We start from the raw sequence: 110,250 nt of genomic DNA, 5'->3' as shown, positions 1-110,250 counted from the left end.
GCTGCACTTTGCTAAGCTCTTCCCTAGATACCTTCATTCATCATGCACGAGGAAGAAACCCAAGTGTCCCAGATCTGGCTCCCAGACACGTTTAGGGAGCACTGGATGCTGCAAACTATGCTCAAAATGGGTCACAGGGATGAACTGAGCATGGCAGGATGGATGATGCCTCTGTTTCCCATAATGGAGAGTGCCTGGAATACAAGCAGGGCTTGGAGTTGTCCTCCAAGAGAGGATGGAGGAGGATGGAGATGTGGATGCGTGGATGGATGGATGGATGGATGGGTGGGTGGGTGGGTGGTGGGGGTGGATGGATGGATAATGGGTGGGTGGATGGATGGATGGATGGAATGGATGGATGGATGGATGGATGGATGGATAATGGGTGGATTAATGGGTGGCTGGGTGGACAGAAGGATAGATGGATGGGTGGGTGGTTGAGTGCATGGATGAGTACAGAGATGGATGGAAGGATGGACAGATACTAGGATGAGTGGATGAACAGATGCATGGGTGAGTACATGAGTATAAATAGATGGACGGATGGATGGATGGATGGATGGATGGATGGATGGATGGATGGATGGATGGATGGATGGATGGATGGAAGAGTGGACAGATACATGGATGGAAGAGTGGACAGATACATGGATGGATGGACAGATACATGGATGGATGGATGGATGGATGGATGGATGGATGGATGGATGGATGGCTTCAGAGCTTTCAGCCTGCTCACACCACCTCAGCCCCAGACACCCTGACTTTGTATGCCCCTGGACATGTGACAAGCTGTGCCAAGGGCCATATCTTCAGCTGGTGTTGTCCACTTTGATGGTTCCCATGGCGTAGGCGAGAGCAGACTCCCAACTGGAGGAAGTGCTGGTTCAATGAGGGCTTGCTGATTTACAACCTGCAACATCCACCTGCTGCCTGGAAGCATCTAGGGGAGGAATCTTTCCCATGCATTGGTTACTTACGGAGAAGAGCAAGCCTCCAGCATGAGCTCTCCTGGGTTCTTTAGCTTTTAGACACATTTTATGTCCTTTCAGGTCAGGTGAGGGCATCAATTCTCTGTGCTGGGAGCATGGCTGGAGGTGATGTTGTTTCTCCCTTGGATTTACATCACCTTTCTCCATATATTTAACAGAATCCCGACTATCCTACCCTCGCTCTTGGTGCCCCCTGGGATCTAAACCTGTTTTGCTGTGAAGAGATAAACATTTAATAAAACCACCTAACCCAGTTAACCTTTCTCAAGCTCGCTGGAGCAAAGACTCCCTTGCCTTGGACCTCCCCCCACCCTGGCCATCCAAGCTGAGTGATCTTGCAGGCTATAATCAAATGCAGACGAACTGGCCCTTTGGCTCTAATTAGTTTTGCATGAGTGTTGGGGGGAAGAAATCCATTTTCATAAACAGAAAGGATTTATGCTGCTCCTTCTTGCCTTTCTTTTTTAAACCAAGTCCCAGAGCACTTTGCTGAGGGCTAGCAGGGAGTCATTTTATGAATGGTTTAGATTGAGCAATGCATTATTAATAACAGCCAATCAGGCAAGCAGCGTATTATATATCATTTCAGGAGATTCGCTTAATTCAGGCAAGTTATTTATTGCTTGCACGAAAGAAAAACTCCTTTCTTCTTCATACCTCAGCCTGAAGGTCGGGTGGGAGCTCTCAGGAGTGGGAGCTGATGGTAACTCAGGGGTCCCCCCATACCGGGGTACCCCAGGCCCTGCAGTGCCTAATGCCAGCAGAGCCCTGCGCCTGCTGGATGACTTTTACAGCAGCTCGGGGCTAAAGATGGCAAATCTGGCTCCCGCGGCCCATTGCCCCCGCTATTGTTTTACAAGGCTTTGATGAGGCCGAGTGACAGCAAACAGATGGGCTCGGCTCTCCACCGGCTGTGCCCCTTGTTGTAGGGTAAGGCTGAGCACAACCCTATACGAGACACTGGAGAATCCCCGGGGTGAGCGAGACGAGGATTCCCCCGCTGCAGAGGGAGGGTTGCATGGGGCTCCCGACCCACCAGGGTGCACGAGTGGGTGCACACGCGTGTGCCACGAAGCTCGTATGTGCTGAGCGGCTGTTCGAAGGGGACATCTGGTGGCGGCTGTCCCGCACTGCGGGGATACCGAAGGCAAACGAAGGGAGATTTCACTTGGAAACGCCTTTATTGGATACAAAGAAACTTCAGCGTGACGAGTTGATACTAAAAACGCTGCCGGGTGCTCAGCCAGCCAGCGGGGATGCTGCCGGTGGGGCCACCCCACAGCAGTGATCCCATCTCACAACCCCCTGCCTGGCTGTTGGGCTGCAGCACTGGAATGTGCAGATAAGAATTTCATAAGAGAACTGGGTCTTTTTTTACCCCCCAGATGGGAATTATCTTGCCAGGGAGCTCTGGGACAACCTCTATCAGAATGGGGGGGCAGAGGAGCTTGAGCATCAATGTCTTATGGAAGAAAGCACTACCAGCAATGGTTTGAGCAGCCCTCCCTGCAGCAGTGTGAGGTTTGTGTTATCAGAGCACAGCCTGGAGCTTATAAAGGAAGGAAAGTCTTTAAGAGGGAGTAGCCTCCATATCCACCTCCATATATCAGAGGCAGTCCTGCTCCTGCTGAATCACTGCTGGAAGGTGATACGGGGGACAGTTTCAGGCTCCTACATCCTTTAATTCTTTCTTATAGAAGAGCCCAAACCTGAGCTGTCCCCTATGCCCAGAGCTGTCCCTCTGACCCTGGGGAAGCTGCCAAGTGGGCCCTCTGGGCAAATCTAGGTGAGGGTTTGCTGCCTTCTAGAGAAGATGGAGATGGGGTTGCTGTTCAGCAAGCAGTGAAGTCCGATGTCACACTCATCACCGTGTCTTCCTCGCTGTCCTCCGAGCTGATGATGATGCTGCCATCCTCTGCAAAGGGAATGGAACGGGGATGAAGCTCCAGAGAGCAAAGCCTGGGCTCCTGATTGCTCTCGTTATGGGGGACCCCTTAACAACCCACCTGCATCCCGAGTGCGGATCCTGCTGGCCTTGGAGGGAGGCACGCGGCCATTGTGGCTCTGTGCAGAGGTGCTGGGCCCCCCTTTGCCATCCCACTGTTTTGAGCTGGGCTCGCCACCATCCTGCTCCAGCTTCAGCAGCTTGGGTGAGATCTGGCTACTCCTCTCCACGTGAGACAGGCACCGCTTGGACCGTGTGGTGGCCTGGGACACCTGCATAGGGGACATCAGGCAATGGGGTGGCTCCTCCAGTCCCAAAACATCCACCCCAGTGGGACACTCCTTACTGAGCTCATCCCCATCTCGGCAAGGCTGATGGTGAAGGTGGGCACAACATCCTGGCTGCTGTGCGGCAGGGGCTCCTCCTGCTGCACAGAGAGCGCAGAACAATGGTTATGGGGAAGCTGGGAGTTGCCCTGTGGGATGAGGAAGGCTTGCAGATAGGGGAAGTGAGGAGCCATCCCTGAACTTGGACAGGGAACAGACATCTCACCATGTTGTTCTCCAGGGCCACCTCCATCACGGGGACTGGCTGGGGAGTGCCACCTGCAAGAGAGAGGGCAGGGCTGAAGCCTGCAGCCACAAAAGGGAGACCAGAAAGAACCATTTTGGGATGGCCAAGAGGCTTTGGAGCCTTTGGGCACAGAGTTTAAGCAGCACAGTCATCCCATCACAGGCAGAGTGATGTGGAGAGTGACTGGGGAGGCAGGGAGATGAGCACCGGGTGCTTGCTGGCCGCAGGTGCCCACATCTCACCTTGCAGCCCCTCAATGCACTCAGTCAGCGCCTGCAGCCTGGCATGGCACTCGGCAAAGTCCTCATGCACCGCCAGCTCCCCATCCACCGCCGGGCGCTGCCGCCGCAGCTCCTCCAGCGCATCCTTGACGAAGGGCTGCATGTCCATCACCTCCTGCTCCGTGGCATAGAGGCCCATCTTCTCCACCAGCCTCTTGCCCGCCTCCATCCTCCGCAGCACGGCATCCACGCGGCACAGCTCCCTCTCCAGCTCCTTCCAGCCCCTCTCCTCCCTGCGCTCCACCAGCGCCAGCAGCTGCTCCTCCTCGTGCCGGATCAGCCTCACCAGCCGCTCCACGCGCTGCCTCACCAGCTCCCGCACCCTGCGGCCCGCCTCCTCCAGCCTCTTCACCTCCCCCTGCAGCGCCGCGCGCGACGCCTCGAAGCCGGCCCTCCGCCGCTCCAGCTCCTGCCCCAGCGCCGCCAGCTCGTCCTGCCGTCGCTGGATCTCGGTGCGGATGTCGCAGTAGAAAGGTGAGTGCTGGGCGTCCAGCAGCGCGCAGGAGCAGCACAGCGGCTTCTCACACTTCCTGCAGAAGATGCTGTTGGGGAAGAAGAGCGCATGGTTGGCACCAACCCCATCCCCATCTCCATCCACAAGGGGCACAGTGAGGGGCTGCGTTGCTCACCTGGTGACGTGGCCCTGCTCCGTGTGCCCAGGGCTGGAGCAGAAAAGGCTGCACGACTTCTTGGTGCCCTCCAGGAAGCGATGAGCCGACTCGGCCCGCAGCTCCTCCACCTTCCTGGCTTCATGGCTCCTCTTCTTAAAGAACCACTGGTGATCCTCAAAGCAACCCGGGCACAGGAACTCCTCACACTCCGAGCACCACACGGCTGCTGCCTCCCTCCTGCACCGGCTGCAGCTCAGCCCCCCGCTGCTGATCCTCCTGTAGACACGCAGGCGGGCCTGCAGGCTGCTGAACAGCACGTTGTCCACGTCGGGGATGCCGTCGGGCTGCGGGATGGGCGCCTGGCACACGGGGCATTGCCCCACGGGTTTGTTCTCTCTCAGGCAGCCCAGGCACAGCGTGTGCAGGCAGGTGAGCAGCTTCAGGTTGGGTGATTCCTGCCGGCAGCCCTCGCACAGCACGAACTGGAAGTCATCCTCCCCCAGAGGCCCAGAGGAAGAGGGGCACTGGGAGGGTCCAGGTGCAGCCCCCAGCTCCTTAGGGGCAGCAGAACCATCTGGGTAGGAAGAGGAAGCAGGAGAAGTAGGGAGAAATGGGCTCTGTGCATTTGGATTCATGGTTACACAGGGAGAATCCAAGAGTGCCAATTGATTTTTTTCCTTTCACTTTTGCTCCTTCTGGATCTTTCCATGGGGGAAGCAAGAATGGACAAATCATGTTCCCCCCCCCCCCCCGTGTGGTTCCAGCCTCTGGGGTGCTCCCACCAGCCCTGTCCCCAAAGCCCCCCACAACCCTCCCCAGCCCATCAGTGAGCCCCACACAAAGCAGGGTGCCTCCCCTTGCCACCTCCCTCCACATTTTCTGTATCCCCCCCCGAAGAACAGCTTTACACCCTAGTTGTGTCCCCATTGCTCCCAACCCACGCGTGCAACCCACCCACAGAGCCTATTGGGGGGCTCCCATTCTGCCTATCTCCCAGCCCCCCAGACCGCCTTCCCCAGTAGTAATAAGCAGGGAGCAGACACACAGCGGCGGGGGGGACCCCATTTACCTTCTTGGGGCCCGGGGGTCCGGGAGGCTTCGGGGCTGCCGGGCATTTCGGGGCGCTGGGCCGGAGGCTCCACTTTCGTTTCTGCAATCCGGCGTGGGGAGGAGGAGGAGCTGGGGGAGGGGGGAAGGCGGGGATGATGGGAGAGGGAGGGACGGGACGAGGCCGGGACGGGGAGTGGTCCCGCGGGGGTCCCATGTCCCATTCGTCCCGTTCCTGCCATCCCCTTGCACTGAGAGGGAGGATCTCGCTTGGGGGATGCTATTAAGGGGGGATGCAGACACCCATAGGGTGATGCTACGGGGGGCATGCCGGTACCCACAGCGTGATGCTGTGGGGGGGTATGTAGACACCCACAGGGTACCACCCCCTTTTGTCGGCTTCCGAGATGGAGGAACGGTTGTTTTGTCGGCACGAGAAGGCCGCGTGGAGAGGGATTTGCAGGAAGAAATATCTATTGCCCTATTTCCTATGGGGCGGAGAGGACCCCGTAGGGCTGCGGGACCCTCCGGAGCCCCCCCCCACCCCCCGATGTACGCGTGCGGCAGAGGACGCGATGCTCCCCGAGGCCTCCGGAGCGCATCCCGAGCATTACAACCACCGGAAAAACTCACCCCGCCTTGAGCCCTGCGTCCCTCTGCCGTCACAGCCACATGAGGGGCGGACCAGGAAGCTCCGGCAGCTCCCTCCTTCCCCTCCGCAGCATCCTCATCCTCATCTAGGAACCACCGGGAGGATGGAACCCGCCGGCTGAGGCTCCAGCAAGGAAAACGGGCAGCGTTGCTCTATTGCAGCACGGCGGCAGGGCCGTTGTCTTTTATTCTCTCGGCTTTGCACATCGCAGCGGGGGGATGTTCAGCAGGTCGGGATACCAGGCACTTCCCTTGGGGGATTTTGACCGCTTCCAGCAGTCCAGCATCGGGCTGTACGGTGCACAGAAGGGCTTCTTCTCCTTCGGAGCCAAGGCAGACCCGCTGGGACCGGCCAGGAATGCTGCAGGTGAGTCCCGACCTCAGAGGGGAGATGCTGCTGTCCTTTCCTCTGGGGCTTTCAGCAGGGTGTTGTGCTGGTCGGGCGCTCTCACTCAGCTTGGATGGGGTTCACTGGTGGGTGCACATTCCCCCTTGCAGACTCCTCCCAGGGCTGGCTATCCTGGATCTGCCATGGGCTCATCACCTTCTTGGTCTTCCTACTGATGCTCCTCACCTTCCCCATCTCAGGCTGGTTTGCCTTGAAGGTAAGAGAGAAGAGCAGGTGAGGAGCAGGGTGACAGCCCATGCTCTGTGGGTAGGCAGTTCCTGGTGTTTTACTCCTATCCCTATCTCTGTGTCCAACCCCCAGATAGTGCCTACCTATGAGCGAATGATCATCTTCCGCCTGGGCCGCCTCCGTGCACCACAGGGCCCTGGTGTGGTGCTGCTGCTGCCCTTCATTGACCACTGGCAGCGTGTGGATCTGAGAACACGGGCTTTCAATGTGCCCCCCTGCAAGGTGAGCCACCATTGAGGCACCCCAAATACTCAGAGCAGTATTCTGCCTATCCTTCATGGTGAGGCAAGGAGCATCACAGGGCTGGCAGCCATGAGGCCTGGGGCTGGGAGGCACCTGCTGACCTCCCACACCTTGGTCAATGGATGTTCCCAAATGGAGACATCTCCAAAACATCAGTCTATATCCAAATGTCTCTCAGTAATGACTGGAAGTCATCATTCCGAGTAGCCCAAACATCATCATTGGGGTTGGCTTTGCTTCTAACAACCCTGTTATTGAAGAGGGAACCATCCCTTGGCTTCCACGAGGCTTGGGTGTGGGGTGCAGTGGGACAGACCCTGACTCCTTCTCCCAGCTGGTCTCCCGGGATGGTGCAGTGCTCTCCATGGGTGCCGACGTGCAGTTCCGTGTGTGGGACCCCGCTTTGTCCGTGCTGGTGGTGAAGGACCTGGTGGCAGCCACTCGCATGACAGCACAGAGTGCCATGGCCAAGGCCCTGGGTAAGAAGAGCCTGAGGGAGATCCAAGGGGAGAAGCTACGCATCGGGGAGCAGCTGCTGGTGAGAATGGCCCTTCTCATTCCTAAACCAGCAGGATGCTGAGCTGTGGGACACGTGGTCTCCGTGTTCTTCTGGCCTCCTACCACCTCTCTTCCCTTCTTCCCTCAGCTGGACATCAACGACATGACCAAGTCCTGGGGACTGGAGGTGGACCATGTGGAGCTGACGATGGAGGCGGTGCTGCAGCCCCCCCGGGATGCCCTGTTGGGACCTCTGGGTTCCATAGCCCCGCTGCTGGAAGGCTCTACCCCACAGCTGGCTGCCCACCTCCTCGGCAGCACACCCAGCATCGTGGAGGCAGGTAGGAGCCCATAACCTTTGAGCTCAGAGGCTGTATGAAAGAGAAGCCAAAGTCCTGCAGATACCACGGCCCTGTGAGCACAGCACTGATAGGCTGGGGGCAGCTCAGGTTCTATGTTGAGAGCTTGGCACGGCTTTCAGGAGGGGTGGGAAGTGACAGCGAGGTTTTTACCCAAGTGCTTTGAGTCATGGGGATGGGAGGAAGATACACGTGTCAGCTCAGGCCCCTGCTTATTCCTAAGAAGGAAAACATGTACTCTGTGGTTGCAGTGTGACTATGCTAAATGTGTCATCCCTTCAGCAGTTTTGGCTCAGGAAGACTGGGGCAAGCAAGGGCAAGAAAGCTATGGGGGTCTGGTTGACGGAGTGCCATGCTGGTGGGGGTCCCTGTGGACCAACAGAGCTCATCCTGAAAGCATCCCCTGTTCCTCCCCTTCATCCCAGCAGACAGTGTGGGGACAGTGAGTGAGGTGGACCCCCCCAGGAAGAGGCCCAGTGTGGCCGAGCTGCTCTCAGCTGTGGAGACCATCCTCTCAGAAGCTCTGGTGAACCAGGTGGGAGCATCCTACCAGGTGGACATCATCCAGCCCAGTGGCACCCGCAGCACCTTCTTCATAGACCTCTCTTCAGGTGGGGTCTCAGGGTGGGGTGGGTGCCCTGTGGGATCTCCTCGTGGTCGGTGTCCCGGCTTATGGCTGTTCCCTTTCACCCCATCCGTGTCCCACAGGCAGCGGGCGGGCTGGCTGCGGTGTGCCCCAGGGCAGCCCTGATGTGGTGCTGGAGGTGGCAGAGGAGGACCTGCAGGAGCTGATGCTGGGCCAGCTGCGGCCCCTGGCTGCCTACATGAGCGGGCGGCTGCGGGTGAAGGGCGACTTGCAGCTGGCCCTCCGCCTGGAGGAGCTCTTCAAGGCTGTGAAGCTGCACAGATAGAGCAGACGTGTCCCTGTGTGAGTGTCTGTAGGTGGGGGACAGCAGAAGGACACGGTGAGGATGCTGCCTGCCCTCCCCGTGGGGTGACAGGAGGCAAGCAAAGGCCGGAGTGGGGAAACTGAGGCAACGGAGGCATCGCTCCTTGGCTGAGCCCCTCCACCTGCCCTTGTGCTTGTCTTTTCTCACCCCTTGCCTACAATGCAACCAGTGGGCACCCCCAGCTTTGGGCCGCGTGGTCCTCTCAGCTGCTGCCTTTTGGGGAGGGAGCAGAGGTGGCATCCAGGGAAGGAGCAGCCAGGAGTTGGTCCTCCCAGCACAAGAAGCGACGGCGTTGATTTGTGTTTCTGCATTGTGTGATGTGAGCTCTGTCTGCTCGCTGTGCTGCTGCGGCCAGCCGTGTATCCGTAGCTCTTTATTTTGTAAGCTTTCTTTCTATCCCAATAAACGTGCTCTGAGGGGAGCAACAGGATGATGGCTTCTGTGGGTGCTCCCCCGTGCCCCGCTGCGCTGAGCCGTGCCTCAGTTTCCCTTTTCCTACTGATAGTCCTTATGGGGATGCTCAGAACCCAGAGGTGAAAGCATCCCTGCTTTGTGTAACCCCAACCGGCCCAGGCTGGCAGTATCCCCTTTGGTGATGTCTCCCTTCAGTCACAGTCCTTTTAGGGCTGCCACCCTTCGGTCGTGATCTCCACTTGACGGTGGCCCCATAGTCCACCAGTGGGGAGGGGATGGAAGGATGCAGAGAAACCGGGGTGCAGCTCCTCCCAGGGAAATGGCTTCTGGGTAGCAGTCGGCATAGAGCCCGCCCGGAGGAGGAGTTTGCAGCATCGGGAAATCGAAACTGAGCGACGGGAGAGGCGAGGGAAGCCCCGAAGCCGTGCCACGACATGGACGGTCGCGAAACCGCCGCCCCGGTGAGCCCCGGCCGGCAGCGGGCGGTGGGGGGGGACGGTGGGGCGAGAGGAAGCGGGCTGTGACCTGACGGGGTGGGGTTGGGAACGGGGCTGTGGTGGGACCTTTTGGGGGGCTTTCATCCTTTCAGGCGTATGGAGTGGGTGTGATGGGAGTATGGCTCTGCAGAGTGGAGGGGGCGGCGGTAGGGACGGGGACGGGGTGGCAAGGCGGGCTGGTGTCCTCTGTCCCATCCCCACCCCGCCGGGTGCGACGCTGCCAACGCGTTCCCTTGTGCTATGGGGAGGGGAAGTGTTAAGCGAGAGAACCAGCGCCCCACAGGTGAGAAGTAGATGCTCACCTGTGCCCGGATGGGGGTTCTGAGTCTCTGTCCTTTCCCTCACCCCCCCAAGCAGATGGAGAACGACTTTCAGTTCGTGCTGTGCGAGGGCTGCCGGCAGGAATCACCCAACCTGAAGCTGCTCACCTGCCTGCACACGCTGTGCCTGGGCTGCCTGAGAGAGAACAAACCCGTAGGGCAATGCCCCGTGTGCCAGGCGCCCATCCCGCAGCCCGACGGCATCCCCGACGTGGACAACGTGCTGTTCAGCAGCCTGCAGACCCGCCTGAGCATCTACCAGCGTGTCGTCAGTGGGGCTGAGCTGCTGTGTGACAACTGTGGGAGCAGCAGTGAGTATTGGTGCCCAGAGTGCAGGGAGTTCCTGTGCACAAAGTGCTTCGAGACCCACCAGCGTTACGTCAAGAGGGAGAACCACGAGGCCAAGAGGGTGCAGGACATCAGGGTGGGATCGCCGCAGGAGTTCCTCAAGGGCACCAGGAGGACCAGCAGCTTGTCCTGCCCCATCCCAACCCACCAGAACCAGACTCTAAGGTAGGTGTCCTGGAGAGGGAGCTTCTTGTCATTCAGCCTTGGGCTGAGCGAGGTGGTTCTGTCCCACTGCTGGGGGCCACCAGATGGAGAAGTGGGATGGGAGGGAGCATTGGGGCTGCTGGTGGGGCCAGAGGAGGGTGTGGGGTGAGGATGAGGAAGTTGCTGGAGCCCAGGGAGGGCAGCTGGTGGGATGTCTAAGGTTGCCCAGAAAAAGATGTGGGGGATCCAACCATGGAGGTGCCTGAGGCCTGGGCAGCCTGAGTTGGTAGGGGTCAGCCAGCTCATGGTGGAGAACTGGAATTGGTTGGGCTTTAAAGTCCCCTCCAACGCAACCATTCTATGATTCCAAGAACAGATCATCACAGAATTAGGGGTTCGTAGAACGGCGTAGAATGAAAGGGGTCCTAAAGCCCTCCCAGCTCCAAACCCTGCAGTGGGAATCAGGCTACCCACGGCCCCATCCATGGCCTCGGGCACCTGCAGGGATGGGGCACCCACCCCCCGTCCGAGCACCCTGTGAGTCAATAATTCCTTATCTTGCTTCCTTCGTCTCGGGGCACGGCCTGACGTCGCTCCGCCCCTTTCTCACCTTCACAGCATCTACTGCAAGCAGTGCCACAGGGTGGTGTGCTGCATCTGCGCGCTGCTGGACGCCGCGCACAGCGGGCAGCACTGCGACGTCAGCACGGAGGCACGGCTGCGGCAGGACGAGCTGGCGGCGCTGGGGCAGGAGCTGGAGCGGCGGAGGGCCGGCTTCGAGGCGTCGCACGCGGCGCTGCAGGGGGAGGCGGAGCGGCTGGAGGAGGCGGGTCGCAGGGTGCGGGAGCTGGTGAGGCAGAGCATGGAGCGGCTGGTGAGGCTGATCCGGCACGAGGAGGAGCAGCTGCTGGCGCTGGTGGAGCGCAGGGAGGAGAGGGGCAGGAAGGAGCTGGAGAGGGAGCTGTGCCGCGTGGATGCCGTGCTGCGGAGGATGGAGGCGGGCAAGAGGCTGGTGGAGAAGATGGGCCTCTATGCCACGGAGCAGGAGGTGATGGACATGCAGCCCTTCGTCAAGGATGCGCTGGAGGAGCTGCGGCGGCAGCGCCCGGTGGTGGATGGGGAGCTGGCGGTGCATGAGGACTTTGCCGAGTGCCATGCCAGGCTGCAGGCGCTGACTGAGTGCATCGAGGGGCTGCAAGGTGAGATGTGGGCACGCTGCTCCGCAGGGCTGGGTGAAGGCTGAAAGCTGGGCTGAGCGTCATAGGTTGGGATTCACATCTCCTCCCACTCGGAGGATGGTGATTGCTGCTCTCAGCCCAAGGTTGGGATGCCACCGTCGCTTTCCTCGCTGCCAAAGCGATGGTTGTCTTGCTCTCACGGCGTGCAGCCAGCCCCCATGTGCACTGTAAGGGGAGGAGTGATGGTAAGTCATCTGTGCCCTGGGCTTGGGGAGGTGAGTGGTGTGTGGATGTGGGTGTGCAGAGCGTGCAGGCTGCTGTGGGCAGGAGGGCTGGGGATGTCCTCTCCAAGCAGCGTGGCATGCACACAGGTTACCTCGGTCCCTGGGATCAGTGTGCTGCCATCTGCTGAGCACTCCATCCTTATTGTCCTCTCTAAGCTCCCTCTCCTGCTCCCTTCAGCCCCGCTCCCTGCTGCAGGTCCCGCTGTGCCCCAGCAGGACACACCATCCGAGGACAACAGCACCCCAGCCCTCGACCTGCAGTCTCAGCCCCATAGCCCAGGAGGAGATGCACCCCCCACACTGCCCACCCCTGCTGCACAGCAGGATGAAGGAGCAGAGGAAGGCTCAGCGTCGCCTCTCGGTGCCACTGGGGACACCACATCTCTCCCCAAGGGCCTCCAGGCCTCCGTGGCCGCCCTGCAGAAAGATTTTGGCTGCTGGTCCAGGGCACACCTGCAGCACACAGAGGAGCTGCTGGGGGTCACCACTTGCCTGCTGCAGGCTCAGGGCAGGCTGAACAAGCACCTGGTGTCTCTGTCCCGTGGGGTGCGCTCCATGGCCCGCTCCCTCAGTGCCATCACCTCCTCTTTGGAGACAATGCTGCAACCAGGCCCTCAGGACTCCAGATCTGCTCCCACCCCACAGGACCCCCCAGAGTTGAGCTGGCCCTCGCTGCCCTCGGACCTGCTGGATTTGTTCCCCCTCAGCACCTCGCAGCAGAATGAAGCAGATCAGGGTCCTGCAGCATCTCCCCCTGCTGCCGAGGCCCCTGCCAGGTCCCCATCACCCAAGGTCCCCAGCCCAGAGCTGGAGAAGGAGCATCCCAGCAAGAGCAAGAGATATTGCAAGCACACTGCTGGCCTCAGGAAGCGGAGGAAGAAGTGAGGGGAAACTCACTTTGCGATGCCACAATGATACTCCAGGAGGATTCAGGAGAGCAGTGAGGAACGGGCTCTGTCTGCAAACCAGGATGCCTGGAAAACCCATGGAAAGTGGCTGAAGGGACTTGTCTCCCCACCTCACTTGTTGTGCCAATAAATCCTCCTGGGCTGAACATTTGTCTTTGCTGGTGTCGTGGCCCAAAAGGGCCCTCCCGAGAGCTTCCCAAATTGCATCCCACTTCCCCCCACAAAGGGTTTGAACATGTCTACCACCATGGCCTGAGCATTGCTGGAGAGCACAGGAGTGCTGGGAACAACAGGGCCGGTGGGACGGCATGGCCCCAGCTACCGAGTCGCAGTCATTTCATTGCATGATGCTACTAATGGCCTTTTCGTCTTTCTGGCACACGTGGGCAGCTCCACCCACATCAGCTGGATGAGCAAGCATTTTACCAGAGCAGCCTCAAGGCTTGAATTTGGCCTCTGTAACATTTCCCAATGGGGCTCTGGGCTACTCGCAGCTCTGGCACCCCCATGGCAGCAGAGGAGACATGGCCCCATGGCCACCTGCACCTCCTGCAGAGGGTTTTGCAACACCCATCACTCTCAGACACCTCCATCACTGCTCACCCTCCTCATCCTGCTGTGTTTTTCTTCTTTCAGAAGCTGCCCCTGCTCCAGCCATCATGAAAAACTCCCACCAGGTGAGATTTGCTTTCTGCTCACACCCCAAGCCATCCCAAATCCCAGGGCTCCCCATGACATCTCCAAGCACTCCCGTATCTCCTGTTCATTGCCTCCATCTCTGCTCCTTGCCCTGGGTCCTCTGTTGGTCTCCATGTGGTCCCATCACGGCCCTAGACTGGTACACTGGGTGGCTGGACCTGGGTTTGCTCACCAAAGCAAGGTGTGTGGTGGGATTGTGCATCATCATGCCTTGAGGTTGTTACCTTGGGTTCAAATGAGTGGCCTGTGTGGTTGTACTCTGGTGGCAAAGGCCACACAGGGATGCTCACTGAGCTCAGCTCTGCCCACTTAGGTCCCATTGATGACCTCCACCCCTACCAAGAGGAAGAAAGATGAAGGCACCACCATGCTGCCAACCCCTGTAAAGGTGATAAAGGTTGAGAAAGACAATGATGAGTGGAACACACCAGTGATGCCACAGGAACCAAACAGCTCGCCACAACCCCAGACCAGTTTTTCTGCGCCCACCATGGCTGCCAGCAGGGAAGGCTGCCTGCTGAACGGCATGCCAGACAGCAGCGATGAGATGCATGACTCAGGTAAGCAATGCTCTTTCAGGCATCAGGTGGATTCTGGGGGCAGTTGGCAGCATCCACAGGGGGTTCCCAAGAGTACAGTCACATCTCAGTGCATCTTCTTGTTCAGATGGTTGCTCCCCATCCACCTGTCTGGTTTGCCAGGGCACCCCAGCTCAGCTGATGATGCTGACAGGGATGGCCCTTGTGCAGGTGAGACAGTCCAAAGTTGACATGTCTTTTCTCTCTGGGCAGATAGTGACCTTCTTAACTTGGACAGCAATGAAGAGGACAGCATGGATGAGGAGTTGCTGGTGAGTTAAGATCCTGGCAAGGGAACTTCTGAAATCCTCCTTGAAAGCCAAAATAACTTTGTCAAAACCCTTCAACTCGGTGATAGTCCCATCTTTCCTTTCATCTTAGAGCAGAAAGCTACTTGGTAAGGTTCCAAACAGGTCACCCCAGCAGTTTGAGTAGATCCCTTTGCTCACCTCCAGGATGCACAAACACCTTGAGCTGCTACCCTTTTTCTTCCCGAGATGTTTATTAAAAGCTAATTGTTTGCTTCTCCAGGACTCCAGCCTGCTTGATGATGTACTCGAGGATGGCACCAGCAGAGACAACTCACACCTTCCCATCTGCCTCCAGAACACGCTGGATGTGGAACAAGGACATGTGGTCTTCTTCGACATTAATATTTGGAGTAAGTTCCTAAGTGGGAATGTGTTCTGTAATGAGTGTGACGTGTTGAAGCTGGCTTAGATCCCCATGTATGGCCGTTTCACTTTTGATTTTTTTGAGGGTGGGCAGAAGTTGGGAAGTTTGGTGAGGTGTTGGCATAGGCTGCCCCCAAAGCTGGTGGAGTTACTGTCCCTGGAGATGATCAGGAAAATGATAGATGTGGCACTGTGGGACGTGGTCTAGAGTGATTACAGGCATGGGACTGGATGATTTTAGTTGTCTTTCCAACCTTAACGGTTCTATGGTTCTGTGAAGTTCAGATGTTTCTGCCATAGCCTTGGTGATATAAGAGAGGGGACAATCTCTTGTGACCCTAAGAGACGTTGCTTTCATGTTTTGAGACAGACAGGGGGCTGTTGAAGGCTGAGTGGCTCGATGTTTTATTTCCCTGCTGGATAAGAGGTTAATTCTTCCTGTTCTTCCTCTCTCCTCCTCTTTTACTTTCTCCTCGTCCTCTCCAGAAAATGAAGTCATTCAGATGGTGGTGGTTGATAAAGAGAAAATACTCTCAGTCTTCATTCAGCCCACAATTTGTTTGCCCAACTCGACGGCCAAAACTATTGGCTGCGAGGTGGGCCTGAGGGATCTGCTTAGCCACCTCAGAACCATCCGCAGGCCTATCCTGGCTGCCTTTAGTCTCTGGTCACTGCCCTTTCCCACCCTCCTGAAAAACCTGACAGCCATTGGCATGAAAGCAGAGTTCTTCTCCGTGGTGTATGGCTTCCTGGATGTTCTACCCCTAATAAAGGAGAAGATCCCAGAGAAGCAGAGCTGCAAGCTGAAGAACTTGGCCAACAACTTGCTATGGCGGGACATCAGCAACTGCAGCACCACGGAGAGCGCCAGCACCACGAGGGACCTCTGCAATGTCCTGGAGATCGACCTGAACAACAAACACATAAAGCTCCTCAGCCCTGCCAACCTGGAGTCCTTCATGTCCCTTCAACCCTTGCTGGACAAGAAGCTGCTCAGCCGGCCCTCGGCCCAGACGTTGGCTTCCCATGGAATCGGCCTCATCGAGCTGCATGCCTGCTTTGTTTGTGACCCTGCCAGGGGTCTCCCCAAGATGTGTGCTTTGGTCAATGCCCACCGGCATCCCTCTGAGAAGAAGGTCCGTCACCTCAGCAAGATCAAGGCCTACTTCCTGCAGCAGCCACTGGCAGGTAGCAGCCAGACCTCATTATGTGACGAGGCCACGAAGACCAAGCAAGAATGCTGAAAGGTAGTCTGAACCAAACCCATCCCATTGCCCTGCTTGGGATGTAACCTGGGTTTGGGGTATGTATGACCTGTGAGCACACAGGACGGTACTTCCCAAATGCAGTGCCTGCCAGAGCATTGCTTGACGTGGCAATGAGCTGAATTGCCCTTCCTGTGTCCGCATGCAGATAAAATAAATGGTTCCTCTATTTTGTCACCTGCTGCAAATACTTTGCTTTACTCCCCATTGCCACATTCAGTGTGGAGAAGAGGAGGCTTGGGAGAACCTCTGCTCAATACAACTCCCTGACAGGAGGTTCTGGCAAAGTGGGGGTCTGTTGGGTATTGGTGGGTGGTGCCTGCGTGCACCAGGGGTGGAGTCAGGGAGGTCACGAGTGGCTGACAGAGGCGGTCACCTGTACCACTACATAGGGTTTGTTGCGAGGCATTAAACTTGTACTTTTGGCGTTACGCACTGTGTGTGAGTCCCATCTGTTCCCCATGCACTGAGGCACGGTACTTTCACACGGCAGCCTTAATTTGTCGCCGGATCGGGAGGCGACAGGGGTCGGCCTCTGCCCCAGGCAGCAATGATAGGATGAGATACGATGCCCCTCCAGTTGTGCTAGGGGAGGTAAAGGGATAAGGCGTTTCCAGACCTGAGTCTGCCCTTTAATGTTGGGAGTGCATCTTGAAATGCTGCATCAGAAAAAAGGTGAGGCTTGTGCCCGTCTTTCAAACATGGTCTGGATGTGGGTCACGTCCCCTGGGAGATCTTGCAGAGCTGCTTATTACCAGAAAAAAATGTTAAAAAATAAAAAACCCACAGTTATCTGCTAAGCACATCTGACACCAGCTCCTCGTTAGCTAATTAACTCCATCCCCAGGGGATTGGGTGCTGCTAATTGCCTTTGATGGGAGTGAGGGCTACAAAAGGCCCTGGGCAGCCTCTTGCCCCTTATGCTAGGTTCTGGTGGGCAGGATGAGGCTCACAAGCTGCCTGGGCTTTGCTCTTTTCTGCTGCCTCCTGGAGATGGGGGCTGCCTACAGCTCTTGGGGTTATCTCCAAGGGGAGACAGAGCTGTGGGGGGCTCAGTCCTTGGGCCAGCCCCATGCTTTCTCCCAGCCCTCCCCATGGGCATGGGTGGATATGTCTCAGCTCCAGGCTGCGTCCCCATGGAACCCTGTGTCTGTGAGGTGCCAGGAGGCACAGATGGTGGTCATGGTGCACAGGGACCTCTTTGGCACCGGGCGCCTGGTCCGGGCTGCAGACCTGACCCTGGGTAAGGCTGCCTGCCCAGCTACAGCCCAGAATGCTGCTGACAACGTGGTGACCTTCACAGCTGGGCTGCATGAGTGTGGCAGCACCCTCAGGGTAAGGCTGGGGGTTTTGGGTGGGGGCTGGCTCCTTGTTTGCACTTTGGGGTGCTGTGTAGCAAGGGATGCTGAGCCTTTGGGTGTTTAACTCCGGGATTCTGGTTTATTCCCTTTTGTTTAGCAGGGCTGGAAGTAAACTTAAAGAGGAAGTAGCTGCCAGCCCTATAAATGCTGATTACTTCACACAGCCAAGGGCAAGCTTAGTGTTGCCAAAGCTTCTCAAGGCTGGTGATGCTGCTCCCTGATGCAACACTTAATGGAGCACAGCGGTTGGGCTCTGTGCTTGGGGAAGCGATCACAAGGTTTTTCTTATAGTTGAGAGTCTCAGCTCTTCTCTGAGGGCTGCAGAGCCCCAGCAGCTGATGTTGAGTTCGGGGACATCTGGGTGCTACCTACTGTTGCTAGAGCATGTGTATTGCATGGTAACTACTGAGTCACAGCCTGAACTGCTGATTGAGCACCTGGGAAAGGACCAGGTCAGCTCTGGGTGCACAGATGAAGGCAATTCACCTGTATGATAGGAAGATGTGGAGCTTGGCTGCATCTCTCTTACCCCTCATTCAAGGGATGACTGCCACTAGAGATCCATCTCTGGTTGGAGATTCCTCCCTGCAAGCCTAGGTCTTTAGAGATGGGTGAGCACTTTCTCTTTGTAACACATTTTGCTGGCCCCTTGTTATTGCATCTCCTGTACTGTTATTCCACCATGATGATCTTCCTGATTCATACAGAATGGTATGAAGCTGCTTTGAAAAAAGCTCTGTCCTCTGGGAGAGGTTTGGGGCTCCACACTTGTGGCTGGAGGAGATGGGTTCTTACTGGCTGGGTAATGCAATCTGCCTCTCCCCAGGTCACCCCTGAGGCTCTCATCTACAGCACAAGCTTGAATTACAGCCCATTCCGTGCTGGCAACCCCATCGTCATTCGTACTAGCCCTGCTGTGGTTCCAATTGAGTGCCACTACCCAAGGTGAGTTGATGTGGATGGGCGCTGAGCCCTCCTGCAGCTGCAGAGCCTTCTGATCACAAGCACCGCTCCCCAGGAGGAACAACGTGAGCAGCCACGCCATCCAGCCCACGTGGGCGCCCTTCCATTCCACCCTTTCCTCTGAGCAGAGACTGCTTTTCTCCTTGCACCTTATGAATGGTAGGTTTGGGGCGGGGGTCTCCCCTGGTGCATGGGATGGGTGTCGGTGTGGGTCTGGCAGCCCCATGGCCTTGTGCCCCTATAGGGTTCCTTGTGTGGGAACGGTGAGGCATTAGAACCATCCAACTTCCATTCCAGATGACTGGAGCACCGAGAGGGCCTCTGCTGTGTTCCAGCTGGGGGAGATCCTCCATGTGCAGGCCAGCGTCAGTGTGGGGAACCACGCACCTCTGAGGCTCTTTGTGGACAGCTGCGTGGCCACCCCCAGCCCAGACAGGGGCTCCTCTCCCCAGTATGCGTTCATTGACTTCAATGGGTAAGAGCTGTCTGTGCCCTGGCCTTGGGTCGTCTCTCTGTAAGCCTTGGCTCTCAGTTACCTGGCTGACCTTTGTTTGTACCTAGGTGCATGGTGGATGGGCGGCTGGATGATGCCACCTCAACTTTTATATCCCCAAGGCCCCGGCTAGATGTGCTTCAGTTTGCAGTAGATGTGTTCAAGTTTGTAGGAGACTCCAGCAGCCTGGTAAATCCAACACAGTGAGCTCCCTTGTTTAGTGTCTGCAGGGATGGGTCACTACTGCCTCTCTGGGCTAGTGCCTCACTGCCCTTAGTGTAGAAAAAACCTTCCTTACATCCAACCTAAATCTCCCTTCTAGTCTGAATCCTTTTTCCCCTTGTCCTACCCCTCAACAGACTCTGCTGAAGAGTCTGTCCCCTTCTTCCCTTATAGCAACACATGGATGAAGAGTTACTCCTTCTAATTGTAAGCTCCTCCTTGGGGAATGCTTATGGTCATGACAGACCCCCTTATGTTAGACTTGAACTCAATGTTCTGAAAGAAGCAGTGGTGTTTGAGGTGCCCCAGGGAGGTAGTGGTCCCTCACAGGGCATGGGGAAGCTGTATGTGTGCCTTGAGGTGAATGGTCTGCTTGGTCTCTCAGCTCTACATCACCTGCCACCTGAAGGTCTCTCCAGCCAGCCAACCTCCGGACCCTCAGAACAAGGCTTGCTCCTTCCACAAACCCAGCGGGCTGTGAGTAGCTGGGCTGCCCATCCTGAGCCCCAAAGCACAGTGGGATCCCTGCTATAGGGCCAGGCTAGTGACCAGGCTCTCTTTCCAGCTGGGCACCCATGGAGGGCACTCGGGCTGTGTGCTCGTGCTGTGAGACACAGAGCTGTGGCACAGCACGGCGCTCCCTGCAGCCCCACAGCCCCTTCCATCAGCACAGAGGACGATCCCGCAGAGGGCTGCCCCTGGGTCCAGCAATGGGAGAAGCAGATGTGATGCTCGGCCCTCTGCTCATCCATGGCCTCCAGCAGCACCCAGCAGCAGGCAGGGTGCCCTCAGCAGGTGGGTAATGAGGATGGGGTGGGGGCCTATCTCTGCCTCTGACCACCTTTGGCTTCTTCTCTGCAGGTGCTGGGAGCCTTGTGGGGCTGGGACTGGCTGCTGGCTCTGCAGTCCTACTCTTTGCAGCTCTGGGAGCCCTGGCTGCCCGCCGGATGCACAGCAACCCTGTCTGAATCTTGTTCTCAACTTTTTAAGCTTCTAATATCCAATTAAAAGTAAACCTGACCTACAATGGGAGACTTTCTGGGGGTCAAAAGGGAGTTCATGCTATCCATCCTGTGAGTAAGGGCTGGTGGGATGGGGGTCCTTGCTAAGGGGGGCTGGGGAGGTGCAGGGGAGGTTTGGCTCTTCCTGGGCTGCAGGGAGGCAGGAATTCCAGTCCCTGCCCAAGGACTGTTTATGCATTTCATCCAAGGCTCGTTACATATAGATATGTGTAAACTGTCCTTGGAACAGGGGCTGGAATTTCAGCCTCTGCTTTCCCCTCACCCCCATCACAGAAAGGGGCTTTTCCTCTCTGTGCTATGGAGCTGGGGCTGTTCTGCTCAGTGCAGCAGCTGGCAAGGTGTGCTCCTGCTCCAAACCTGAGAGCAGATGCTCTTCTGCCAGCCTCTCTACTGTTAGCAAAGATCTGGCTTGCACCTATGAGTGGCCATTCCCCCCAACAGCCTCCATCCCCTCCTCAGTAGAGTCTATGGCTTCTTCTTGATATACAGCATTGTTAAAATCACTGCTCCTTTCTGCTTGTAAGTCCCCTTTGTACAACAGAGGGGAAAATGCTGCTTTGGGGCTTGCCCTGGGACTTTTCATCTCTGCCTCCTCCAGCTCTTTCTTTCAACTCTTGCTTTCTTTCCTGGCTGTGCTGGTTTGTGGCCAAGCCATTTTCTGCTTGGCATAAAGTCAGGACCGTGTTTCCTTTGTTCTAAGACAAACACCTCCCCAGCTCTGTCTCGATGGCTTTCTCCCTGCTCATTGCAGAGGGGGCCCCCTGAACTGCCCCCTCCTCACCAGCCGAGGCTCCTGCCCTCACCCTGTGCTCCCCAGCCCTTGTTTACTGATTCAGCAGCGCCTACCGCCCCCCTTATCTGCTGTCAGCGTTGAGTGCCTTTGCCAAATGTCCTCCTAAAGACTGAGGCTCCCTGCTGGAATGCCTGGCATTTCTACGCAAGCACCAATCTCAAGGTATCCTAAACACCAAGGAGAAGTCCTGGCCTGCTCCATGGGGAGGGAGAGCCAGCAGGAGGGTAGAAGGTTGTGCAATACAGCGCGTGCTTGCGTGAGCACTGTGCTTTTGGGGTCTTGCGTCAAATTCAGTGGGGTTTCTGGCTGGCAACTGACCCAAAGCTCTGTCCATTTCCCAGTGACCAGCTGAGCTCCACTTTGGCCCCCTGACTCAGTCTGCTGCCTTCTAGCTAAGGGTGTCACAAAGGTGGGGAAGGATTTGGGGTGCAGGATGTAACGTCATTTGTGTCACCATGCACGAAGACATACAGGCACCCAAGGAAGGGGCTGAGAGCATGCGGGGGCTGAGCTTTAAGCATCCATCCATTTGCTAAGGGATGGCCCTGGGTATTTTGCTGGTTGCTGGGCAGGGCTGGCTAATGCAGGAGTGCTGCAGTAGGATGTGATGGGGCTGGCTGAGCACAGCTGCACTCATGTTGCTGGTGAGCAGTGGGATGCGTAAAGTCCCTGCTTGGGATGCTATGGAGGAGATGTGGGGCAACAGCATCCGGAGTGGCTCTGGGTAGAGCTGGGGGTGGTGGAAAGCCCCCACCTCTGACCCCCCCACACTGCATCACCTCCCCAGGAGCCTTGAAAAGCCCCTTATCGCCCAGCACAAACCTAAACAAGCCGCTCAGTCCCCGTCTCCCCGTCTCCGGCTTCTGCTGAGTTTTCTAAACAATTCCCCCAAAGAGGCTGACGAGGATGTTTTTTCTCTCCTTGGGCAGCCTGGAATGAGGGGCACAGCACCCCGGAAATGACTCTGCCTCCCCATCCCCACGTGCAGACAGCACAGGGGGACAGGGGATATAAAGCACAGCGGAGCTGCCCTAGCTTCCATGCTGGGTGAGCTTGCAGCAGACGGGATGCAAGGCAGCTGCGTGGCGCTGGGACTCCTGTGCTGCTTGGTGGCCCGGGTGGGCTCCTACACGCCCTGGGATCTCTCCTGGGCAGCACGAGGGGATCCCTCTGCCTGGTCCTGGGGGAACGAGGTGCACTCACGGGCCGTGGCTGGCTCACACCCGGTGGCCGTGCAGTGCCAAGAGGCACAGCTGGTGGTGACGGTGCACAGGGACCTCTTTGGCACCGGGCGTCTCATCAACGCTGCCGACCTGACTCTGGGCCCTGCTGCCTGCAAGCACTCCTCGCTCAACGCCGCACACAACACTGTCACCTTCGCCGCCGGCCTCCACGAGTGCGGCAGCGTCGTGCAGGTGAGATCTCATACCTCGGGTGGGTGGTTTCCTCCCAGGCAGAAGCATATTTTCCCCCCAGAGCTGCTGTGTGCATGGAGACCCTCTGCATTTTACCCTTCTTTCTTTTGCATTTCCCAATAGGAAGAGACAGCGGTGGGTGGGTGGGTGGCAGGGGAAGGTCTTGGTGCCTCGTGCTAACAACCTTCTGCACTTTCCCTGCCCAGGTGACGCCAGACACCCTCATCTACCGCACGCTCATCAACTATGACCCCAGCCCTGCTAGCAACCCTGTCATCATCCGCAACAACCCTGCTGTCATCCCCATCGAGTGCCACTATCCCAGGTAAGGGCCCTGCACCCTCACTTTCCCCCCATGCCCCTCTCTCAGTGCCCAGCTGGGTACCAACGCTGTTGCTTGCCAGGAGGGAGAACGTGAGCAGCAACGCCATCCGGCCCACCTGGTCCCCCTTCAACTCTGCCCTGTCAGCAGAGGAGAGGCTGGTGTTCTCTCTGCGCCTCATGAGCGGTATGTGGGATGGCATCCCCTACACCTGCAGGGTTGTGCCACCATGGCACAGCTTCCAGTTACCCAAGTGGGGCACCCAGCTGTCCCAAAGCCATCACCCACACTGCTCCCCAGCTACCACTACCGCCGTCCCCTCTCTCACCCCCTTGTGTCACCACCCTGCCCTGCAGATGACTGGAGCACAGAGAGACCCTTCACTGGCTTCCAGCTGGGTGACATCCTCAACATCCAGGCTGAGGTCAGCACCGAGAGCCACGTGCCCCTGCGGCTCTTTGTGGACAGCTGTGTGGCTGCCCTGAGCCCCGACGGCGACTCCTCGCCCCACTACGCCATCATTGACTTCAATGGGTGAGCCTGGGGGAGGGTCACTGCCCTTAGGGGGCTCAGCGGGATGCTGACCCATCCCCCTCTGTCTCATGTGCAGGTGCTTAGTGGATGGGAGGGTGGATGACACCAGCTCTGCCTTCATCACTCCCCGTCCGCGGGAAGATGTGCTGCGGTTCAGGATCGATGTCTTTAGGTTTGCAGGGGATACCAGGAACCTGGTAAGGCTGTATGCTGTGTCCATCCTCAATATCTACCCTAAGCCAGGCTGCCCCCAAGGAGAGGTCCCTAGCCCTTCCCCTGCCTTCCCACAGATCTACATCACCTGCCACCTGAAGGTGACCCCAGCAGACCAAGGCCCAGATCCCCAGAACAAGGCTTGCTCCTTCAATAAAGCCAGGAACACGTGAGTAGCTGCGGCACAGATCAGGGTGTTTTATGGACTCCAGCTCAGGAGCCAGCACCCAAACCCCAGATACGGGACACAAACCCTCCGTGTGGGTCTGCGGGGTGTTGGATGAGGAGCCACCTGATGCTGGGGACACCACCTCACGCTCCTCCAGCGTGTGTTTGCCAACGTGTCCTTTGGGCAGAAGGGGAAGGGGGGAGGAGGGGGGTTGCCAGGAGTCCCCACTCACTTGCTTATAGTGCTGCTGTCCTGCTCCAGCTGGGTGCCAGTGGAAGGCAGCCGGGATGTCTGCAGCTGCTGTGAGACGGGGAACTGCGAGCCGCCGGCGCTCTCCAGGAGGCTGAACCCCATGGAGCGATGGAACGGCCGCCGCTTCCGTCGTGACGCCGGTAAGGTCCCTCGGTGGGGCTGGGGAGACCCGGGCAGGGGGGAGCGCAGCTCATGGTTCCATCCTTCCCAGGGAAAGAGGTTGCAGCTGATGTGGTCATTGGTCCCGTGTTGCTCTCGGCGGACCCGGGAGCCGTGGGACAGCAGCAGGAGGGCGGCGATGGTGAGTCGCTGCAGTTGTGCCTTTCTTGGGGTGCGGCTGCAGTGCCCCGCTCTGACGGCTGCGTTTGGCTTTGCAGGTGCGGCGGTGACGGTGCCCAGCGTGGGGACGGGGCTGGTGTGCGTGGCCGTGGTTGTAGCGCTGGCTGCCGTTGGGGTGGCTGTTGGTATTGCACGCAAGGGCTGCACCCGAACCTCGGTTGCGGCATGAGTGCGGGGCGAGCCGTGAATAAAGCCTGGAAAGGACAAACTGTGTCGTGCTGTCCCTGTGCGCTGCTGTGGCTCTGCGGTAGCAGAGTCCCCACCTCCAAGACCGCCTCCGCCACATGGGTCTGGGGTTGGGGGTTTGCATTGCAAGTGGGACGGAGCGCTGCCAGCAGTGGGATGCCCCAGCAGGGCTTTCAGCACCCCCCGGTGCCCAGGTCTGCCCTGGTGGCTCTCCATAGGTACCACTGGGGTCGGGTGGCCCTGGAGGTGTCCCCAGCCTCGGGTCACCAAGTGTTATGGGGACAGCGACTGCACAGAGCATCCCATCTCCACGCCCTACTCTTGGGGGTCGCAAACCAGCCTGGTGGGCGCAGGGCTGTGCTATGAAGGGGGGTGGGGGGGGTCCCAAACCCGCGTGTCCCCAGAGCGCTGCGAGGAGAGAGAGAGGAACCAAATGCAGCCCCGGGAGCTGCAAGAGCGGCGCGCCTCCTCCTGGCGGGCGCGGGAACAGCGCGGACCTGGGTGGGGACTGCAGCGTAAACACAAGCGCGGCGGGAAAGAGGTGGGCGGGGCTTCGGTGGGCGGCGAGGTTCCGGTAGCGGTTCCGGGTCGCGGTGGCGGAACCGGGAGGGAGTGGAGCGGTAGCGCCATGGTGGGAACGGGCCCGGCGGCGGAGCGGGGGAACCGGGGGGGATCTGGGGGCTGCGCGGTGCTTCGCCGGGCTCTGAGCGCTCATTTCGTCCGCAGCGGTTCCGGTTCTGCGGGGATCTGGACTGTCCCGATTGGGTGCTGGCCGAGATCAGCGTGCTGGCCCGAATCGTTAAGTGCTTTTCCCTTCCCAAAGCCCGTCTCGGTGCTCGGTGTGGTGCTGAGCCTGATTCTCCCTGCAGTCCTCGGTGAAGCTGAAGCTGATCTGCGCTCAGGTGCTGAGGGAGCTGCTGGGAGAGGCCATCGACGTGAGTGTGCCCAGCCGGGATCCGTGCGAGCTCCAAAGCCTCCGCTTTGCTTCTAGCAGGAGAACCAAATAGGAACAAAAGAGGTACGTTGGTGTATCATTGATTAGTACGTGTGCTTCCGTCCCACAGTATGAGAAGATCCTGAAGCTGACATCGGACGCCAAGCTGGGTGAGCCCCGTCCCTTCCCCTGCTGCTGGGAGCCCCGCAGGAGGCAGCCCCCCCCCCCCAAGGGGTCTGTCTGTCCCTGAGCTGAGCCCCCTCCTCCCCACAGAGTCGGGTGACGTGAAGGCTGCGATTGCTGTGCTCGACTTCATCCTCTCCAACGCAGCCAAGCACAACGTGGATGGCGAATCCTTGTCCAGTGAGCTGCAGCAGCTGGGGCTGCCCAAAGGTGGGGGCACAGGGGGGCTCTGCTGCCACGTGGTGTCCTGCAGTGAGCTGTGCACGGTGCTGGCTGTCCTCTAGCTGGCTGAGCTTTGCTCTCTTTGCTCCCTGCTGGCTGTTGTAGGGCAGGAGCTGGCAGCGGTGGCTGCTCACTGCTTCTCCCATCTTCCTTCTCGGGCAGAACACGCCACAGGGTTGTGCCGCTCCTATGAGGAGAAGCAGAGCTCCCTGCAGGACAGCCTCAGGGCCGGCAGTCTCCGACGTGAGTGTTCCACTCATACCATCAGCATGCGACCCTTAAGGGCAAGGCTGGGGGGGGTCTCATCCCTCGAGTGTTGGCACTGTGCTGAGCAGCCCTGCCCTGCAGTGAGCCGCCTGGACGGCGTGTCGTGGAGGGTGGATTATACGCTGAGCTCCAGCGAGCTGCAGGAGGTGGGTGAACCCGTGGTGCAGCTGCTGCTGCGGGTGAGGCACCGGGAGCGCGGGGAGCCCCAGGCCGTGCCCATGGCCGTGTCGGCAGAGAAGTTCCGGCTGCTGCTGGCAGGTGAGGACGGGCTGGAGCTGGGGGCTGAGGGAGCCCCGGCTCTTGGCTCTGGGCTCACGGCTCCACCCCGCAGAGCTGAAGCAGGCCCAGGCGCTGATGAAGACCCTGCTGTGAGGACGCGGCGTGCGGGGCCCGGTAATAAAGTGCGGGAGCGAAGCCCGAGCCGTGTCGGCCTCTTCCTACCCGCGGGCCGTGCGGGCCCAGCGCGGCCGTCGCCATGGCGACAAGAGGGTGACTTCCGGGGAGGAGGCGGAGCCAATGGGAATAGGGGCGGGGCGTAGCGCCAGCAACGGAACAGCCAATGGGTGGTTGGCGGGGCGGTCCCGAGCGACGGGAGAGCCAATGGGAGGCGGGCGGGGCGTGTCGCCAGGTAACGGGGCCGCCCTCGGCGCGGAGCGGCGTCCGTGTGTCGGTGTTGCGGGCGTCGTGTCGCTCCTATCGCGATGCCCGAGTGCCCCGAGCTGCACCTGGCCGGCCGCTTCATCACCGAGGCGTGCGGCGAGCTGCTGTTCGAGGGCGGCGTGCAGCGCTCGGCCGTGGGCCGCGGCCCGGAGGTGCCGTTCAGCAGCGAGGCCTACAAGGTGAAGGCCGAGTCCCGCGGCAAGGAGCTGCGGCTGACGCTGGAGCCGCTGGGTGCCGGCCCTAAGCAGGCCCTGGTGTTCCGCTTCGGCATGTCGGGCTCGTTCCGGCTGTGCGACGCCTCCGACCTGCCCCGCCACGCTCATCTGCGCTTCTTCACCCGCGAGAGCCCCCCCCGCGCCCTCTGCTTCGTGGATCCCCGGCGCTTCGGTACCTGGAGGCTGGGAGAGGCCTGGCAGCCCGACCGTGGGCCCTGCGTCCTGCTGGAGTACCCGGCCTTCAGGTGAGCGGCCCGGCCTCCCGTCGTGGCGATGGGGACGGAAGGGAGGCTGGGTAGCGGGGTGAGGTGGCCCCGTGTATGTCCCGTGCTGTGCTGCAGGGAGAACGTGCTGAGCAACCTGGAGGACAAGGCTTTCGATAAGCCCATCTGCGAGGCGCTGTTAAACCAGAAGTATTTTAATGGGATCGGCAATTACCTCCGTGCTGAGATCCTGTACAGGTGAGCTGCCGTGTCCCCGCGTCCCTGCAGCATCTCACTGTGCTGAAACTACTCTGCGTCCAGCCTGTTCCAAAGCAAAATGTGAGCACCTCAGGCTGTGCCAAGCTTGGGTGTAACAGATGGACTCTCTCAGGGCGAAGATCCCTCCTTTTGAAAAGGCTCGGACTGTGCTGGAAGCCCTGAAACATCAGGTGCAGGTGAGGAGGAAAAGGTGGAGGATGCGTGCTGCTTTCTAGGCTGCTGTGCTTAGGCCTGGTAGCCCCTGCTCTTCAGTGCCACTATGGATTTGAGCTCAGCAGGGGTGGCCCAGGGTTTGGGCCAGTTTCAGTTCACATTTGGTATCATGCTGTGGTGGGGCAGTACATTGTCACAAGGCTCTCAGAGTTCACACAGCCTCTTGCCTCTGTCCCGGCTGCTGTCAGGAGGTGCTGACTGCTTTGGCCAGGTTTTGGGGTGTAATGCATTGAACCCTTCCTGCTGCCATCATCCAGCAGCCACTCAGGTTTCCCAGCATAACAGCAGGCATTTTCCTTTTGTAACTTGCAGCTTGGGGTCTCTCTCACCAAGCCTGTTGCCATAAACACCCGTGTCAGAGCATGCCTGCTCCTCCAGTGGAGCGGCAAGTGAGCACAGCCGTTCCATAACAGCACACACGTGGTGTGCAATCGCACACAGCCGTGGCAACAAGCTGTGACAACTCCTCAGACACGTGCCTTCAGGTCAAGAGGGTGAAGAGGAGGTGGTGAGGAAAGCAAATATCACGCAAGCTTGAAACCTCTGGGGGAGGCTGCAGCTGAACCTGTGGCTGGCTTGCTGTCTGTGTATTCTAGTGGCCTCAGGGGAAAGTGGGTGGCTGTTTTCAGGAAGCTTAAAAAAACAACACCAAAAACACAACCCGAGGCTTCTTTTTAGCAAACTGCTTGTGCTCCTGTATGCTGCCCCTTCTCCATGTCCCTGTAGCTGTGCTGGTAGCACACAACTCACAGCCTACAACGTGGTCTGTGTGTTGGCGTGTGCCCTGGTGAGAGGCTGAGGGAGGATACAGGATTTGGTTGGTTTGGGGATGAAGAGATCCCAGTGGGGCAGCTGGTGGGTGATTTCTCTGTCCATGCAGAATTCTTCCCTGACACTGAGTAAGAAGCTGAAGCTGAAGCGGGATAACCCAGATCTCCTGGAGCTGTGCCACACGGTGCCCATGGAGGTTGTGGCAGCAGGTGAGGCTACAGGGCAGGGAGCTGAGGGACAAGGACTTGGCAGTCCCTGGCCCAGGCTCTGGCTGGAGTGAGCTTTCTCTCCATTTCTTTGCTCTCTCTTCCTTCCTAGACAAAAATGTCTTTGACCCTTCTGACGCAAATAACTACGCTGCCTTCAAGAACTGGCTGCAGTGTTACTTAGTGCCTGGCATGAGCTCCCTGCGGGACAGCAACAACAGGACCATATGGTTCCAGGTAGGAGTCTGGGGTCTTTGCTTGGGGCTGAGTACCCCTACTGCTCCTCCAAGGGGATAACCTTTCTCTTGTGCATTGCTTCCCCAAGACTACCAAGTTGTGTCACAGGAACTGTCCCATTGCCTGCTGTGATCACTGGACATGTGGTGACAGGGATACAGCTACTGAGCGACAGAGGGCAGCCTGAGCAGAGGGGCTGGGTGTTACCAAGGAGTGTGGCAGCACTCCTCCTCCTTCTTGGGTGAGGTGCCATGATGAGGCCTTACAGAAGGAGCAGGGAGAGTCTCAGAGACAGGCAGTGCACCAGGTTCCTCTGGGTTTGCAGGGACTATTTGCCTATTCTTGTCTTGGCTGTGGGGTGCAGAAGGGTTTCATTTCTGCTGGGAGCTGCTGCGAGGTGCTTTTATGGGATGGAGTTATCCCAGTCACTGCTCTGTCACCTTCCTTGCAGGGAGAGCCTGGCCCCATGGCTCCCAAAGGTGAGTGTCCTCTTTCCTCCTCACAAGACCCACTCTTGCTCCGGGAGGGCTGGAGCATGGGGAGGAACCAGTCTGCTCACAGCCAGAGGAGCAGTCTTACTCTGAAGGCGAGTGCTGCAGGTCCCTGGTTTGCTGACAGTCCTGTGGCAGCTGGGTGGCACTAGGGGATGGAGCTTGCTGTGCCCATGGCTTCCTAGCAGCACACCAGCCTGCATGTGCACAGCTCCTGCACCTGTAGGGTGATTTTCAAGGCCAGCTACATCTCCTTCCTTGCCTGCCAGGCTTGGAACACGAGGGCACAATCTGGGGCTGGGTGTGAACAGAAGCCTAGTGGCTTACTGTGTTTTGAGTATGTATTTGTTGGGAGGGGAAGGGAACCACCTTGAGCCCTTCCTATACCCGAGTTCCCATTCACTGCTCAGGATGGTGTCCCTTGTCCCCCCCACCCCTCTAACCTGGGCACGTCCTCTCACAGGTCAGAAGTCCCGCAAGAAGCGTGCTCACCTGAAGGCAGACCCTGAAGCTCCAACCCCCACGGTATGAAGTTTTGTGGCTGGTGAGGCTGCTGCTGGAGCCAGAGGCTGGTTTCTTTGCCCTCTCAGGCTGCTCCCACAGTCACCAAGTGATGCACGAATCCTTATGCTCCCCTCTCATGTGTATGCTTCTGCTGCTAAGCCCTGGCTCTGTCCATCCAGGTCACAACACGTGCCTCAAAACGGCGTTCTGGGGGTACAGAGAAGCCCCCAAAGCCAGCTGTGAAGGAGGAGGAAGAGAAGGAAGTGCCTGTTGGGGCAAAGAAGGGACGTGCCCGTGGGAGGAAGAAAGTGGCTGCTGCTCCAACCTTATCTGAGCCAGAACCTCCGGTCAGAGCAAAAAGAAACCGGACATCAGCACGCAGGGGCAGAGGTGAGGCTGGTGGTCCATGTGGGCTGCAGTCTGTTTGGACTGCAGGGGTGTCAAAGGGCAGAAGAGTAAGCAGGGCTCTGCAGGGCAAAGCCAGGCACCCCCTTACCTTCTGCCTTCTTGTTTCCCTCCCTGCATTCCAGGTGCAGCCCCTGTAGTGTGAGTACCGCACACTGCCTTCTGCACACCTCAGCCTTTGGAAACGTGTGACACTGCATCTGTTGTGGAGACACGTTGGCCTGGACTGCCTGGTGTTGCTTTCAGGCATGCCTGCTTGTTGCACTTGCTCCTTGCAGCACTACTGCTCTTGCAGCCTCAGGGATGGGGGTAGGCTGGTGCTCCTCCCCCTTTTTGGTCTTAAATACTATTTTTTACAGCCTTACTTGTCCCTTTGGAGTGGTTTTAGAATCAGTTCCTCAGAGGGACCATCATGTCAGATTCCAATCACTCCCTCAGAGGGACCATCATGTCAGATTCTGATCACTCCCTACACCTTAAATCATATTCCCTCTTCCTTTTTTTTTAATTGCTGCCCGGATCACTGAGAAAGCTGGTTTTAGATGATTAATAAAAGTATTTTGTGTAGGAATTGCTGTGCCTGCTTTCTTGTGCTAAGGCTAACCCCACTGGACTGTGGTTGGCAAAAATGTCCTTCTTCCTCTTCAGCCCAGCAAGAGGGCAGTAGTGACCAGGCTCAGTTCCAGTAGGTGACAGCAGGTTACCTGGATGTCCTGGATGTGCTGTTGGGGAAGCCTGATCAGGCTGTGATTTGAGCTCCCAGTGTTGATTCAGGTTATTATAGCACCAGCATCACTGCCTCAAAACCAGAAGGATGGAGAGGACTTGGAATGGAGTGAAGGAAAGCTTCATGCCCTGCTGCTCCAGCGGCAGGTGGCCCTTGGCTGCTGGTCGCTCCAGGAGGTCACATCTAGGGAAGAAGACAGTTGGTGAAGCTGAAGTGACTGACCTGAGCCCCAGCCCAGACACCCTGTGTGCACTTACAGCATCGCTTCTTTAATGGGGAGGGAGGTTCGGAGCCAAGTGACAACCGTGCTGCCATGTGCCTCATACAGCCGGACCACCACAGCCTCAGGTCTGTCCTCAGCCTTTGAAGACACAACATAGAAACAAGTTCACACAGAGGAGATGGGAACATTTTAACCTACATCTCTATACCTCAGCCAGACCAAAATGATCTCGGCTGAGCTGCTCTGACATGAAGAACAGAGGAGTCACTGTAGCTACTCAGCCAAACCTGCCTGCCACCCAGTGCTGGGGAGAAAGCAGGCCACACTAACAACAGCAGCTTCAAAACTGCCCCCTTCACCTCCCTGCTTCTTCCTGGGGGACTTGCCTGCTTGACAGTCTCCAGAACAACTGCAGGTGAGCTCAGAGAAAAGGCACTCCAGGCCTGGCACTGCGCAGAACTGGCCGGGACTGCGTGGAGTGGGAAATTCAAGTTGTAGGCACACTGGATCACACCAGCATCCTGGAAGGAGCCTGCAAAATGAGAACCTCCAGTCAGTCTCTATGCACTGACAGAGATGGGGGCACCCTGTGCCTACCCAAGGCTCGCTGGAGCATCCTCTACTCTGGATGTCCTCACAGCGTCCAACTCTGCTCATCACTCACCCTGGTGAGGCATCACAGCGTAGGTGAACTGGTGGTGGGCAATATCTGCAGTGGCATCGGGGGACTTTGGTGCTCTCAGCCTGAGGAAAGAAGTGGGTAAGGTGGGACTCTCCACAGGATCTTCTGTCACCCAGCCCAGAGCACTGGCAGGACAATTGCCTCCTCCCCCAGCTACTTTGGCTCTGGGTCCTGAGGTGGATTCTAGCAACAGACTCAAGACACAGAATCCCAGAAGCTAAAATCAACCTCTGAATGCTGGTTTCCTATGAAACTTTTAGCTGATAGGCATAAAATTTGCAGTTTCTCTTAGCTTTGCATGCACATGTAACACTGACATTCCATTTCCCTCCTTAAGCCTCCTCTCCTGGGGTGTGTTTTGGCCAGCAACAGAAAAATTACTTGGTGCAAATGTGGCTCTGTGCCATCTGGCATTATCTATGAGTGTATGCCACAGGAATTACATTATCTTAGTCAATTTTAATTACATCAGCCAACAAGTTTTAGAAGACAGCCACCCACTTAGGCTAATAACAGGCTATTTCCTTATTAACTATGATCATTCAGGACCAGACGCTGCCCTGACTTGAAACAGACACCTCAGAAAGCACAATGACTTCTGCAGCTCCACCCTCACCACAACCCCACTCACAATGAGAGGCTGAGGACGTTCCTGTGTGCTGATGCCCCATATTTACAGTCATTCAGCACTGCCACCCCAAAGCCGTGCTCAGAGAGATCCATCCATTTGTGAGCCCACACCTGCAGGAGATACCAAGGGACGGATTCATCACACAAAGCCTGGGAGAAAAGCAGCTCCTCATGGGACTAGACCTCCTCTCACCTCGAATCGAGCCCAGTCCCAGGATGTGTTCCAGTGTGTTGGCCTCTGGAGGTGCCCAAATTGGATTTCATAGGTAGCGTTTGTGCTCCGGACCTGCACGGGGAACTCCACCTTCAGGAACTTGTGAGATTCTTTCCAGTCAACCTAAATGCAACAGCAGAAAGCCACCGTCATGGGCTGACAGGCAGGAATTGCAATCACCCTTCCCTGGTGTGCAGCAGCAAGCAGGCTGGACCAGGTACAATACAACAGCCACTAAAGACTGAAAGCAGCAGAACTGACTGCTTTCTTCCACCTTGTACCTCAAGGGACCTCATTCTAGGACTACCTTCACCTTTTGCAGAGGACAATAAGCAGTGAAGGCTCCCAGAGCAGGAGACAAGGTAGGGAATAAAACACAGAACCAAGGTTCAGCTCCTCAGGGAGCACAGCAGCCACTGGCCTCACCTGGGTCTTGAAGCAGATGTACGGACACATGGCATCCAGGATGATCTCCTGGGTTAGGATGCTGCTTTCCCCGACCTTCAGAGAGAAGCTGGCACTTCCCCGCAGGCCCCCTGCCAGGGTGATTTCCAGAGGCTTCAGCAGAGTTGTCACTGGCTTCCTAGAGACAGGGGTAAAGGCACAGTTAGTCCCAGCCCAGCAGATCTAGGTTCCCAAGTCCCAGTCCAGCCTCACATACAGCATACGCTCAACTTCCACAGCGTGAATACCCCAAGCCAGGAGAGGTGCAGAGGTTTGGTTACAGCTAAAACTGACAGGGAGGTGCGAACTTCAAAGCAAAGTCAAAACTTAAGTGCTGCAGGCAGTGCTCCTCTACCTGGTCTCCAAGTGATAATCCATCACATCCCAGGCATCCCAGTATAGGGGAACATCATCAAAGAGGGCAAACTGGTTGGCACGACAGCCATCAGCAACTGACTCTCTGGAACAAGACAGAACAGAGAAAAGCAGCTTAAAAAGTGGCAGTGGTGAAGGGCTCACAATGAGAAGAAGGTCTGAGAGAGGTTTTAGGTGCCCAGATGCAGGAAGCAGGTGAGACTCACCTCTCAGACTGTGCCAGCCGAAGAGAGGTCAGACGCCCCATGGTATCCAGGCAGACTGCAATCAGCCCGTTCTCCATGGTAATGGAGCCATCCTCCTGGGAGAAAAGGACAGATTTCACAGCCTTCAGGAGTTGAGGGGGGTGTAGAACTGGAGCTGTACTCCCAGCTGTAGAACTGGATCCCCTACGTTTCTTCCCAGTCAGCCTTTGAAGCAGCTCAATCTGAGGACAAACACAGTCATGCTTACCTGTTTGATCACTGCCACAGGCTGAGGGGGCAGCAGTGATTCCCTCACGATAGCGTAGCCCATGCTGGGAGCTGTCACCAGAGCTGGAAAGGAAAGAGGTTTTGTTTCAGGATCTTCCCCAGACCCATCCTTAAGTTATGCTGTGTTGCCCTAGTGCTCTCACATTCACATCCTCCTCCTCTTTATCTGTCATTCAGGGACAACCTGAAGTGGGATCAGCCCTAAGAAGCATTTTGACAAATAAATAAACCCTCTCCAGGACGGGGAGAGGCAGAGTAATTCTTTGCTGGCTATCTGTACCACTGTAGGAAAACCTGATGCATGCCTTACCTCCAGCTTAGACATACCTAAAGCCTCTGTTCCATCTGTCCCAGTCCTGGAGATCACCTCTGTCCGCTCCCAGGGCAAAGTGTTCAGCACAAGAGTGCTCTCAGCTCTCCCAGGCTTGAGCTGCAGCAGTTCTCCACACAAGGACTTCAAGGCTTCCTCCTGCAGGCGAGTGCCAGCACTGCGGATCTCTGAGCAAAAAGAAGCCCAAATTGGACCCAGACAAGCAGTTGTTTCTCACATCTGAGAACTTCTGGAGCTCTTGTGCAAAGTACATACACTTTAACAACTTCCAAGCTACAATTACTAATTATTCTTAATATTAATTACCATTATCTATTAAGCAAAGTTTATGATTGGTCTTCTCAACTTTCTTATTGCGAGATTACAGTGAGCTATGCCAGTTCAATTGAAAAACCTCTGAGCTATATAAAAGTAAGGAATTGCAACTGCCTGCGGGCAGACAGGAGCAATCTTTAGCTCCCACCTTTGCTGGTGCAGAGAAGTCAGTAATTCAGTGTGTTTTGCTTATTTCCTGGTTGAATTTGCCCAATTACTGACACATGCCTGCACACACCGTGCTGCACAGCTCTGACCCGCATTTCCAGGCAGTCTGAAATCGAAACCTCTGCAGCAGGCAGGACTCAAGGTGCTCCAATAGGTAAGTAAGTGCCCTCCTAGCCCAACTTCTTGCTCACTTGCATAGTATTGCAGGGCATCCTTGACCACGAGCTGGATACAGCTGCCTGGCAGTACGTCATGGAACTGGTTGAGCAGCAATAACCTAGAACAGAAAAGAAACCACATCAGGAAGCAGGGGAGAGCACGAGATTTGTTTTACCTTACCAAGCCCTGTTTGCAAGACGGACAAACTCAGTAACTGTCCCCTACGGCCCCATTAGGAAACAATGGGGAGATTTTTTGCACAGCACACTTTAAATCCCCTTACGTTCGGACACATCAAATGTCATCTTAGTAAACCACAACCATAGGGATTAAGAGCTGGCTCCTTTAATCCCTTGGGACTACCAGATATATTATTGCACGAGTTCAGACCAGACAAAACTGGCCAAGGATAAGTGTAGGTTGGAGATGGAATTTCCAGGCAGCACAGCAGTAAAGGTTTGGAGCTTCCAAAGGATTTGGAGTGAAGGTCTGAAGATCCCAATGGGATAAGCAAAGCACTGAAACTCTTTCCCATTAAGTTCTCATCAGCTTATAGAGGAATTATTGTTCGCACAGCAGTCATGCTCGTGTACTTCCTTACCTCCAGAGCTCCTGCAGCTGGCCAGCAGGATACTGGAACGTGCCACCCTGTGCCACAGCCAAGGTGCTAAGTACTTCCACATCATGGAGTATTCGCTCGCACTCCCGATTCCCCTTCTTTATCTAGTGCCAATCAGGAAGAGAAGGAAGATCCTTAGAAAAGCAGTAGCCAGGAATAGATCTTTAACACCAGCAGCCAAAGCACAGATCCAGTGCAGGAAGGTTGGTTACTTGTAGGTGTAATGAGCTGCCATTCCTAGCTTCCTTTTTTGGCCACAACCTGGCTTTTAGCTTTATAACACCCAGCACAGGTCACTGCTTAACCCCCAGGCTAAGCTCCACTCACTTTTCTGCTCTTCTAACTCTTCATCCCTCCTCTGGAATTATCAGGGCCCTGCGAAAGCACAGGACATAGAAAGTTATTGGCCAAAGGGTGGTCTGCTGTGTCTTGGCTCCCTTCTCACCCCGGAAGCAAGCCTGACTAAAGACTAACAGCAGATCTGCCTTTCAGAATGCTGTCTGCATGGTGGTTCCCAGAGTTGACACACAAAGGACACTACCCAAACCCTGGAGCCACCTGAGCAGGAGCAAAGAGAACTGAGAACAGCCACCTTCTCTGAGTGTGAGGGATCCCACTGCCCCATCCCACATGTGCAGTCACCTGGGCCTGGGTGGTGTATGTGCCATTGTGCAGCTCGAGGAAGAGCTCTCCCACCCAGGTGCACAGTTGTGAGGACTCCTTCTCCAGAACAGAGAAAAAATGGTTAGGAGTGGAGATCTGAACCCTGTAGGAGAGAGGTACAAACCAGCAGTGAGCCAGGAGAGAAGTGCATGACACAGCTAATGGGGTATTCCCACCAGGAGGGCATCAGTTCCAGAAACGAGGCTTCAAAGACCCCAACACAGAACTAAAAGGGGTGTGCAGGGGGACTCTTGGCTGGCCAGAGATGCAGACCACGTTTGGAGACACACTTGGAGAAAGGAGACCACTAACTGGAGAAACAGTCAGCTCTGAAAACCTCCCATACTACAAACTGCAGGCAGGAGACGGAGTGGTATGATGCAAGCTAGCTGAGGAGCAGCAGCTGTTTGATACCTTGAACTGCTGTTAAATCATTTTTCCCCAGGTCAATCCCAACAGCCCTATGTCTAATCTACACGCTGTGTACACAGCTGCTTCAGTAGAAGCAATTCGAGCTCATGGAGGCTGTGGCAAATGCTCTGTGCCTGTGCAAGGAGGCAGGGAAGAATCTGTCCTCTCACCTTGGCAGCCCGTCTGTATCACTCATCCTCTTCATCCTGTCCAACATGTTTTGTGTGGGGCCACCTCCTCCATCTCCAAAGCCAAAAAGGACAGCACTGTGGTTCACACGCCCTTTGTCCCTGTTATTCTTCACTGTTTTCAGCATCTAGAAGGAATTTTGGACAGCTGACGTCCACTGGTATCCAGCCCCAGCTCACCTTCCTCCACATAAGAAAGTCAGCCTTGCCCCTCTTCTCCAACCCAAACCACAAGAATCAGGCATGGACACAACACAGAGGCAGGCAACTATCAGCTTAACTAAAGGCCTTCATCTGGCAATCCCATTCCCACCTTCAACATGTGCCCCCTCCCAGGAGCCTCAGATCTGGCCCCACGAGGCTGGCATTGTAATTTACATGCAGGTTTGGTAAGCTCGCTCACCTCCTCCACTCGCCCATGCATCCCATAGGAGTCACCAGGGGGGAAATGGGTCAGCACTCGGGATCCATCGATGCCTTCCCAGAAAAAGGTGTGATGCTGCAGACAAGCCAGAGAAAAGGACGGTGTCTCCAAGAGCCACAAAGTGCCCAAATGTTGGAACACAGACCATGATTCCCAGGAGTACCCAAAAACTCATGCAAGTGATCAACTCACCCCTTGCTCAGTGTTTCAAGGCTCCCAGTCTATTCTCCCACATAAAAGTACATGTGCAGAGTGCAGGTCAACCAACATCAGCACAGAACTCAAGCACTAGAAGCCCATGCTCCCTTGCAAGCCTTGTCACTCGCAAAGCCCAGCACGCAGGCCTCCAGGGAAGTGCATAAGGGACAGGCACCTCAAAGACCTGGAGGATCCACACTAAGCCTTCCCTTTCTCTCCATGTCACAACATTAAGCCTCTATCACCCCGGCCAAGGACTGGCTTGAGCTGTGGAACAAATGGGTCCAGCCCTGCAGACAGATTCCAGTAACCCTATGTCCACCCCTGGGGAGTAGGGAAGCACAACTCACTGGGAAGGTGTTGACCAGGTTCCAGCTGAGCTTCTGAGTGAGGAACCGTTTGATCCCACAGCCACACATCAGCTGGGGCAGCTGGGCTGAGTACCCAAATGTGTCTGGCAGCCAGAACTGAGAGCAGAGGAAGAGAAACACAAGAGTCACACTGACCTGAATTTGTTCAAGGTATCCAGGCTCTAAAACCTTAATGCAGAGGGGAGACAAGATGTGCTAGACAAGGAGCAACTCCAGACACTTGTCAGAGACCAGCAGATAATAAAATCAAGACCTGACCCTGTGCTAACTGGCAGGATATAAGGATGATTAGATATTCGCTCACCACAGCTTTAGTTGTAATAATCAGGCCTATGTGAGGCACTTGAAAATTATATCCGGAAGGCAAACTGGAGAGGAATCCTAGCATAGCAAGAGGTGGAAGGAAGGCACACTGGAAAAGAGCAAGTACCTCTGAGCAGATCCGGCCAAACTGCTCCTGGAAGAACCGCTGGCCCTGAAGGAACTGCCGCACCATGGACTCCCCGCTGGGCAGGTTTCCATCCTGGGAGCAGAGCACAAGGAGTCAGCATCCTCTCTTGCAACACACAGGCCAAGCCAGGCATTGGAGAAGCCTCCAGCCCACTCCCACTGGCACCCAGCCCACAAAGGAGGTGCGGTGAGCTGCCAGGCTCACTGTGCTTCTCACCATTTCCACCCAGGTGCCTCCAACAGGAATGAACTGCTCCTTTGCCACGTAGTCCTGAATCTGGGCATAGAGTCCAGGGTACCAGCTCCGCACCCACTCGAATTGCTGTGCCTGCCAGAGCACAGAAATCAGCCCCAGCTCCCACCACAATGCTCCACACCAGTGTTCCTGCTCTCTGTAACCACACAGGACCCTGGTCACCCCTGTCTTGTTTGGAGTCACACTGGAGAAGCAGCATGCCACAAGCAGAAGAGCTTCTCAGTGAGCTTGGCATCAATTCTTCATGCTGCTCAAAGCAAACCACCCCACTCCCAACCCTCAGGGCTGCCCAGACAATCCCCAATCTTTACAAAAACTCCCTGGAGATTCTTCAATGCTCCCATGCAAAAGGCAAGCTGGGCTGCAGCTCTGTTGGCCTTCAGAGACTGCTGCATCCATCAGGTAAAGACCTTACCCAGTAACCCTAAAACCAGCCCCGGTGAGCTGCAGCCTGGCCATCCTGAGCTGCAGGCTCCAGTGACCCCTGGGGACTGAAGTGACCCCATCCCTCCAGTTCAGGAGGGAGATGGCTCACCTGGGAGCAGGCGAAGGTGAGCTCTGGGTTGTGCTTCATCAGATGGATAACCGTGACCCAACTGCGAGCACATTTCCGGATAGTCTCCTCATAGGGCCACAGCCAGGCTGCAGGGACAGACAGGCAGCCCCACCATGGTTATTAACTGGCACAAGCACCACTTCTGGCTGCCTGGGTAAGGCATTCCTTTGGGAATGGGGCTGCGCTGTCTTTCAAAGATAACCAGGAAAAATGCAACAGCAAAATGCTATCCTTTGACTGATGTGCCCGACAGTGACACAGTCTTGGGCCTCTTCTGCCTCTCTGCTGAAACTGAAGGGCTCTCCAGGGACTGGAAATCAAGAGGTGATGGCAGAAAACAGTGGTCTGTAATCTATCTCCCATCAGCAGCCCCATCAGTGCCCCGGACCACACAGCTAGCCAGACACACATCCCTCTGTCTCACAGCCCCGTCAGACCAGCTGTGTGGTAGCACCACCTCTCTTCCCTTGGCAACTGGTGCCTGCAGCCCAAAGGCAGCCAGCACTGCCATCTTTGCCAGTAGAGAGGGAAAGCTGTACTGCTCTCACCAGAGTCAATGTGGCAGTGCCCCATGGCGTGGATGGTGTGCTGGCTCTCGCCGTTCCTTTGGCTGAAGATCGCTGCAGCCAGCTCACGGGCAGCAGGGAAGGTGGATGGGTCCTTAACATCACACACGTTGACAATCTGGTTGGCAGCATACAGGGCCTGGAAACTCCTCTGGTTTTCCTCCCCGAGGAGCTAAGGGTGGAAGGGAGGACGGCTTGACTCTGAGCTCTCTGGCTCTCTGCACCAGCATGGATACATCTGCTCCAGGGAGAACCTGCTGCCTCCTTCCAACACCTGACTCTGCCTGTGGTTTCAGGCAGACACCACATCCCTGCTACACAGATAAAACCTTGTCTTTGCATGTGTTTCTCTAAAGCCAGGTTAGGCATACACCCAACACCAGTGGGCCCTGGCCCCACAGACCTTGTTTTGGACCAGGAGGTTTTCTCCTGTGTTTTCTCCTGGTTTGGTTTTCTCATGCTGCAGACAGTGTCAGTCATTCTAAAGCAGTAGGAGCAAATACATATTCATCTGGGGCCTCCTGGTAGGAGGAGACAGGTCTTGGGACATGGAAGAAGGGGATAAAACACAGAAGTTGTAGAAGGTAAAAATGCTGAGAAAAAGAAAGAGAATGAGCACACAGACCTGGGCCATGTCCAGCAGTATTTCCAGATCCACCAGCAGCTCGTAGACATCCCTGTTGAAGACGACCAACTCAGCCTTGCTCAAGGTGAACCTCCTGTCAGGGTCTGGAGGGGCTATCATGGAGCCCTTGCCAGCCCCAAAGAGCCCATTGCAGGCCAGCTCCACATACAGCGTCAGACTGCAGAGACCAGAAGGAAACCATCAGGAAGCAGATTACAAGCACTCAGCTGGGAAAGCCCACTTCTACCCCACAGCAGGACTAGCCCAATTGAACTTCTGACAGACACACTGAATACCCCGATGCAGGCTTGAGTATCACACCCCAGCTTTGGTTATTTCACCACCAACCTCCCCCAGCAGCACAGAGTTCGGCCAAGCTGACCACTCACCTGTGGGGTTCTGTCTCCTTCAGGCTGCTTGTCAGTATGTAGCTGGTCTTCTCTCCTTCCTTAGTCAAACCCTGAAGGGGAAGGCAGCACATTTAACCCACATTTACACAAGCCCATGACAGCAGGGTTTACAGAGCTGCTGGACAGACAGGACACCACAAAGCCCTGCTGGACAGCCCTGGGCTGTGGTCCCACGTCACAGCACAGTGCTTCCCAAAGGAGTACTAGATACCAGCAGGCCTGACTGTCAGGACTGAACTTTGGACACAGCCTACAGACCCTCTGTCTTTCACAAAGCAAAGTAAGCAAACCACAAGTGTCACCCTCTCTCCTGCTTCACACAGCAGCCTCTTCGTGTGGAGCCAGGAGTTGGACTGGATGATCCCTGTGGATCCCTTCCAAATTTGGATATTCTCTGCACTGAAGTTTTTCACATATTTAAAGACTTCTCAAGCGGCCTTGGTTTATTTCTTAAGGCTGAACTACAGCTCTATACATTCCATGTTTTCTTTCATGATCACACCATCTAGACCTCCTGGCATAGCTGGCACACACCCGACCTGCTCCTCCTTACCTGGACTGGCTGGGCATCTCGCCACACCATGCCTTCACCATCGCTCTCCCAGACAAAGTGCACCTCCTTTCCTGCCCATGCTGGGGGGATGCTCAGCTCCACCCTAAACCAGCAGGTCTCCCAACTGGAAGAGAACACACAGCACCTCACCCACTGCTGAGACCTTCCCAAAGAGAAGCCCCGTGCCCTCTGAACCTCTGTGGGCAAAGCACAGCAGGGACACCATACAAGTGCAGCGTGCACAGTGCAATAAAGCCATCTGTCTGCACAGACACGCTTTAACCAGCTCCCTGTGTGGCTGTCAGTGACCCAGCATCAGTTCAAGGAGTTCGAGCACAACACCTGCACAGGGCAGTCCTGTTCCATTTAAATGCATTGGGCCTTCCAGCAAACTGCTGACCTGCTCTTTAACCACAAGGAACCTCTGGCTCACGGCACTGCTATGGGTTAGAGATGTGACAGACAGCCAAACACCCAACGGAGCAGGGTGAAGCTCTCCTCTGAGCAATCCATAAGGTAATGAAATCAGAAAGGACTTGCTTTGATATATGGTGATACAGAGCTGGGAGGAGTGGCTGACACACCAGAAGGCCATGCTGCCATTCAGCAAGAACCAGACAGACTGCTGAGTTGGGCAGAGAGGAATGTGAAGAGCCTCAACAAGAGCAAGTGGATGGTCCTACATCTGAGTAGGAACAACTGCATGCACCCGTATAAGTCAGGAATTGACGTGATAGAAAGGAGCCCTGAGGAAAAGGACTTCTGGGTTCTGGTGGACAACAGGCTGATCGTGAGCAAGCAGTGTGACCTGGGACTGTTCAGTCCAGAGAAGAGAAGGCTGAGAGATGATCTCATGCTTATATCTGAAGTAAGGGAGTCAAGCGGACAGAGCCAGGCTCTTTTCAATCCAACAGGGGTCAATGGGCAAAAACTGGACCTGCTGTAGGGAACCTGCTTTAGCAGGAGGTTGGACTTGATCTCCAGAAGCCCAGATGCAGGGGTTGGACCTGGACGCACAGCCCTTGCCATGCCTCTCAGCCCTGCTGGCAGCACACAGGCTGCACAGGCTGCTATCAGGGCAGCTTTCACCATCGCACACGGCAGGGAGGGACACACGGTGACACTGTGTGTACAGACAGCCCGTACTCACGTGGGCCCAAAGGTGTCCCCTACTCGGGCCGGCCTGAACTCCTGTGTGACGGCCTCGCTGTAAGGGATCCGCCGTGGGGTCTGGAAGCAGGAAAGCGAGGTGGGCGTGCAGCTGTCCCCATAGAGTCTGCGGGCAGACACGGCCGGGACGCGGTGAGCTCAGGAAAGGGGATCAAACAAGCAGGGACCCCCAGCCCATCCCCAGCTCCTCACACACCGAAGGAACAACTGCTGCCCACCCGAGGCAGGGCCTCTACGCACTGAGGCGCCTCGGTGCTCCCCCCTCAGAGGGATACACCGAGGTAAGGCCTCTCCCGAGCACAGGCAGCACCCTGAGGAGAGGCCCTCCCGCGGCCCACCTGCCCCGCAGGTTGCAGTCGGTGAAGTAGGTGGCGGACACGAACTTCTCCACGCGCTCCAGCGCCGTACGCCGGTGCTTCAACATAGCGGCGGCCATGCCGCTACTGCGCATGCGCCTCCGTGCCGCCCGCCCCGTCGCGGCTGGATGCGTCGCGCATGCGCAGAGTGCGAGAGAGCGCTGATGGGACAGGACCGGCCTGGGACTTGAGGCCTGCAGGCCTGGGGTGAGGCCTGCAGGCCTGGGGTGAGGCCTGCAGGCCTGGGGTGAGGCCTGCAGGCCTGGGGTGAGGCCTGCAGGCCTGGGGTGAGGCCTGCAGGCCTGGGGTGAGGCCTGCAGGCCTGGGGTGAGGCCTGCAGGCCTGGGGTGAGGCCTGCAGGCCTGGGGTGAGGCCTGCAGGCCTGGGGTGAGGCCTGCAGGCCTGGGGTGAGGCCTGCAGGCCTGGGGTGAGGCCTGCAGGCCTGACCCAGCCACTCCAGGCCTGACCCAGCCACTCCAGGCCTGACCCAGCCACTCCAGGCCTGACCCAGCCACTCCAGGCCTGACCCAGCCACTCCAGGCCTGACCCAGCCACTCCAGGCAGCCACTGTACCCCTCAAAGCCCTGTTAGGAGACAGAGAGCTAGACAGAGAGCCCTGTTTGGTTGCTGCGTGGGCACTTTCCTAGCAGCTCAGTGGGGCTTTCTCCCTGCTGATATCCCCTTCATGGGGAGCTCTGGGCCCCACACGTTATGCACTGCCCATCTCCTGGGAAGCTGACAGTGCGGGGTGGGAAGAAGGATCCGTACACAGCAGTTAGCCCTGATATTTTAATGGAAATACTGCACTACAAGTCAAGTTTACAACATTGGTATAGAAATCACATGGATAGTGGGCCGAGGATCACGTTACAGAATACAAAAAAAGCAAGTTCAAATAAAAAGAGAAGCCTTGTTGCTATGGTACAGCCAGGCAGGGCGGGATGGCCCTGTGACATGCAGGCATTGCCCCCAAGCCAGGCCTCCGCCGCCCACATGTTCACTGCTGGATCACCTTCAGCATACAGAGGAAAAAAGGGGTTGGGAGGAAACCTTTCCAATGGAATGATAGGGAACTTATTGCTGGCAAACTCTGGTTATTCCCTGCTGGGCGCTTCCCTCTATTTTCCTTTCTCCATAGGAGGCTGCCGGTCTCACCACCACAGCCAGACCTGCCTCCTGCATACAGGCTGCCAATGAGCCGGAGCTCCCGTCTGCACCTCTCAGTTCTGCACACCCGGCTCTGCTGCAGGAGGGAGACAAGGAGACAAGCAGCCAGCCCAGAGATCCCCTGCCAGATTGTGGTCATAGCAGCAGCAAAGCCACGCTCCCAAACCAGGAAGGAGGGAAGCAGATTTGGGTGCTCAGACTGGCAGCACTGGTTTGTGCAAGGAAAAGCTGCCTCCTTTGAGGAGGAGAGACAGTGCAGTTGTGTCTGTCGTGGCTTACGAAGTCTATTACGTCGACTTCATTTTAAAATCAGAATCTTCCCTGCGTTTAAATATCTGCCAGCTCTAAACATCTATACTTAAAAAAATATATATCCCATATGTGGATTTCACTAGTGAAATGCACCAAGACCCACCCCCGGCCCCTGCCCTTCTCTCTTGCACGCGCACACCAACACACACACAGAGCAGCTCTATCCAATACTGGTTTGGTACTTAAAGATGTTTTCTCCAATACTGAGAGGGAAAAACATTACACGAGCACAATCAACCTCAGCTAAGTAGCTCAGCAACACCTCCCAAAAGCGAAGGTCCTTAGAGCTGGAAGACTAGGTGGATAAAAACTACCCACCGGAACGAAAACATTAAAAAAAAAAAACAACATTAAAAACTATATAATATATATTTATATATCTTAACAGACCGCTTTATACCTCAGTGGTGTGAAGCGCAAAACACTCACGCTGCCTCTGCTTTTTTCCTCTCAGATTGTGAAGCCAATCATAACAAGGTGGGACGCTCTCCCATCTTCTTTCATCCCCCAATGCTGCACGGTTGCATCTCAGACCAGGGACAGGGCTGTGGATGAGCGTCTTCCTCCAGTAAGAACAAAGACATCATTTTTATTTACAAAGGAAGAAAAAAAAAAAGGAGAGAAAAAAAAAACCCCAAAGTTTCCACACAAAAGCACTACAATGATAACTCCCTTTGGTAAAAAGTGTAATCAATGTCCTCATAGGGTCTTGTCTGTTGGTACTAATTCTCAAGCCACCTGGTACTATGGTACACAAGAAGCTAGTACAGTTATGCTAGCACATCAAGCATACTTCCTTTAATTAAAAAACAAAACAAGGAAAAAAAAAAACCCAAAAATTGACAATTTGTACATTTATTTACAAAAAAAGGAAGGGAAACATGTTAAAATCATGGTGTTCTCTGTTGTGTGTGTGTGTGTGTGTGTGTGTACGTACATGTGTGTGAAAAGCTGGTGCATGGCACTAGGAGAGACTAGTAAACAAGCAGGTACAAAAAAACAGTTCCACTGGCACTAGAAAGGACAGACCAATCTGCACTGGTTGAGTCCAGCATGGGAGGGTGGAGAGGGAAGGGAGACACCGAGGGTCCGAGGGCCCACTGGGGAGCCCAGCACCTCTGGGCTGCGGGACACATCCAAGCAAGGAATCTGAAGACCACCGAAGCGGTCAGGTGGTGGAGAGCCTCCTCCATTTCTCCTCCCTTGCTGCTCAGGCCGCCGGGGAATAAAGCCTCAACACTGCTGGTGTGTATGAGCTCGTTGCGTCTCTCCAGGACCGCTCAAGTTCAGGAGGGTCGTTCCCTGTGGGGCGCATGCTGAAGTCCAAGGGCCGGCGGGCAGGGCTCCCAGCAGGTGCTGGGACACCTGTGTTCCTACAGAGAATCCCGCTGGTGACAGCTTGTACCAGCCACACACTAGTCAAGTGGCCATGTTACGGAGATACACAGTGAGGGGAGAAAGGCATCTTCCTCGTTTCCTTGATGCGCACGCACACACACACATCTCCCGGGATCTTCCCTGGCCCAGGGCATTTATGGTGTCTTGAATATTGTGCCGTATTTGACGCGGTACTTGTTAATGCTCACAAAGTGCAGGGTCTCTGTGTCACAGGTGGTGGTGCAGGGCACCAAGCCCTCCAACCCTTCGCCCATTAGCCACTTGCTCGTCTCGGCTGCCATCTCGCGGGTGACGTGCTCCTTGGTCCATTTGTCCACCCAGGCCTGGAACCGCTGGTGCAGCCGCTTGCTCACTCTTTCATGGGACTACAGAAACAAAGAGGTGTTACAGAGAGGTGGCTCCAGCCCCAAGCTGCAGCGTAACACGTAGCAAAGAGGCCAGATCTGCAGCATAGGTGCTGGCCCTTGGCTAGCGGCAGAGGGAACGTCCTAAGGAAGGCCTCCACAGGTCTCCTCCTACCTCTAAGAGAAGTACAGGACAAAAGGAACTTGGATACACCAAGAGATTGTGCCAAAAACAGGCCATTCTGGCACGGTGCTCTTTCTCTCTTTCTTTTATATATTTAAAATGTATTTTCTTGCATCCCACCATGCAGTCCAGCAGGTTTGTGGTTAAATGGAGCTTCTGCATTTCCTTCAGCATACTGAGAAGTTATGCTGCACGCTATAGTGTAAGAGGTTCAGTAATTTGATGAGGTTAAGACGCTCTGCGATAAGCACCAGCACATGGTACTCAGCTTATAAGGCAGTTTTTTCCAACCTTGTGCCAATTGAATTGGGTAGATGGAATTCAATCGATCAAAATCCCCAGCATCGACATTTCAAAGACCCAATGCTGAAACGGAATACTCTTTATCTGATGCGAATATGAGTTTAACAAAATTACAGCTCATTAAATAAAACCATTACTTGTATTTCATCAGCAAGAAATAGATGAGAGCGGTCCTTTCAGAAGCTTAAATAAACGTCCAACAGAGCTGTGAAGGGATGATTTCCTAGGCAGGAAGCAGAGGACACCTCTCCCACTCCCTCATCTCCCAGCCAATTTTCTCAGCGGTCAGTAGGTCGCTCAGGAAGACGGTAATTGAATAAACAGAAACCCATTCTCTGCAGCTACAGAAGAGACTGCTGCTGACAGAGCCTCTCAGGTACCTCTGCTTCTGGTTGCTTAAGCCAGCAGCTTTCACTGAAGTCTGGCCCTTTTCACTTTCTTTTGACATTCTAAGCAACCACACTCTGGTTAATGCTTTGTTTTAAGTAGATTGTAATAATACTACAGCAAAGTACTTTAAACTTCCAGCCTAAATAGCCATACTGACTGGAGTTTGCTCTTAAAGCTCTCTGGGTTTTCTCTGCTGGGCAGAAATATTCTCGTGGGACGAGAACAGTGTCAGAGCATTCTGAACACCTAACCAGGTTTCTCCACTCAAATCACTCCTTAGGACAAGGATGAGAAAGCACCCACAGTGATTTGTGGAGCTGTGAGCTCCCCTGCACTTGTCCTTGCCGTAAAAGCAGTGGTTGTAGAGCAGCTCTGCCATGAGGGAGCAACTGGAGGACTCCCGCTCTCAGCGACTGTGGACAGGAAAGGCTGAGGGATGGTATCCAGAAGGAATGGCTGAGACAGAGAACGTGTGGTGCTCTGCACTCTCCCTTCTTGCTGAGGAAGCTCTGGAAGAACAGGACCCCTCAAAAAGGCACTATAATTGCATGCAGAGGGCAGGTCTTCCCTACAGCAGGGGGACCACCATGCAGGGAAAATGCCTCCTGGATAAAAAACTGAGGAGCTAATGGTCAAAACTACTGTCCTATCACAATAACACACTCTGGAGAGAAGGGGAGGGGCGAGAGGATGAGCAGAGTAGAATGCAGGAAGATTACACCTTAGGAACATTGAGTAGATCTTTGGTGTCTGGGGAAGACAGAATAGCACACCGTCCTCCTGGCAACACAAAGACAGCTGAATGTTCCCCTGAGATCCCAAAGGACATTCCATCTGACTCTTCCCCACCTGACTTTGGGAGCAAGAGGTCCCAGGAAAGCCCAGCCGCCCACCCCAAGTCCTTCCACTCACTCCTACCTGCTGAGCTCGCAGCAGAGCGGTCCTCCTGTACATGTAATCTTCCGATTTGATCACGTACACCATCTTATAGGAGTTCAGTTTGAATTTACACTCCAGCTTGTCCAAGCTCTCCACGTTCTCCATGGACTTCTTACTGTTTCCCTCCTTCCCTTCCTTCTCCTGCTGCTCCCGACCACGCTGACACTTACGGATCCGCCTCAGATTCCTGCAAACCAGAGAACCCCTCTTGGAATTAGTGCCCACCCTCTAGGACTGCAAGGCTGAAGGTAGCTGGTGCTGGCCCCTCAAGAACCTGACCAACAGCTTGTATCAAATTCATTCAGGTTTAGGCCACTACAACAAGTCACCCCATGGGATTTATCTATTTCTGAACCCACGGCTATTTGCATTCAGCTCCCTGCTCACAAAAAGCCCTGGCGTGGCACCCAGTGGTTTTAGACAGAGAGTTACTGTAAGCCATGGCAGGAGTGCCAGAAAGCAGCCCTCACCCTCTCTGCCACCTGCAGCTCATGCCATCTCTCAGTCACTGGAGAGCAGGAGCCCAGGGAGGACCCATCAAGGAGAGTTCACAGCACAGCCTGGCCACTCACCTGGGCAGGAAGACTGGTTTCTGGGCCAGGTGCTCCCGGAGCTCAGGGGAGGTAGAGTCGGAGTTGACGTACCGCTCCACATAGTCTGACCAGCGCTGGAAGTGAGCACACAACAACATAAGGCACTGCTTTCCCACTGAACCTAAGCTAAGCTGCAAGTCACACAGGACACCTCTGAAGGCTCCTTGTATTTAAATCCTACAAAGGCAGGTACAACGCTTCTCTTTGTGGTTTTCTGGCTTCTCTAACATAAAATAAACCAGGCAGGATTTACCTACTGACATCACTGAAAGCTTTACAACACTTTGTTGATGTCTCTATCTTGTGCAGACAACTGACTGGACATCCTTGTCCAACACACCCTTGACCATCAGAGTCAGTTCTCTGGCCATGCAACTCTTACCTCTGCTTCTACAGGGTCATCAGAGTTCTCCTCCTCTGTGTCCAGCAGTTCAATGGTTAACTGAACTTGGCCTCTGCTCTGGATGAACATCAGCTGTAAAGCAAAAGGCAGAAGGGATTCAGTGAGGTTTCCAACAGAAGAAATATGCCTCTCCACTTCTCTCTGGGGTAAATGGACAGTGAAGCAGCTTGCATAGTCTTAAGGCAAAAACCTGCTCCCTGCATTACTGCGAGCAAAGGAAAAGCACTGGCAGCACTGTGCACTCTTTGAGGAACAGGAAAAAGCTTTTGGAAAAATCCTTGTGTGTTGATTTTGGAGAGGCACAGGTCCCTCATGATCCCCCAGCACAAATTTGAGGGTAAAGGAAGAGGGATTATCCACAGAGGCTTTTCTCTACAGTACCGTGCTAGTTCAGAAAGGGCCTGATCGCTTCCTGCATCTTAGCAAAGAAAGCGTGGATTTGATTAGTACAGCACACCACCTTTATTCAGCCACGTGTACAGCCAGCAATGATTTAATGCCCAGTCTGTATTAGCAGATCCTTCCACAGCCCACAGAGGTTGAGACACAAGACAAATGGGAAAGTCTGAGCTAACAAATTCAAATGGGAAACATCAAATCGGTCAATGCATCGACATTCTTGTGTGCTATTCCACCTTGCCTGCTGGGACTGATGCAGGTTCTGCCACAGACCGGCTGACAATGTGCTGGAAATACCACCAAAGTGATTCTTCTGGGCACCTGAAGTATGGGGGGCACAGCACTGAAACTCTCAACTTTCCAGGCTTTCTGTAGCTCTGGAGACCTCAGGTCTCTTGGGTGCCTATCCAGTGCTCCATTTCCAAAGGACTGGCACTTTACCAAGCAAGCCCTTCCCTGCTCGCTGCTCTCCCACCAAGCTCTACCTTGAAGCAGTTCTCCTCTGACATGAGCTGCTCAGCTTTGCGCTGGTACGTGGCCTCCAGAAGGTTCCGAGAGGACTGGGAAGCCAGGAGGCCTCCTGTAGCCCCGTTGTTGTTCTCTGATAGGTAGAGGTCTGTGACCTGCACGCAGATCTCATCGCTCACTATGTGCTGGAGCTGCCAAAAGGAAAAGCAAGGGGAGAGTGCTTGTGAGGGAGCTGTTAAACCCAAGCTGAAAAACAAAAGAGACCAAACGCCTTTGTGCTCAGTGTATCCTCTTGCAAAAGGTATTTCTCTTCGCCTGGGGCATCTGGGAGAGCTTGCTGTAACATGCAAACCAGGGTGACCTACCAAAACCCTGAGTGCAAAAACCAGCTGGGAAGATGAGAAAGGCTCCAAAACATCCTTTGTGAGCGGGCAACGCGGGCAGATTCTGGCTTGAAAGAAAAGCAGCACATAAGGTTACAGTACACCTCTATATGTCTGCATTGTAGGCTTTAGAAACAAAAGCTACAGTGGATAAGGAGGGACTTGCTGATTGGAGGCTGCTACGTGCCCATCAGCATACAGTAACAAGAAACAAAGATGTTACCAAGTGCTTAAGCCCTAGGGGAAAAAAAAAGTGGAAAAAAAATGGTTGTAAAAGCATGAGTTTAAGGCTACGTGTTTAGTAAATTCTTCCAGTAGCAACGAGGAGAACAAACAGCACTACCTTATAAATTGAAAGCCAAAAAAGAAGAAAGAAGCATGAGGCAAAGAGAGGAAAAAAACCTACGTGCACGAAAGCCTGTGAGCAGCAGCAGGGTGGGAAGGGCTGTGCTGCACTCAGCACGGGGCTGCTGCTGTCTGTGAGGACAGTGGGGAGAGAGCTGATACCAACTCCTCGCTTGGTACAAGTTGGAAACTGGAAATCACTCGACTGTCCTTTCAATTCAGTTAAACTCTGGACTGAAATCAAGAGCTTCTGAAAAGGAACGGCCTTTCAAGCAATCCCACTCCCTGCCTCTCGCATCTGGTTTTGTTCTTTACGCTACAAAGAATTTTTCCCTTGGTCACACATTCTTCCTACGTGCCCAATAAGAGGACTAGAATCTAACAACCAGCCTGAGCTGCTCAAGCAAGCAGATAAAAAAGAGACAGAGCTTTTTAGAACAGGCACACGCTGCTCTCACAGCACTGAAGAGAATGAAAGAAATTATTTAAATGCTATTTTATTCTTTTTCAAAGTTAAAGCAAGATTAGCTCCGCAAACGCTTTCATGTGGAAAACTGATATCCCTATAGCTTCAGGAAAACAAAGGGAGATCCCCACGCGCAGAGAAAGGATATTCTTCATAACTTAAATACACCAGAAGTTACCTTTCATCACCTCTCCTTTGAGCAGCCTCAAAGCTGGGTTAAAAAACACCTGCAATTCAGCTGCTTATGCCCAAAATGCCATGTATATAGGTGACCAACACGCCAGCACACACTCAGGGATGCAAGCAACCTTCCCTGCTCTAGCCTGGCACCCAGTGCCAGCCCAGCCAGCACCCACCTGCCGCACGATGCTCTGGATCAGCTTGTCCATGGTGAAGGCAATGTAGGCGTGAATGGTGAACATCTCACGCAAGGAGTCCTCGTACTGCGACGAGTCCATGTTCCCATCCAGGAGGTTACGCACCATGTCCAGGAATGCCGGGTAGTAATCCTCCACATCGATGTCCACTGCAACACAGGAGCAAGAGGGGTGAGCATGGGAACGCCAGGAAGGCCCTTCCTACTCCTCATAGGACAGGACAGAGCAAGAGCTCCAGCCTTCAGCCAGCTTTGTTACTGGAATCTGTCATATGTTCATCTTTTAAAGACCACGGGCCATGGGTACTTTCAGTCTCTGCCTTTCCAGCAGTAGCCTCCTCCATGAGGTTTCTGATTCTGAAAGGATTTTATCAAGTTTATCATGAGGGGACTTAAGGACGCTTTAGATGAAATTAAAGCTCTCATGAGACAACTGCTGCATGGTATTGTTCTGCTGCAACTCCCTCCCACCCCACATCTTCTCATCTCAACTCCCTGCTGCCCGATTACAGTAAAAGACAGAAGCACCTTCATGTCCCCAAGGTCACTCACTTGGCTCCTTCAGCCTCAGCTGGATGGCGGGGCTGTCACTCTTGTCTCTCTTGATGCCCAGCACTTCCCTCTCCCACTCCCTCTCCCTTGTCTCCTCTTCAATCTGCCTCTCGGCCTGGGTGCAGATCCGCAGCAGCCGCAAGCACAGGATCTGATGCAGCCGCATGAAGATGTACCAGTTGCTGTTCACGTAGAAGAGGTTGTAGACCTCATCCATGCCCCGCAGCTTCTGGGCCGTCGTGTTGTTGAACATCAGCTTGGTTTTGGGAGGACTGCCTCCCACACCATTGTGCTTTTTTGCAGCTCCGGTAGCTTCGTCCACATCCATTTCCTCTTCTTCCTCCTCTTCCACATCTGAGAGCTCACCTCGCTGAGCAAACAGCAGGTCTGGAATGAAGTGGTACATGATCTGCTTGATTTTGTACTTGTCCTCTTTCTGGATTCCCGTCTGCCGCTTCACGTGGTGGATGATGAGGGAAGCAGCGTCCTCCAGGATCTGCTTATCTTCATAGGCCAACGAGAGGTGCGGGCCTGTGGGAACCCCAGCATTGTCTTCTGAAGCCTGCTCTTGCCTCTACAAGAGAGAAACAAGACACAAATTAGCTCCACAAGCACCTTCCTCTGCCCACAAGTCTTCAGAAAGCTCTCCCAACGACACAGACTTCCTCTCTCATTACACCCCCTCGCAACAGAGGAAGCACCAGGCCTCCCTCCCACTGCTGCCAGAAGGCTCTCTGCGACAGATGCCAGAAGTTCACAAACATTCCTCCTGTTTACAAACCTTCTCCACTCCGTTTCTGTTCTAGAAATGGAGCCCACCTGCTACCAGCAGGATGACAAGCCTCCGACACAAGCAGATATCCCAAGACGGAGAGCGCAGCCCTTCCACAATGAGCATCCCACTTCCCAACCAAGCTAAAACTGCACATGCAGACTATATAAGCTTGAGGAAAGGAAACAATCTTACCTCATCATAGATGCTTTCAATCTCATTGAGGAGACTCTTTGACCTCAGGACCTTGGTATCATTCTGCTTGAAGTTGATGCCCTGGTGGTCCAATGACTTCAGGTAATACTTCTCATTCTGCTCTCGCCAGACTTTATTAAATCCTCTCTGGGCTTCTCGCCACTCTTCCTCTTTCATCTTTAACCTTGGATCAAGAAAGCAAGGGTGAGATAAGAGACATAAAGGTCTCTGAGCTTGTAAGGAAAGTCTGAGAGCTGGGAAACGTGCATCAGTGACAGCAGTCCCACTGAGAGGAGTTTTACAGGAGCAGCACTCTGCACACCCTTCACCAAACAAAGCTCTCTGCGCACCTCTGGACACCTGACCTTGCAGGTACTGGTGGCAAAGTGGTTTCCCTTCCCAGAGACAGTAAAAGCTTTGGGGGGGGGGGAAGTGTACCTCCTTGTAAGTGGGGCTACAGTTGTGCTTTTAGAGAACACTTCCTTGTTTACACACCAAGAGGATAAGGAGAGCACATTACTGTATTAAATGTGTACACAGCCTCCTCCTTACACAACTCCAAGCAACTGCAGCCCCCACTCCTTTTTTTGTGTGATCAGTTGCAGGGAGCTGACAACAGGAAACTAATGGGGATTCAGGTGTGGTGCTTGAGCAGCCAGAGCCCACAGCCACACACACAGCCATGGGATTTGGAAAGGGATCGGATTCAGCCCTGAACAATCCACATGGTACAGCTTCCTCATCTTACATACAGCGCTGTGCACAGGCTGGAGAAGAAACAAGCTCTGCATCCCCCCCAGCTGAGCGTTTGTGTTTCAAAAGGTGATTGTTATAAAACACAGCAACCGATCAGAACGGAATGCCTTTCTCAACTTGCATCCCTGTGCAGGTCAGACCCTCCAGGGGCAGAAATCAGCTACTTCTACATAAAGCTGGACCAAGGCAGAGCTCCCAGGGCACAGTGTCAGCACGGTACCTTTTTAGGACAATGGGAACAGCAACAGATGGGTTCTTCCTGAGCCCATCAATGATGTCGGCTGCTTTGTCTGCATATATCCTCTGCAGGGCCTTGCGGTGGATCACCTCCGAGGTGCCTCCCAAGGTGTTGTCCAGCCGGAACTTGGCCTGCTCCTCAGCAGACAAGCGTGAGAGTTTCTTCTGGATGGCCTCAAGGACGCGGATCGTTGCCAGGTTGGTCTCCAAGACAACGTCCAGCTGAAGCGAACGGTGTGTTAGCCAGAGTTGAATAGATAAAACGTGATACTTCACAGAGACTAACACTGAGGCGACATGAAACAAGAAGCCGGGCGTGTTTAACAAGGTGGATTTCAGAACTGGTTTCCACGTTTGGCTGCGCTGAAATAATCCAATTATATTTTATCTGCAGCCCAGGTAATGGCACATCAGAATTTAACGTCTACCAGAACGATGCTGTTAAGAAATTACATCTTCCATATGGGAGTAGAAAACTATTGACAGTTCCTCTACAAAAGGACATGACAGATCTGAGCACATTCAGGTAATTGCCAAGCTAGCTCCCATTTTAAGTCAAGAAGTCAATTATTTACCATCCTGAACGTATCGTTTCTCGGATTATTACAGGGGAATTTGTGTTCTTACAAGCTATGCGGGCATAAAGGGCTAAGAAGATGCATTGATTACATGCTGTCCATTGAACAATTCCATCTGAAGTGATGTGAGAGAAGAGCTCGGTGCACAGAGCTTGGGGCAGGGGTGGTAGCTTGGAGAGATACATGGTTACTCCCAACGCTGCCTCTTGCTTTCAGATAATGCAAGCTCTTATGCAGAGAACGTACAACAGACAATAAAAACAGACTGTACGAAGCAGCATTAAGGATAGAATTAAATCATTAGCTATTCACAGAACCCCAAAGGCTTCCAAGGAAAACAACTTACCTCAAAACGCTCATCTTCACACCTGTAGATGTGCTCTTCGTATTGCGTCTTCTTGGAGCTCACAAAAGTGGAATCTTCAGACCAGGAAGGGAAGGAGACCCAGGTGTCATTCAAAACCTTGCAGTACGACAGAGAAAGACAAGCAGCACAGTCAGTCTTGGGAGGGGAGTGTCACAGAGATGCTTGGCTGCTGATAGAGGAGCAGCAAAAATTGCTTCTGCTTTCCACTTGCAGAGGATGTCCAACACCCACGGGGCAACCTCAAACAGCCGGAGATGAAACAACCCAGCGGTCTGGAAAACTCATCCATTGGAAATGTAAGAAAACACTTGCAAGGGAAGAGAGAAAGAGAGATGAAAGGAGCCTTTCCGATCCATTGGAAGAACTGGCTCACTGTGGATCACTCATCCCACGTCTGATTCACCACTGACAGCACCAGGTGGTCATCACGCTAACCACGACCGATGGACGCAATGTGGCTTCTACCTCCAAACGAGACTCACTAGGAGTATCAATCCATAACCCAGCAACACCTTTCCTGACAAAAGATGCTGAGAACCTCCAAAGCAGGAATGGATCATCCAAAAAAACCTCAGAGAGACCAAAGGCAACACAATAAAAGCTTCTGGTAGGCGATGTTGAAAAAATCAAGCCTGATTTTCCTCAACCTGAAGCCTGAGCAACCGAGAGATGAAAATCTTGCAGAAAGAAAAGTTTACAACTGTGTCACACAAGATACTTCTGAGAGACGTGTTAGGACTTAAAAACTTACAGTTCTTTCTTGCCCAGGTTGTTTTCACTATCCTGCCATCCAATTAACCACATATCACATTGCTCACTGCTTGACTTGATCACCTGCATTCATCCTCACTTCTCAAGGAAAGGAGGCAAAACTGGGATGCTCCATAATCTTCTGCCTGTTTGTTCTCCCCACTGACGGCAGTCACCCAGGAAGGGGGCTTCCAACACCAGCAAAGGAGCAGGATCAGTCAGCACCACTCCAGCCCAAAGGTGGATACATGAAAGGACCCAAGGAGTGCATCCAGTCCTGCCGCGCTGTGCCAGGAGGCCAGCTTTGCCACTAGGCCAACAATGCTCCTGGTTGGGAACCAACCTCCTGATGTCTCCACGGCTCACCTCAGCCTTACAGGTGGAAAGAAAGAGGGATGACAGGAATATGAAGGAGAAACCATCTACAGAATATGTGATTTTCTTTTAAGCTCGGACTAGAGACAACCACTGGAGAGGCAGCCACCAAAGTCCCGTGGGCACTGCGTCTCCCAGCCAGCTGCTGGCACAGCCTCACCCTAGGAAACAGATCCTGGATCCAATCCACACGTCTGCAAGAGAGCCGTGCGCTCCCTCATGCTGTGCTGTGAACAGCCCTCCTCTGCCACATGGCTGCTGCCTGGGAGCTGCTTACCTCCTTACACAGCGGCGTCCGCCCCGTGCACTTGGGCTGCTGGTAGCTCTTGGGCAAGGCGCGGTAGCTGGAGCCCAGCCTTTTACAGGAGGAATAGTCTATCTCCATGGCAATCCCTTCAGTTGCTCGTTCCTTGGGATACGTCTCCATATGAACAGACTCCTTATAACCCAGAAAGTTTTTAAACCAAGTGAACAGTTCGGGGAATTTCCTAGAAATAAAAGGAATGAAGTGATAAAAAACCCACCCAGCTGAACAGGAAGCAGCGTGCAGTGCTGAGCTGTGCTACTGAGGCTAGAAATGCTTGCAATAGACAGAAGTTGCCCAAGAAGACCCTCTGATTTACCAGTTTGGTGTGAGGACCTCTCTGCTCAATCCCACTTGGGACCAAGTGGGTACAATGTACCTGTCTATTGGTCAGATGGTGGGCAGCTGCAGTGATATGAGGAATCAGGCCTGTTACTAGAATCACTGCTCATCTATTGCTTTCCTATTCCGCGATTGAAGGTAATGTCTGACTTCAGAGTAAGAGAATTGCAGGACACCTTTTCCAACGCAGATATTCGCCCTTCCAGCACAGGTGGAAAATGGAAGAAACGCAGGTTGTTGTTTCTTTGGTTGAGTATTTCACCTTTCCTTATCAAAACCAGCTTCCTGCTGATGCCTAATTCCAATGGAGCTGCAGAAAGCGTAAGTTCTTTGGGGCATTTTCCTTGCACAGCAACCAGCGTAATGGGGTCTCGAACCCAATTTACATTGCTGCTGCCTTCTGCCTAGGAACTAGGAGCTCAAATCACAGAAACAGTTGCCCCGAGCCGATGAGAGGATAATTATTACAGTGATTTTAGGTGATTAATACAGACTCATTCTGTACAGTACTCGAAGTTATAATTTCTATTTAAGCGACAGCACTGATTATCAGGTTTGGCTTCAGGGCAGAACGCAGTTGCTTTTTTAGGTAATTTTAATGGGTTTGTATAAGCACTCCTTTTTTTTTTAGGGGATATTTCCTGTGTAATTGGATAGTTGAGCTTTTCTTGAGTGAAATAATCTACGATTCCAGAGCATGAGGCCACAATAGCATGCTGTGGACTCATAATAAAACAACGATAATACAAACACAGCCACCAAGGTTGGCATTTCTTTCTCTGCTGCACATCACCAACAGATGCATTGGATTTAGCTTCTCCCCTCACACAAAGAAGCAGGTTCCACTTACCCCAGGAACGGGGAAACTAGCTGCACCAGCTCTGCACGGGAGATCACCTCCTGGTTGAAAATAACCAGGCAGCGAAGGAAGTTTTCATACGCTTCTGTGCTTCGCAGAGCTTTGCGGACCTTGGGGAAGAAGAGGGTAAAGGGTTAAGGTGAGAGCAGCTCGTCCATCGGTTTGCATTCCACACTGTGCTCCCCCCCCCCCCATGCAGGACTTTGTTGGAGAGGCTCCAAGGAGCCAGAAAAAAGAAGGAAGCCATCACCTTGCTGTTACATCTGCCACTCAAGTGCATTACCTTGAGAAGAATGAAACTCCCCAGCAGCTGGACCACAGACAAGCCCAGTTGTGCCTGCAGCATCACAGACCCACCTGGGTGGGGATCAAGGCTAAGAGACCCGTGTCACAGTGAGCACCCCTCCAGCCCCCCCACCACATTACAGCTCAAATCATCACAGATGCTGCAAGCTCTGCAGCCCTCAGCACGAGAAAACAGAGCAATTCATTCCAACACCATTACTTTTCCCATGAGAACAGTTAGCATCTACACATCAAACAGATCTATCATTATTAAGGAATTCATCATTACAGTTACAGTTCTGCAGCAGGGATTTCTACGTTTACTCATGGGAACACCTACGCATCCTCCAAGCGATAGAGTGGTTCCCAGTCACCACCAACTGGCTTAGTGTGCTGCAAAACATACATCCGCAAGGCTCTGATGCCAAGCCTTTCTCCCACAGAGCATCAGCAGCAGGTGAGAAGGTAAAGAATGACCCCCCGGGAAAACAAAAAGGCACAGATGTCCATGTAAAGAACACCACCAAATGCAGCAGATCTGACACAGAGGTCAGACAATACAGCTGAGGTCAAGCAGACCGATGTTATCAGCGTGGCATATATATCCCAAACTTCATTGTGACAAAGAAATCAGGATGTATGCAGGCTACAGACATCAATCAGTGACACCAGAGCGTACTCTCTCAGTCTCACCGCTCACCTTCTCAAAGAACAGGGATTCTGTTCCCACACCATGCTTGCTGGCTTCTGCCAAAGACTGGTCTTTTAAACCGAGCAGCTTAGGTTTCTTCTGTTAAGAAATAACACAGAAAAGGGCTGTTCAGCACAGGAAGTCACTGTATTTTGACCACATATCGCACAAGGGCTTCAGCCTCCAGACCACACCACTTGTTCTCAGACAGAAGAGGGGCTTTTTCAGAAGGAAACTTGTTTAAAACGTGGCCTCCATGTCAATCTATTCATCTTCAATTAGTTGCACAGAACTTCTACCTCCTGTACACCACAAAGGCTTAAAGCTGCCTCTGAACAGGTTTTAATTGGCTGCATTTTGAGGAGAAAAGCTGGAAGGGGAAGGAAGTCACACTGGATTTAAATGATACAGCTGGATGTACCAACACTTTTCTTCCCCACACGAGATATAGCACACAAAGCAGGCACACTTGTCCTAGTGCAGAGGCTCTAAACCAACCAGACCATTCTTCTGACACAGCTAAGCCTTGCACTCTCAAAATGTGAGTAAGCTGAAGAGGGCAAACTCAGCTGCAGGAATCATCATTCATCGCTGCACGACAACATTTATCACATGAAAAGTGAATAAGCATGATTCTGCTCTAAGTTTTGCTTTAGTTTCCTGGGAAACACACAGCTGCTGGGCTAGCAGCACGTGCCATTACCTTCACTGGAGGGGTTGTCCCTGCACCCGAGTGCCGCCGGATCTGACAGCCATTCTGGTTGGGTCTTTGCTGCTTGTTGTTGAGCTGTGGCTTCTTTACTGTGCCGCCGTGATCGTTTCTCACCGACTCCACTTTCTCTGCAGTCGTCTTGCTTAACAGCTTAGTTACAAACAAAGGCACGAGACCATCAGAGCTGAGCTTTACCTCATCAGCCAAACACTAGTACGCCTGCTCCTCCCAGTTCTAGGTGACCAAACTACCTTACTATGACTATGGAAGCCTTAGAACAACCCTTCCAAGCAAAGGAATTGTACTGAAAAGACTAGTTATTGACAGAAAACAGTCTATCATCCCGACCCATCTCCTAAACTCGGTAAAAGACCACTCCAACAACACAAAACAACAAGAAAAGCCCGTTGTTCTGAGCACACTGGCTCCCTACAGGAGCACTTCCCCACTAGGTCCTCCAGCCCCAGCCCACCTCAAGTAGACTTACCACCGAGCTGTTGGCATCTGGCAGAAACTGCCCGAACTCTGAGAGCAGATCCTCCTGGTTCTTAAAGAGACGAGCCACCTGTGCATAAACCTCCTGCTCCGTCAGTGCTGGTGTGTAATTGCCTCCTGCCTCCTTGGCATTGCGCTGCTCTTTCTGTCATACAAAGAGAAGGGTCAGATGAGGGGACGTCTGAACTGTTTCAGTGACAAAGGAAAAAAGCCTTTGGTAATAAAAAGAATGAAGCAGCAAAGGTCTCAGCACCTTAAGCAAAGGACTGTGCTAAACGCCCACTGGCTGTGGACTAGGGGGGCACTGATCAAGGAAGTGATTTCTTCACTTTTAACACAATCAGAGCTCTGCTTAGCTTGCTGGCCTATACTAAGCAAAGAATTATTTGCACTGGAAAAGATCTATACAAAGAAGTCCAGCAGAAGACCAGAATGCCCATCTCGGGCAGCAAAGAGAAATGACTCCACCTGGCAATGCCAAAGCTCACCTGATACGTATGGAGGATCTCCAGGAAGGCTTTGTAGATGTCTGGTTGTCCCTGGAAGCGGTTCTTGATCTTGTTGACGTAGTTGATGGCGTGATTAAACTCGACGGGCTGATTGTTCTGCAGGGATGGTGTGGTTCCCAGAGAGATTGTCACAGGTGTGTGAGGCTGCACCGGTGGTGAGCGTGGGGACGCGTATGGTGGAATAGGGGGAGTCTGCTGGCTGGCAGGAGTGTGTGCCTGCAGCTGTGATGGCTAAGGGGAGAAAGAAGGAGCCACGTCAGACAAGGGCAGATCCTTTATGCTTTGAATAAAGGTACCTGTATCCCACTTATGTGCTGTATCCAGAGGATGGTGTATAAATGTGCACGGTGCCAACAGGGATTTCTCTGAGCTGAAGCATCTCAGGCACAGCAGCTGGACACTTCCCACTACTACAGCCAGTCAAGCAATCTCTACCCATATCCCTGGATAACTTCTGATGCACTTCCATAAAACACTGGTTTGTTTGTGTTTGTTTGCTTTTTCATTAACTCATTTTAAATAACTACTCCCTCCCCAGGCCTAGGGAATTTTAGCACTATCTTCCATACAATACTTCCAAGTAGTTATCTAAGCAAAAACTGCTGTCAAGGGCCAAAATTGTGCCGTCCCATTTCCCAACCAGCGTTTTAAAGATTAACAGAAGCACAAACAAAGGCAGACTGAGCAGAAGAGAGAGCCACTATCCAAAGCAAACAAATAAAGGGAAATTGGGTGGGCCAGCAGAGATTCGTATCACCAGGAAGAGGGAGCACCAGCCCCTCCAACTTATTCTCTTCTCCCCACAGCTTGCTTTTGCCTGAGATCTGACAGGTGATACATTCAGTCATCAAAAAACAGAAGCAAAGCATTCAGGCCCTCTGCAACACTGCAAGTTACTTTGTCTCTAGTTAAGAATGCTGGGTGTAATGAAACAGCAAGAGAAAAGGGCAGATTTTTCAATATGGAGACCAAGGGTACATGGTTAAGAGATTAACCCTTGAAACTTTGGGGGATTCTTTCCCTCCTTTGCACATTTGGAGGTTCGAATACACCGGGTTTTATCTCAGCTGGGCTCTTAAAAGCCTCTTGTATTACCCTATTCTGTTTTCAATCACATACAATGCATATGGTGGATGAAGCATCTGGATTATATCTAAAGCAGAGACAAATTCCCTTCATTACTGAGAGGTCTCAGTTTCAGGCACACAAACTGATACTTGAGACAACATTGTGGTCATTTTGTTTGAACCCTTGCACTTCAGTTTTGTCAACAATGCCTGCACCCATCCAGCTGATGTCTGCACCAGACTCCCCTTGCTGTTTGTTTTTGTTTTGCAGCAGCTGGCCAGTCTGAAAACGAGACTTTGAGCAATACAGTGTCTACCACGTCACTACGCCAAGCATTTGGAAACAAGCACAAGCTTTCACATCGAGGATAACGTCTTCACCACGGCCTGTGCTTTACGAGGAATTCCTTGGGATTTGGGTTATTAACAAATCCCATTTAATTCCCCACTTCCACACCAGCGTCAGCTGGAGGCAGCCATTCCCCCATGCAGGAGCCAAGAAATACCATTCATTCACTCTCACCTTGCTGATTTTGGTGGGTGGTGGCTGCGGCGCTGGCTGTGCTGGTGTTGGGGTCGACTGCGCTGAAGGTTGCGACTGATGCTGGGGCTGGGGCTGCGGCTGGGGCTGCAGGCCATGAGTGGGGATCTGGTGAACCTGCCCCGGGGTCGTCACGTTCACCATATCATTTGTCTGCACCTCGATCTTGTAGCCAGGAGGCAAGAAGGTGTTGAAACCCATTATCAAGTCTGGGTGGCCCTTGAAGAGCTGCGATACGCGGCTGATCACTCCTGGAGTGTCAATGCTGAGCAAGGAATAAAATCAGGATGTCACCAACTTCTAACTCGCTCACTGTGGCAACCCAAGCTCTGCGCACAACAATTCTCCTTCATCATTTCTATCTTACCACGTATAACCTATGACAAACCTATGAAACACAGCAAAACTCATCCCTATAAACATGTTATCAACCTTAAGAATGACATAAGAACTATTTTATTTGTTCAGACTGATTTATATCAATGAGACCCAGCCATAAGTCTGACCAAGGCAAGACCACCAGATAGCCAGGTCAATCAGCTAGCAAGGCTGAGCTTGGGAACTGCAGCTCTAAGCAGAAATTCATTTAGTATCAATGAAGAAATGGACATAAGTGAAGGAATTGTGAAACTCTCAGAAGAGATTCTCAGACTCTCAGAACAGAAAGCACACAACTGGTTTCATGCTACCATGGAGATATGCTGCTCTGGAATGGAAGGGCAGAGTTGAACTCCTGCTCTGCTCTGCCATGCCCACAAACATGCAAACAGCAATAGCAGCCTGGGTGGAAGCAGCAGAATGAAGCTCGTTACCTTTGAGATTTGAATTCCTTCATAATATCCAAGAAGTCATTGTAGACCTGTGGCTGACTGCCGAACTGCAGCTTCACCTGGTCAAGGTATGACAACGCATCTTCCACCTGGAGACGAAACAGACAGCTTGCATTGGCACAGAAGCTTTTACGTCACCTCCCATTGCACAGCAAAACACATATTTGAAAGCTCAGCTGGTAGCCCCGAGCCTGGAAGTGGAATTAAGGATTGTGATCTTGGTTGGAGTAATACCAGCATCGCTTCAATAACAGAAGCTCAGAAAACTACATCGAAAAGAAGAAAAATAAATAGCAATAAACAAAACACAACCAACTCAAATCACCACAATTAGTCAGAAGGGACAATCTCCAAGTCTCCCATGTCACCACCAGTGATGTGACTGCTAGGATAAACAGAACCTAGATTGACTGAGCCATTTTTCCTGCATTCATACGTGGAAATTATCATAGAAATCTAAGAATAAGCAGAAAGTGGAAATGACATATTCAGAGGAATAGATGCCTGCCAGGTACATGCTGTCTGAAAGCCAGACGTTTCAGTTCGACACATAAGGGTTTTGAAAATGGCAACTGTGGGCGGCAAATTGTTTTATGCCTCAAACAGCAAGAAGTTGATGAACCATTTGTGTACCAACATCCAATTTCCAGATATACTGAAAGCCCAGCCCAACATGAGTGCTCTGTGCCATTTGTAATCAGCTGCACGTGGGCCTTCTGCCTTGTTGGAAGTTAAAAGACATTGAGGGAGGAAGGGTGAGCAGGGACAGTCCCAACTTTGCATCCTGGAGGGACAGATGGGAGAAAGAACCACATCTTACAAAACCATTTTCAGAGGGGAATGGAAATGAAGCAGAAAGGCATCTCGTCCAGCAAAGCGCAGGTGTCCAACTCAACTGGATGAGACCTCCCCAAGGTATCAATTCATATGTATGCCTTGCTGCTAGAGCTGAACCTAATGCAACTACTTACAATGGCTACTTTGGGTTGAGTTTTCTCTTTAAGGTTTTACAGCACGTAAGCCAACAACAGAGCCTCCTGCACTCCCACCTCAATCGTGAACTCCCTCCCTCCGAAGCCATGCATTCAGAGAAGCCCCAAAGCTTTGGGCTGTCCCACCCATGCCCCTCCATTACCTTGAGCCTCTGGAACTGTTGCTGGCCCTGCACAGGCACGGCCGGGGGGGCTGGGTGTGCGTGGCTCTGCACCACCTGGCTGCCATGTGGCTGCACTGGTGCAGCGTGGTGGTGGCCGCTGTGCACTGCTGCCAGGGCTGGCCCGTGGCTGCCTGAGCTCTGTGGCACGGCTGACACCTGGAAAGACAGAAAGGACCATGAGTGTTTCTCTCATCACTAGTGCTAACAGAAGGACATAATGCACAAGGAGCGTGACTCAGATCAAGTCAAGGCTCTCTCTTCTCTCTGAAAAGGTTGGAAGGGATCCTAAAGCCCCCCCTGCACCATCCCCTGCTGCAGGTTGGCTGCTCCCAGCTCAGACTGCCCAGTGCCCATCCTTAGCCTTGATTATCTCCATGGATGGGGCACCCACAGATCTGGGCAGCAGTGCCAGCAACTCACCGCCCTCATGGTAAAGAACTTCCTCCTAAAATCTGACTTAAGTCTTCCCTCTTTTAGATTAAAACCAGCAGTGGAAGCCTCTTGGAGCAAAAAGATGCACCTAACAACCCTGCGGTGACATCTTCTCAAACAGTTCAATTGCTTGAAAGCCTCCAATCTAAATGCCAGCCTGTTAAGCTTAACATCACCCAAGATAACCAATGTCTGTGTAAGGGATGCTGTTAGAACAAACCTTGTCCTTGCTAATGAAAGACAGAGCTAATCTCTGTGTGCACTCATCTCTAGGATTCAGAGACTGTGATCTGAATCATTCAAGAGAGTGTTGTTCAAAAGAAGCCAAATAACATCCCATTTTGTGGTCAGAGCCATCTAAACAACAAAGCTGGCAACCTTAATTTGCTTCACAGAATGGCCCAGGTTGGAAGGGAGCTCAAGGATCACGAAGCTCTAACTGCCTTGCCACAGGCAGGGCCACCAACCTCCACAATAAATACCACACTAGACTGCCCAGGGCCCCATCCAACCTGGCCTTGAGCACCTCCAGGGATGGACGGGGCATCCACAGCCTCTCTGAGCAGCTGTTCCAGCACCTCACCACTCTCAGAGTAAAGAACTTCCCCCTGACATCCAACCTAAATCTTCCCTCCTTCAACTTAAAAGCATTTTCCCTTGTGCTGTTATTATCTACCCTTTCAAAGAGCTGACTCTCCTCCTGCTTATAGGCTCCCTTCAGGTACTGAAAGGCCACCCCGCAGCCTTCTTTTCTCCATGCTGAACAAGCCCAGCTCCCTCAGCCTGTCTTTGGAGGGGAGGTGCTGGAGCACTCTGAGCATCTTTGTGGCCCCTGTCTGGACCCTCTCCAACAGCTGTTTTTCTGTGCTGCACACAGTACTCCAGACAAGGCCTCATGAGGGCAGAGTAGAGAGGGACAATCACCAGCCTTCAAGTGAGACCTATGAGAAGTTTGTTGTCCCTATCCTAGTTTTTCCCCCCCCTAGGCGACTGAAACAAAACCTTGTCCCAGACCTGGACTTCTGCTGTGCAAAAGCAACGTGCTGAATGGATATAGGGATATAACAGACCCACCTGGTAGCTGGGAGTTACCGAGTATTGGATCCCCGTGGCAGACTGCATGGTCTCTGAGACTGCCTCATACACCGGTGGTGCCGGGGCGAGCACACGGTGCTGGTGCTGGAAGGCGTCGGTGCTGCTGGTGATACGTCTCTGCTGTGCCGTGTACACGGGTGACTCCTGCTCATCCAATCGCCGCTTCATTCTGAACTCATGCTCGGGAAGCACTAAAAAACCTGGTAGAAACAGAGCAATTAGAGAAGGACATTGATTAACCACTCCCTGCCAGCGTTGGGAACACCGAGTTTGTCAGGAGCAGGTAAGACAAGTTTCGTGCTGATTCCTTTATGTTGCTATCTTGAGATAGGGAAACAGAACTAAGATTCAGCATTCTGCATGAAATGCGTAATGCAAACACACAGTTTTCTTGTTTGAAATAAAGCCCTGCTTTCCAGTTAAGGATTTGTTCTGTCACTGATAGCAAAGCCCATCCTGAATCCCCTCGGCAGCCCAGGCTGGATAGGATTCAGGCATCAGAGATGCCTTAGAGCACAGGAGGAGGGCAGAGGCAAAGCTCTCTGCCCCATGCTGTCTTGGTACAGCAAGCCCTCTCCGAAGCAAACCTTCAGCCACACAGACACACTGACTCTGTCTGGGTAACGTATGAAGCTCCCCCAAAGTAAGCGTACAGGGCAGTGTAAACCCATCATCAACATAACAGACCAAACTAGTGGGGAAATATACAAAAGTACTGCCAGAAATACACCCGGCAGCCAGCTCCTCACCTGGCTCCTTTCACGTGGTGGGAAGAGCTGCCTGCTTTAAGTCTGCTTAAAGCTGCTCTGCAAGTTACACCTCCCAAAACACCAGCCCCAAAGCTTTGGAATATACTCTGAGCATGCTCCAACAATTCCCTTCGCTCTTTGTAACTGCACCAGGTGTCTTTGTGTTCAGCTATGGGACAACCCAACAGCCTCCCAGGCTCACAGGGAACTGCTCTCATAGCCCTTAGCTCCGAACTAACTTCTAGTTGTATGTTAATGGAGCCTGGACCAAGCAGAGCAGGCTGGCAGCGAATCCCAGCGCTCTGCATGACAATGCCAGGCCCCAGGCACTGAGTCTGGGCAAAGCCTTGGTGGCATCCATTTCTAGAAGGCTACACCAACATCGAACTGAAGCCTTGGGCTCTGCCAACAGCCAAGCATTGCAACTGCCCCAGCTCCTGCATCTCATGGGGAAACATGTGCTGGCAAACGCTCCCAAAGCACATTCCTTCCATCCCTCGAGGTCCCACTGATCTTTACCTGGTGTGTCCCACAGATCTGCTCTGTTAGGAGGGCAAACTGCAACGTAGCAAGCTGTACCTGCTGCAGAATGGTATTCCGAGGGTAACTACGACCACAAAACCACTCAGAACAGAGCTGACATCACAAGCAGTGCTATGGTTACCGTATGGCTTTCTGGGCAGTGGAACACAGCCCTCTGATGGGCACCACTCTCCGTGCGGACTTTGACTCGGGACATTTAGAAAGCCCCAATTCAAATTGCATCATCTGTGATCTTAATTGGGGAGGGAAAAATAAAGACTGCAAAATACAGCATGGTCTGCGTGATACTGAAAGCAAGCCATAAACTTTAGGTACTGCCCTCCAATAAAAGCATTCATCTATACACTCAGCAATGGCTTTACAGAGCAAGCTCTACTCTACACAGACCACAAGGACCTGCACCTCCTCCCTCCCAGCACCTCTCCTACCCAATCTATCTTTTAACTTCAATCAGAGCATCTCCTTACAGGAATACACCCCACCACAGGAGGACAAAAGCTCCACTCTGCTTTTCCACTTTCCTTTTCTTAGGCTGTAAGTTCTCCCCTTGCAGGAGAGCAGTGAATAGCGCAGGTCTGCTGTGTGACACCTGTTGGAACCACAACACTTCTGCACACAAATGATGCTTTCAAGAACAAGTTGTGAAACCCAACCCCACGAGAGGGATTTCAGACCTTGCAGATGCAAACCCAAGGCACTCCTGAAACAGGGAAACAGCACAGCTGCAGGTCAAGCATCTAAGATTTGCAGGAGCCGCTTAAAAGCCCTTAGGAGGCTGCAGCATGCCAGCCATGGGCACCTTGTGAATCTCTGTGAACCACTAGAAAGGAGCTCTGATGCCACTAAGAGCCAGAGATGAAGGCACCCAAACTCACAGATCCCCACATTAGCAGCAATGTTGCTGTCACATTGAATTTTAAGCATTAATACCTGGACTGAGCCATGCAGAGTGAGGAGGGTTTGCTCTCCAGGTGGAAAGGACCCAAAGCTTGGAAGCAGCACACGCGTGGCTCAGGATCAGAGAGGTGACATCCTGGCTGCCTGCTCGTGGTGTGCCCTGCCATGTGGGTTCTCCTCGAGCCTTGGCATCCTCACCTATGCTCTCCCTTCTCACATGCAGGCAGGATGAGTACCTGCAGCCACTCTTTACCTTCACTGTGACAGCAGAGCCAGGGGAGCTGGGGGAAAGCGGCACGGCACTGAGAGTGCACCCACAGCCCTGCAGCATGGAACAGCAGCCACAGAATTGCATTGGCTTCACCAGCCACGACGGCTTCCCAGCACACAGCATGGATCATACATCCTGGGAAGGTGAGCAGCTTACTCCTGTCACAGTTATGCCTTTCTGACAAGTTCACAGCACAGACTGGTGGCCACCAGCACAGCGTGAGCCATTTCTTACAGCACCTGTTCCCAGCAGTGCTCCTGTGCACGCTAAAAGGGATCACATTCTTATTTATGTACCACCTCGCTGGGCGTACTGAAGGTTTCTATGCAGCCTCCCCGTCCCCCTTTGGATACAGCGATCATACATAAGTTGGGCTTGGAAGGGATCTGTGTGAGAAGGGCTGGCTGCCCTCTGGCCCCTCTCCTCGCTGCAGCCCCAGCTTTACTCACGCTGCCCTTCAGTTCGGGGAGCTGGGGGGGACAGTGGGAAGATGCGGGCAGGGAGACTGCAGCCTCAGCTCGCTCTGCACTGCGGGGCTGTTCCTAACGCCGTGCCTTAACGGGACGGAGGAGGAGGATCCTACAGGTGCTTTGAATCGCCGTGCGGGGCAAGGCGGCGCGGAACGGCTCCGCGTGCTCGCTGGGAACTGTCTGGAGAGACGCTTAAGCAGGAAACGGGAGCTGGGAAGGCACGGCCGGTGGGCCGGGCGCGGAGCTGCGAGGGCCGCGCTGAGCGGAGCGGGGCGGGGCGAGGCGGGGCTGAGGCGGCCCCGCGTAGGGGGCGGAGCGGTGGGCGGGAGGCTCCGTCCCGCAGCGCGCCCAGCGCCGCTCGCCCCGCCCGCCGCTCCCGCCATGCCGGGCTCCCCCCGCGCGCACACACACACACACACACACACTCACACTCACTCACACGCACCGACACGCACCGGCAGTCGGGGCTCACCGCGGTACCGGGCCCGGCCCCGCCCCGCCGGATGGCTGCTCCCCCCCCCCCCACAGCACCTCACAGCCCCGCGTCCCCCCAACGCCGCCGCTCCCCTTACCTCGAAGCGGCGGCGCCCGGCGGAGGCACGCTCCCTCCCGGCTGTGGGCTCGGGGTGGGCGCGGCCCCGCGCTCGGCCCGCGGGGAAAGCGAGGGGCGCGGATGGGGGTAACCGCCGCTCGGCCGCCGCGGCGGAACGCTGCCCGCTTCTCTGTTCCCCGGGAAATCCCGCCCCTCCCCGCCGCAGGGAGGGGGGAGACCCGCGCGGCGATTGGGCGAGCTCCACGTCGCTCGGCGCGCGGCCCAATCGCCGCGCTCGGCCCGCCCCCTCCGCCCGCCCCCATTGGCCGCGGCCGCCAGGAAGGGGATGTGGAGAGGAAGGGGAGGGGGGAGCGAGCGCCCGAGAAAAATGTCCGTACAGCCAGCGCGCCCCGCCCCCTCCCGCCCCCGCAGCCTTCCCATTGGGCGGCGCGCTGCGGAAACAGCCAATCGGCGCGCCGGACCGCGCCGCCGTCACGTCGGGGGGGGGGGGAGCAGTAAGCCACGCCCCCTCTCCGGGGAGCCCTTTTGTGGGATGTTTACATCGCGGCGGCGCGGGGCGGGCCGCGGCCTAAAGGCGGCCATGCGAGCAGCAGCCGGTACCGGGCCGCCTCCCGCCGCCGCCTTTTGTCCCCCGACCCTTCCACTTCCGGGAGCCAGCACGTGGGGGGGGGGAACACAGCGAGCAGCCAATGGCCGCGGGGGGCGTGGCCGCGCGGCGGCGGAGCGGGCGCTCCCCACCCCCTCCCCTCACACACACATCCGCGCCCCCCCCCCCGCCACTCGGGCGCGCTCTCGCGGCGACCGTTGGGCGGGCGGGAAAAGCTCGGGAGCGCGCCTCCTCTTCTCCCCCCTCAGAGCTTCCCGGGCCTCCCCCCCACCCCGCGAGGGGCCCGGCGGGCGGGCAGCGGCTGTGACATACCCTGAGCGCGCAGCCAGGCGTCCTGAATGGAAAGGGGAACTCCCCCCGGGGCCCATTGGCCCTACGAGGCCGTTCGTCACCGCCGGACCGCCCTCGGGGGGCCGATGTGGGGCGGAGCGACGAGAAAGCAGCCTAGAGGTGAGATCGCTCTTCGGTTTTGCTCGCTTAATGTTAAATACCACGGGGAAAAAAAAAATATATATATAACCGACAAAAACACCCCCAAAAAGCTCCTCCCCCCACGCTCCGGGATTATAAAAAAATAAGAATATACACATTCCAAGAGCTTATTACAGTATAAAGTTCCCGATGCGGCAGCTTGTGCTGGGAACATAACCCCCCCCCCCCCTCCCCTCAGGGCTGTTCTGCGTACAGTCTAGATGGTCCCACCGAGAAACAAACAAAATAGACCAAAAGGAATAAAAATCATAAGAAAATAAACCATCCCAACCCCTTCCCCCCCCCCCCTCCTTCTTTTTTTTTTCCTCCTCCTGCCCCGGCTTGCTTGAAGTAAGGCACAGTTCCCAGCTGGCAGGGCTGTGTCAGTGCCCGGCCGAGCCCTTGTGGCCGGCAGGCAGCAGGCCGCGGCGCTGGGCGTGCTCCAGCACTGCGCTGTAGCAGAAGTAATACTGCTCCGGGGTCTGGATGCTGAAGGCTCTCTGTGTCCTCATGCGCTGCACCGTCTGCTGGATGTCCAGCGTACCCACATCCTGCAGCTGCGACAGGCAGATGTCCAACGCACACAAGGTACCTGGGGATGAACACGAGCATCGCTCAGCCAACACAACGCAACGCAACATCCATCCCCCCTGTGCTGGACTCCTTACCCGTCCTGCCGATGCCGGCACTGCAGTGAACCACAAGCGGAGGGCCCCCCGGGTGCCCCTTGAAGCGCTGTCCCAACGCACTGACAGCCACGCGCTGCTGCTGCTTCACGGCCCCCAAGAAGTCAATGAGTGTTGCTGCCGATGAGGGCACGCCGTAATCCGGCCAGCTCAGGTATTGGAAGTGAGAGAGCAACCGCCGCTCCCTGCCCTAAGGGTGAGTGGGGGGGTCAGTGGGATGGGATAGCCCCGTGGCACCCGCCGGGCACACAACCTTAGCACACACCTCGGCACTGTGGAGCTCTAAGATGGTTTTCTTGTAATGGCTGAGGTTCTCCACGCCCAGGTTGGTGATGGTCAGCGCCCCAAAGCGCATCTGGAAATCCTTCTCCAGGGGCCAGTACTGGCCGCACTTCCTCCTGCCCCCCTCCTCCAGCCTGCAGATGGGACAAGGTGACACGGGGACAATGGTCCTTCCTTGCCAGCATCATGTGGTGCCCTGTGTCCCATCAGCTGCTCTCCGGATGTGACAGCAGCTGATCCAACAGCAAAACCACTTCATTTTGCCACCCAGGGCACTCACCGAGTCGTCATCACGATCACCAGGACGTTCTGCTCCCACACCATGCGCCAGAAGTCACCATAGGTGTTCTCCAGGGGCCCTGCAGGGACAGCCTGCTGTCATTCAGTGGGGCTGGGCAGGACAGGCAGCCCCTGGACATCCATGGACATGAGAACCACCCAGAGGGTGGTGATACACTGGAACAGGTTGCCCAAGGAGGCCGTGGATGCCCCATCCCTGCAGGCATTCAAGGCCAGGCTGGATGTGGCTCTGGGCAGCCCGGTCTGGTGGTTGGCAGCCCTGCACATAGCAGGGAGGCTGAAACTAGATGATCATTATGGTCCTTTTCAACTCTATGATTCTATGAACACACAGCCCTTACCTTGTGTCCCAATGTATGCGTTCCTCTGCTTGTAGCCATCCATGAAGCTGGCGTTGATGTAGTCGGTCAGCTGGGGACAATGACACGGCATGAGTGTACCACAGGAATGGCTTCAGCACGACCCCTGGGCTCAGCTCCAAGCAAGCAAAGTGAGTGAGAACCCAGGTGCTGGACAGCAGGGATGGGCTGGTGGAACAGTGCAGAATGCAAGGAGGGCTCACCTCAGGGCGGCTGTAGGGCCTGGCCAGCTTCACGCGGGTCTGGTCCAGGCAGGGCACGTCTCCATAACGGTTCTTCTCCTGGTTGTAGGGCGCCCTGGGGCAGAGACAGGGCAGGGCAGCAGGGCATCCCAAGGCAATGCCCGGGGCTCTGCTGCCATCACCTGGCTGCAGTCCCGGGAGCAGCGTGCACCAGCTTCCCGCTGCCCCTCCCACCCCATTCAACTCACAAGGAGCAGACGAAGGTCCCGGCCGGGCTGCGGCGCCGGATGTCCTCATACTCCTCATAGATGCCACGCTTCTGCTTGCGGCTGACGTGCTCCAGCAGCTCCTGCGGGGTGAGAGCCTTGGGGCCGGGCACGTGGAGCGAGCCGTTGTCGCGAGGGGTCACCAGTGGCACCAGGATAAGCTCATCCAAGGGGTCGGGGTGCCCGTTCTGCTGCGGTAGGAAGCGGCAGTTCCAGCTGAGCGGGTCCAGCTTGAGGCAGCCGCCGAGGGTCTCGGGAAGGCACTCGCGGGGCAAATGCTCCTTCAGCTCCGACATCTTCACCATCTGCACCTGCAGAGGACAGGCATGGGCACTCAGCTCAGCCGGCAGGAGGGCCCTCCTCAGCTCCCAGGCTGCACGCAGCTCCGACAAGCAGCAGGGATCTTCGGGCATACTGTTTCAAGCAGCAACCAAGTTTATCTTCTCCCACGTGGCTCATTTGCTTTCCCTTTTAAAGCTGCCAGCCCCCAGGAGCCTGCAGCCCCCACACTCACCCTCTCACGCAGCTTCTCCTTCAGCAGCAGGCTGATGATGGAGTAGGGCACGCGGAACCACATGGGTGCTCCCACGATGAACACCTTCTTCAGCCTCGCTGGGAAAGCGCCCTGTGGACGGCGAGGGCTCAGGGACGGCTCGGCTCCACGCTGCAGGACTAACCCACGCCCAGCATGGCCCCACAGCAATGACAACTGCAGGGTCCTGGAGCAAAGCAGCTCCCAGCGCAGTCCACACTCCGGTCCACATCGATTTCCATGTGGCCAGCAGAGGGCTGGGCTTGATGAGGCAGCGGTGAGGGCGGGAGCGGGGCTTTGAGCCCCAGCTGCTATTTACTGGGAGCTCTTTTTCCGGAGAAGGGAGGAGGCACGAAATGCCAGCACCATTAAAAAATAATTTGCATCTGTTTTCATGAAAGCGCTGCCAGCAGCTGTGTGAGGAATCCAGCGCGTGGGGACAGCTGATCCCCTCCCAGTGCCTGAGCCTCCCCCGAGGGGCTGTGGATGGCACCCAACCTCCTGCATCCCCCCCATCCCGTCATCCCGCTCCATCCCATCCCTGCTGTCGTTACCTTCAGCAGGTTGAGGATCTTCTTGCTGAGGTCCAGCTCGAAGTTGGTGTACTGTGAGCCCGCCATGTCGTAGATGAACACCAGCCCGTTCCTCTGTGTCTCGAAACTGGGCAGGGGGAAAGAGCAGCACCACCCCAAGATCATGGATGCACCCTCAGTGACCCCAGAAGAGTCTCCTCTGTGTTCGCAGTGAGACGAAGCACCCAAAGCTGCCTCTCCCTCACACCCACCCTGAGCCCATCCCAGCTGCATGGTGCCTCAGCCCACAGACAAAGCCCAGCCATAGGAATGGGGTGACTGGGCTCTGTGTTCCAGCAGGGCTCCCACGGCTGGGGCTTTCCAAGGGCTGGAGATCCCCAGCACAGTAACACGAGGCACATGCGGACGCTTTAAGGATGCCACTGATTTTTGCCATGCCTGGAAGGCTTCTAAACGGGCTGTCATCAATCCTTGGCATGCAAACACAGGGCAAGCGGCTGCTTATAGGGTACTTGAACAGAGCTAACATTGCTCAGGCTTCAAGCAACAACAAAGCAGCATCCAGAACACAAGGCAGTGCCAGAACACAGAGCTCACCTCTCCACGGCCCTGTCCAGCAGGTAGAAGAGCGCCTGGAGCACCACGTGCTGCACGCTGCGGCTGGGGTGGTGCAGCTTGGCCGTGAACAGGGCAATGGAGGCCCCCGAGGGGTCCCGAACGCTCTGCAGGAGAAAGCAAGGTCACGGCGTGCCCGCAGGCAGCACCACACCGTGCCCTGCCACCCCATGCACCCACCAGGATGGTGAACTTCCCGCTGAGCAGCTCCGAGCGCAGCGGCTCCTCATGAGGCTTCAGCTTCACGATGCCCTCCTTGAGCCGCGTCTCCTGTGGTGGGAGCACAGCGTGAGCCCCAGCACGACACACGGGGATGGTGCAGGGATGTGTGAGCCCACGAACCCCCTCTACGTACCCGGTAGGAGTGGAAGAGCTCAATGGCCCGCAGGACGTCGAACTTGCGGGCCATGAGGAACTTGACGGCCACGTTCCAGGAGAGCGGGGACACATTGTACTGGCCCGTCCACTTGTTGATCTCTTCCAGGAACTGCTTGGTGGCCTGCAGGACAGAAGGGCATTTCTATTAGCATCCCCAGGACTCCCCAAAGGCAATTTGATGGGGGGAAGAGACGGGTGACGTAACACGGGTAACGAGCAAGGCTGGCACTTGGGTCGATGTCCCAAAGTGATGTCAGATGGGCCAGCACCAGATGCGCCCCAAAATGTGATGTACCAAGGAAGACTGCCCACCTTCTTGAGATAAAGCGGGCAGAGGAATGGAAGCACAACACTGCGTCACTGCTGTGTCCCAGATCCCCGAGCTGTGGGACAGCCCCCCTTCCCTCCCGCACATCCCAGGACGATGCTCGGCTGCCAGCCCCGCTCCCGAGCCCAGCAACATCCTCCCGCGGTGACGCACGGCCGGGGAGGAAGCCGGGACGTCACGGGAGGTGCGGGGCGTGGGAAGAGCGTGTACACAGCAACACACGGCCCCACACGGCCCCACGGGCACGGGGGGGGGGGCGGCGGCTCCGTTACGGCGGCGGGGTAGAGCCTGCGGGAGACCCGGGGCGGGGATGGAGATGATGAAGCAGGGGGGATGCGTAACGGGAAGGATGGGTGGGGGGGCGGGCGGATGGAGCGCATAAGGGGCAGACGGGGGAGCCGAGGGGCTGCTCTGCGCGTACGGAGACTGCGTGGATGCCGGGGGGAGAAAAGCCGTCCGCCGCCCGGGTGCTCGCAGCAGGGCCGGGGGTGCTGCCCGGCTCGGCCGGCACCTACCTGCTCCTCCTCGGCGCTCAGCTCCGCGGCCATGCTGCGGCCGGGCCGGGCGGGCCGTGCTAGGCGGCGGAGCCCATCCCCGGAGCGGCGGCACTGCGGGCACCCGCCCCTCCCTGGCGGCCGCTCGGCGACGGCGGCGGCTCCGCCCCGGGGTGTCCGCGACCGTGAGAGGATGGGAAGGGAATGGAGGAGATGGGATATAGATGGAGAGAGGAATGAGAAACGGAATAAGAAAGGAGAAAATGAGATTTAAAAAAAAAAAAGAAAATGAAAACGGAACGCAAATGAGAATATTCAAATGGCAATAAAAGAAAACAAAAAAATAGGAAGAAAAGAAAGAAAAAAAAAAACACAACGCTGTAAGGATCGCAAAGCGCCGGGAAGTTCCGCTCGCCCCGGGAAGCGCCGCGCCGCTCGGCTGGGGGTTGGGCCGCCGCCGCTCCCCGCCCCGCTCCGCTCCGCCCGGCGCTGCCCCGCGGGGGCGGTGGCAGGAAGCGCCCGCAGCCCCCTCCCCTGCGCCCGGCCCGCCGACTTAGGGAGGGGCGGGCAGGAAGCGCGGCGGGGCGGGGGCTGCCGGTGCCGGGCTCCGCCACCCGGGAAGCGACGAGCCGGCCCCGCTCGGGATGGGTGGCACCGCCCCGGGCTGGGGTGGGCCGTCCCGGGGCCGGGGGTCCGCGCTCCGCAGCCGGAGCCGGGCCGGGGACATTTTGTTCGGCCGAGGAGCGGCGCGTTGGCAGCTCGCCCGTAGCCGGAGGGTTTGCACCTAACTCGCAGAAAATGGAAGAAAGGGCAGAGAGAAGCGGCTCGGCTCCAGCCCCGACCGCGGTCGCAGCGCCGTGGGGCTGACCTCCACCCCACAGCCCCTCTCCTAACGCACGCTTCCCCTTCGCCTTTCATTTTCTCCGGCCCAGGGGCTGCTTTGAAAAGGGGAACCGCGGCATCAGCGTGCTGCTGCGCTTCTCTCCTGCCCGTCACGTCGGCAGATGGCCGAAGGGCAGCGCGGGGCTGCAACCCGAGCCGCGGTTCATCCCGAGGGATGCCCGGCAGCAGCAGAACCAGGCCGGGAACGTGCCCCGGGGTGCCGCCTCCTCCTCCGTACTGAGCACAGCGGGGCGGGCCGGCTCCCATTGAGCGCCCACCGCAGCGCTGACAGCTCCAGCTGCCCGCAGGTACAGCCCGCAGCGGCTGCGGGGTCGGGCGGTGGAAGCAGTCCCTGTACGTGCTATTAAATGGAGCGTTTTCTAAGGGAGAAGAAAAACAAGGGCGTGAGGGCAGAAGGCGAGCGCTGCCGCTATCTGCACGCACCAGCTCTGCTTTCCTCCTCCTGGGCGCAGCCCTGCTCCGCAGGCACTGGGAGGAGATCCCCAGAGCCACGTTTTTTTGCCTGGTAATTCATCTCCGTGTCTCCAGGGGCTTCGCTTCAGCTTTATAACCTCCCCATCAAAAACAATGCTGGGTCAGTGGGCGTGATGGGCTCTTCTGCGCTGAAATAGCCACAGGGGGATGCGGTGGTCCTGCCTGCAAAGGGAGCTGCCCAAGGGGAGCAAGCAGGTAGGGGCTGGAGCTCCTCCATGTACTAGGGGGAACCAAACCAGGCTGTTAATCCCTTGTTGGGAGGCACAGCGCGCATTGCCCCTGAGGTAGCAGGAAGGTGCTGAAGGATTTGTATTTCTGAGAAGCCTTTTATTTGGCACAATCAATGGCAACGTTTGGAGAGTGCGAGCATTCCTTCCTCCCCCCCCTGCAGAGAGCAGCCCAGCACACAGGCTGTGGGCTCACGCAGGCTGCGGGCTCACACAGAGCTGGGCTGGAAGGCAAGGAAATCACATTTCTCAGTAACACGTGGGCATGGAAAGCCCTGCCTGGGGAGCTACCAAAGCCTGCTGCAAACTTTCCTTACTAGAAGCAGATTGACTGCAAGAAAACTTCCATAGAGAAGGCCCGAGCCACCCACCCTGAGCACCTCTCCCAGCAGGAGCATGGCAGCCAAGCCAGGCAGCAGGGGCTGAGCCGGGAGCCTGCAGCTTGAGCCTGACTTCACACCGCAGAATCACCTCTGCAGCAAGCCAGAGAGCCCTGTTAAGGGCAAAAAAACCCAGCACCTATTAGCACATGGAGCAACACACTCCATTTTTGTGCCCTTTAAACAAAGTCATCCTATAATCATTACCTTTGCCCACCTCTTGGGAAGCATGAGTCACAGTGAGAAGCAGAGGACCTTTAGCATGCTCCTAATTCTCCATCTGACTCCCTGCTTCCTCTTGGCCCTGTGCAGAATTAGCTGGCTGAGGGGTGGACAAGTGCTCCAGCTCGTAATGTCCATTCCTAGCAGCTGCCTCGGTGCTCGGCTGAGCCTTGCCCGCTGCCAGCTTTTTACTCTTCTTGCTCTCTATGATCTGCTGGAGCTGGCGCCCAGCATAGTCTGGTTTGGCAGTGAGCGGCGTGGCAGGCACAGCAAGCCCCAAGATGTCAGGTACCATGTATGGCCGCAGCCAGCCCACCAGCGGGGTGCTGCCGGGGGTGTAGTGGGTCTGCTTGTGGTAGAAGAGAAGTCCGTCCACCTGCAGGGAGGAGAGACAGCAGATGAGAAGCTGCTGCAGGTGAATGAGAGAGCGCTGGGTCACATCACTGCTTCTCAGACACCTCTGCCAGCTGGATCCTCAAGCAGAAGGGAAAGAGGAAGCCTGCAGAGCTCCTGAATGATCAACATGGGTCCAGCAACCACTGGATGGCTTTAAGTCACCCAAGGCAAACAGATTCAGACTGATGTCAGCAGGGACCAGCACTCCTCCTCTGGTTGCTATGATCCCATTCTGCAGAAAAGCCATCCAGCTTCTGAACAAAGCAGCGCACAAAAAGACCATTTTACTGGATTAGGGTTATTTTAAATAATACATTTGGAGAGTAATTAGTCAGAGCGTGTGACGCCAAGGAGCTCTGCTTCCTAACACTGCTACAGCTCTTTTCAGCTTGCTTATGCAAAAGCAATTCCTAATGTTTCCCAAGAGAGAACTTCTCCAGCGATCGATGACAGTTAAGGGCACTCAGAACTTTGGAGGTTCAGACCCCAACTCTTTGTGCTACTATCTCCACACTGGGCAATACTGCAGCCAGATGACATTTTCTGCACTTCCCCACCACACTCAAGTATTTCCATCCCCCCCCCCCCCCCCCCCATCCCCATCCTCCCCCTGCCCTCTTTTTTCCTGTGCTTCCCAGGGGAGCACTCTGCAAGGTCAGATCCTGCTGCAGATCGACCAGCATTGGAGGCGGTGCTCATTTAACTCAGCCTCGCAGGCTCTTAAAGGCTATTTACCCATGAATAAGAGTGGCTGTGAGGGCAGAACAGATGAGAAGAGCCCACTCTGGGCTGCTACAAGTGGCCCCAAATGCTCCTGGGCTCCTCCTGCAGCTACAGCCCCCAGGAGAGCAGCACCCACATCATATGGAGTAAAGGCACGGCTGAGAACAGAGCAGGCACACGTCCATCTCTGCTCCTGGGCACTAGCTTCCTGCAGGGCCATGCTGCCTACTGCACTACTAAAGCCCATGATTTTGGGTCACTGTGAAGAGCTTGCAAAATAATTCCAGCGAAGGGGGATTCCTGTCCTAGGGAAACAGGAAACCAGCCCAGTAAACAGCATGAGCTTGTGAAACTGGCTGGATATCTGAAGTGCAAAGCTTCTCCCTCTCCTCATGTCAAGGAAGACTTGAGGAAGGGGGGCCAGGCTCCGTGGCACCACACCACTACCTCCTCCTGGGCCTGCACATCCCCTCCTGAGCAACAGGGACTCTGCAGCACCCACAGGAATCATCTATTGACATCAGGCTGGGATAACTCCTGCCTTCCAGGACACTCCAAAGAGCTTCCCCAAGCTGACAGAACCAAAGGATTCTGCCTAGCAGAGGGTTAGGTCATGTTATTCCTTCCCCTGATTTCTCCTAAGTTACGGCAGTTCCCATATTCCTTCTAATTGACATCATTTCAGTTGTTGGCCACGTCCCTATCCCGAGTCACTGCTTTGACACCAGCCTCACCAGGACAAGGGCCAATAGCATCTCCATACAAGTGAAGCTTTTGAGCAGCTGGCTATGCAGGATTTCATGTTTCATGGCCGTGCCTTGTCACATTTCAGGTGCTCCACACCACAGAGTCACAGACTTGGGCTCTCCCTTGCCTGTCTAGAAACTTGCATGGTGTTTTTCTCAGATTCATTGGTAGTTCAGGAGCAATTAATTAAGATCTCCACCAAAAAACACTTAAAATTCAGTGCCTGTCAACTGAACACACTTGCTTAGCGTGGTTCATCCCAGGATGCTGGGACCAGGCATAAGGAGATACCATAAGGAGCTGCATTTTGCCTCCTGTGAAGTTTGATTCTGGCTGCCCCGTCGCTGGCAGCTATTCACGGGGATTTCTCGGGCTCCCTCTTGTGGCACACGGTGAGCTTCATTCCTGGAAACACAGCAACGTGGTTTCTGTGGGGCTTTGTGCCAAACGACACCGCGTTTCTCTTCTTGTTGGGGTCGCGCCCTGACACACTGACCTGGGGACAAACACAGCTGGAGCACGAGGAGCACCTGCCCAGCTCCTGCAGTACCCCCTGCATTCCACAGGGGCCTCTCTCCATAAGTCGGGATGTTCTTCAGCCTTTTGTCACAGAGTAAAGGCCTCAGGAAGTCATAAAGCTTCCCTCAGGAGAGACAAAGGCAGGCACTGTCACTGAGCAAGACAAAGAGGCATCCCAGGTTTCCTTCAGCTAACAGTCCCCTACCTGTGCTCAGAGCAGGGTCTGGCATGCTCAGCCAGCTGCCGGCACTTGGACTTCCTCTGCTGACTGCCCCGGCTTTAAGGAGCAGAAGAAAAAGCTGTCAGCCCTCACAGCCAAATCAGCCTCCTCTAAGTTTAAGCCTGCACTTCCACTAATCATTAACCGGGGCCAGGAAAGCGCAAGAGGCACACTTGAATCAGTGTGGCTTTTGGCTTCCCCATTGTCTTCTGTATCAGTGCCAGGTAAGCCAGGGTAGCGACCAAAAGCTGCTGAGCAGTTTGCACTGGGACTTCTGACTCACTGCTTGCAGCCACACACAGCAACTGCCTGGCACGCTACTGTCTGTCCTGCCCTTCCTCCCACAGGTCAGAGAGGCTGAGCAGCACTGCTCCTACAGCTGGAAGAGCAAATGCATAGTCCTGCTCAGCTGCTCTCACTGGGGGAATGGCCACCTCTGTCAGCAGGACCCAGAGGCAGGAGGCTGCTGGTTCTGGACCAGAAGCAGAAAACAGAGCTCACAGCATTCCCATTCCCGCAGCAGGACAGACCTACCAGAACCCATCCCAGCCATTTCTGCTGCAGCCATTTGCATGTCTCAGCTGCTCATCACTGTTACCTGAACCCTGCAGAAACTGCTGTGAGTTTAAACACGTTGCTCTGTTTCCTCCTCAGGAGAGGTAGGACAGCTGGATGCCGTGCAGACAGATGGCAGCATCTAGACTAGGGAGACACAGAGCCTGTGGCAGATGTCAGAGAAAGACACCAGCCTGCCTACCTTACAGAGCTCTCAAGAAACCCCACCACATATAACTGAGTACAGTTTGGCAGCATGCAGTACCAGCTTCAACTCTGAAAAAGATCAGCTGTCCATCCTACTTCCACATGAATGTAAGTTCTGCTGCTTCTGGAGACAATCTACATCAGCCACCCCCCACCCCCAGGCAGAGAGGCCAACCCAAGCACAGGGTACACTGGGGTTTAACTCTCACTGACCAGCTCGACTGCGTGTTCTCACCTCAAAGGGGAAGTTTGTTGTCAGCACCTCACACAGGCTCTCCGAGGTACAGGGGAAGTTCTGCAGGCCCACGAACTTGTACTGAAGGAGCAAAAGAGGGTTAGAAGAGAGAAAATGACATGGCTTCAAACTTGGAACAATCCACCGAACTGGAGGTGGTTAAGGAAGGAGCCTTCCCTCAGTACAAAATCTGACATGAACAACGGGATGAATAACAGGTAGACAAAGTAACCAGACAGGAGGTCTCAGTTACAGAGCACATCATTCAATTGTTGGCCTTCCCGTTGCAGGTTACCAGGGGTCCAAAAGCACAGATGGGCTCAATGGAGGACCAGGCCAACCCTCATGTCTACTGGGACAGGCAGATCTCTGCTATGATTCTAACAGCAATTGCCAAGCAAACCCTGGGTGGGGAAATCAAAGTGACAGGACCAAGTCATTCCCTGGTGCCAGTCATATCACACTGAAGTGACAGGAAATACTGCATGGAAACTTACAGAAGTCAGCTCGACCTTCAGAGTGGACGGGGACAGGAATGGGTTAGGATGCTTTACAGATCTCCTCCCAGTAATAGAAAGTGACCTTCACAAGAGAACCTGAAGCTTGTTACAACCATGTCCAGACAGCACAGAAAACAGAGTGCCCAGAACGATCTATTTCAGGTATTTTGCATTGAGGCCATCCCAGTTCCGAATGACCCCATCTGGCATCTTGTTAGAGATACACACAGCAGGGACTCTGCACGCAGCTCCCATGTGCTCCCGATACCTTTTCCTCAAGCATCTAAGGCTGCAGGAAGGACTTTTCAGTGGAGCTGACATGCTCTTTTAACCGAAATAGAAAGTGATGACCTCTGAGCAGGATGCAAAGCAGACAGATGTCTGCTCCAGGCTGCTGGCTCAGCCAAGCAAACCTTTCTACCTAGGAAATGAAAGCTGAAACGACTCCCCAGCCCCCCTTCATTAGGTAGCTGTCTTCTGGATATTCTCGTTGGAGTCAGAACAGGATGTACTCCAAGCACAGATATCTCCGCTGCTGGCACAGGAGCCTTCATCCCCATTAATGATGAATCTGTTCCACACTCAGGAGCTGCTCAGCTTGCTGTGCCTGAGCACACATGGATGGCCACACAGCAATCACATTCCGCCTCACAAGACACACTCCATAAGCCAGGCTGACAAATCCCCTTATGTCCCCCAAAATCAGTTCCTAAGCTGCTGTGGGTGCCAGATTTGACCTCCACACAAGACTTCAAAGACTTCAATACTATTATCCTTGCTCAATAGGGGCTTCAGGGGGCAATGCAGCAACCTCCCCTACAACTTCAGGGACTGGCTTGAGCAGGAGACAAGGCTAAAACTTCATGGTCTTTTACCCCTGCTTTGTGAGCCCATGAGACTACCAATGGATAATTCCCATTGTAATCAGGCTGCCAATCAATTCTTGCCCTGTAGAAACCACACAGGTTTTCCATTCCAAACGAAAGCTAAAAACAGTGTGGAAGTTAGCTGATACCCTGCAGCGTGATCTCCCTCAGCACTTTGGCTGGAAAGAAAAACCCCACATTCATTTACAATATTCAGTGGTTCTATTTACATCCTGAACATGTCAGCCCGTTTCATCACAAGTACACAAGCTTCTGCCTGTGAACAAAAGTGCTGAAGCCTGCTGAACAGGAGAGCTTACCCTCCCCACCACCCTCCTCCTCCTCCTCCTTCCCAGTACAAAAGAACTTACTGGATTAATCCTGCTTTTCTCTCCCAGCCCTTCCTCCTCTTGGATCTTTGAGGAGAGCCAGAAGAATCTGAAGTCAGTCTGAGAAAGGAGACAAAAGCTGAATTCTTATCCACCATACATCGCCCATCAGCACCTGTGGGGCTGCAGCTCAGACCTGTGCCTCCATTCCTTCACACTCACACAGGAGACTTACAAGCTGCAGAACCAACTGACATGCCAGCATTTGCTACTTCCCTAGATAACCCCCCCTATTTCCTTAGTCACTAGACTTTAAGAGACAGAGATTAAATATCCAAGCTGCTGCATATTGGGCTGTGATCAGCTCCAGCTGCAAAGCAGCTCCCAGAACAGAGAGCACAAGAGAAGGCAGATGGGAGAGATTCAGTACCTGGCAGTCATAAACAGGGTGTCCTCTCCAACACATCACATCCAGGATGTAGTACGTCTGCTCTGCTTCATTGTAGATGCAGTCCAAGATACAGTACACTGCACACACACAAGCACAAGGAGGTTCAGATGCATTCCTCACGCTGCCCAACCCACTGGGCAGGTGCCAGATCAAATCTCTCCTGCATTAAGCTCTAGCAAAGATGTAGGGCCAAGAGGTGTAAAGAGAATCCCTTCTGCTAATAGGGGTTGTGACCACAAAAAGCTTTTAGCTCAAAAGGATCCAACAAGGCTCCAAAGTTACCACCCAAAGCCACATCAAGCAAAGGCATATTTCAGGAAATGCATTCATCCTCCAGTAACACCTCCTCAAAGGGAGCAAAGCAACTGAACAAGGTATTAATAAAGATTATGCCATAAGCAACTCTGTTAACGGAGAGAAGATGCTGAGGTTTAAGAGCACCAATCAGCCAGGCAGATAACTAGAAGAAATGATATCTAACACAAAGGTATCTGAGATTGCCTATGTCTATTTGTCCACAGAAATACACGAGCTTCCTGAAGCTTACCAACCCCTGCCACCAAACAAGGGCACAACTCTAGGGCCCAAAGGAGCACCACTGTGCCTGTGAGGGCACACGCTCCCAGGGAGAAGCACTGCTTCTCTTCTACCTCTCTATCTCTCTCTCAAAAGCCTTTACAGAATGTTACCTTTCTCACTCGTTGTATTGTGCCGGTTTCCCCCTGGCAGAAGGGATGGGAACCTGTTGACGCAGAAGCCACTTTTGGTGTAAGCCGCTGTGGAACCCTGCAAGAAAACAGGTGACAAAGAAACATCATCAACAGGCTCACCACTCTCCTATCACAGCTGGGATGGCACCCAAGGTGCCGGAGTGCAGACTGCCCCCCACAGCCCACCCGCAGGAGAAATCTGGCTGTTCAGCACAGCTCTCAGCACCCAAATGCCTGCAGCTCACAGGGCAGCCTTGCATCGTTGGTGGGCACAATAAGAACACAGAACCCAGGCACAGCTCCCTTACTGGGTTCTAAGACATTTCTGCTGCTGTCTCTTACCCTGGAGGCCACCACCAGCGCTCTCTTCCCAACAGGACACACCACCACGACCCATTCCTGCTCCAGATCCGCGGGGACATCGACCAGCCACTCAGAGAGCATCAGCTAGGCAGAAACCCAGGAAAAGCAGTCAGTGACAACTCCTACAGCTATGGGAAACCCACAGCTCAAGGGTAAAGCTGTCCAGTTCCAACTCAGCTTCTACAGCTACACTGTGCCCTTCAGACAACCTGCACTGCCCAATACCCACCTGCCTTCAGCTCAGCTGCGTACCGGATTCCTCCCCTGGATTTCTTCTCTTGCTCCCCAGCTACTAACTAAGCTTCTGACTACAGCACAGGGCTCAGCAGGGCACCTCAGCACCTTGCTCCCCACATCAACTCTCGGCTTCATTTAAGGCCACCTAGTCCAACACCTCAGCAACGAACAGGGACACCTACAGTCCGATCAGGGTACTCGGAGCCAGCCCCCTTCCTTATACTCCCCTTTAGATAAGGAAGGCCGCTCTCAGCTCTCCCCACAGCCTCCTCCTGGCGGCGCAGCACAGCCCAGCTCTCAGCCTGTCCTCATAGGGAGGTAAGAGCACCTTATAGAAGCAGACCCCAGTAATGAAGCCCTTCAGGCCGCCCCTCACCTGGTTGGCGTATCGCTTGGGCAGCCTCCTGCCGGCATCCACCTCCATCTCCTCCTCCCCGCCGCCATCCTTCTCCCCGTCCTCATCGCTCTCCACGCCAGCCCAGTCCCCGTCCGCCAACCTGCGGGCATGGTTCACGTAGTCCAGCCGCCTCCTGCGGGAAGGAAGCGCGGAGTCCCGCTGTCACCGGGCCCAGCGACACCGCGGCCCGCCGCCCCCCGCTCGCCCGCTCACTCTCTCTGCAGACACAGCAGCCTCCGCCGCCGCTCGGCCTGTCCCAGCCGGTCCCCGCGTCCTTTATAGGCGCTGAGTCGCGGGTGCGGCGCCGCGGGGCTGTTGGGAGCCGCCAAGGCCACGCCGCCCGCCAGCGCCGCGCACAGCTCCTCCATGGCAACGCCCGCCGCGCGCCGCACGCACTTCCGCCCGGCGATGGCTGAGCGGCGCAGCGCCCCCTGCCGGCCGGGAGGAGCTCCGTGCGGGTCGGGGCGGCGCGACAGCGACAGTGTCGAGGGTGGGAGGCAGCGGGAGGCAGCGGGAGCCCCGGGGCGGCGGCCGGCAGGGGGCGGCGTGCGGGCGGGCGGTGCGCCGTGCGTCACGGCGGGGCGGCGCGGCACCGGCACCGGCGGAGAGCGGAGAGCGGCCGGCCGTCCCGCCGCAGGTCTGCGGGGAGCAAAGGGGGGGGGGTGCGGGAGGAGGAAAAAGGAGGAAAGGGTTGGGAAGCGGGCGGCAAACTTCCCGAGAGCCGAAAATACACGCGTCGGAGATCGCTCCCGTTAGCGCACGGGAGCCCGGAGCGGCGCGGCGGCGGCATGGGGCAGGCACGGCGCTCCCCCGGGCCCCGCGGCCCCGCTCCGGGGATGCCGGCCTCGTGCGGGCTGCGGGCCCCGCTGCACTGAAGCCGCCGCTCCGCCGGCTCTCCGGCGCGGGGAGGCCGTGCCATGGCGCTGCGGGGCAGGGCGCTGTACAACTTCCAGAGCGAAAACAAGGAGGAGATCAGCATCCAGGAGAACGAGGAGCTCGTGGTGTTCAGCGAGCGCTCGCTGGACGGCTGGCTGCAGGGCCGGAACAGCCGCGGAGAGACCGGCCTCTTCCCGGCCTCCTACGTGGAGATCGTGCGCCCTCGAGCCGGCTCCGGACACGCCGAGGGCTCCGGCAGCCCCGCCGGCTCGCCCGGCCACCCGCACGGCTTCTGCGCGGCGCCCGCCGGCCTGTCGTCCCAAGGCAGCTTCGAGGATGACGACGACGACGATTGGGACGACTGGGACGACTCTTGCACGGTGGTGGAGGAGCCCCGCGGCGCTGCCGGCACCAACGGGCACCCGTTGGCAGGAGCGGAGCCCTACGGAGCGCCCCGAGCCAAGCCGGCGCTGGAGAGGCAGGACAGCGTGGGCTCCTCCAAGAGGGGCAGCGTGGTGGGCAGGAACCTCAACCGCTTCTCCTGCTTCGTGCGCTCGGGAGTGGAGGCCTTCATCCTCGGCGACGTGCCCCTCATGTCCAAGATCGCCGAGGTCTACGGCATCGAGATGGGCTCCAAGGGCCCGCAGTGGCGGGCGAACCCGCATCCCTTCATCTGCTCCGTGGAGGATCCCACCAAGCAGACTAAATTCAAAGGCATCAAGAGTTACATCTCTTACAAGCTGACCCCCAGCAACTTCAACTCTCCCGTCTACCGGCGCTACAAGCACTTTGACTGGCTCTACAACCGCCTGCTGCACAAGTTCACCGTCATCTCGGTGCCCCACCTGCCCGAGAAACAGGCCACGGGGCGCTTCGAGGAGGACTTCATCGAGAAGCGCAAGAGGCGCCTGATCCTGTGGATGGAGCACATGACCAGCCACCCCGTCCTGTCGCAGTACGAAGGCTTCCAGCACTTCCTCCGCTGCCGGGATGAGAAGCAGTGGAAGCTGGGCAAGAGGAGGGCGGAGAAGGATGAGATGGTGGGAGCCAGCTTCCTGCTCACCATCCAGATCCCCACCGAGCACCAGGACCTGCAGGACGTGGAGGACCGCGTGGATGCCTTCAAGGCCTTCAGCAAGAAGATGGACGACAGCGTCCTGCAGCTGACCAACGTGGCCTCCGAGCTGGTGCGCAAACACGTCGGGGGGTTCCGCAAGGAGTTCCAGAAGCTGGGCAACGCCTTCCAAGCCATCAGCTACTCCTTCCAGATGGACCCCCCTTACAGCTTAGATGCTCTCAACAACGCCATCTCCCACACGGGCAAGACCTACGAGGCTGTGGGGGAGATGTTTGCGGAACAGCCCAAGAATGACCTCTTCCTCATGTTGGACACTCTCTCTTTGTACCAGGGGCTCCTCTCTAACTTCCCGGACATCATCCATCTCCAGAAAGGTAAGGGGGGTCCCCTGGGGTGCTGCTTCTCTCTTGGGAACGAGGCCAGACCAGCTCTACAGGTCTTGCATGGTGGCCCTATGCATGGAGTGGGATGGGGATGCAGCTCTCTGCTGTGCAGTGATGGGGATGGGGCATGGTGATGGATGTGGGGATGAAGATAAGGAAGGGATAGGGGTGAGGATGGGGTAGGGATGGAGACCATCATATGTGGCAGTGTTCCCTGATCATCCCTGCCCCGAAGGTGCTGCTGGGGCTGCCTGGTCTAGGCTCAAGTTTTGGCCATGCTCAGTACAACCAGGGCCAAATTCTTTGCGAGTACATCCTTGCAGATCAGAGGTCAGTCGGTTCAGGACCCTGCTGGCAGGACCGGAGCATCCCATCTGTCCCAGGGTGTCCGGGGACAAGGGAAGGGCCTCTGCTGGGTCAGCCCTGTGCTTCTGTCCGGGTGTGACGCACAGCCAGGGCTGGGTGTGGGAGAAGGGCCAGAGTCCACGCACCCCTCCCAGGCCGCAACAAGGAGGGGATAACCATGTTGGCCGGTGGCTTTGGGTCCCTGCATTGCCCCACAAGGAGCACGAGGAGAAGGAGCAACCCTGGCTGCTTCCTTGCACTCTCTCCTGACTTTGTTTACCACTATGGGCTGGATCCCGCCCGGAAGCGAGGCCGCGTGGGCAGAGCGGAAGGCAGGATTTGGCCTCCAACCTTTGCTTCCTCAGGGCTCCTCCTCCTCCTCCTCCCGGACCTCGGGTCCGTTCTGCTTGCAGGGGCAGGGAGAGGGAATGAATTCCCAGCGACCGCTGGAGGCCGGATCCTGTTTGCAGGCAAACAACCTCTGTGCTGAGGACAGGGAGGAATGCAGGGCCAGAGCCAGGCGGGATTCTTTCGAAACTGAGCTATAAAAATCAGTGGAAGGAGGGGGGAAAAAAAACTGCTGTCAGAGCATCAGCTGCATCTGAGGCGTTCTCCGGGATGCTGCAGTCAGCAGTGTCCTGCCCCACTCCGTCTCCCACGGTGGCTGTTCCATCCCGTTATCAGCCCTGCCGTGCTATGTAGCAAAGTCTGTCCAGTTCCCAGGCAGGGACAGCTGGCTGGGATGTGGGCTGTGCATGCTGCCTGCTGAGCCCACTGCAAGCTTCAGCTCCATCCCCAAAAGCCTGGGACTTTGGTGCTATGGGGTGAAGCGCTGCTCACGGGGCGCTGGTGCGGCTCTCACCTCTTCCCTGCCTCACCAGGAGCCTTTGCAAAGGTGAAGGAGAGCCAGCGGATGAGCGACGAGGGCAGGATGGACCAGGAGGAGGCGGATGGGATTCGCAAGCGCTGCCGCGTGGTGGGCTTTGCCCTGCAAGCTGAGATGAACCACTTCCACGAGCGGCGTGTGGCCGACTTCAAGAGGATGATGCAGTCCTACCTGAAGCAGCAGATCATCTTCTACCAGCGCGTCAGCCAGCAGCTGGAGAAGACTCTGCGCATGTATGACAACCTCTAACACGCACCCGCATCGCACCGCTTCCAGCCGCGGCCTCGCAGAGCATCTCTGCTTAGGAGGGCTGAGAACGGGTGGGAACTCACGACGCTAGTGACCAAATACCTTTTGGGCTTTGCACCAGCCTGGCTGCAGGACCGTGGTGGGAAACATGGCTGCTCCCATGGGACAGATGGACGTGTTTAGCCACGGCATCACCCGGTGGTTTTTAGCTTACCCAAACCCCGTCCTTATGGAGCACTGTGGCTCACTGGGAGGAGAAATCCAAGCGGGCGACATTTTGCACACTGAAAGTTTTTTTCTGATGGGAAAGAAAACACAAAAAGCTCTTTTCTTTGGAAGAGGGTTATTTTTTTTCCCCCCCTCTCCCCCCCTCCTCCAATATTTTCCATTCCTTTGCAAACGTTTCTGCAGCATTTTTACCAGTTTTTTAACTAGACGCAGGCCAACGGAAATCTCTTTTCTCAAGCTCTGCTCTTGACTGGAAAAAAAGGGATATAAAAAACGAAAACAAACAACCAAGCCAGCCCACAGCGTCTTCAATTATAAGAAACCCATCAGTAGGAACCTCCCCCGCCACCCCCTGCTCTGTGCTCTGTCTCTGGGAAGCAGAGCTGCTCCAGGAAGGGCTCCGTGGAGGGGGCACGGTGCTGGGCATTCCTCCTGAGCATCCCCGGCTGTGAGAGCGCAGGGCTGGCACGAGGGCTGTGTTTGTGAAGGGAAATGGTTGGGGATAAATCACAGCCAGGGAAGTCGGGCCGGCCTGGCCGGGCTCCAGGGTTAAAATTAGCCCCAGCATGAGGGCCGGCGTTGGGATGGCTGCGGTGCTGGGAAGGCAGAGAGCTGCGCTCGGCTGTCCCTGACCCCCTCAGCCCTCCCCACAGAGACAGCAGGACAGCCTCGAGGAGGGATGTGCTTCCTCCGGCATCCCATTCCCATCCCACCCCATCTCCACGCTGTCCTATCCCCATCCTGTCCCGTGTCACCCCATCCTCATCCCACCCCATTCTCCCCCTACCCTGGTCCTGTATTTCCCTGTCTCCATCCTTCCTTGGCTCCATCCTTTTTCATCCCCATCCCACCCCACCCTGTCCCCAGCCCAACCTGGTTCTACCCCACACTGGTCCCATCCTACCTTGGCTCCACCCTGCCCCTACCCCATCCCACCCCATTCCCATCCCACCCCATTCCCATCTCACCCCATTCCCATCTCACCCTGCTCACATCCCAGCCTGATCCCATCTTCGTTCGTTCCCATCCCACCTCATCCCTATTCTACCTTGTCCCCATCCTACCTTGGCTCCAACCCATTCCAACCCTATCAAAATTCATCCCAGTCCTACCCTGTTCCTATATTTTCCCATCCATTTCCTATCTTGATTCCCTCGCCCCCGTCCCCATCCCACCCTGGTCCCATCCTATCCTAACCCTCTTCTACCCCATCCCCACCCTACCTTGACTCCATCCCACTCTACATACACCCCACCCCATCCCCACCCCTGTCCCCATCCCAAGCCATTTCCTTTTTAGGGTCCCCATCCCAAGCCATTCACCATTGGGGTCCCCATCCCAAGCCATTCTCCCTGTTGAGATCCAGATGCTAGGAAGGCTGGTGCGGGTTCTGTGGGCTCACAGTGGGGCTGGGTGGGTGCAGGGACAGAGCGTGCACCACCATCACTGGGTTTGTGGATTGGAGACCACAAACTTCGCCTTGGAAAGACCCCAAAGAAGCCTTCAGAGTAGGGAAGAGAACCCAACAGAGCACACTCATGGCTCCAGGTCCCTATTCCTGCCTCTCTCTGACCTGAAGGCTGTCAGAGGATGACACTGCAGCACTTGCCAAGCCTGGGCAGGATGCGTTGGCAGTGCAGGAGGTGAAATGGTGATGTCCCCGTGTCACTGGTACCACTGCCAGGGCCAAGGAACCCGCCGGGCCGGTTGGCAGGGATGGGTTTGGCAGCACCACACGGTGCCGGGAGCGCCCATGTGCAGGGAGCAGAAGCAGGCAGATGCATGTGGGGCACAGCGTGCCAGCTGGGGCTCAGCAGCACCTCGTCATCCCTGCGTGCCTCACATATTTCGGGAGCGTGGCAGGGCACCGAGCATGCTGGATGTGGAGGTGTGTGGCTGATCCTGGGCGTGTTGTTGCTCAGAGTTCAGGCCCCATTGCTGCCTGCCGGGCGCTGGGTGTGAGCTGGGGATGGGGCCAGAGCTGCCTTGCATGTCAATGCGCGCCGTGCAGCTGCTGGAATGCTTTGTGCAGCCAGCCCTGCCTGGGGAGTGAGGTTTGCGGCGTGCCCGTGTGCGGGGAGAGCTGACGGAGCCTCCCGAGGAACCTGAGCCCAGCTGGGCGTTGCAGGAAACCTGCTGGCCTGCGTGTTTGTTTGTGTGCAGCAGTGCCTGGAAACCAGCCCTGCAACCAAGCTGCAGCAGAGGCTGCACCCTCACAGCGCTCCCACACGGGGCAAGAGGAGGGCAGGTCCCTGCCCTGGGATGGGGTGCGTGGCTCCCACTTACATCCCTGTATGCACGTATCCTGCTGTGTGCCCTGAGTGCTGCTCAGGACTTTCCACCAGCACGACTTGGCCCCACAGAAGCACACTCAGCACTGGCTCCTGCAGGTTGCTGCCTGTCCTCTCCTGACCCCGGTGAGCGGATATTGCACAGGGATGGAACCACAAGCCTCCAAAATAACTCGCCTTGCTTTCCATGCTCCCGAATGTAGGCCATGTTCCTCCCATTGAATCCCTCGGGGTGAGGCAAGCGCCTGCCCCGCAGCACCCACTCCTGTAGCAGAGCTGATCCACAGCCGTGCACAACACAGAGCCACGATGACATGCAGGAGGGAAGGAGAGCCAGCACACCTCTGCTCTGCACGGAGGGCCACCCTGGATTTGGGGAGCAGCACCACCCAGCAAGCTGCTGAGCTGCTGCTATCCATCCATACCTGCACGGGGCTTGGTGGGGTCAGGACCCCCCTGGCACCCAATGGGCTGCTCCAGCAGCGGGGCAGGGAAGGCAGACATGATCATAAACACAGCCAGGAAAGCTGCATACAGCACAGCTCGCAGCCCCGGCGTGCTGTTTTGGGAGGGTTTGACCCCAGATGAGAGGAGTGCTGAGGGAGCATCTCAACCCGGCTGCAGCACGCAGGGAGCAGGAGAGCCCTACAGTGAGGAGCTGCAGCCACGCAGCGTGTTGTTGTTGTTGTTGGGTCCCATCCTGAGCGCAGCACTCAGTTTTTCCTCGGCTCATTCCTATTTAAACACTTAGAGGAAAACTTGAGCAAGAGGCCGGAGCTCGGCACGCCGCCTCCAAACACTGCGCTGCAGCTCACGGCTTGCCAGGGCTCAGGCAAACCGGCTGCACCTCGGGAAAGGCCCTTTATTCTGTGCGCTCCTACCAGACTGGAGCATACAATGGGAAACCAAGCTGTGCCCGCTCCCCCCTCCAGCTTTGTGCCTCTGTGGGCACCTGGCCCTGCGTGCAGCCGTGGCTGCTCCGGGTGTTTGGAGGCAGCACGATGTGTTTTGAGGCAGCACGATGTGTTTTGCTCATTTCTCTTCCCGGGGTGGGCGGGGGCTCCTTGGATCCCCTTGGCGTTGGCCACGGGGTTTTTCCAAGCCTCTGCTCCGTCACTGCAGCCTGCCCAGCCCTGGGGGATTTGGGCAGCTCCATCCTGAGTCTGACGTGGTGCAAAGCTGCACGTTTTCATCCCTCTCACCCACCTGCACCCCCAGCACCTCAGCCAACTTCAGGTGCCCCCAGTGCGTACCCGATGGCAGCGCTCCCTGATGGCGTTTTGCTCCCCCCCCTCCCAACCCAATTGCCCCTCTGCCCAAAGCACTATGGAGATGGAGGGGTCCTGGGTGGCCGTGCTGGCAGCCCCCCACCCCCAGGTCCTGCTGCGCCCGCGGGATGCCGGCTCCCCCGGAGGAGGAGGTGATGCTCTGGGGGGCTCCCACCACTCGTACCCCCGCCCTGCACCTTCACACCCAGTACTGGTTGTTTTTCAGGGCAGGGTTGGATGTCCGGCAGTACTGCAGCAGCTCGGGGTCAGCCGGCACGCCGGGACCCTGCGGTGGCAGAGCTGTGCCTTTGCCATCCAGGGCATTGACAGTCGTTAGGGGGATGCCTTGGTTGGGGTCTGTCTTACGGAAGGTCTCCTGCTCCGGTACAGCTCCGTTTTTGGCCTTGGAGGCAGGTGAGCCCTGCACGTGGTGCTTGCCTGTCTTGTTGCGCTTGTGAAGGTAGAAGAGCAGAGGCAGGATGAGGGCCAGCAGGAGGATGATGAGGCAGATGGGGATGATGATGCTGAACATGTTGGCCTCGATGAAGCCTAGGAAGGTGCCTCCCTCCCCGGGGCTGGGGCTGGTGGGTGGGGGTACAGAGCCTGGCTCGCTGGCATTGGGGCTGCTCCGTGCCGTGTCCTGTGGCACCAGGGATGATGGTGCTGGTGGGGCCAGGAGCAGGGTGACACCATAGGATTTAGAGGCATTGTAGGGTTCGGTGATGTACCCCAGGGACACCAGTGCTGGTGGCACACCGGCAGCCACCAGCTCAAAGGTGAAGCTGTCAGAGTGCGGGTGCTGCTGGTTTGCGTCTCCATCATCCAGCACCTCCAGCCCCACCAGCCCTTGCTCCAGCTCCCTCTGGCTGAAGGATTCAATGGGGATGATGGGCTGTCCTGGCGCACGGGGCCTCCTGATGAGGCGGCTGCTGCGGGGTGGCTGGCGGAGCCTGAAGACCGGGTTGCTGTGGGTAAGGTTGGCCAGCCCACTGGCATCCAGCGTGCTGGTATCCAGCAGAGCTGTGGTGCCCCTGGGCCATACACTGCCCGGCCGTGCTGTCACCAAGGCACGGACAGTGACGTTCACCACCCCAGTGCTGTTCACTGTTTGTGTCCTGGTGAGGAACTGGAAGCTGTCCTCAGATGAGGTGAGCTTGGTGAAAGTGAAGGTCACCTCTCCACGCTCCAGCTGTGCCTGCGAGAAGCCCTGTGCTGGCTTTCTGTTGACCTGCACTTGGCCAAACCTCGGCTCCGTGGTGATGGTGTAAAGGGCATCACCCTCCCCAAGCTGTGGAGCCACGTGCTGTGGGGACAGCGTGGCCCTATTCAGCTCCTGAGGCACCTCCAGCAACTCTGCCTTGCCTGTAGGCAGCACCACCACCTCCAGTGAGATGCGGGTAGGTGGGTGCCGGCTGTCAGACAGGCTCAGCATCAGGGACTCCTGAGCACCACGGGCTGCAGAGACCAACAGCACGTGGCCCGCGTTGATGTCTGCCTGTGTAAAGCGCTTGATGGGCACCTGTGGGTTGCGAACATCAGCCAGGTGCCCGGCCTGGGGGCTGCGCAGCAGGCTGTACACCAGCTCCTCTGGGGAGCCCTGTGGCTCTGCCACATCCAGGTGCTGCCTGGATAAGGTGATGGTGGAGTTGGGCAGCACCCGCAGCACTCCTTGCCGCTTCACCACCTGCGGAGGCTTCTGGCTGCTTCTGCTCACCGTCACGTTGAAAGCTTCAGAGATGAGCACCCCTTCCTGGGGGGGGCGGATGGAGCGCTGCGCCCGCGGCTGGAGCCAGGCCTTGAACTGGAATTGGTCCTTGGTGCCACCATTCTCTTGGTGTGCATACACCAGGCGCCCAGCAGCCAGGTCTGACTGCAGGAAGAAGGGCTGTGAGCGCTCCAGAGGCGTATCAGCCACCCAGAGCTGTCCGTGCGCCGGCAGCTCCGTCACCAGGAAGATGACATCGTGTGCATCCTGCTCCGGGGCTGGGATCTGGCTCAGGAGGTTGGATGCATCCAGCAGGGAGGTGCTGATCTCTGCTCGTTGAGCCTCTATGAGGTGGAGACCTGGGGAGAAAGGGGAAGCCAAAGCTCAGTCAGAGATGAAGAGCTGCAAAGCGACCGGGAAGGCAAATGGGATTTGTTAGCTTAGCAAGACAATGAGGGGAACTGTAAAGGTTGGAAAGACCAACAAGATCATCCAGTCCAACTATCAGTCCATGCTTGTGACCACTCTAGACCACATCACCCAAAGGAGTTATACGCAGCCACAGGGTGGATGCAATTTGCTAGATATTGGTTGATGCACAGTGTCTGTGCACGCTGTATAATAGTGCTTTTTCTTCCAACAGACAAGCTCTGCTGAAGTTTGCACAGCTTCATCCCCTTTCAGGGGGATTGCATAAACTACAGGAGAGCTTGTTGGTCCTTTGCTTGTCCCTTCCTTGCCTCCCATCCTTTTTCACCTGCATTTCTCCAGAGCTGAGTCGAGCGCTGGGGACACTTTGCCTCGAATGATATCAGCACCAGCAGGATGAAGGAGTCAGAGATGGTGGTGGGAGCAACCACACGGAAGCGGATGGCATCCTGGGCGAGCCAGAAGGGCTTCTCTGGCATCTCGTGCTGGTAGAAAACCATCCCAGCATCCACCTGGAAGGAAGACAATCATACTGATTTCAGCTTAATGACAAAATAAACTCGGGAGGGGGCTGTCAGGGCAGGGACCCCGAGCTGTGGGGGTGCTGGAGAGCTGGGCCTGGGCTCCACCTGGGCCTGGGTGAAGTTCCTGACTTCATCCCCACGGGCTGTGCGTAGCTGCCCCAGGCGCGGTGCCTGCTCGATGCTGTAGTACAGGGCAGCGGGGCCAGCAGGGCTGCTGCTCACCGCCTGCAGGTTCTCACTGGTGATGGGCTGCAGGGCACCTGGAAAACACATCAGGATGGGCATCAGCCTCGCTCCTCTGGGCTTCCTCGGTGCTGCTGCCCCGAGCTCCACACCCACCTGGGCAGAGGGTGAGGCTCTTCTTTTTGGCCAGGCTGATGTGCTCCTCTCTGTGCGCCCGGACGAGGAAGAAGTGCCCAGGAGACAGGTTCTCACCATCCCACAGGTCAAAAGCAAAGCCTCCATCCAGGGGTCCTGTGGAGAGCACGGAGCTGGGACACAGGGCAGACCCTACCCCGGTACAAGACCAGGGCACGGTGCCCACCCCAGTGGCACAGAGCATGGGGACAGCTGTACCTTGGTGCACAAAGAGGATGACGCCGCTGTCAATCTGCGCTTGTGTGAAGCTCCGCAGTGCCGTGCCGGGTTCCGAGCGCAGCACCACCCTGCCGTTGGCTGGAGGCTGGATGGAGAAGGTGACCTGGGCCGCTGGGCTGTCCTCGTCTTCAGCACGCAGAGCTTGGGGGCCGATGGTGGCAGCGGTGCCTTCCCGCAGCTGGGGGACAGGAAAGGCTGTGACCCACTGGGCATCCCAGCAGAGCCACGTGCCTTGCACAGGGAGGCACATCTTGGCCGTACAAGAGCTCCTTGTGCTCTGCTGGGTGATGCACACATCCCCTGGCCTCTGCCCAAGCCCTCATTGCCCTGCGCCTGTTCCCCAGCACGTTCACAGGACACAGTGCCCAGGACTGCTGCCACCCCACACCTGCAGCATCACTCCACTCTGATGGGCTTTCGATGCCCGGGGCTCAGCCCCAAGCATGCAGGGGGTGGAAGAGAGCTGCACCCCGTTGCTAATCCTCTGCCATACGCCTGCCTCGCAGACCGCAGGATTATTCCTGTCCCAATGTCGGGTTAGCACAGCGCTTTCCAGCTGGCCTCTCCCCACGCATTTCTTGAGTGGGTGTGGGTGCCTGCGGTGAAATCGGATCCATCAGATCCCCCATGGGAGCAAGGAGCGAGGCCGGGAAGTGCAGCTTCAGTGAGGCAGGACTGGACAATGCAGCTGGGTTATGCAGGGCTGACCTGTAAAGCTGTGCCCCACGTCCTCCCCGGGTTATTACAGCCAGGCTCCCTGCACTGCCCACAAGGACTCTGCACCCGGCGCTGTGTGCATGCAGTAGGGAAGCTGCGTGTGATTTCCATGCAGGGCCCATGACCTTTACCCGCTGAAGTCATCTCCCAAGAGCACAAACACATGCCTGGCCCCTCCTTGCACTCAAAGCTCCTCCGGGAAGCTGGGATGTGCTCCCTGCTCCAAACCCTCCGAGAATGGAGCTGTGTTGTTGAGACGGTTTGGGGGCCTTTTCCTGCCTTTTGGTAGCTCTGCAGTGTGGTGGTGGCCGGAGGGAATGGGGTTCCTAAGTGCCAGGCTGGCTGCAAACCAGCGAGGATGAGGCAAAGTGGGGATTTAGCGGGGGATTTTGGCACAGCTGGGGCAGATCAGGGCTTAACGCACAACAAAGGGGATTTGCTGGAGGGGCTGTACACATGTTGTGCAAGCACTGTGTGCACAGCCAGAGCTGTGTGCCCGGGGGGCTGCCTATGGATGGAGACCCCCCAGGTTTGGATGGGCATCCCATCCACCTCCCTCTGGGCAACCCTGCAACTCGGAGCCTGCTTCCCAAAGCCCTCTGGCTGTGGGTGAGTGAGGAAGGCCGGGGGTTCGGAGACGTGGGCACGGGGAGAGGAGCGCCGTGCTACTCCCAAATAATTGGTGTTCCCTAAACCGTATGGCAGGCAGCTGGAACGGGCGATGCTCCCACCTCGTGGACAGCTCCAGAATCGCTAGAGGAGGAGGAGGAGGAGATGGAGGAGGAGATGGAGGAAGAGGAGGAGGCAGAGGAGGAGCAGGGAAGGAGCCGCCCCCCGCACTGAGCCCATTACCTGGAGCCCGGCGTTGGTGCGCAGTCGGGGTCCCTTGGTGCCGCGGGGCAGGATGGTGATGAAGACAGTCCCGGGTTGGCTTTGCCTCTCGGAGGTCGAGGCGTTGGCCACAAGCATGAAGCTGTCGGTCTGGGCATGGGGAATGTCTTGCCGGTACTGGATTTGCTGGCTCTGCACCTGTGGGAGGGGGCTGGGTGAAGGAGCTGTGTTGGGTGTTAGGATAACTGGTTGGGTAATAGGGAAAAATTCTTCTCCAAAACAGTGGTGAGGTATTGAAACGGGCTGCCATGGAGGTGGTGGAGTTACTGTCCCAGGAGGTGTTCAAGAGCCATGGGGATGTGGCACTGAGGGACATGGTCAGTGGGCACAGTGAGGGTGAGTTGAAGTTGGTGTTCTTAATCATCTCTTTTCCAACTGTCATGATTCTATGATTCTATGGGAGGATGCAGGAGCCACCAGTAGATCTGGGGCATCCCTACCCAAGGGCCTTCCAAACCTGTCTCACGTCTTGGGCTGTGCCCCCACCATGCCAGACATGGACCTGGCTACTCCAAGCCCCCTCCTATGGGCAGATCTCTATGAGAAGGGAAGAGGAAGAGAAAGACGAAGAGGAAAGAAAGAGGAAAAGAAAGAGAGAAACAGAAGGGAAAGAGGAGAGGAAGATAAAGAAAAGAGGAAGAGGAAGAGGAAGAGGAAGAGGAAGAGGAAGAGGAAGAGGAAGAGGAAGAGGAAGAGAAAGAGGAGAAAAAGAGGAAGATAAGGAGAAGAGGAAGATAAAGAAAAGGGGAAGAGGAAGAGGAGAAAAAGAGGAAGATAAGGAGAAGAGGAAGATAAAGAAAAGAGGAAGTGAAAGAGAAAGAGGAGAAAAGAAATAGATAAGGAACCCAACCTCCCTCCCCAGACTCCTGGTGGCACCAGGGCAGAAGCTCAGCCCACCCCCTGGGCAATCTGTACCTCACTCCAGGTGAAGCTGTGCAGCCCCCCATCCTGGGGCCGCTGTCTGTTCAGGATGGTGCCAAAGCGGGGAGGTTGGAGCACCATGAACTGCATGTCAAGGGCCGCAAAGTAGGCACTGGGGATGTTGAGGACTGCTGTGGAGATGGTGGCAGAGCTTCCTCCTGGCACCGTGATGTTGTGGATGTCCAGGGGAATGGTGGCAGGGAGCACAACCAGGCTGACAGCCACCCCCACCAGTGGGTCTGCTCCCCCAGCCGTGACATCCACGACAAACCGGTCCCGTTCCTCCTCTGGCTTGGAGTGCAGGTAAAGCACTTGGCCACTGTTGATGTCCTCTTGGGTGAAGGACTGGATGGGGTCCAGGCTGGGTGGCTCATCTGAGTCCTGGCCATGTTGAACCATCACCAGGAAGCCAGAGACTGGGGGGCTTCTCACCAGGTAGACGATATCCTGGGGTGGGATCTCCTCATGGGTCACCTGAAAGCATGGAAAACACGTGGCATTAGCAGGGGCCTGAATCTCATCTCTTCCCCTGGGCAAAACCTGACATGGACACAAGTCCTTTCTCCATACAGGTGGGTGTTATGTGGGGTCCTTGGTTTGGTGGCTGAGGAGGAATGACTAGAGAAGCAATACTCACCAGCAAGTGCTCCTCCTTGATCTCAGCAGCTTCCCCTTGGAAGACGCGTATCTCCTTGTTGTTGACAATGTGCAGGGGGCTGGGGTGGGTGTCCAAGAAGATGGTGATGGCCAGTGTGTCCTCTACTGCCACCTCATTTGCTTCCACAGTGAACTGGAGCTCATCACGGGTGTTTCTGCTTCCGTTGTGGTGGTAGGAGATCTCTCCTGCCAGCAGGTCCCGCTGCGAGAAGGCCATGACCGGCTGCTCCCCTCGCAGCACAGTCCCCCACCTCGGTGGGGCCGTTACCAGGAACCGTATCTCTTCGTCTGACCTGATGTCCATGTTGGTCTCCAGGCTGAGGACAGAGGAATCAATGCTCCCTCGGCTCCCTTGGGGGATGGCTAGGCCAGTGTTGTTGACTATTCTGAGGTAGGGTTCTGATGCTTGTACCTCCAGGAGGGCAGTGGTTTGGTGGAGGCCATCGGAGACCTGCAGCTGGATCCAGCCCCGGTCTGCTCCGGAATGAACAAAGAGAATCTTTTTCTTCCTCAGGTCATCCTGGGTGAACCGGTAGAGCTGGTGGCTTCTGTCATCGACAGACACAATGCTGCCAAACAAGATGTCCCTCCTTGCCAGCACCAGCTGTGTGTCAGAGAAGCCAGAGTCCTTGTCAGTGAAGGCAATGTCATCCGTCGTCAGCAGGTGCTGCCCATTGCGCACCACATTGAAGACCTTGTTCACCACTTGGACAGGAGTGTGGTCATTGATAGGCTGGATGGAGACCCTGAAAACACCTCTCACCTCCTCTGCCTCAGGCTCAGAGCTGCCCTCGCCCTGCCTGATGGCCACAAAAGGGATGTCATCTTCCAGGGTCTCGGAATCATCGTGCTGGTAGAGCAGCCGGCGGTGGAGGATGTCGTCGTTGGTGAACTCCGTGATTTCCTCACCCGAAGGCCAGCCAAGGGATGTAGCCCAAGCCAGCCTGCCGTGTGCCGGCCCCTCAATCACTTCGTAGATGTAGTCCATGCTGTTCAGGCTCTGCACAAAAAGGTGGTCCTTGGAGATGACAGCCTGTCCGCCTTCAGGCACGGTCAGGAGGACATTGGTCAGGTCAGGTGCGTTGGGGTCCCCACCGATGCCAATTGTGTAGGTGTACACAGGGGAGTGCTCCTCACCGGCATGGACACGGAACTGGAAGCTGTCCTCAGCCTGCTGAGCATTCCTGATGGTTGCACTGTAGCTCAAGTGATTTCTCTGCAGATCATCCTGGGTAAACCCAAAGCCTTCAGTCAGCCTGTTGCCGAGGAGCTCCAGGTTCCCCTTCTTGGGAGCCTGGATGATCACATAGTGGAAGGGGACTGGGGCAGAGTTTGGGTCTTCCAGCATTGCCTCCAGCTCCCTACTGGTGATGTTTTTGTGCCGCTTGTTCTTCATCTGGAGGGGGACCATGGTCTTCATCTTAATGGTGGCTCTTTTAATACTTATGGTAAAGGTATTGTTTGGCAAGACCTTCTGTCCTACCTGGACACTGAATCTTAGCTTCTCTGTGATATCTTCCTGCCGGTGCTCTGGATCTGTGCTGAAATACTGGATACGCCCTTGCTCCAGGTCTTGCTGGTGGAAAGACTCAACTTTTTTCCATTCCCCTCCTATGCTCCCTTGTTTCTGGATCTCACCGTACCTGAGGGGCTCTGTGAGGCTGTACAGGATGGCAACCCGTTGCTTCACAGCATTTGTCTCCACGGACAGGTTAGCCGTGGTGATGCGCACAGCTCCTCCTTGGGAGATGGCGAGCCCAGTGTTGTTGTGCAGGCGGATGTTGGGCTCTATTGCGAGGATCCTCAGGGTGGCAGTGGGGCTCGGCACTGTGCCATCACTCACCTGGAAAGTGAGCTGCAAGTCTGTCCCACTCTGATGCACGTAGACCACATTTCCTGCTTCCAGGTCCCTGCAGGAGAACTCCTCGATGGGCACACCAGGGTGGAAGTCGTATTCCACGTAGCCCTCATCCTGCTGCCCCCCGTGCAGCTGGAACTCAAGGTCATCGCAGGATGTGTCATCATCCAGCGCCTGCAGGATGTCCATGGTCAGGTGCTTCCGTGTGTGCTTCAGGATCGTCATGTGGTTCCCATGGGGAAAGATCACCTGTGGGGCATCGTTGATAGGGTTGACCATGATGGGCAGCAGGTAGGTCTGCCCCTGCCGCAGGCACTCAGGGATCCCTTGCTGGGCAGTCACTGTCACCTCCAGCATAAGCTGGTCCATGGGGCCCTCGGAGCCATCATGGATGTACCTGACTTTGCGATTCACGATGTCCAACAAGGTGAACTTCTTTCTGCTTCGGGTGCCGGGGATGTCCAGCTCCAGCTCACCATGCCTTGGGTCACTGGTGATGCTGAAGAGGATTTGGGACTGCCGGATGCCTGCAAGGCCCAAGTCCACCGTGGGCTGTGCATGTTTCCATTCCACAAAGGCCATGCCCCCTTCGGAGACGATGAGGGGGCTGACGTGCAGCAGCCGGCTGACATTGGCAAAGGCAGGTGGGAAGCTGCCATCTGGCTGGCACGGTTCTGCTAGGCCCAGAGCTCCATGCCAGGCATCAGGAGGTGGCGAGGTGGGCGCCTCGTCCTGCTCATAAGCCTCCTCATAGTCCCAGTAGTGCTCCTGCCTTCCACAGCCAACTGTGACGTCCCTCGTCACCACAGCGTCCTGCAGGCTCCTCCGCTGCTGGTTTATGCGCAGGTCCTCCATGCAGCCAATAAATGAGGTGTTGGTCAAGGTCCACACTGAGGTGAAAGCAAGGTGGTGCGCCCTGAGCCTTTGCAAGGCTTTGTCATTCATGCCTCCAATGAAAAGGTTTCCCTGGAGGTCCAGGCGGCTGTTGATGCCCCGATTGGATGTAGATGAGGCATAGTAGTCAATGAGGATCTCCAGCTTGTGGGTGTTGGTGTAGACCTTGACATAATGCTGCTGCTCGTCACTGATGAAGATGTTGTTGTGCAGGACGATGACACCATTGCCCTTCTCAACAAACCCTCTCAGGCGCCCGTTGGAGATCTCCAGATAGAAGAAGTCATTCTCCAGCCCTGCGTGGTAGATGAGGGGTGCCTGGGTGATGCTCGTGGTGATCACAAACTCGATGGTCCCTTCCTCTCTCGCCTCCCATGTGGGGAAGGCAATGTAGGACTGTGGCCCTAGGAATCCAATGGGCTCCTCGGGCTCTGCAGAGAACTGCGCGCTGCAGCCTTCCTGCACCTGGTGGAAGACCTTGGAGCTGCTGTCAGAGGACAGCGGGGAGAGGACATCCAGACCATTGAATGTCACAGTGTGGAGGCAGCCCCTGAAGGGTGGGCTTACCCCGGCAAGGTACGGCAGGTTGAGGCTGCCTGTCCCGCCTGCATAGAGGCCATGCTGGATGTCCAGCTCCCTCATGGGCCCCGCGATGTCCACGGAGCTGTTGAAGAGGCCGTCAATGGTCAGTGTCATCCTGCCATCTTCCAGCAGCAGCTCCACGTCGTGCAGCGCCAGGTTGTCCAGCTGCAGCTCTGCTGGGGACTGGAGTGTTACCTCTTCTGAGCCCAGCCGTAGCCTGGCCTGTGGGGAAGGAGATAGATAGGGGTCAGGGCTCAGCTCAAGAGTGGTGTGAGGACACATCCCTGGAGGTTAAAGTGTCTCGGTCGCTCCATTCTCCTCTGAGTGCCTCTGTGGGGTCCTCCATCCCCCCATCCCTTTTCTCCCCACACAGGAGCTCTGCCACGTGCTGACTCCACTTTCCAGCCCCATCTAACCCTTCCACGCTGCTTGGGCTGCTTCCAGCACTCATCAGCCTGGCAGAGGAAATAGCAGGTTTATATACATTCTATATATAATATAGAAGTAGCAGGGGTGGGGGTGGGAGGCTACATCCCCACAAGCAGCATCCTGGAGCCTCTCTAATAGAGGGTTGGCCAGGGGGCCCTGAGACGCATGGTCAGCTGCATGCTCGCTCCCTGCCTGGCCTCAGATGTGGTTCGTGGACGCTCCCTGCTCATTTCCTCTGGTGGATGCCAGCACCGTAACCACAAGAGGAAATCGTTCTTCTGTCCTCGTCCCTTCCCACGCCCCGGCTGGGCTTGGTCTGCGGTGGGCTGGGAGCGGCCGCTGGTGGAACCCTCCATTTCTCCAGTACCTTCTGCTTATCCATTCCCCTTCCTACCCCTCCCGTACCTCCCCACGCAGCGGGTTCACGGCCCGCGGGGCTGACCTGCAGGGTGCCAGCTCGTAGCTGCAGCAGGAGGTGGTCGGGCTGCCCGGCGGCCAGGAAGAGCAGCCCGCTGCCCTGCCCGGTGTACAGCTGGAGCCGCAGCCGCACCGTCCGCGAGGCGTCCGCCAGGGGCATCTCCACGAAGCTGTCCCCGAAGAAAGAGACTGGGAGGGGGAAAGGAGACGGTCAGGAGGGGAAGGACCCCTGGAGGGACCCTTCCAGCCTCGTGTGTGAGCGGGAGACCCCTTCCAGCAGCCCTCCCGTCGCTGGGCTGCGCTTTGTTGGGAGCTGCATCCTCCGCCGGCGGCCACACGATGGGGCCCGAAGGCTGCAGCCTCCAGCCTCCGTATTCTCATCCCTCTGACTTCTATGACCCTGCCACCCCCATGTCCCGATGGAGCAACGTCCGTGCCCTGCCCAGGTTCCCCGGTGCCAACCCTCTATCTGTTTCACACCATGGTGCAGAATTTCCCCTGCTGGAGTGCTCAGCGTGCGTGTGCCATCCATATGTGGCTGCAGGAGCTGCTGTTGGAATGGGCTCAGGGCCTGTAGCTGTGAGCGTGGTGGGCTCAGCACAATGGCATGTGGCCGTGTGATGTGTCATGAGGTGTGCAGAAGGCATGATGTGAGGGGACCATGGTGCAGCTGCACTGCACAGCTGCTCAGTGTGCCAGCGGCTGAGGGCACATATGCAAGGTGCTTGCATGCAGTGCATGTGTTGGTGCATCCCAGTGGTTCAGCTCTGGGCCTGCAGGAGGACACACTAGCCCTAAAAGCCATTTAGACTCCATAGCTGCTCTCTGAGGGGCAGCCCCAGCCTGCACACTTCGGAGACACGCACACCTCCTTGCCCAGACGTCTCCAAACACCACTTCCAACCATTGGCCCCAGTTTGGTTCGGGGTCTGGGAGAGCAGCATCCCCCAGCCATGCTGTGCAGGGGAGAGGTGGCAGCATGGGAACACCCAGCACTACTAACAGCAAACCTCTGGCTCGGGGCTGCCAACACGTCTTACTCAAGCCTGCTCATTTCCTGGTCCCTGTGCATGCCGTTGGCATGAGCTGCTTTGGCTCCTTCTTCCTTCGGCCCAAGCCAGTGAATCACAGGAGCCCCAGCAGGGCCGTTATGGGCTGTCCTCCTCTGACCCGCTCCTGCAGAACCAGCCCCACACGCCCCGCTCCTGGCATCACGTTGCATGCAGCACTTTGCAAAAAGGCTTTTCCCTCTTCCTTTTCACCTCCACTCCTGTCCAGGCACACATGTGGGCAAAGTGTGGGCCCCATGGTCATGGTGTGCCCTCTATGTGCTGGTTCCCTATGTGTTCCCACCTAGCATTTGCCGCATTTCAGTTCTGTAGCTTCCCCCATCCAATGTGGTTTCCAGCTGGCCTCCCAGCTCTGCTGCACGACAAGCTGGGAGGCTTGAAGCAAAAGGTTGAAGCCTACAAATGAACCACCTCATCCTCAGCGGGGGACCCCATTGGAGCAATCCCCGTTCCCAGCTTGCACTGTCCCATAGCAAAGCACGTGGAGGCGAGCAGGGCCCCCGTCACTCTTTCCAAGCAGCCAGCCAGCAGATTATAGGCTGCACTGTCTTTTTCTTTCTTTCTTTCTTCCTTCCTTTCTTTTTTTTTTTCTTTTTTGCATTGAAAATAACAAGGAGGAAAGCCAAGAGCCGCGCTCTGAGCAAACCCCGGGCGCGCGCTGCTCCCATGGGGCCGGGTGAACAAGCAAAGGCTCTGTGCTCACTGGGCGCCCGCCCCAGCTGCCGGCCACGCGCTGTCTATGGGATGCTTGGCCAGGTTCCCTGCCCTGTCCCTTTCCCTGGGGCTGTTTTCTGGTGCTTAGGGCAGAGCTTGCAGCAGGGAGGTGCGTCATTCCCGGGGGGCGTGGGGACCCCGTGTCCCAATGGTCCCCTCTGTGGGAAGGATGTTGGGCATGGAAAAAAGGGAGTGAAACTACCCTTGGCTGCTCAACAAGGCTTCATTGAGGCCGGCCATGTGTGTGCAGGGAGGGGATGGAATGCGTTAAAGCGGCCCTTTAGCTGCACCCCAGCACCTGAAAGGCGCTCTGTGTGCAGCCCTTCCTGCCGGCCCCGCTGGGTTTTAGGGTGGGACACCAGGTGGGGAGTGAGGGCTCCTTGTTGCCCCGAACAAGCAGCCTTGTGTGCACAGTGTCCGGCCCGGTGCATTCCTGCTCTGCAGCGTCAGCCTTGGGGCTGGATGACTTTATAAGGTAGCACTCTCCCAGCCCTCCTGCTCTGCCATGGGTGGCCCCGCTGAGTCGGGTGGCATATGAGGCTGTGGGATGGGGCCGTGGGCAGCCGGCAGGAGGAAGCGGTCCCTGCCCACCCCGCAGCCCTGAGGGAAGGAGGAGAAAGGCTACATTATGCAGTGCATTCCCTCTGATTTACGGCGTGGTTTTATTTATGGCTGGGGAAGGAAACGAGCAGCTTGCAAGGAGGGTGAAAGCAAACACAGCTCTGCTGGGAGCAGGGGGGCGTGGGGCCCCTCTAGGCTCCAACCCCTGTGCCATGGAAATGAGTGGCACTGGGCCAACCTCGAGCATCTGACCTCAGTGGGGATGTCTGCAGTGCTGGAGCTTTGGGGTACTGTCTCCATCACAGCAGCTGTGACGGCACCAATCGACCCCTGCCTGCTCCAGGATTGCTGCTGCCGTGGAGGAGGGCTTCTCCTCCTTCTCCCCACTCCTGTCTCTGTCTTTGGGTTGTGAGCACCGCTCCCTCACCTCACACCAGGGCCACGTGTGCTGCTCCCCACTCTGCTCCCCACTCTGCTGCTTTCCAGGCACAACAAGGATTGCTGGAAAGCACCAGTGCAGGGAGGGCTGCGGAGCTGATGCTGATAACGCCGCTGCTCTGGGGGGGGGGCTGCACCACCCCCGGTGTTGGCTGTGAGATCATCCCTTGGAAGGGTGCTGAGTTCTCCCCTGCACGTCCTGCTCGCCCCCAGCATCCGCCTCTACCTCCACCCGCCTTCGTTCCTTCCCAGCTGCGTCCCCGCGCTCCTGCCCTGGCTCCCACACAAAAATGCCTTTCTGCAGCCCACGGACTGTGGGGTCAGGCAGAGCCATGGCCCCGCTCCTGCGCAGCTGGAGAGGGGCTGCCTGCATCCAACCCCGCAGTGCTTTGTAGTGATACAGGGCCAGCAGCTTGGCCTCTGCTTCCCCAGCACCGTTCTGTTGTGACCTGAGTAGCAAGAGGGCTGCTGGCATGGCCAGGTTGCATGGTGCTGGCATCTGGGCACAGCTGTACGTGACCCACAAGGGTCAGGGTGTGCAGCCTCAGCAGTGCATGTGCATCTGGCAACACACATCCCATGGGCTCGTGCCAAGCCTGCAGACGTGCACCTGTGTATCTGTGTGTCCATGTGTCTGTGTGTCCTTGTGTCCGCTTATCTGTTGGTCCCTGTGCCTCTGTGCCTGTATGTCAGTATGTGTGTGTGTCAGTATGTCCCTGTATTCCCATGTCCCTGTGTCCATGTGTCCCTGTATCTATCTGTCCATGTGTCTGTGTGTCTGTTCATCCCTTTGACCTCTTGTCCCTGTGTCTTGTTTCCATGTGTCTGTGTGCCCATGTATCCAGGTGTCCCTGTCTGTGTGTCCATCTGTGTGTCTGCATGTCTGTGTGCCCATGTGTCCATATGTCTGTGTGTGCCCGTGTCCGTGTGTCCATACATCCATGTGTCTGTAAGTCCATGTGTCCATGTCTTCCTGAATCCATATGTCCCTGTGTCCATACATCCATGTGTCCTGGTGTCCCCATGTCCTTGTGTCCCTATCTCCACATGTCCCTATATCCACATGTCCCTATGTTTGTGTATTCATGTGTCTCTATATCCATGTGTCCCAGTGTCCATGTGTCCCAGTGTCCATGTGTCCCTATGTTCACATATTCATGTGTCCCTGTATTCATGTGGCCCTGTATCCATGTGCCCTATGTCCGTGTGTCTCTATGCCCATGTCCCTAAGTCTGTGTGTCCATTTCTTCCTGTGTTTGAATGTTCCTGCGTCCCTATGTCCATTTGTCCCTATATCCATGTGTCCCTATGTCCATATGACCCTGTGTCCCTGTGTTCACGTGTTCCTGTATCCCTATGCTTGTGTGTCCCTATGTCCACGTTTCCTTATCTCCACATGTCCCTGTGTCCCTATGTCCGTGTGTCTGTGTGTCCATGCACAAGACAGGGCTGCTCTCCCACTGAGGGGTGCAGGCTTGGGGCCGGCTCAGGGCACATAATGCTGCATGCTGATGGATCTGAGGGTTGCATGGAGTCCAGGCCTGGCTGGAAGCGGAAGCTCAGCTCAGGGAGGAGAGCAGGGGGGGAGAAAGTGGGAGCGTTTGGGGGAAGCGGCGGTAAATGGGGCTTTGTGACGGCCCTGCAGCGTGACTCAGGCTCGCGGCGGCCCCTCTGCCAGCAGAAGTTGGCCTGGAAATATTGTATCAGCCCCAGAGGACGTGGTTTCCAAACCATCCCAAGGCGGATTTTGTTCTCTCCCCCCCCCCTTTCACTCCCCCACGGCTGCCAGCTCTCCAGCCCCACCCTGCCCATGGCACTGCAGCCAGCTCTGTGCTCCCACTGCCCACCCGGGGACGTGGGACCCATCGTGCCCCCCCATCCCACACAGCCACTCGTGGGGTGTCCCGTGCCCCCCTGCCCGGCCGTGTTACCGGAGCGATGCAAACAAACAGCACTGAGCTGGAGGGCTGCCCGGCGGCCGCGTCCCAGTCTGGCGTGGGACGGAGCGCCTTTGAAGCGCCAGAAGGATGGGATGCATCAGCCAGAGGCGGGCTGCGAGAGCTGCACGGCAACAATGAGCATGGGGGGAGATGCTGGAAGCCCTCCTCACCCCGTTCCCATGCAGCCAGGGGCCCCCTCCCCTGCTGGGCCGGGGTTTCTCAGCCCCACGCCTTTCCCATCTATGAGAAAGCAGCCGAGGAGTTGTGTTTATAGAGAAAATAACGGCGCGCCTGCCTCTATTTATAGCCGGGTGCCATTTGGGGCAGCTGCCCCCCCCGCCTCCCCCTGGGAGGCATCACAGCCACCTCGGCCCCATGGCCCAGCGGAAACGACCCCGCTCACAGAGGTCCCTACATGGGAGAAACCAGGCGGATGGGGATATCACCCCAGTGAGCACTCCTGGCTGAAGGGAGGGGATGCAGCAAAGCAGCCCTGGCTGTGGAAGTGCCCCAAATAGGCAGTGGTGCCCATGTGGTTTCCCCTGGCTGCCCACAGGAGGTGTGTATGGCAGTGTGAGTAAGGGAGGAAAACAACCATCAGAAACCAAAAAGGTTTGGGCAATAAGCAGCCCGGGATGCTCCCGTCCTGCACTGACTCATGGCCCATAAAGGCTCCTTTAATAGCTGTGAGTCACAGCACGGGGCATGCTGATGGATGAAGGTTGCCTTCATCCCCCTTGGCTCGCAGCACGTGATGGCACCGCTGCCGTGCCACCGGGCGGATCCCCCATGCCATTCCATGCTGCCATCCATTTTTAGCAGCCCTCTCTTTCCCTGGCATGCTTTCTGTCTGTCTGTCTGTCTGTCTGCCAGGAGCGACCGTTGGGCACACCATGAGCTGGGCCACGAATGGGACACACGGCTTTGTCACAGGGCTGCAGGTAGAGCTCAGGGAGCAGAAACACAGCCCAACATCCACCTGCCCAAAAGTCACTTTCCCCAGGTGCTGCATGCCAACAGAAAGCTTTGTTCCTTTGACAGCCTCCTCAGGTGAAACACCCATGGCTGTGCCCATGGCCGTGCCCATGGCTGTACACATGGCTGTGCCCATGGCTGTACGCATGGCTGTGCCCATGGCTGTACCCATGGCTGTGCCCATGGCTGTGCCCATGGCTGTACGCATGGCTGTGCCCATGGCTGTACCCATGGCTGTGCCCTTGGCCATATCAATGGCAGTGCCCATGGCTGTGCCTATAGCTGTGCACACAGCTGTACCATGGCTGTGTCCATACCTATGCCTGGCTGTGCCCATGACCATGCCCATAGCTGGGCCCAGCTGTACCCATGGCTGTGCCCACAGCTGTTCCGGCTGTACCAGTGGCCATACCCATGGTCGTGCCCATGGCTGTGCCTGTGGCCAAGCTCAGAGCCCAGTTTAGGCACACATCCACACCCAGCACCCAGGGAGCTGCATTCCCGCGCTGCCCGCACCCTAATGTTTGCTCCTTGGGGCTGAGCTTAACCCCAAGTTGTGATCCTGGAGGAATGCGCTTATTATATATCTGCCTGCAGCTCTCTGTTGCTAAATATAAGAGTGAGAGGAGAATTTTCCTCCTCATTCCCACGACACCGGTTTGCATTCCCCCCGTCAGACTTTTTCCTGCTCTTTCCCATCAGCTGGAAACTTTTCCAGCTGCTCCAAGTGTTGACCTCAGAACATGTGGGGCTTTCAGTACAAGAGGTTCAGAACAAGGAGAGGTTGGGTCTCCGAACAGCGCTGTGGTGACACCAGTGCGCGCAGGATGGGATGTCCCCATAGTCACAGCAGGGTGACAGCACTGACAGGGACACAGGGCACTTTGCCCTTTGCAGTACATGGCTGCTGCACACACGATGCCCATTTTGAGATGGGCATAGTAGGAAATCAGTGTAAAACCTCTTTCCCTCCCAGCCCTGAGATCTGTGCTGTCCCCCTATCCCCACTGCCGTACCCTGCCCTGGGGTGGCACTCTGGGGGCATTCTGCAGGCTTTGCTGTGCCCATGGGAGCCTCTTCCTGGCCCAAGCCTTGCAGCCACCACTCATAGACTCTGGGATGCAGTGGGGCTACATTTGCACCTCTGGAGGTAGCGCAGCACTGATCCCACACATGAGGTGGGAGCGCCATCCGGGACCCAGCGGTCAGTGCTGGAGGGAAGAAGAGCACTCTGTTCATTGACAAAGGGAAATTTTCCACTTGGCTTGCCAGTCGCTGTGATATTTTGGTGTATGGAGGAAAGAAGGAACAAGCCCGGAGGGAGAGGAGCATGCCCTGGGATGCCACCTGCTCAGCCCTGCACAGCATCCCATGCGTGCCCATCCCACCCGCTGCCCCGTGAAGCCTCCAGCAGGACACAGGACAGCCGCAAGCACCCTGCCCAAAGCAAGCAGCTCCTTGAGCACCCAAGGGTGCTCGTGCCACCCACACTGGGTACCCTTCCGTGCCAGCCCTGTCGCCTCTAGACTAGAGTCCCACAGCGGGTGTTGGGATGGGGCTTACCTGCAGCTGAGGGTCCCGCATGGAAGGCAGGGGGCTGGTGGGCCAGCAGCAGCAGCAGCAGCAGTGTGTGGGGACCACCTCGGGGTGCCATGGTGCTCCCGGCCGGAGCTCTCCGCCCTCACCCGCTCCCAGCCGACGGCGGCTCCACTACTATATTTAATAAAGTGCAGCGAGGGAGGGACCGGCGGCTCTCCAGCCTGTCAGAAAGGAGGAATTCGCTCGGATTACAAATTTCCCCTCTTAAAGGGCTAGAGGCCTCCCGCTCCGTGGCCCACCCTGCTCTCAAAGCGCCCTTGTTCCTACCAGGGCGGTGCGAGGGTAGAACAGAAGTGCCCTCCCTGGGGCTGTGGGGCTGAGCGGGCACCCTCGGGTGCTGCCGCCCATAGAAGGGGCTGCCAAGGGCCTGCAGCAGGACAGGGGGTGCCAGGCGGTGCTTGGACATTGAGCATGACGGCACTGAGCGAAGGCTTCGCTCCCCATTCTGGAGCCT

At 56.0% G+C, this 110,250-nt stretch overlaps 13 protein-coding genes across 21 annotated transcripts; 7 read left to right on the top strand and 6 right to left on the bottom strand.

Annotated features, from left to right (window-relative positions):
• Positions 1–2,154: 2,154 nt before the first annotated feature.
• Positions 2,155–6,183, bottom strand: PML (PML nuclear body scaffold). Of its 4 annotated transcripts, XM_072345630.1 has the most exons (8): positions 6,083–6,183; positions 5,472–5,581; positions 4,421–4,976; positions 3,753–4,333; positions 3,490–3,542; positions 3,284–3,412; positions 2,999–3,209; positions 2,155–2,907 (listed from the first exon to the last, which is right to left on the bottom strand). In XM_072345630.1, exons 2-8 carry the CDS (start codon positions 5,515–5,517, stop codon positions 2,825–2,827), a joined length of 1,659 nt encoding a protein of 552 aa, XP_072201731.1. In that variant the 5' UTR covers positions 5,518–5,581; positions 6,083–6,183; the 3' UTR covers positions 2,155–2,824. The 4 variants fall into 4 exon arrangements, with proteins under 4 accessions (XP_072201731.1, XP_072201727.1, XP_072201728.1 ...); XM_072345626.1 differs by lacking the exon at positions 6,083–6,183 and having other exon boundaries at positions 5,472–5,778; XM_072345627.1 differs by lacking the exon at positions 6,083–6,183 and having other exon boundaries at positions 3,284–3,364; positions 5,472–5,778.
• Positions 5,836–9,217, top strand: STOML1 (stomatin like 1). 2 transcript variants are annotated; one of them, XM_072345633.1, is made up of 7 exons: positions 5,836–6,467; positions 6,599–6,705; positions 6,810–6,959; positions 7,315–7,518; positions 7,627–7,819; positions 8,266–8,448; positions 8,546–9,217. In XM_072345633.1, the coding sequence occupies exons 1-7, from the start codon at positions 6,320–6,322 to the stop codon at positions 8,746–8,748; spliced, it is 1,188 nt and encodes a 395-aa protein (XP_072201734.1). In that variant the 5' UTR covers positions 5,836–6,319; the 3' UTR covers positions 8,749–9,217. The 2 variants fall into 2 exon arrangements, with proteins under 2 accessions (XP_072201734.1, XP_072201733.1); XM_072345632.1 differs by having other exon boundaries at positions 6,131–6,467; positions 8,263–8,448.
• Positions 9,218–9,357: 140 nt separating this feature from the next.
• LOC140256818 (protein PML-like) lies at positions 9,358–16,273 on the top strand. Its single transcript, XM_072345636.1, has 8 exons — positions 9,358–9,662; positions 10,053–10,531; positions 11,129–11,709; positions 13,517–13,674; positions 13,893–14,139; positions 14,371–14,429; positions 14,689–14,818; positions 15,318–16,273. The coding sequence occupies exons 1-8, from the start codon at positions 9,636–9,638 to the stop codon at positions 16,073–16,075; spliced, it is 2,439 nt and encodes an 812-aa protein (XP_072201737.1). The 5' UTR covers positions 9,358–9,635; the 3' UTR covers positions 16,076–16,273.
• A 761-nt stretch (positions 16,274–17,034) lies between these two features.
• On the top strand, positions 17,035–20,210 carry LOC140256772 (zona pellucida sperm-binding protein 3-like). The gene is made up of 8 exons (XM_072345566.1): positions 17,035–17,431; positions 18,284–18,402; positions 18,476–18,579; positions 18,718–18,895; positions 18,982–19,102; positions 19,521–19,612; positions 19,701–19,930; positions 19,997–20,210. The coding sequence occupies exons 1-8, from the start codon at positions 17,039–17,041 to the stop codon at positions 20,101–20,103; spliced, it is 1,344 nt and encodes a 447-aa protein (XP_072201667.1). The 5' UTR covers positions 17,035–17,038; the 3' UTR covers positions 20,104–20,210.
• Positions 20,211–21,788: 1,578 nt separating this feature from the next.
• On the top strand, positions 21,789–24,502 carry LOC140256814 (zona pellucida sperm-binding protein 3). The gene is made up of 9 exons (XM_072345631.1): positions 21,789–22,365; positions 22,572–22,690; positions 22,770–22,873; positions 23,044–23,221; positions 23,298–23,418; positions 23,512–23,603; positions 23,865–23,995; positions 24,067–24,156; positions 24,233–24,502. Exons 1-9 carry the CDS (start codon positions 21,991–21,993, stop codon positions 24,361–24,363), a joined length of 1,341 nt encoding a protein of 446 aa, XP_072201732.1. The 5' UTR covers positions 21,789–21,990; the 3' UTR covers positions 24,364–24,502.
• A 127-nt stretch (positions 24,503–24,629) lies between these two features.
• Positions 24,630–26,400, top strand: COMMD4 (COMM domain containing 4). Its single transcript, XM_072345635.1, has 8 exons — positions 24,630–25,011; positions 25,107–25,178; positions 25,250–25,315; positions 25,445–25,484; positions 25,588–25,707; positions 25,882–25,962; positions 26,068–26,244; positions 26,318–26,400. The coding sequence occupies exons 1-8, from the start codon at positions 24,814–24,816 to the stop codon at positions 26,356–26,358; spliced, it is 795 nt and encodes a 264-aa protein (XP_072201736.1). The 5' UTR covers positions 24,630–24,813; the 3' UTR covers positions 26,359–26,400.
• MAN2C1 (mannosidase alpha class 2C member 1) lies at positions 25,233–42,831 on the bottom strand. Of its 3 annotated transcripts, none has more exons than XR_011904863.1 (27): positions 42,710–42,831; positions 42,352–42,477; positions 41,202–41,325; positions 40,628–40,698; positions 40,239–40,416; positions 39,596–39,785; positions 39,027–39,133; positions 38,453–38,563; positions 38,216–38,308; positions 37,765–37,881; positions 37,196–37,291; positions 36,775–36,920; positions 36,173–36,296; positions 35,513–35,634; positions 34,944–35,029; positions 34,266–34,436; positions 33,919–34,001; positions 33,672–33,766; positions 33,446–33,550; positions 33,073–33,229; positions 32,626–32,769; positions 32,434–32,543; positions 31,785–31,864; positions 31,507–31,652; positions 31,155–31,258; positions 30,875–31,080; positions 25,233–25,367 (listed from the first exon to the last, which is right to left on the bottom strand). XR_011904863.1 is itself a non-coding variant. In XM_072345625.1 (26 exons), the coding sequence occupies exons 1-26, from the start codon at positions 42,820–42,822 to the stop codon at positions 30,963–30,965; spliced, it is 3,117 nt and encodes a 1,038-aa protein (XP_072201726.1). In that variant the 5' UTR covers positions 42,823–42,831; the 3' UTR covers positions 30,781–30,962. The 3 variants fall into 3 exon arrangements, 1 of the variants encoding a protein (XP_072201726.1); XR_011904864.1 differs by lacking the exon at positions 25,233–25,367 and adding an exon at positions 27,610–28,189; XM_072345625.1 differs by lacking the exon at positions 25,233–25,367 and having other exon boundaries at positions 30,781–31,080.
• Positions 26,401–30,432, top strand: NEIL1 (nei like DNA glycosylase 1). The gene is made up of 9 exons (XM_072345634.1): positions 26,401–27,106; positions 27,203–27,322; positions 27,456–27,519; positions 28,437–28,536; positions 28,646–28,770; positions 29,222–29,249; positions 29,725–29,786; positions 29,945–30,155; positions 30,296–30,432. The coding sequence occupies exons 1-9, from the start codon at positions 26,688–26,690 to the stop codon at positions 30,313–30,315; spliced, it is 1,149 nt and encodes a 382-aa protein (XP_072201735.1). The 5' UTR covers positions 26,401–26,687; the 3' UTR covers positions 30,316–30,432.
• Positions 42,832–43,504: 673 nt separating the features above from the next.
• SIN3A (SIN3 transcription regulator family member A) lies at positions 43,505–69,521 on the bottom strand. Of its 3 annotated transcripts, none has more exons than XM_072345590.1 (21): positions 69,500–69,521; positions 65,077–65,297; positions 63,550–63,726; positions 62,397–62,503; positions 61,567–61,849; positions 59,956–60,207; positions 59,460–59,612; positions 58,964–59,122; positions 58,270–58,359; positions 57,276–57,394; positions 56,057–56,267; positions 54,634–54,750; positions 53,693–53,931; positions 52,717–52,900; positions 51,750–52,323; positions 51,178–51,347; positions 49,645–49,818; positions 48,740–48,832; positions 48,337–48,431; positions 47,744–47,951; positions 43,505–45,969 (listed from the first exon to the last, which is right to left on the bottom strand). In XM_072345590.1, the coding sequence occupies exons 2-21, from the start codon at positions 65,263–65,265 to the stop codon at positions 45,739–45,741; spliced, it is 3,825 nt and encodes a 1,274-aa protein (XP_072201691.1). In that variant the 5' UTR covers positions 65,266–65,297; positions 69,500–69,521; the 3' UTR covers positions 43,505–45,738. The 3 variants fall into 3 exon arrangements, with proteins under 3 accessions (XP_072201691.1, XP_072201693.1, XP_072201692.1); XM_072345592.1 differs by lacking the exon at positions 69,500–69,521 and adding an exon at positions 68,600–68,750; XM_072345591.1 differs by lacking the exon at positions 69,500–69,521 and adding an exon at positions 68,600–68,728 and having other exon boundaries at positions 44,466–44,765.
• Positions 69,522–69,644: 123 nt separating this feature from the next.
• PTPN9 (protein tyrosine phosphatase non-receptor type 9) lies at positions 69,645–74,866 on the bottom strand. Its single transcript, XM_072345726.1, has 13 exons — positions 74,635–74,866; positions 73,769–73,912; positions 73,594–73,683; positions 73,396–73,520; positions 72,820–72,925; positions 72,248–72,358; positions 71,716–72,044; positions 71,489–71,582; positions 71,268–71,337; positions 70,907–70,985; positions 70,610–70,760; positions 70,327–70,534; positions 69,645–70,250 (listed from the first exon to the last, which is right to left on the bottom strand). Exons 1-13 carry the CDS (start codon positions 74,665–74,667, stop codon positions 70,042–70,044), a joined length of 1,749 nt encoding a protein of 582 aa, XP_072201827.1. The 5' UTR covers positions 74,668–74,866; the 3' UTR covers positions 69,645–70,041.
• Positions 74,867–76,296: 1,430 nt separating this feature from the next.
• On the bottom strand, positions 76,297–84,658 carry SNUPN (snurportin 1). Its single transcript, XM_072345727.1, has 8 exons — positions 84,488–84,658; positions 84,254–84,407; positions 83,620–83,724; positions 83,257–83,353; positions 82,547–82,644; positions 82,159–82,236; positions 80,422–80,502; positions 76,297–77,195 (listed from the first exon to the last, which is right to left on the bottom strand). The coding sequence occupies exons 1-8, from the start codon at positions 84,640–84,642 to the stop codon at positions 76,866–76,868; spliced, it is 1,098 nt and encodes a 365-aa protein (XP_072201828.1). The 5' UTR covers positions 84,643–84,658; the 3' UTR covers positions 76,297–76,865.
• Positions 84,659–85,040: 382 nt separating this feature from the next.
• SNX33 (sorting nexin 33) lies at positions 85,041–88,587 on the top strand. The gene is made up of 2 exons (XM_072345406.1): positions 85,041–86,602; positions 87,838–88,587. The coding sequence occupies exons 1-2, from the start codon at positions 85,192–85,194 to the stop codon at positions 88,089–88,091; spliced, it is 1,665 nt and encodes a 554-aa protein (XP_072201507.1). The 5' UTR covers positions 85,041–85,191; the 3' UTR covers positions 88,092–88,587.
• Positions 88,588–91,107: 2,520 nt separating this feature from the next.
• Positions 91,108–109,891, bottom strand: CSPG4 (chondroitin sulfate proteoglycan 4). The gene is made up of 10 exons (XM_072345966.1): positions 109,761–109,891; positions 102,525–102,688; positions 98,300–101,875; positions 97,657–98,136; positions 96,703–96,879; positions 95,113–95,311; positions 94,876–95,010; positions 94,642–94,796; positions 94,341–94,524; positions 91,108–93,942 (listed from the first exon to the last, which is right to left on the bottom strand). The coding sequence occupies exons 1-10, from the start codon at positions 109,849–109,851 to the stop codon at positions 92,078–92,080; spliced, it is 7,026 nt and encodes a 2,341-aa protein (XP_072202067.1). The 5' UTR covers positions 109,852–109,891; the 3' UTR covers positions 91,108–92,077.
• Between the last annotated feature and the right edge of the window lie 359 nt (positions 109,892–110,250).

The sequence above is a fragment of the Excalfactoria chinensis genome, chromosome 10, assembly GCF_039878825.1.
Source record: "Excalfactoria chinensis isolate bCotChi1 chromosome 10, bCotChi1.hap2, whole genome shotgun sequence".
NCBI lineage: Eukaryota > Metazoa > Chordata > Aves > Galliformes > Phasianidae > Excalfactoria > Excalfactoria chinensis.
The sequence above is the reverse complement of the archived record's forward strand: the minus strand, read 5'-3'. Positions and strand labels throughout refer to the sequence as shown.

Excerpts from the sequence above, each read along its gene's own strand:
- LOC140256814 (XM_072345631.1), top strand. The coding sequence starts at position 21,991 with ATGCTGGGTGAGCTTGCAGCAGACGGGATGCAAGGCAGCTGCGTGGCG. Across the intron at positions 23,419-23,511 it reads CAGGGGATACCAGGAACCTG|ATCTACATCACCTGCCACCT; the intron begins GTAAGGCTGTAT and ends GCCTTCCCACAG. Across the intron at positions 23,604-23,864 it reads TTCAATAAAGCCAGGAACAC|CTGGGTGCCAGTGGAAGGCA; the intron begins GTGAGTAGCTGC and ends GTCCTGCTCCAG.
- CSPG4 (XM_072345966.1), bottom strand. The coding sequence starts at position 109,851 with ATGGCACCCCGAGGTGGTCCCCACACACTGCTGCTGCTGCTGCTGCTG. Across the intron at positions 101,876-102,524 it reads TACGAGCTGGCACCCTGCAG|GCCAGGCTACGGCTGGGCTC; the intron begins GTCAGCCCCGCG and ends CCTTCCCCACAG. Across the intron at positions 94,797-94,875 it reads GAGCCTCACCCTCTGCCCAG|GTGCCCTGCAGCCCATCACC; the intron begins GTGGGTGTGGAG and ends TGTGTTTTCCAG.
- PML (XM_072345626.1), bottom strand. The coding sequence starts at position 5,778 with ATGCCCCCCGTAGCATCACCCTATGGGTGTCTGCATCCCCCCTTAATA. Across the intron at positions 4,334-4,420 it reads GAGCAGGGCCACGTCACCAG|CATCTTCTGCAGGAAGTGTG; the intron begins GTGAGCAACGCA and ends CTTCCCCAACAG. Across the intron at positions 3,543-3,752 it reads GTGCATTGAGGGGCTGCAAG|GTGGCACTCCCCAGCCAGTC; the intron begins GTGAGATGTGGG and ends TCTCTCTTGCAG.
- NEIL1 (XM_072345634.1), top strand. The coding sequence starts at position 26,688 with ATGCCCGAGTGCCCCGAGCTGCACCTGGCCGGCCGCTTCATCACCGAG. Across the intron at positions 27,520-28,436 it reads CCCTGAAACATCAGGTGCAG|AATTCTTCCCTGACACTGAG; the intron begins GTGAGGAGGAAA and ends CTGTCCATGCAG. Across the intron at positions 30,156-30,295 it reads ATCAGCACGCAGGGGCAGAG|GTGCAGCCCCTGTAGTGTGA; the intron begins GTGAGGCTGGTG and ends CCTGCATTCCAG.
- STOML1 (XM_072345632.1), top strand. The coding sequence starts at position 6,320 with ATGTTCAGCAGGTCGGGATACCAGGCACTTCCCTTGGGGGATTTTGAC. Across the intron at positions 6,468-6,598 it reads ACCGGCCAGGAATGCTGCAG|ACTCCTCCCAGGGCTGGCTA; the intron begins GTGAGTCCCGAC and ends TCCCCCTTGCAG. Across the intron at positions 6,960-7,314 it reads TCAATGTGCCCCCCTGCAAG|CTGGTCTCCCGGGATGGTGC; the intron begins GTGAGCCACCAT and ends TCCTTCTCCCAG.
- LOC140256772 (XM_072345566.1), top strand. The coding sequence starts at position 17,039 with ATGAGGCTCACAAGCTGCCTGGGCTTTGCTCTTTTCTGCTGCCTCCTG. Across the intron at positions 18,403-18,475 it reads ATTGAGTGCCACTACCCAAG|GAGGAACAACGTGAGCAGCC; the intron begins GTGAGTTGATGT and ends ACCGCTCCCCAG. Across the intron at positions 19,613-19,700 it reads TTCCACAAACCCAGCGGGCT|CTGGGCACCCATGGAGGGCA; the intron begins GTGAGTAGCTGG and ends CTCTCTTTCCAG.
- SIN3A (XM_072345590.1), bottom strand. The coding sequence starts at position 65,265 with ATGAAGCGGCGATTGGATGAGCAGGAGTCACCCGTGTACACGGCACAG. Across the intron at positions 57,395-58,269 it reads AATCCCTGTTCTTTGAGAAG|GTCCGCAAAGCTCTGCGAAG; the intron begins GTGAGCGGTGAG and ends TTCTTCCCCAAG. Across the intron at positions 54,751-56,056 it reads GGACGCCGCTGTGTAAGGAG|GTTTTGAATGACACCTGGGT; the intron begins GTAAGCAGCTCC and ends TCGTACTGCAAG.
- SNX33 (XM_072345406.1), top strand. The coding sequence starts at position 85,192 with ATGGCGCTGCGGGGCAGGGCGCTGTACAACTTCCAGAGCGAAAACAAG. Across the intron at positions 86,603-87,837 it reads CATCATCCATCTCCAGAAAG|GAGCCTTTGCAAAGGTGAAG; the intron begins GTAAGGGGGGTC and ends CTGCCTCACCAG.
- SNUPN (XM_072345727.1), bottom strand. The coding sequence starts at position 84,642 with ATGGAGGAGCTGTGCGCGGCGCTGGCGGGCGGCGTGGCCTTGGCGGCT. Across the intron at positions 83,725-84,253 it reads CCAAGCGATACGCCAACCAG|CTGATGCTCTCTGAGTGGCT; the intron begins GTGAGGGGCGGC and ends GTTTCTGCCTAG. Across the intron at positions 83,354-83,619 it reads CGCTGGTGGTGGCCTCCAGG|GGTTCCACAGCGGCTTACAC; the intron begins GTAAGAGACAGC and ends GTTTTCTTGCAG.
- COMMD4 (XM_072345635.1), top strand. The coding sequence starts at position 24,814 with ATGCAGCCCCGGGAGCTGCAAGAGCGGCGCGCCTCCTCCTGGCGGGCG. Across the intron at positions 25,179-25,249 it reads TCAGCGTGCTGGCCCGAATC|TCCTCGGTGAAGCTGAAGCT; the intron begins GTTAAGTGCTTT and ends TTCTCCCTGCAG. Across the intron at positions 26,245-26,317 it reads GTTCCGGCTGCTGCTGGCAG|AGCTGAAGCAGGCCCAGGCG; the intron begins GTGAGGACGGGC and ends TCCACCCCGCAG.
- MAN2C1 (XM_072345625.1), bottom strand. The coding sequence starts at position 42,822 with ATGCGCAGTAGCGGCATGGCCGCCGCTATGTTGAAGCACCGGCGTACG. Across the intron at positions 37,882-38,215 it reads TTGGCCGGATCTGCTCAGAG|TTCTGGCTGCCAGACACATT; the intron begins GTACTTGCTCTT and ends CTCTGCTCTCAG. Across the intron at positions 31,865-32,433 it reads AACGTCCTCAGCCTCTCATT|GCTGAGAGCACCAAAGTCCC; the intron begins GTGAGTGGGGTT and ends TTCTTTCCTCAG.
- PTPN9 (XM_072345726.1), bottom strand. The coding sequence starts at position 74,667 with ATGGCCGCGGAGCTGAGCGCCGAGGAGGAGCAG. Across the intron at positions 73,521-73,593 it reads GCGGGAAGTTCACCATCCTG|AGCGTTCGGGACCCCTCGGG; the intron begins GTGGGTGCATGG and ends TTTCTCCTGCAG. Across the intron at positions 72,045-72,247 it reads AGGAGAAGCTGCGTGAGAGG|GTGCAGATGGTGAAGATGTC; the intron begins GTGAGTGTGGGG and ends TGTCCTCTGCAG.
- LOC140256818 (XM_072345636.1), top strand. The coding sequence starts at position 9,636 with ATGGACGGTCGCGAAACCGCCGCCCCG. Across the intron at positions 10,532-11,128 it reads CACCAGAACCAGACTCTAAG|CATCTACTGCAAGCAGTGCC; the intron begins GTAGGTGTCCTG and ends TCACCTTCACAG. Across the intron at positions 11,710-13,516 it reads GTGCATCGAGGGGCTGCAAG|AAGCTGCCCCTGCTCCAGCC; the intron begins GTGAGATGTGGG and ends TTCTTCTTTCAG.